General features: G+C 40.6%; 1 protein-coding gene and 1 pseudogene across 4 annotated transcripts; one reads left to right on the forward strand and one right to left on the reverse strand.

Moving 5' to 3' along the window:
* The first annotated feature begins 13,376 nt into the window (after positions 1-13,376).
* NAA16 (N-alpha-acetyltransferase 16, NatA auxiliary subunit) lies at positions 13,377-99,102 on the forward strand. 3 transcript variants are annotated; one of them, XR_013960091.1, is made up of 21 exons: positions 13,377-13,674; positions 19,377-19,461; positions 21,014-21,118; positions 22,356-22,513; positions 27,939-28,073; positions 30,949-31,102; positions 35,931-36,050; positions 39,912-40,007; positions 48,664-48,770; positions 65,709-65,781; positions 69,052-69,221; positions 69,566-69,718; positions 79,589-79,717; positions 80,299-80,439; positions 85,559-85,772; positions 87,056-87,249; positions 89,018-89,126; positions 91,350-91,448; positions 92,028-92,171; positions 96,314-96,411; positions 97,747-99,102. XR_013960091.1 is itself a non-coding variant. In XM_080659385.1 (21 exons), exons 1-21 carry the CDS (start codon positions 13,621-13,623, stop codon positions 97,942-97,944), a joined length of 2,622 nt encoding a protein of 873 aa, XP_080515511.1. In that variant the 5' UTR covers positions 13,380-13,620; the 3' UTR covers positions 97,945-99,101. The 3 variants fall into 3 exon arrangements, 2 of the variants coding, with proteins under 2 accessions (XP_080515511.1, XP_080515512.1); XM_080659385.1 differs by lacking the exon at positions 80,299-80,439 and adding an exon at positions 37,961-37,987 and having other exon boundaries at positions 13,380-13,674; positions 97,747-99,101; XM_080659386.1 differs by lacking the exon at positions 80,299-80,439 and having other exon boundaries at positions 13,380-13,674; positions 97,747-99,101.
* LOC308243278 (mitochondrial carrier homolog 1-like) lies at positions 24,110-27,094 on the reverse strand (annotated as a pseudogene). The gene is made up of 2 exons: positions 26,087-27,094; positions 24,110-24,136 (listed from the first exon to the last, which is right to left on the reverse strand). The product of its transcript is annotated as a mitochondrial carrier homolog 1-like (transcript).
* Positions 99,103-144,179: the final 45,077 nt, after the last annotated feature.

Consider the following 144,179-nt stretch of genomic DNA (forward strand, 5'->3'; position numbering starts at 1 on the left):
CACTTATCCCAAGCAGAAGCCCAGGACGGCGGTTGTGATGCGAGGGTGCCGGCGGGGGCGTGGGGACCGGGGCGGGGCCGGGGCGCGAGGCGGTGGGCCGGGAACGTAGATTGTACTACAACTCCCAGTAGCACCCACCCAGTAATCCTGGGAGTTGTAGTTTATCTCCTGACAGGGGCGCCCCCACTGCCCAAAGATGGAGCTTTGATTTTCAGGTTAAGGGAAACCCAGGAGTGAATTCCCTACAGTTTTGATTAAGAGATGATCTCAATATATTTAATGTAAAGTTACAAGAATTTTCTTATGTATGGAGCTACTAAAGTAGTAATTCCTTAATTTATTTTATATGAGGACCCCATTTTCATCATTCAAAAACTTAGGGGATTCTGCTTGTTAATAGCTGTACTTATGACTTTCATTGCCTAAGAAAAGACCTAATGACTAAATGAGAGTATAAATGTGTATTTTTAAAAACCATACGGGATCCAAAAGAGAGACTATAGATATCTACAAATTAGTGATTTTATAGATGTTTCATGCACATATAAAATTTAGGGCTCAACTTAGGTTAATAGCTTCTAAATCACCGATTAAAGAATTTAAGAATTCTTGCCGTACCCGGTTTGGCTCAGTGGATAGAGCATCGGCCTGCAGACTGAAGGGTCCCAGGTTTGATTCCCGTCAAGGGCACATGCCCGGGTTGTGGGCTCCATCCCCAGTGGGGTCGTGCAGGAGGCAGCCAATCAATGACTCTCTCTCATCATTGACGTTTCTATCTCTCTCTCCCTCTTCCTTCCTCTCTGAAATCAATAAAAGTATATTTTAGCCCTAGCTGGTTTGGCTCAGTAGATAGAGCGTCAGCCTGGGGACTGAAGGGTCCTGGGTTCAATTCCAGTCAAGGGCACATGCCTGGGTTGAGGGCTTGATCCCCAGTAGGGGGCATGCAAGAGGCAGCCAATCAATGAGTCCCTCTCATCATTGATGTTTCTATCTCTCTCCCTCTCCCTTTCTCTCTGAAATAAAAAATATATATATTTAAAAGTATATTTTAGCCCTGACCAGTTTGGCTCAGTGGATAGAGCGTCGGCCTGCGGACTGAAAGGTCCTGGGTTCGATTCCGGTCGAGGGCATGTACCTTGGTTGCAGGCACATCCCCAGTGGGAGGTGTGCAGGAGGCAGCTGATCGATGCTTCTCTCTCATCGATGTTTCTAACTCTCTGTCCCTCTCCCTTCCTCTCTGTAAAAAATCAATAAAATGTATTTTAAAAAAAGTATATTTTAAAGAATTTAAAAATCCACATAATAAACAATTCCAGGGAAATGCAAGCATGTTGCCTTACTTTAAATATTCCAGTGAGATACATCCATTAGCAACCACATTCACAATATTTCTTCTTAAAAAGCATATTACCAACTTCACAGGATATAAGAAGAATTAGCCATACATGTAAACACATATCCAACTTTCATTATCTACTTCAAGGTATCTTCTTCTGTCTACATGGTTTAAACCTACTAATTCATTCATCCTTACAATAACCTTAGAATACCCGTGCATGGGAGAAAACTAAGACACAGAGAGCTTAAGTAACTTGTCCAAGGTAAAAAACCCCACAACAACTAGTAAGTGATATAGCAGGGATTCAATCAAGGCAATCAATCTGTCTTAATGACCTGTGGCATCTTAAGACATCCAACAATGTGAAGTTTAGAAACAGCTTGGGATTTCAATTAGGTATATTCTACTATAGAAAAAAAATGAAATCAGGAATTATTTAGCAATTTAATACAAAATTCAAGCTCTCGCTAAAGTAGAAAAAAATTAGCAAAACAAAGATTATTTTCCTTATAGTCTTATTATTTTCCCTGAAACAAGCAGAATACAAAGAATGAAAAGGCAGCATTTCTTTTGTATTTACACTGGTTCTCAAGTTTTTCTTAGCTTCAAAAAAATATATGAAATGCGCCACCTGCTGGCATTATTGAAACTAGATCACTCAAATAATTTTCTGTCAAAGACACTTAAGAGGCCTTGAAAGGTCAACCTACTCTCTTTCCTTTACTCTTTAAAAAAAAAAAAAAAGGCAAGCAAAGACAGTTGAAAGACTAATCTTGGAACCTCCCCTTTCTCCCTCTAAACTAGTATTAGCCTTGGGTGAAGTCAGCTTTTTAACAAGATCATTTAGTGTTGACTCTTACAACTTCTTCGTAATTTCATCTGTCATCTTAAATTTTTCTTCCACTATCACCCTAAATATTTTTTTAAAATAATTTGCTTTGGTTTTATTGTTTTATTTTTATTTTTTAATACATCTTATTGATTTCAGAGAGGGAGAGGGAGAGAGAGAAACATCAATGATGAGAGAGAACCATTGTCAGCTGCCTCCTGCATGCATCCTACTGGGGATTGAGCCCGCAACCCGGGCATGTGCCCTGACTGGAATCAAAACATGATCTCCTGGTTCATAGGTTGACGCTCAATCCCTGACCTACACTGGCCAGGCTACTTTGGTTTTAAATTGTACATTTTCAAACCTTTATTTCAATAAATTTTATTTTTCCATCTTTTTCTCCTTCAAATATCCTTTATAAGTAATTTTCAAATACTCATTATAAGCATTAATGTGTTTTCCAACTTAGCCCCAAAATGGTCTAAATTGAGGAATATAATGTAATCTACACTGTATGTGTGTGTATGTAGATATATTAGCTTTATTTTTTTTTATTATGAAAAAATTTAAAAAGGTTCACAAATAGAACAATATAATGAACCCCATATAGCTATCACAAATTCTCAACAGTTATCAACTTGGTATTTCATGTGCCCTCCTCCTACTTTCTACCTTCACTGTACTATTTTGGTGCAAATATAAAACATCATTTTTCCATCTGTAAATATTTTAGTATGTAGCTCTAGAAGATAAAGACTTTTAAAATAGTCACCCTTAAAAATCAAGAACAGCATCTTAATATTATCAAATATCTAGCCGGTGTTCAAATTTTTCCCTATGTGTCACATTTTGTGGGGGGAGTAGTTTGCTTGTCCGTATCAGGATTCAAATAAGGTCCATACATTGCAATTTGTTGCTATATTTTTAATCTATAGGTCCCCCTCTTTTTTTTCTTTGCAATATATTTGTTGAAGAAACCAGATCCTTTGCCTTGAAGGGCTTCACACAGTCTAAATTTGTTCTAGACTTGTGTTGTGTTTATCATGTTCCTCCCCTCTACTCCCATATTTCCTATGAAGGAATCTAGAAGCTTGATCAGATTTAGATTTATATGTGTTGTGTTTGTGTGTTTTTTTTTTTTGGAAAAACTTTTAAAGGTGGGTTAGCTACCTTCAAGGGAAGATACAAGATATTTAGTTGTGTCTTTTAAAAGTCATACTAGAGAGAAACCAAGATGGCGGCATAGGTAAACACCTAAACTGCTGCCTCGCACAACAATTTCAAAACTACAACTAAAAGACAGAACGGACACCATCCAGAACCACAGGGAAGCTGGCTGAGTGAAAATTCTACAACTAGAAGGAAAGAGAAAAGCTCACAGAGAATTGGAGGTACGGCAAAGGGTCTTTGTGCGCGCAGAGAGGAAGGGCGGCTGAGAGCCTGGTTGACTTTCTCTGGCGGAAGGGGGAAGGAAGCCTCCGACCGCACTGAACCCCAGTTCTGACTGCACTGAACCCCAGTTCCGGGCAAACCCCTGGGGACCCACGCTCTTACGGGGGGAGTCTGGACTCTCGGGCGGAGACTCGAGCTGGGAAAGCCAGAAGTCTGAAGGCGCACGCGGGCCAGTGCACACAAAGGCTGCGGAGGTTGCCACAGGCTTTCCCTAGTGGAAGGGAGTCAGAGGATCCTGACTGCACTGAGCCCCAGTTCTGACTGCAGTGAACCCCAGTTCCAGGCGAGCCCCTGGGGACCCACGCTCTTGTGGGGGGAGTCTGGACTCTCGGGCGGAGACTCGGGAGCCGGGGAAGGCGGAGGACTGAAAGTGCGCGCACATGCCAGTGCGCACAAAGGCTGCGGAGGTTGCCACAGGCTTTCCCTAGTGGAAGGGAGTCAGAGGCTCCTGACGGCACTGAGCCCCAGTTCTGACTGCAGTGAACCCCAGTTCCAGGCGAGCCCCTGGGGACCCACGCTCTTGTGGGGGGAGTCTGGACTCTCAGGCGGACACTCGAGCTGGGGAAGGCGGAGGACTGAAAGCGCACATGCGCGCAAGGGCAAGGCTGACAGGAAGCCAAGACTGAGACTCCACCCCATCCAAGCTGAGCACAGAGGCTATTGCAATTTGGCAAGTCTAATCCTATAAGGCTGTCTCCAGCACCGAACTTCTCCCAGCATAGACACAGCTGATCCTTACAGCCAACTGGCCCGGAGGTCAATTCTTCCCAGTGATACCAACAACAATAAAGACTTAATTACAACAAGGCTGTACACACAGTCCACAAAGGGGTGCACCAAGAGTGTCCACCTCAGGTTAACTGGGGAAGCAGACCCACTGGGCCATATTGGAAACCTAGCACAAATATCTACCTTACCAACTCAGGGAATCAGTGAAAATGTGGGGTCAAAGAATCAGATCACAAACGAAAGAAATGGAGGAAAACAAACGACTGGATATAGAATTCAAAACCACGGTTATAAGACTTTTTAAGAATATCCTAGAAAAGGCCGATAAATATAATGAGACCCTCAAAGATATGAAAAAGGACCAACTAGAAATTAAACATACACTGACTGAAATAAAAAATATTATACAGAGACCCAGAAACAGAATAGAGGAACACAAGAATCAAGTCAAAGAATTGAAGTACAAAGAAGCAAAAAACACTCAACCGAAAAAGCAAAAAGCAAAAAAAAAAAATCCAAAAAGTTGAAGATAATGTAAGAAGACTCTGGGACAACTTCAAGCGTACCAACATCAGAATTATGGGGGTGCCAGAAGAAGAGAGAGAGCAAGATACTGAAAACCTATTTGAAGAAATAATGACCGAAAACTTCCCCCACCTGGTGAAAGAAATAGACTTACAAGTCCAGGAAGCCCACAGAACCCCAAACAAAAGGAATCCAAAGAGGACCACACCAAGACACATCATAATTAAAATGCCAAGAGCAAAAGACAAAGAGAGAATATTAAAAGCAGCAAGAGAAAAACAGTTAATTACCTACAAGGGAGCACCCATACGACTGTCAGCTGACTTCTCAACAGAAACTATGCAGGCCAGACGGGAGTGGCAAGAAATTTTCAATGTGATGAATAGCAAGAACCTACAACCAAGATTACTCTACCCAGCAAAGCTATCATTCAGAATTGAAGGGCAGATAAAGAGCTTCACAGATAAGAAAAAGCTGAAGGAGTTCATCACCACCAAACCAGTATTATATGAAATGCTGAAAGGTATTCTTAAAGAAGAGGAAGAAGAAAAAAGTAAAGAGAAAAATTATGAACAACAAATACATATCTATCAACAAGCGAACCTAAAAATCAAGTGAATTTAAAACCTGAGGAGCAGAATAATCTGGTGAATATAATAGAATCAGGGGCATAGAAAGGGAGTGGACTGATAATTCTCAGGGGGAAAGGGGTATGGGGGGTTCATGAAGAGAATGGACAAAAATCATACACCTATGGATGAGGACAGTGGGGGGGAGGTAAGAGCAGAAGGTGGGGTGGGAAATGGGTGGAGGGGAGCTATGGGGGGAAAAAGGAGAAATAATTGTAATAATCTGAATAAAGATTTATTTAAAAGTTATACTAGATACTTATGAGTGCCTAGGTCCATTACATCATTAGAGGTTGCAAATAGTGATTTTTTTTATAATTCTGTTTTCATTTATAAGTTGGAAACTAATTTGTTGTAAAGAGAAAATTCCCTCATCAACTATTATTGTTGCTCTTGCTTTGAAAAGTTTTAAAAGAAAAATTAAAATTTTGCAAAAGTAGAGAGGTGATCAAATTCAAAGCTTGTTTTTGAACAGTTTCCAAGATTTCCAAATTCTATTTCAATCTTACCTTTTTTTGGTTTTTACTTTATTGTTTTCAATGTTTTTATTTTAAAACACAAACACAGCCTCTCACATTATCACTATCTCCCACCGGAGCATTATATTTGTTACATTTGATGAAGCCACATTGACACATCGTTATCACCTAAAGTCCATAGGTTACATTAGGGTTCACTCTTGGTTTTGTATACCCACAAAGTCTAAATTTGGACAAATGTATGTGACATCTGCCTACCATTATAGCATCATTCAGAATAGTTTCACTGCCCTAAAAATCCTCTGTGCTCTGCCTATTCATCCCTCCCTCTGGCAACCACTGATCTCTTTTACTGTATCCATAGTTTCTCTTTTCTTGAATGTCATATAGTTGAGTCATATAGTATTTAGCCTTTTCAGATTGGCTTCTTTCACTTAGTAATATGCATTTAAGATTCTTCCACGTCTTTTTGTGGCTCGATAGCTCATTTCTTTTTAGTGTTGAATAATATTCCATTGTTTGGATGTACCACAGTTTGTTTATATAAGGCTAGGGTTTTGAACCATCCACATAGATATTAGAATCATGGTAGATGGATACTAGGAATGAAGTTGAAAGGATAACTACTGTTACTTAGCAAGCGAACAAATGAAGGATAGAGACCAAGAGGAAACGGAGAAGAGAATGGTAGAGCAGTGGGATGTGAAAAAAAATTCTCCTCTGATTCTTCCCCCACCAACTCCTATAGTATGTAAGGAGAGGAAGATACAAAATGAGAGACAATGTCCTGGGTAAGGCTTGGGTATCAATTAATGCAAGGAGGCAGAGAGTGCTAAGTGGAGGGGTTGAGGATAAAGCTGAGTGGAAAGATGTGGCATAGAGAACAGCAGTAGGAGGGTGAGTTTAGAGAGAAAGCAGAGACAAACACAAGAATACAACAGAAGTGAGATGACTGGAGGGGTGTGAATCTGATGATGGCTTTGAGAGAACTCTAGTATAAAAATGTCTCTGTACTGCCTGCCTGGGTGGCTTAGTTAGGCATCATCCTGTACACCAAAAAGGTTGCAGGTTCGATTCCGGTCAGGGCACATACTTGGGTTGCGGGAGACAATCAATTGATATTTCACTCTCACATGGATGTTTCTCTCTTTTTCCCTCTCCCTTCTTCTCTCTCTAAAATCAATTTAAAAAAGAAAAAAAGCATGTCCTTAGGTGAGGAATTAAAAAAAAACAAACTATCAGGTTGACAAAAGTATGGAGTTTAGAAAGAACTGGACCTGGTATAGTCACTGCTACATAAGGTAATTGATTGTAGGATAAAGTGAAAGAAAAATCTGAGAATAGACTGGGTTTTAGACAAAGGGGCCATTGAAAGTTTTGATACACTGAGAAACGCAAGCAGAGTTTTGGGCAGAAAAGACATTTAGAAGCAATGTACAAAGTTTAATGGAGAACCCTGACCAGTGTGGCTCGGTTAGGTGTTGTCCTGTGCAGAGAAGGATTGATGGATCAATTCCTGGTTTGGACACGTTTTGGGCTGGATCCACCATGGGGTGCAGGAGGCAGTGATCGATCGATTAAGGTTTCTCACATTGATGTTTCTGTCTCTCTCTCCCTCTCCCTTCTTCTCTCTCTAAAAATCAATAAAAATGTATTTTAAAAAGCACACAAAAAACCCGAAGTGTAATGAAGAGAGAGCCTGAAAATAGAGGGTTGAGTTATGAGGTTTGAGGTTTTTGCAATATTTAGTTTTAACATGGAGTGGGAATGGAAAGCATTGGAAGAAAGGGAGAAACGTGACAGATCTAGAATCTAAAGGACTAGGCAACTTGGATGTGGGAAATAATAAAGAGGACTCAAAGTTGATTAGAAAAATTTAACTAGAAGAGTAGTGTCACTAACAAAAATAGAGAAGTCAGGACTTGGACTGGTTTAATGGAAAGATAGGCTTGCTTTTTTTCTTTTAATATATTTTATTGACTTTTTTTACAGAGAGGAAGGGAGAGAGAGAGTTAGAAACATTGACGAGAGAGAAACATCAATCGGTTGCCTCCTGCACACCCCCCACTGGGGATGTGCCCGCAACCAAGGCACATGCCCTTGACTGGAATCGAACCCAGGACCCCGAGTCCGCAGGCCGACGTTCTATCTACTGAGCCAAACCGGTCAGGGCGATAGGCTTGCTTTTTACTGGCCAAGTAGAAAATACTTTTAAGACATCCTCATGTAGATGTTTAACAAACAAGTAAGAATAAAGGCTAGGAGATCCAAAGAGGGCTTGATACAGATTTGAAATCTGCTTGCTGTTAATAATGGAAGCCATGGAAGCTAGAGAATTTATTTTTTTAAATAAATATTTTTATTGATTTCAGAGAGGAAGGGGGCGGGAGAGATAGAACCATCAATGATGAGAGAGAGTCATTGATTGGCTGCTTTCTCCCCATCCCCCTTCTTCCCCACTGTGGATTGAGCCTGCAATCGGGGCATGTGCCTCTACCAGGAATCCAACCATGATCTCCTGGTCAATGCTCAACCACTGAGCCACACTGGCTGGGCTGGAGAATTTACTAATTCTGCTTTGCTGATGAGTAGTGGTGTTTGATGAACACGTTTTATTATTATTTTATTTTTAAAATATGGAATGTTTCACGAATTTGCAGGTCATCCTTGCGCAGGGGCCATGCTAATCTTCTCTGGATCGTTCCAATTTTAGTATATGTGCTGCCGAAGCGAGCACTGAACATTTTTTATTGCTGTTGTTGAAAAAGAAAGCAGACTTGTCTAGACAAGCAACATTTAGGAGAAGAGGAATTTGATTGAGGGTCAAGAGAATGACTAGGAAGAAAGACAGGAGGAAACCAGGATTATGCAGGTGTTGGTTTCCTAAATCAGAAAAAGTCAAGAAGGACAAGGTGGTCCCCTGTGGGAAATGCTACAGGGAGGTTAAGGAAACTGTAAACTGGAAAAAAACTCTTTGGATTTGACCGCTAGGCAATCCTTAACATGTAAGCTTCATGAGGGAAGATATTTTTGTTTGTTAAAAGACTGCCTGTTATTGCCCGACTGGGTGCTCAGTTGGTTGAAGCATCATCCTGTACCCTAAGAAGTTGCAGGTCCAATTCCTGATCACAGCATATACCTGGGTTGCGGGTTTGATCCTGGTCGGGGAGCGTGTGGGAGGCAGCAGATCGATGTTTCTCACATCAGTGTTTTTCTCTCTCTCAAAATCAATCATAAAAAAAACATCCTCAGGTGAGGATTTAAAAAACTTCAGATCATGTCACTTTCCGTGTTTAAAATACTGTAATGGCTTCCCACTGAACATAGGATAAAACCAGACCAAACCACATTGCCTGAGATGGCAAACCCTGCACAACTTGGCCCACAGCTTCAACTCACCTGTATGCCACTTTTCCTCTTGAACCAGAAGTTCGCACTGTACCTTTTATGCCTTGACTATGTCAATCTTGTTCCTGCATTAAGCATTTGCATGTGATTCCCTTTAGCTTAATTCCCTTCTCTTCCTTTGGGTCTCTGTTCACATTACCACCTCCCCAGAGATTGTTCCTGAGAACCTGGTGAAAGTAAGCCTTTCCTTGCCCACCCAGCTTAGCTCAGTGGTTGAGCATTAACCTATGAACCAGGAGGTCATTGGTTTGATTCCCTGTTAGGGCACATGCCTGGGTTGTGGGCTCAACCCCCATAGTGGGGGGGCCTGCAGGAGGCAGACAATCGATTTTCTGTCATTGATTTTTCTTTTTTCTTGTTTTATTTTTTAAATATATATTTACTGACTTCAGAGAGGAAGGGAGAGGGAGATAAAAACATCAATGATGATGAGAGAATCATTGATCAGCTGCTTCCTGCACACCCCCTACTAGGGATTGAGCCCACAACCTGGGCATGTGCCCTTGACCAGAATCAAACCCGGGACACTTCAGTCCACAGGCTGATGCTCTATCCACTGAGTCAAACTGGCTAGGGCTCATCATTGATATTTCTATCTCTCTCTCCCTCTCCCTTCTCTGAAATCAATAAAAATATATTTTTTAAAAAAGAAAGTAATTCTTTCCTCAATCCCCATTGTGCTAAGATGGCCTTGTTTTACTTCCTTCCTAGGACTTCCCAAGATCTAGAATTACCATGTTTATTTATGTGTTTGTTGTCTGTCTCTTCCCATTAGAATATAAGGTAATATAAGGAGACAGAAAATGCAAATAGCGGAGGGGGGCGGGGGTGGATTAAAAGTTCAGGAAAAGCAGTAGGAGATGGAATCAAGAGCTCCAAGGGAGGCCCTGGCTGGGTAGCTCAGCTGATTAGAGCATTGTCCCCATACACCAAGGTTACAGGTTCAATCCCTGCTGGTCAGGGCACATACAAGAATCAACCAATGAATTAATGAACAGGTGGAGCAACTAATACCTCTCTCTCTCTCTCAAATCAATTAAAAAAAAAAAAAAAGAGCTCCAAGGGAGGAATGTAGAAGAGAACAGAAACATTAGGGAATCTGAGGTATAATGTATTATGCAATCTGATGAGTTATTTTCCCATCAGCCTTTAGTTACATGGTTAAACTGGTTATGGGAATAGCAGCAAAATACTTGATTTTACCCTGCCAGCTGGCTCTGTAAGATATGTTGTGTTTATGGATTGGAGAACATCCTTTTCTAGAGTCTTTACTCCTTGGCTCTACTAGGCTTAGCAAGAGAGTCACTGGTCCATATCATGTATGTAAAAAGTGCTTTGGTAACTGTTAAGTTCTTTACAGTTGTTGTTACTGTTATTTTACTGTGTGCATGATCCCTAAGGAGGTACACCCTACCTGAAGCACCTGGACAGAATACCTGGATGAAAGCCCACCGTGACACCAATGGGGCTTCAGCATTCTTCCTGAGAGACAGCGAGTTCAGATTTACAATGCTTTTTATTTTTTATTTTTACTATGGGCTTAGAAATGACTAAGCATTATATTCACATAACCCTGCTGTAAAAGATTACAATATCGTTATTATAACCCCATTTTCTGTTAAAAGGTGGAAATAAGATTGGCTCCAGACTAAACAGGAAGTCAGTAATAAAATTATAGCCACTGGCTAACCCATGCATTACATCTTTTATGTGGTCCAAGGTTCAGGCTGACAACTACCAGCAACACTACTGTCATTCTCTTCAGTTACTCACTTTCCCCTTGACCCCTATCCTAGGTATGCATGCATTGTATGTCAACGTGTGTGAAAGACAGATGAGGAAAATATTAAATATACGTATTTATAACTACCTACTTCTTGGTATTTGGGATTGCAGGTTTCCTTTGTACTGCTGGGAAGCCTATGGGAAGGGGAAGAAGTTGGCAGTGGGTGGGAAGCTGCAGAGCGCAAATGAAGAACCAGCATAGGCTGCCTGATTTAGGGATGGAGAGAGCCATGGTGAAATCTGGCAGCTACCACAGGTTATTCATTTGTAATAAGTTAGACTGGACAAGGCCCAAAGGACACTTTCGTAAAAGATAAACATTACTTGTCTCCAAATATTTACAGTTTAGCATTATGTCCCCCCCCCCTCTCTTTTACTTTCTTTTTTCAGTTTGTCATTTTGATAACTTGAGGAGAGGCAAAGTGGCTCCAGCTGGCTAAAGTACATTCCAGAAAAGTCCATATTGCATGAGAATCAAGGGATGGCCTGGAGCACTGGAGCTTCAACTTGTCCCACAAATTAACCCTTTACTCCTGAAGCTATAGATAAATTGGGAGCCAATGAATTTTCCTGAATATTGCTAGAGTAAACAGTGGGTAGAGACTATGGAGTGTCTGGGTATGAGGGTGCTGTGAGCAGGCACTTTTCTGCCCCTGCTCAGCTGTCTAGACTACGACTAGTTCAGGTGCAAATCAGCCAAGTTTTCCTTGAAGCCCTCCTTCCTCACTTCTTTAACAGCTTGGGGAACCTAGTTTCTGACCAGAAAACAGGCCCTCTGGACCGCCCCCTTTTAAATAACAGTCCCTTTCCTATTTTAAAAGATTCCCATGATACTTTCTCCCATCTCAAACCCAGGCTAGAGGGGGAAAAAATCAAATAAGCTGCAACCCATCTCAGATTATAGCCCATTAAATGCCATTATGCATCAATTACCTTGTAGTCTTACAAACATGCACAAATTAATATCCAGAACATGTATAAATAAGTTTATGTGCCTAATGTTTACATATTCCTCAATATTAAACCTACGTGGTATGTATGGCTATTATTTTTTTTTTAAAGTTACCTCACCATTATCTGAATTTTTAAAAAATTATATTTGTATTGATTTTAGAGAGGAAGAGAGAGGGAGAGAGAGATAGAAACATCAATGATGAGAGAGAATCATTGATTGGCCCGGCAACCTGGGCATGTGCCCTTGACCAGAATCGAACCTAGGACCTTTCAGTTTGCAGGCTGATGCTCTATCCACTGAGCCACACCAGCTAGGGCTATATGGCTATTGTCAACGATGCATATCTGTATCTTTCTAGGCTCACATATGTTCTATCACTATTCTATCTTTTCCTGCTTTGTTTTTGTTTTGGGATATACTACCTTTCATGTAGAGTAGAAAGTGTTCCAGAGTTGGAAGATCCTGGATTTGAATTTTGTTTCTCTCATTATGTCTTGCATAAAGGGGGAACCTTCTGAGTAGAAAGAGTAGGCAGACTTGGAGAATCAGTGGCCCCATAAACCACCATAATTCTCACTGACAATGTTAGGTGTTCTAAACTGCTGGGAATACCTTTTTTTGGGGAGGGGGTTACTTTTTTTCTGAGACATTTCAAAGGGCTTTCACATCAGCTCACGTCAACGTTCTGTCCAATGACCTCACTACGTTGTGAATACGTCGTTGGTCTGCACAAGTTCATCCATCTATTTTGGGTTCGAGCCCTGTTTTACTAGTAAATTCCTGAGCGGAGAGAAATCCCAAAAGTCTGACTCTGATATAACTGACATAATCTTTTTAAAAAGTATATTTTATTGATTTTTTTACTGAGAGGAATAGAGAGTTAGAAACATCGATGAGAGAGAAACATCAATCAGCTGCCTCTTGCACACCCACTACTGGGGACCTGCCCGCAACCAAGGTAAGTTGCCTTGACGGGAATCGAACCTGGGACTTTTCAGTCCGCAGGATGACGCTCTATCCACTGAGCCAAACCGGTTTCGGCATAACTGACATAATCTTGGGCCACGAGACTAAACAATCACAGCACAATACAAACGACTTACTAGGAGCTACGGTGCAGGAGCCTCCCCCCAACCCCCCAATCCCGCAAGTGACCGCCGAACAACACACACCCCCCCCCCAACACCGTCCTCCCCGTCTCTCTAGGGCCCGCAGCCCCCGCGCATGCGCACACCGCCCCGCTGGAGGGGGCGGGCCCTGGCTGCCATCTTACAGCGCGCGGGAGACGCGCAGCTCCCCCCTCACCAGGGCCGGAGCTGGCGGCGTCTAGCTCCGACCTTTTTCCTTTTCCATTGCCAGACCTGCCGAGGCTGCCCAGCCCCAACTCTAGGCCAATAAACTGACCCGTCATCCGCACCGACTCTCGGCAGCGACTCGTCCCCGTGTCCACCCAACGGAACGGAGCGCCCAGCCTCCCGCCCGCCGCGATGCCGAACGTGCAGCTGCCGCCGAAGGAGAGCAACCTCTTTAAACGCATCCTGGTGAGTGGCGGGAGCCCGCGCCTTCGCGCCCTGGGCAGCCCCGATCCGGCGCGGCGAGCGGTCCGGCGGCGGCGCCTGCGAGGCCGCCTGGGTCCGCGCTCTGGTCTTTGTTTACCTCGGAGCCCGCAAGACCTGGGGACCCGCCTCCGCGGGTCGCCAGGCCGCTGCGTCCCGGGCCGCAGACCGAGGCCGCCGGGCCTCCTCCGGCGCCCTCCCTTGGCACCGACTCCCCGGGCCTCGGCACCGCGTACGGGAACTGGGCAGGGCCGCGTCGGCTGGTAGCGGCGCCCGTGCCCACCTCGGCGGAGCCTCGCGGGCGGACTCGCGACCGGTTCCTTCTGTCCTCCCGGTTGATTTCTTTTGCCAGCCTCCCCTCCGGAGGTTTTCATCCCCTGCTTTGTGTTTATTAAAGCTGGTACCTATTTAAGCCAGAGCGATCCTGTGGTAGGGTGGGGCTCGGATACAGACGGTTACGGGAAAATTAGGGTGCGCCGGGAGGCCAGGCTTTGCTGGGGGAGACTTGGCCTGTTTTTGAACTACTTAACGCCTCTGGGAAGTGAAAAGCTGGCATGAACTGCATTTCTAAAGCATAAAATCGAAACATGACTCTGCTTGTAACTTGCACAGGCTCTACCTCGAGAAAGTGTTAAAAGCTTTGTGGAATGGCTAGTTTTGCACTTGAGGGGATCATATACTTTGTTTCTGAGCAGAAACCTGAATAATGGCCCCGTAGTGTGGACCGCTGGCCGGCGAGAAGTGTGCTCCCTGTAGGTCGTGTGCCAGCGTCCCGGTGCCTTCACGGTTTTCCCGGTTCCTGTTCTTCCATAGCGGAGAGGCAGCGAGCGTGCCTTTGCTTTTCTCATATACGCTGGGGACCGCAGATTTTAAACTAATATTGTAAAGAGATAGCTTTTTTTTTTCTAGTTTGTCTTTTCATCTGAACATGAGCGTTTAGATTTTAATAGCGAATTTATTACTTAGAGCTTGTGTTATGTGACTATTAGCTATCGCTTACCTTTGCTATAAATACTAAATTTAGAATGTTTTCAGTATTACCAATGGCAGATTTCCAATTCATAGTAGCTGTTCTGTTCTAGCTAATAGAAACTTCACATTTAATCCTTACTTTTTGTTTTTCTCGTAGACTTACATTTTTCACAGTATGGAATTGGAGAAGCGAACTTTTTTTGCCCCTTTCAGGTGGATTTAGGGAATCTGAAATATATTAATGAAAAATCATCTATGACTTTTTAGTAAGATTTCAGGACATTTGGCATTTTACCTAAAAGATGACAGAACACTTACTTTCTCTATATATGGGTACTTGTAGTTCTCATCATGTTATCAGTAGAATAATGAAAAACAACTCCGTGATTTATTACACTCTACTTACAAAAAAGTTAAAGCTGCTGCTGAGTTAATTTTATCCCCAAATAAACTGGGAAATGCTAAACATTTTCTTAATCTGGGTATGTAATGTTTATTTTAAGCTTACATGAATTTAGGAGGGTGCTGCGAAGGTGAATGCTTTAATCATCTCACATTTGCAATAAATGTGGGTAAAATTTTGCTGCAACAAATTCCATGGCAAATTGGAGTCTCTATAATAAAATCATTTTTAAGTTTGATTGGTGGACCAAAGTGCTTTGTTACCAACAATAAATTTATATTAGTTATCAGTGTACATAAACACACTTATACAGATTCACCAACCAGTTTATCACATGGTCTATATGGCTTATGCCTGTCTATTTTATTCCTCCCCAAACTGGCTCTTAGCATTTTGTTGAATTTTTGAGCTCTACTCCATGCCCTCTTTTACGGATGAGGCAGTCAAACCCAGGAATAGTAAATGACTAAGTGTCTAGGGTTTTCTGGTTAGTATCAAAGTCAAAACAAGAATCTATCTTTTCTACTAAATACTAGAGGCCCGGTGCATGAAAATTCATGCACTGGAGGGGGTCCCCTCAGCCCAGCCTGCCCCTTCTCACAGTCCGGGAGCACTCAGGGGCGGGAGGCGACCGCAATCAGGGGAAGGTGACGCCCCCATCACACCTCTGCTGCTGCCATTGCCAACAACGCAAGTCTTGGCCAGCCGGGGTTACCTAAGCCTCGGGTGGCCCTGGGCCGCTGGGCAGCCACCATCGACAGCTTGCCTGCGCCTCGGGCCGGCCCTGGGTGGCTGGGCAGCAGCCATCCAAGGTTTGCCTGCGCCTTGGGCCGGCCTTGGGTGGCTGGGGGGTTGAGGGGACTGCGGAGGCAGGTGCGCGGAGCGGCTGGACCAGCGTGGGGGTGGGCCTGGCTATGCTGCGCACCTGCCGCCCCGGCAGGGCTGAGGGGACTGGGCGCCACCATCTTGTGGCTGTGGGCACTGCCATCTTTGAGGGCGTGGCAGTCAGCATATTTCCTCCTTATTGGCTGTGGGTGCCGCCTTCTTTGTGAGGACATGATGGTCAATTAGCATATTCCCTCTTTATTAGATAGGATAGGATATATTCCTTACTGAACTTATAACTTTTCTTTAACTTGAGTACTTGGGTATTGGAGATAGACTAACCCGGTTTGAATTGTGGCTCTGACTAGCTGTGAAAACTGTAACTGTGTGCCTCAGTGCCCAGCTGGTATGGCTCTGGGGATTGAGCATCGTCCCATGGACCAAGAGGTCCTGGGTTTGATTCCCCATCAGGGCACATGCCCTAGAGTGGGCTTGATTTCCAGTAGAGGGCATGCAAAAGGCAGCTGATCAATAATTCTTTCATTGATGTTTCTAACTCTCTCTCCCTCTCCCTTCCTCTCTCTGAAATCAATAAAATAAATAAATAAATAAATAAATAAACAAACAAACAAATAAATAAATGGAGATAACATGCATCTCAGAGGCTTTCCTGGCATTTTAATAAAGATTAAATGAGAACAGTGGCTGACACATAGTAAATGTTTCAGTAACTATTATTATTATTGTTGTTATTACTTTCGAGATCACTTAGTCAGAAAAAAACCCATATTTTTCTTCTTTTCCTCTTCCCCAGTAGTTTCTTCTGTTCCTTTTTTCTTCTTGTCATATGTCAGGTAAACTATAATCAAACTCAGATTATTATTATTATTATTATTATTTTTAAATATATTTTATTGATTTTTTACAGAGAGGAAGGGAGAGGGATAGAGAGTTAGAAACATCGATGAGAGAGAAACATCGATCAGTTGCCTCCTGCACACTCCCTACTGGGTATGTGCTCGCAACCAAGGTACATGCCCTTGACCGGAATCGAACCTGGGACCCTTCAGTCCGCAGGCCGACGCTCTATCCACTGAGCCAAACCGGTCAGGGCCAGATTATTATTTTTTATTTATTTTGTTAAATGAAATATTTCTACCATTGTGTTTTTTTTTTTTATTTTATTAATTTTTTTACAGAGAGGAAAGGAGAGGGATAGAGAGTTAGAAACATTGATGAGAGGGAAACATCGATCAGCTGCCTCCTGCACACCTCCTATTGGGGATTGATCCCGCAACCAAGGTACATGCCCTTGACTGGAATCAAACCTGGGACCCTTCAGTCCATGGGCTGATGCTCTATCCACAGAGCTATACCAGTTAGGGCAGATTATTTGTTTTTATTTTTACTTTAAAATATTTTTGGAATAGGTAATATATTCCCATGGTTCAAAATTCAGGTTTCTGTTCTATCCTTGTCTCCAACCATTAAGTTTCCTTCCCCAGAGACAATCAGGAAGCCTCATATAAACATTTTTTTCCTGTAAACACTTTTCTAATTCTCCCCTGCATATCCCACTCCTGCAGCAAGGATTAATCACTTCCTCCTCTTTTGCTGGTACCCTGTTTTTTTGTTTGTTTGTTTGTTTTGTCTTTTAACTTAGTAGGCTGTATTCATTGAGTAGTACTTATTGGTCTAGAACCCGAAGATGCAAGAGTGTTTAAAATAGGCAAGAGCTGCCCTGGTTGGTGTGTTCAGTGGTTAGAGTGTCGGCCCTCACACTGAAGGGTCGTGGGTTTGATTCCCAGTCAGGGTGCATAAGGGAGGCAATCAACAATTAATGTTTCATCAATAAAAACATGTTTTAAAATAAGCAAGATTACTGTTCTCAAGGAGCTTTATGGTATGGTGGGGAAGATACTAAATAACTAATCACATAAATAGGAATGTCAGGAAATGATAGTGCTGTGTAGAAAACAGAGTAATATATATAGAAAAATGTTTGTGTCGGCGGGGGGGGGGGGGGAGCTGCGAGTAAGAAAGCTCTCAGTATTAAATAGAGTGGTCAGGTAGGTGATATGTGACACTCAGACCGTAAGGAATTAGCCACAGGAAGACCTGAGGAAGAACATTTCAGGTAGAAGGAACACAAGTGCAGAGGCCCTACCATGGGGATAAGTACTAGGAAGAACACTGTAACAACCTAAGTGAGAATGTGAGTGAAAGGAGATGAGGTGTTCTCACGATCAGTGGTTGTGGAGGACAGTCACTGATTACTTAGCCTGGTTGGTGGCATCCTATATAATAAAAGCCTAGTATGCTAAGTGTCCGACCGTTTGCCATTCGACCAGTTGCTGTGATGCCCGCTGATCACCACGGGGCAGACGCTCCAACCGGTAGGTTAGCTTGCTGCTGGGGTCCAGCCGATTGGGACTGGGTGAGTTGGGCCGGACATGCCCTGGAGCCCTCCACGGACAGGCCCCGATCCTGCACCAGTGAGGTCCCTCGGCCTGGCCTGCACCCTCTTGCAATCTGGGACCCCTTGGGGTATGTCAGAGAGCCATTTTCGCACCGGTGCACAAAGGCCCCAGCTGGCAGCCGGCAGCCACTAGGGACCATACCTGTGCACAAATTCGTGCACTGGGCCTCTAGTTTAGGAATAAAGAGGTTGCTTACATTTACATTAGACTAGTAATGGAAAGACCATGATCTTTGAAGTCACACCAGAGTTTGCAATTAAGCTGAATCACTTATAAACACATTTTATGAACATTTTCCAGATCTGTAAGGTGGAAGTAATGATACCTACCTTAAGGAATTAATATGAGTTATAGCAACTTCTGTAGAGACACAAAATAGGGTTGCTCAAAAAAATAGCAGTATTTTGTGTGTGTATTTCTTGGTTCCATTTTTTAAAAATATATTTTTATTGATTTCAGAGAGGAAGGGAGAGGGACAGCGAGATAGAAACATCAATGATGAGAAAGAATCATTGACCAGCTGCCTCCTGCATGCCCCACACTGGGGATGGAGCCTGAAACCCGGGCATGTACCCTGACTGGGAATCGAACTGTGACCTCCTGGTTCATAGGTCAAGGCTCCACCACTGAACCACAATGGCTGGGCTCTTGGTTCCATTCTTGAAATAGCAAAGGTTTTTAATGCAGTTTCTAGTATTTCTCTGTGTCATCATGTATGTTTTTGCTTTTGGATTTTGAATTTTAAAAAGCTGTGGCAGTGTTGATTGACAGTTAAATTCCCTGTTTATTAAGTGTATTTTTTTCTTTATTTTCTGTAAAAGTGAAAATGCTCAAGACACTAGAACAGTTTGGTAACAAAAACATACTTCATGTTATAAGTGATATAAATTGACATAAAATCTTTCCATCAAATATGTTTTAAACCTCACTTTAGATCTTGAATTATGTAAAAGTTGTTTCATATATATTCATTTTATAAAATAATTTTTGTTCATATTTCTTTACAGAAATGTTATGAACAGAAGCAATATAAAAATGGCCTCAAGTTTTGCAAGATGATTCTTTCGAATCCAAAATTTGCTGAACATGGAGGTATTGTCTTACCTGTGAGAGATTGCTTTGGGGAAATCTAATTCTAAAATCAGACAGATAGGCTTCCTAACAGTGAAAGAAGAATACTTCCCAGATTCCATGGCCTAGTAGCTCTATAATGTATAAATATTAAACATTTTTAGTTATATCAGTCTTATTCTAGGTTACTTTACTTCTATTATGTTTAAGTCCATGTACATATACAGTCTTTACGATTAAATGAGAGGTTGTTGGTTGATCAATTTGGGAACAGTTGGAATATATACCAATATTTTTATAGATGTGATTTCATCTGTTACTTTGACTAGAACTTAAGTTTATTCTTTGATTTCCTATGTATAAAATTAGGACAATATTTGCAATACAGAAGTAGTATGAAGATATAGTCAAATGCATTTTATTCTTGGTAGATGTCTTATATATCTGCTGGCCTTTATATATAAATTTGACACTACTGATTTATCATTAGATTGTTTATCTTGAGTTGTTTTTCTAGCACTAGTATTAATAAGTTTGCATTTGCTTGTCTCATGCTTTTTCCACTGGTCACCAGTATTTGTTAAGAGAATAGATGAGGTTAGATACACAAATCATGATCCTATAGCAAAGCAAAGCTAACTGAGGTCGCTGAATATTAGACTTCGGTAATTCTTGAGCCTGTCTTATTGGGAAAATAGGCTGACCCGTCTCAGCTTTCTAATGTTGAAAACATTCTTTGAAGGAAATGGAAAGAAGTCTTCATTTCATAGAATTTTAGAAATTTAAACTTGTTTTCAGGCTTTGTCACTATGGAACCATTATCTAAGTGGAAGCTTGTAGGGAAGTTCTTTACGTATAAACTGAAAAAAGATGTTTGGTTATAGGAGCTTGGACTGTTCTATCACCATGTGTTCTGAAAACCTGAATCCACAGACATTAATTTGAAAACAGTTGTTCTTATCTAATTCCCTTGTGGATTATTTTTTTTTGGGGGGGGGGAATTATTCAGAGCGTTATTTCAATCTAAAGCATCTTTCATTAATTACTTTAAACATATTTTTGCGTTGCCACTCCTGTAGTCCAGTGTTGTATCCTTGAAATGCAAAAGGATATTAATTCACCTAATTAGGATTAGTTAGAATAAACTTGCCAAAAATGCAGTCTATTCCAGTATTGAGTAAGGTGATTTTTTTCTCTTTATTAAGGTAGATTGATTTGATTCTTGATTCGAATTGATCTCAGGTGAAGGGTGGACTGCTGTATAGATTTAACTCAACAGGATTCAGATGCCTGCTGTGTTACCTTTTCTCAGCAGAATAATCTCAACCCCCTTTAAAGAGTCTTCTAAAGAGCAGAAAGCATTTTAGCAACTCAGTCCCCTCCTAAGGAATTTCAGAAAAGGACCTGGGCTAAACTTTAAGCAAATGTTTAAAATGCAGTTTTTGGAGAGAAGTTCTTCTAACTATGGGATTAAAAAGATGAATCATATAAGCATGGCAGGTGTCAAATGTTAAAATAGCCCTAAGATAATTTGAATTTTTGTGTGTAAATAGAGCTTAAAAATATTTTTCAGAGACTTTGGCTATGAAAGGCTTAACATTGAACTGTTTAGGAAAAAAAGAAGAAGCATATGAATTTGTTCGTAAAGGACTTCGTAATGATGTCAAGAGTCATGTCTGTATCCTTTTGCAGTGGTTGAATAGTTTTAATTTCATATATGTATTTTCAATTTATTAGTGTTTTTTCCTAATTCAAAAATTCAACCCTATGTAGAAGAGAATTTAATGAACTCTATATACTAATTACTCAGCTTTAATAATTATCAACATTTTGTAGTATTAGTTTATCTGTCCCCTATGCCTCATTTATTGGAGTATTTTAAAGAGAATCGCTATACAGTATGTATGTATTTCACATGTGCTTATTGTGAGAGGAGAGTGCTGATAATTATATGTGACCTGAGCCTCATTGTTTTTCCTATACATCCATAAACTAGTGATATTTCACACCATTCCAGATAACTTACAAACCTGTATAATGTAGTAAACCTTATTATGTTCTTTAAACTTTTGTTAAGAAACTTTACAAGAAAAATTCAGAGGAAATTTGTTTTAAAACATTTCATTTAGTATTAAGTGTGATATTGGTTCTTCATCTTGTTTCATTTGCATAGGGACATAGCTATTTTCACTGATACTCAAAATTGTATTTTTCTGTGTCTAGTATCCAGCTTGTAAAAGAACAAAAATACTTTTTAAGATTGGATCATTGAAATTGGTGTTCATTTCTGTTTTGCTTATTTATATATTTATTAATAACATTTTTACATATTGTCCTGTTTCTTATGTTTTTACATTTAATTTATTTATCTATGGGCCAGTATTGAACATCAATAGTCTTAGTAGTGTTTTCACATTTTTAGCTTAGGGTTCTCTCAAAATACTAAACACTGATTTCTTTATCTCAGTGCTTACTCTCGAGCAAAGAGAGAGGGCATGCAAGTATGGTAGTGGTTTTGGCTCCAAGATATGCTAAGAATTTAATTTACAATAAATAAAAATTTAATTTTGTGGTTTTTAATATCATTGGTGAATTAACTGATGGTTACATGTTGTTTTAGAATTGATTGATTATAGACTTTTTTAAAAAGATAATTTTTGTATATATTCTGTTTCAATACATAGTAAGTGAATGTACCCAGCACCCAGCTTCAATAATTTAACAGTTGTCAATCAAGGCTGATCTCATGTTATATTTTACCACTTGCTCACTGTCCCCTTCCCTCTGATCCAGGTCATTCTGAAGTAAATCTCAGACAAAAATGCCATTTCGTTAAAGTAAGCTTTATATTACATAGATATGTAGCATAGTATTTTCTAGTACCTGTGAATGTCTGTATTTCCTTAACTTAATAGGTTGGCATGTATATGGACTCTTGCAGCGTTCTGATAAGAAATATGATGAAGCTATTAAGTGTTACCGAAATGCCCTCAAATTAGATAAAGATAATCTGCAAATTTTGAGGGATCTCTCTCTGTTGCAGATCCAAATGAGAGACCTTGAAGGTTACCGAGTAAGTACTTTAATCTTAAGTGTACACATTTTAACAGATATAATTTAAAACATGTGAATTCAGAATGAAGTGAGTGTAAGCCAAGATCATGTAGATTTGATTGTTCAATATAGTCTAGAAGGGGAAAATCACTTGGGACCTTCCTCCAGTAATAGTTGTAGAACTGTATACTTGATTATCAACAAAGGATAACTTTATTTAATGCTTTTTTTTTTTTTTTTTAAACTATCTCCTATGTACAAATGCTGTACTAGATTCTTTGTTGGTTTGACACTTACAAATTTGGTAAACAGAACGTTTATAATTTAAATCTAAATGTAGAGATTAATTAGTTTTCTTTATTATGGGTTAGTAAATATAAAATAATCTGAGAAGGATTGCCATACATCAGTCTTGCTGTAGTCCAGACCTCTTCATACTGGCATTTTCAGCTCTGCTGGACATCTCCATGTGTATACTAAATTAATTATGTCCAAAACGTAATTCTCTTGTTTTCTTATGTGAAGGAGGCCACCAACTCTTAACAGTTCTCCTTAAATAAATTCTTTCATTTACTTTTTACTTTTGCCCTTCTGCCATAAGTCCTTATACCCTATGCCTAGATTTTTTACAGAAGTTTCAAGAGTTCTGCTGAGCTTGATAGTAATCATTCTTCAAGATAGTGTGGTTTTTTTTCAGCAGTACTTAACAGCCTGGGTGTGGTGAGAGTTAACATTAGTTATATTTATGAGGCAAAGAAATTAAGAATATTGGCAAGAGAGTGGTTCCTATGAGAGATGGTGAAATAAATGAAGATAAAAGAGTTGGTGGTTAGAAGTGAAGGACACAAGGAACTAGAGTTACTGGTGGTGTCCTCTTAAGAACAAGGGTAGGAATGTCACTGAGTGAAAATGTTGGCAGCATAGGTGCTATGGCCAGAGAGTGAGATAATTTGTTTATGATTTCTGTCTGGCAAATAGGACAGTGATTTTCAACCTTTTTCATCTCATGGTACATATAAACTAATTACTAAAATTCTGTGGCACACCAAAAATATATTTTTTGCTTAATCTGACAAAAAAAAAAGGTATAATTTTGATTGATTTACAAAAAAAATAATAATAGTAATTATCTATCCTTTGTACTCCAAAGTGACTTAAAAAAAAATCAGGTGCCTATATTTGTATATAAGGATTTCTGGTACCAATAATTAACCAGTTAGATGCAACCTTATGCAGCATGACCAATAAGATACAACTCTGTTATATGACCTATATTTATGGATCAAGACAGGGCATTCACACCAATGGGCTGTTGTGTTGACTGTTGTCATTTTTCTATTTGACAATCTTAGCGATTTTCAATCTTTTTCATCTCATGGCACACATAAGCTAATTACTAAAGTTCGGTGGCACACTAAAAAATAGATTTTTTTTTGCCAATCTGACCAAAAAAATAGGTATAATTTTGATTCATTCACACCAGATGGCTATTGTGTTAGTTGTTTTCATTTGACAATCTAAGGGAAAACAGGTCAGTGCACCTGATTCCTGACTAAACAGTCAGGTATTGCATGTTTTAAAAATTCTTTTGGCACACCTTTTGAAAATCCCTGGTCTAGGATGTGGTTGTGGGAGTGGGTCCCTGAAGAAGGGTAGAGGAGATCATTAAAGATAAGGAAATCTTACATGTAAGAAGATAGGTTGTTGGATAGGTGTTCTACAGTGTTCCATTTGCCCAGGATAATGGTAGGATTTGGCAGAGAGAAGAAAACTAACCCCGACTTTAATGAAGGGTTGGAGTGACAGAAGCAATAATGAAAATAAGTAATGAGAGTGATAATAGCATCCTATCCTCTATAATAAGAGGCTAATATGCAAATTGACCTAACGGCGGAATGACTGGTTGCTATGACACTCACTGACCACCAGGGGACAGACACTCAATGCAGGAGCTGCCCTCTGGTGGTCAGTGCGCTCCCACAGGGGGCACGCCGCTCAGTCAGAAGCCAGGCTCACGGCAAGCACAGCAGTGGGCAGGAGCCTCTCCCGCCTCTGCTGCAGGCAGGTGGTAAGGAGTGAGGGGTTCTGGACAGCTAGAGCCCTGGACTGTGCGAGGGATGTCCGCCTGCCGGCTTAGGCCCGATGAGTCCTGGACTGCTAGAGGGCTCAGGATGGGCTGAGGGACCCTCCTACCCCCAGTGCACAAATGTCGTGCACTGGGCCTCTAGTAATTTTATATGCCTAAAAGGAACCAGACACTTAACACATGAAGGTAGAGGAGTGATACTAAGTTATTTTGTCAAAGATAATCTTTTTACAAAAGAAGATCTGATCTTATTACTCCTTTTGGCATTCCTTTTACCAATTCCAACAACAGAGTAAGGGAAGCTAAACACTACATTTTCAAAATTCCATTGCAGCTGGTGTTTTTCATGAGACCTGTTTCTCCAATCCGTTGTACTTGCCTAAAACTTGGAGGCAGATATGAGCGATGAACAAGTAAGGTCTGTGTAGGGAGGTTGTATTTTCTGCTAATGATGATATCTTGATTTTTCTGGGGCAGCCATAGTGGAATTTCTGGTGTTTTCTTTCTAATGTAATAGATACTGACCTGTCTTAGAGTGGCAGCAGTGGTGTTTCTGCTTGAAAAGATGTTTGAGAGTTCCATCCTGTCTCTGGAGCCTACTGTACCAGGTGTACCGGTTAATAATGCGGATTTTTTTCAATAGATGGAGTTACACATATATTGATATACTAGAGGCCCGGTGCACGAAATTTGTGCACGGGAAGGGGGGCGTGTCCCTCAGCCCAGCCGGCACCCTCTCCAATCTGGGACCCCTTGAGGGATGTCCGACCACCCCTTTAGGCCCGATCCCGGTGGTGGGATCGGGCCTAAACGGGTGGTCGGACATCCCTCTCACAATCCAGGACTGCTGGTTCCCAACCGCTTGCCTGCCTCTGCCTGATTGCCCCTAACCGCCTCTGTCTGCCAGCCTGATAATCCCCTAACCACTCCCCTGCCAGCCTAATCCATGCCTAAATGCTCCCTGGCTGGCCTGATTGCCCCTAACTGCCCTCCCCTGGCAGTCTGGTCGCCCCTAACTGTCCTCCCCTGCAGGCCTGTTTGCCCCCAACTGTCCTCCCCTGCAGGCCTGGTCACCCCGAACTGCCCTACTCTGCTGGCCTGATCCCTCCTAACTGCCCTCCCTGCTGTCCCGATTGCCCACAACTGCCCTCCCCTGCAGGCCTGGTCCCCCCCAACTGCCCTTCCCTGCCGGCCTGGTCCCCCCCAACTGCCCTCCCCTGTAGGCCTGGTCCCCCCCATCTCCCCTCCCCTGCAGGTCTGGGTCCCCCCCAACTGTCCTCCACTGCAGGCCTGGTCCCCTCCCCCTCCAACTGCCCTCACCTACAGGCCTGGTCCCCCCACAACTGCTCTCCCCTGCAGGCCTGGTCCCCCCAACTGCCCTCCCCTGCAAGCCTGGTCCCCCCTAATTGCCCTTCCCTGCCAGCCTGGTTCCCCCCAACTGCCCTCCTCTGCAGGCCTGGTCACTCCCAACTGCCCACAGCTGCCCTCCCCTGTCAGCCATCTTGCCCCGGCCTGCAGCCCACAGTTGTTCACAGCCATGAGGTCACCGACCAGCAGGAAGGGGTAGGTCAGCATGCTCACTGCGATCCCCATCACAAATTTGGTGTAGCTGCGGATGGCCGGGGCCTGGCTGAACTGGGAACCTGGATTCTGGTCATTTCCCAGCCCCCCTGGGGAGTCACTCACGCTGTCATCCACCAGGTAGGCATTGATGAAGTGGGCCAGCAGGTTACAGCCCCACAAGAAAACCACATCTCCCAGGAGGTGAGGGATTAAGCCAACGAAGAATCCCAGCAGCCCATCTTCTTTGAAAATCTTCCCAATGGAGCTCAGCACGCTGCTGTACATGGCCTCCCGTCCCACAAACTGAATCATGCAGCGCATTGAGATGACATTTAGGGGGTGGGCCAGCATGCGGGACACGCACTGCATCATCATCTCGTAGGAGGTCTCCTTCACCACCTTCCTCAGAGGTCTTCATGTCGTCCTTGTTGGACACCTGCTCAATCTCATCCGGAGGGAAAACCTTCATGCTGCCCCGGGTCACGGTAGAGAGGGCGTTGGACATCAGTTGGGGGCTTAGGCCTCGGAACAGCCCGATCTTCCCATCCACTTGCACAATGTACTGGCAGATAGAGGACCTTCCTCCCCAGCACATTGGTCCCAATGGTGGGGGGCATCGGCTCATGGCCCACCTGGATGAGTAGTTTCACGTAGAACAGCGGGTGGCTGAGCACCGTCACGCCTGTGCCCAGTGCCACGAAAAGGGCCTCGGTGGTCGCGGCGTTGTCCCCAGAGCCCAACCCCTGGAGCCGCCGTCCAACCTGCAGGCGGAGGGCTGCGCCGCAGGCCGAGGGTGGCGCGGGTGTGCGCGGTGCGCGGGCGGCGGGCCTCCACCCCCGCCGCCGCTCCGCGCGCTCCAGCTCCAGCTCCCGCCATCCCTGCGGCACTGCTGCGAGCCTTGGGCCTAAATGCTTTAAAAGTGATGGTTTTGATGTGAAAGACAAAGAACATCCAGGTCAATTTGAACCATGCTTTGATCGTAAAATGACCAGAATGGGCCAGAAGACATGGCAAAATAATTTTGCTTCATGATAACGCACTATCACACACTTCAAAACCAGTTAAAGACACGTTAAAAGATCTTGCCTAGGAAGTATTAACCCACTTGCCGTATTCACCAGACCTTGCTCCTTCAGATTACCACTTGTTCCGATCGATGCACATGCACTGTCTGAGCAGCACTTCAAAATGTACAAAGAAGTGGAAAATTTGGTGTCTGACTGTTTGCCTCAAAACAAGAAAAGTTCTATTGGGCCTGTATCCACAAATTACCTGATAGATGGGGGAAATGTGTAGCTAGAGATGGACATTACTTTGAATAAAGCACTTTTGATGTTTCTCTTGAAATTACTGTGTTTTCTTTGATTACAAAATCCACCATTATTAACTGGTACACCTGGTAATGTAAATCCATTGTAATTTCATATAATAATTTTATAAACAGCAAAATTTAGTTCAGTAAAAAACTATCTCATTCTCTCAATTACCAATAGAAATTCTACTATATGAAGGTAATTTTATAAGTTAGCCCAAAAGCATGAGCCCCAGGGCCGGCTTTTTAGTGACAGCCTTACAATGAGCATTATGGGGTATTTTACAACTTCAATAATTTAGATAAGGCACACAGAAAGTATTTTATTGTGGAACTTATTTGTTAATTGAATACATTAAAAAAGAATTAAAGGTATTGAATTGTTTTCTGAAAACTGATGAACAGAAATACTTTACAGAAAGTTTAAAAAGTTAAAAAGAAGATTTTATTTATTTATTTGTGTATTTATTTATTTATTTAAAGGAGACAAGGTATCAGCTTCTTCAGTTGCGCCCAACACAGCGTGCTTCCTGGATTGGATATGCTATTGCATACCATTTGCTGAAAGATTATGACATGGCACTAAAACTATTGGAAGAATTTAGACAAACTCAGCAAGTAAGTTTATTTTAACATTTTTTCCTACCTTCATAAATAAAATAGTTAACTTCTAGATTGCCCCAACCCCCATATGTGAGTTAAAGTTTTGTGGCCTATGGAAAAATGGGAAAACTGACAAGTTAAAACAGAATTTATTGGTGCAACCATGATGGAAAACAGTATGGAGGTCCCTCAAAAAATTAAAAATGTAATTGCCTTATGACCTAGCAATTCCACTTCTGGAAATGTAATGGAAGAAACCTGATGCACTAATTCGAAAGGATATATGCACCCCTATGTTCATTGCAGCATTATTTAAATAGCCAAGATTTGGAAGCAGACCAGGTGCCCATCAATAGATGAGTGGATGAAGAAGCTGTGGTATATTTACACAATGGAATACTACTGAGTTGTAAAAAAGAAGGAAATCTTACCTTTTGCCACAGCATGGATGGACCTAGAGGGTATAGTAAACCCTCGATTTTGTATACCTCGATTTAACGGACTTCGGATTTATTGGACAAAATTTCTGGGCCATATGTCATACGTGAAAATTAACACCCTGTTAAATTTAAAATTTTATTTATGTATTTATTTTTATTTATTTTGTTAATCCTCTCACCTGAGGATTTTTTTTTATTGATTTTTAGAGAGCGTGGAAGGGGAGAGGGGAGAGAGAAGCATCAATGTGAGAGCTACACATCAGTTGGTTGCTTCCACACACACCCCCAACTGGTGCAGGGATCGAGCCTGTACCTGAGGTTAAGCCCTTAACCCGGAATGGAACACAGGACCCTTTAATCCAAGGGCTGATGCTCTAACCACAGAGCAATACTGACCAGGGCTTAAAATGCTTTTAACCAAGATTTACTTATAAGTAAATTAACAGGTTGTTGTTTTGTTACTAATTCACTGTTATTTTTAACAAATTTTAGCAAATAGGCCATGTGTTGGAAAAAACACTGTAGTAATTTTGCTGATATAAATATATCTACAAGTATAGTCTACATAATTAAATCCAAGAGTCACCCCTCATAAACTATGTTTAGCAAATAATTAAGGCATGATCACACGGCATTACTCAGGGTAATTGATTTGGTTGTCAAATGGGGAGACTTTCTGTAGCATTTTTTTTAACTCTTTTTTACACACACACACACACATTATTTCAGAGAGGAAAGGAGAGGGAGAGAGAGGTAGAAACATTAATGATGAGAGAGAATCATTGATTGGCTGCCCTACTGGGACTGGAGACCGCAGCCTGGGTATGTGCTCTTAACCAGAATCGAACCCAAGACCCTTCAGTCTGCAGGCTGATGCTCTATCCTCTGAGCCAAACCGGTTAGGGCTTATTATGTTCTTATTAGCCATTAATATTTCTTCTTTGATGAAATATCCAGATTTTGTGCCCATTTTTTAATTGGGTTATTTGTCTTACAACTGAGTTTTAAGAGTTCTTTATATATTCTTAATACAAGTTCCTTATCAGATATATTATTTGCAAATATTTTTTCCCAACCTGTAGCTTGTATTTTCATGTTATTAGTGGTGTCTTCTGAAGAAGAAAAATTTTATAATTTTGATGAAGTCTAATTTATTAATTTTTTTCTTTTATACATAAAGTCACCAAGAATTTCTCCTATTCTAAGATTTCTTTTATAGTTTTAGTGCTCACATTTAGGTGTGCGATCCATTTTGAGTTAATTTTTGTGTATGGTATGAATTATGAATCTAAGGTCTTTTCTTGCATACTTAATTTAATTGTCCCACTATTATTTGTGAGAAGACTACTCTTTCTTCATTGAATTGCCTTGGCACCTTTGTAGAAAGTCAGTTGACCAAAATATACTAACTTATTTTTGGACCTTTTATTCTGTTCCACTGATCTGTATGGGTATCCTTGTGCCGGCGCCACACTGCATTGATTATTGTAGCTTTGTAGTAAGTTTGAGATGTGAAACACATGTTCTCCTACTTTGTTCTTTTTCAAATCATTTGGCCACGTAGGGTTCTTTTTATTTCCATTTGAATTTTAGGATTAGCTTATAAATTTTTGCAAAAGGCTTGCTGTGAGTTTGGTAGGGATTGCATTGAATTTATAGGTCAATTTGCAATTGCCATCAAAACATTGAGTATTGTAGTCCATTACTGTGGAGTGTACTATCTCACCATTTATTTAGGTCTATCTGTAATTTCTCAGCATATTTTGTAGTCTTCAGTATATAGATCTTATTTCTTTTTTAAAAAATTTATTTCAGAGAGGAAGGGAAAGGGAGAGAGAGATAGAAACATCAAGGATGAGAGAGAATCATTGATCAACTGCCTCCTGCATGCCCCTTTAGGGGATGGAGCCCGAAACCCTGGCATGTGCCATGACCAGAAATCAAACCGTGACCTCCTGGTTCATAGGTCGATGCTCAACCACTGAGCCCTACCCATGGGCGTCTAGATCTTGTTTCTTAAATTTATTCCTAAATATCTTGTTCGTTTTGATGCTATTGTGAGTGAAATTATTTTAATTTAATTTTCAGGTTGTTGCTACAATATAGAGATGTAATTGATTCTGTATATTGATTTTGTTTTCTGTCACTTTGCCTAACTCCTTGATGAGTTCTCTTAGGTTTTTTAATGTAGATTCCTTAGGATTTTAACCATTTTTATACTTTTTTGGGTGCATAGGACCTGTTCACTTTGCTCTATACCAGAGTTCCATCCCTTTATTTTAAAGGATGTATTAATCTTTGCTATTAATTACTCCTTCTATTTATAATTGTTCATGGGTTGCTTTTTAAGTCTGTGTGAATTGCTTTCCCGAGAAAGCAGTGAAATTAAAGATCTGAAATTGCTTTATGTAATTATATAAATATGATAATTTGGTCCTTTCTTTTTTTAGGTTCCTCTCAACAAAATTGACTATGAATACAGTGAACTGATATTATACCAGAATCAAGTGATGCGAGAAGCAGATCTATTTCAGGAATCTTTAGAACATATAGAAACATATGAGAAACAAATATGTGATAAACTTTCGGTGGAAGAAATTAAAGGTTAGTTGGCCTGCCTTTTCTTTTTAATTGAAGAAAAGAACTAAAACTGTATACTTTATTCTGTCTTAACACTTAAATAAGACTTATCATGTATTAGGCAATATTCTAAACACTTACTATGATGTAGTTGTTATATTCACTTTAGAGATGGGGGACTGAGGAACAGAGAATTAAGTGACTTGCCCAAAGTCACACAGCTAGGTAAGCTGGTTGTAGTGCTGTATATGAGGCCAAGAAGTTTGACTCCAGATTTAATTTTCTTAAGCAGAACATTATACTACCTTTATATTTTACCCCTCCATATCTGTATATCTATATCTATCTGTATCTATTTATGTATAGTAAAATATAATGACAATAATAATTGATACTGGGATTATCAAGAAGTCAAGTATCATTATGGGCTAATTTTGAAGGAAGGGTCCTGATAGTTTCTTAAAAAGGTTCATCAAAGGGTTAGCCACATTTTTTCTTAACAAAGCTTTGTTCATCAGTTACTCATTCCATAAGCAATACTGTATTAAATAGAATGTCCAACTCAACTAATTAGTTTAAAACTAAAGTTAGTATAGTTGCAGGACTTTTAAAACTTAATAAAAACTAACATTTATTTACTTTTCCTGTGTTTTAGGGCATGGTAATTGCTTAAACTGCTTTATTTCACTTAAATTTTTAGCACCTCTAACATGGGTACTATTTACTTTCTCCATTTTATAGCTGAGGAAACTAAGGCTTAGAGATATTAAGGACTTGCCCAGAGTCACCCCAACTTTTAGGTTCTAGAGTTAATTTCTTTTCTTTCTTTCCCTTTTTTTTGGTTAATCCTCACTCGAGGATATTTTTCCATTAATTTTTAGGGAGAGTGGAAGAGAGAGGGAAAGACAGAGAAAAACATCGATGTGAGAGAAACACATCAATTGGTTGCCTCCTGCATGCACCTTGACCAGGGCCTAGGCCAGGGAGAAGCCTGCAACCAAGGTATGTGCCCTTGACCGGAATTGAACTTGGGACCCTTTGGTCCGCAGGCCTACACTCTATCCACTGAGCTAAACTGGCTAGGGAGGTAGAGTTAATTTCTAAACACATCTTTTGACTTCAGAGCCCTTATTCTAAAAAGTTTTTTTAAATAGACTTTACTTTTAGAATAGTTGTAGTTGCACAGCAAAATCAAGTTGAAGGTACAGAGATTTTCCCATATACTATATTTCCCTACTCATGCATAGTCTCCTCCACTATCAATATCCCCCACCAGAGTGGTATATTTATTATAATTTTTTTAAGTACATTTTAACTTTTAAAAAAATATGTATATATTTATTGATTTCAGAGAGGAAGGGAGAGGGAGCAAGAGGAGAGATAGAAACCTCAATGTGAGAGAGAATCATTGATGGCTGACTCCTGCACGCTCCCTACTGGGGATCGAGCCCACAACCTGGACATGTGCCCTTGACTGGAATTGAACCCGGGATCCTTCAGTCCGTAGGCTGACGCTCTATCCACTGAGTCAAACCAGCTAAGGCTATGTATTACAATTAATGAACCTACATTAACACATCATTACCACCCGAAGTCTATAAAGTTTACATTCCTGTTAGTTCTTGGTGTTGTACACCTTCTCCGTTTTGACAAATGTAGCCACCATTATAGTATCATACAGAGTACTAGTTTCACTGGCCTAAAAATTCACTGTGCTCTCCCTGTTCATTTCCCCTTGTCCCCAACCCTGGCAACCACTGATCCTTTTACTGTCTCCATAGTTATGCCTTTTCCAGAATGTCATGTATTTGGAATTATACAGTATGTCTTTTGAGATTGACTTTTTTTCACTTAGTAATATGCATTTAAGTTTTCTTAATGTCTTTTCATGAGCCCTTACTTTTAACTGCTATACTTGACACATGTTAGTATATAGCAACTGACTGACTCAGTTTTTATTGTAAATAGCACTAATATCAATATTGACTACAATGCTATTTTTCAAACTATTGGTAAAATGTGGCTAAATAATATTCTGGTTTCTTTCTTATTCTATTACCTGTAATTGATGGGAGAAAATAAAAGGCAATTATTCTTATGTTCTGATGTATTGCTATTTCCTGATTAAATCTTAACTCTCAGGTTGCTTTTTCTGTTTCTCTGTCTTTGTCTTATAGCATTACCAGGGAATGCAGGGATTAAAAAGTAAATATGCTATAGTATGGTCAGTTCTGGTTTAAAAAATTTGCAAATGGCAGCATATATTGGTAATGTGGGTCATTTAGGGGCCATCAATTTGAATATAAAGCCGATATTCTGTACTACTTATGTTATTTTTATTTTTTTCAATGAAGTTTGCAGGCCCAGAGACTTTGATATTTATACATTTACTAGAGGCCTGGTGCACAAAATTTGTGCACTGTTGGGGGGGGGGGGTTGTCCCAGGCCTCTTGCAGTCCTGGAGCCCTTAGGGGATGGCTGACTGACGACTTAGGCTGCTCCCCATCCTCAGCGCTGCGATGGAGACTGGAGAGGCTCCCACCACTGCCACTGGGCTCACCAGTGAGCCCAGCTCAGGGCTTCTGGCTAAGCAGTGCTCCCCCTGCAGGAGCACGCTGACCACCAGGGGGCAGCTCTTGGCATTGAGCCACTGCCCACTGGTGGTCAGGGCAAGTCATAGCCACCAGTCGTTCTGCAGCTAGGCCGATTTGCATATGAGCCTTTTATTATATAGGATGTCTTTTGTATCCATTAGTATATTAAGATAATTTTAAGAACTGTTCAAGTTAGAGATTTTTACTTTAAAAAATGCAAGTATACTTATTGTCCTGTGTATTCCTCTAGTAATAACCTTTACCTTATAGTAGTAGCAGATAATAAAATGTTTGGACTTGAAGAATTGTGTAAACAGGGTAAAAATTAGACTGACCAGAAGTTAATTCTGGAGTAATGGGGCATGTTTATAGTTTTAAGTAGCAAATGTTTATATGTATTCACTTTGTGCCAAGCATTGTGCTAAACCATTTTAAGTTAATTATTACCTTTGATTATCACAGAAGTGGATTAAGGTAGTTGGTATTTCAGAGGTAATGAAATGGACATTGGAAGTTTGTAACTTGTTCAGAGCTAGAAATTGGTAAAATTAGTAATTAAATTATACGTAGTTAGTTTTACTATACCCTCTCAGTTTTAACAAATATATTATAACATGCAGCTTGAATAATATATAACATATATAAATAGTAAAATAATCCTATATTATAAAAAGGTAATATGCAAATTGACTGTCACACCATCACAAGGTGGTGGTGTCCGGGGCTGGGGCGGAGCCGGCTGCTCCATGTGCTTACCGCCAGAGTCCCGTCAGCCCTGCCGGGGGGGTGGCAAGCACACAGAGCAGCCGGGCCCGCCCCCAAGCAGGGCCAGCCCAAGGCGCAGGCAAGCCTCGAATGGCGGCTGCCCAGCCGCCCAGGGCCGGCCTGAGGCTTAGGTAACCAGGGCCGGCCGAGGCTTGCGCTGCCGGCAGTTATACCAGCAGACGTGATGGGGGCGTCGCCTTCCCCTGATCGCCGGGTTACCTCCTGCACCTGAGGGTTCCCTGACTTGACTTTGAGAGGGGGCAGGCCGGGCTGAGGGACCCCCCACTTCAGTGCATGAATTTTTATGCACCAGGCCTCTAGTTGTATATAATAACCACTGTTATATGCTGCCTTCTCTAAGATGATGAAAGCTGAAATAGTATGACCTGAAGACATTTCAGAGGATTATTTGTTTGAAATAGATTATTTGGGGAATGGGAAATTTTAGGGATGGGAAGTTGAGATATATTCTTTTTGAGACTCTCCCGTTTATCTTAGACTAGGTGTGCTTTCTATTATGTTTGAGAAGTTTAGATCTTCATTCCCCATGCTCACTTTCAACTTGTGTGGCTTCATGAAAGCCACATGAAAATTGAACCTTGTAGGTGTCCCACATAACATGGTTTGTGTGGTTTCTTGCTTGAAGGGGGTTTAGTGTTATTGTTTTATGAGTTAATTCAAATTTTAGTGACCTGGAAAGGAAATGAAGAGGATCAAATGGAGAATTGCTTAATATATGAATTTATCAGGAGAAGTACATTTAAATCATGCGGTAGGAAGGTAGGGATATTTCATTAAAATTATTTAACAATCTATAATAATAAAAGCATAATATGGTAATTAGATCAGACATCCTTCCAGATGACCTTCCAGACGAATTCAAGGCTACAAGGGAAGCCTGGGTCCAGGGTGTCTGCTGGCGGCCGGAGGGAATCCTGGGTTCCAGGTGCCAGAGGGAAGCCGGTGCCAGCCGCTGGGAGAAGAAAGGCCTATTCTTGCATGAATTTGGTGCATCGGGCCTTTAGTATATATAAAAGCCTAAGCAACCAGTCAACTGAACGACCAGTTGACTGGTCGCTATGATGCACACTGACCACCACGGGGCAGAAGCTCAATTCAAGAGCTGTCCCATGGTGGTCAGTGTGCTCCCACAGCCATCCTCCTGTGGCCCCTCCCCCTGCCAGCCAACCTCCTATGGCCCCGATCGGCCCCAATTGCAGGCCAGGAGAAGGGACCCCATCCATGCACGAATTAGTGCACCAGGCCTCTAGTGTTAGTATAGTAGAATGTGTAAATGAAGGTCCATTTCTGAAGGGAAGCTGTAAATTAATCTTTGTTTAGTTATATAAACTGCAATATGCACCAGAGGGAGGCACATATAGTTCTGTCTTCCATAAATATCTACTACACTAATAATGTTTAGTGATATCTCCGGGATCAGAAAGGTATTTAATGTTTAAGTTAAATGATTGTGATTTTAAACTTAATTTTAGGGGAAATGCTGTTGAAATTGGGAAGATTAAAAGAAGCCAGTGAAGTATTCAAAAACTTGATTGATCGAAATGCGGAAAATTGGTGTTATTATGAAGGCTTGGAAAAAGCTCTGCAACTTAGTATGTACTGATTTTTCTTTTCTACCTTCTTTTAACTATTGTTTGAAGTATAATAAAATTTAAAATTGTAATAATATTTGAAGACATTTATTTCTTGCCCTAGAATTCATTTTTCCACGTAGGAAAATTATTGGAGTGAAAATGAATTAAAATATTTATACTTAAGTGAGAAATGTGTATAGGTAATGATAATGTTACCTATTTAGACTAGAGAAATGGGAAAAACAATGAGTGTTCTCTTTTTGGGAAGTGTCGTAATCCTATCTAATAAAGAGGGAATATGCTAATTGACCATCACACCCTCACAAAGATGGAGGCGCCCACAGCCAATAAGGAGGGAATATGCTAATTGACTGCCATGCCCTCAAACATGGCGGTGCTCACAGCCACAAGATGGCAGCGTCCAGTCTCCTCAGCCCTGCTGAAGCACCTGCCTCCGGAGTCCCCCAGTCCCTTCAGCCCCCCAGCTGCCCAGGGCCAGCCCAAGGCGCAGGTAAGCCTCAGATGGCGGCTGCCCAGCCGCCCAGGGCTGCCCGAGGCTCAGGTAACCAGGACCGGCTGAGGCTTGTGCTGCCGGCAGTGGCAGCAGCAGATGTGTGATGGGTGCATCGCCTTCCCCTGATCGCCGGGTCGCCTCCCACCCCTGAGGGCTCCTGGACTGTGAGAGGGGGCAGGCCAGGCTGAGGGACTCACCCTCCAGTGCATGAATTTTCATGCACCAGGCCTCTAGTTATTTAATATTTTTAAAGAATTGAAGGTCTATTATACTCAATCTCTAAATAAGAATTGGGCTAAAGAAACTTTATTGGGAGTATATGGTATATAACATTGGCATAAAAATTGTTCTGTGAATTTCAAACTAGGTTAATTTGTGTGGAATAAAATGTTATACATCTTTTGAAAATATATAACCTTGACCCTTTTCAGAAATCTAGGGTCATTGTTCAAATTTTCCCTAATATTTTCATAATTAAATGTTGTTAGCAATTAACATTTCTAAAATCCTGTTATTTATGGGTAAATATATGACTGAAATAATTATGAAATATGACTCAGGGATGTTGAAAGCAGAATTTTAAATTTAATAAGTAAATAGGCAGCTACCCATATTCATTTATAGTAGTACTAGAGGCCCGGTGGACGAAAATTCATGCTCTGCGGGGCGGGGGGTCCCTCAGCCCGGCCTGCCCCCTCTCATAGTCTGGGAGCCCTCAGGGGATGTCCTACTGACAGCTTAGGCCTGCTCCCTAAGCCACAGTTTGGCCTCCCTCTGTGGAAGGCAACTGGGGAAGGCGCCACCCCCATCACCCCGCCGCTGCTGCTGCCTCTGGCTTCCCTCTGCGGGAGGCGACAGGGCCAATCAGGGGAAGGCGCCTCCCCCATCACCCCGCTGCTGCTGCCACTGCTGGCTGCCATGGCTGCCAGCTCTTGGCCCTCGCAGCTGCTGCGGCTTTGTCCGGAAGATGTTCGGTCTAATTAGCATATTACCCTTTTATTAGTATAGATGAACCATGAGAAAAGTTTATTTGTTATGTCCTAATCGTTGTTTTAAATTAATTCAGGTTTTTTGCTTGTATTTAAAATTTAATGTCACAATTACTGAAGTATTCTTAAATGTTTCTAAGAAAATGATGGAAATTTAAATATTGATTAGATCAAGCTGGTGTTTTTTTTGTGTTTTTTTTTTAAATAGGACAGAAGTCATGTCTGAAAGTTGGAAATGTGAGATAACTATGATTTTCCTTTAAACTACCAGTTACTGACATGTAGTTAATAATACAGATTATTTAAAACTACAGATTAGTTACATGTTTTAGTAAAATGAATATGATGTATTCTGTATGTCAGAATCCATACTTAATCTAAAATGTCTTCATTATAAAACTAATTGCATTACTTTATCTTTTTAGGTTCCTTAGGACCTTTTCTCCCCCATGGTAAGTTCTGGAGCTCCAACTTGTGACTTGAAATAGGGCATTGAAATGGTTCAGTTTTGTCTTAATGATATTTTAACTATATTTATAACACTTTATCTGGGGTAGTGGAAAAAATTTTTTTATACTTACAACTTAAAAATGTCATTTTCTAACATTAGACCTACCTATAAGAACTGCTTTTTAAAAATACAAACAAAGAAACAAAAGCCCGCAATAGCCTTCATGTGAATTTTAGTGGAGGGTGCTTGATATTTCATGAAGTCTCCAATTGTTAACAGAATCTAAAAATTATTTTTCACATATCCCAGTTCCAAAAATCCAGCCACATTGGAGCTCCAAAACATATTATTGGGGGAAGGAAGCATCTTAAACAAAAGCAAACAAATATAGTGTTTATAATCATGATTGTGAACACTGCATTTATTATGAAAATACTTTGATTACTAGCACTAAGAGTTATTCTTAAAATAATTGTATTTCTGTGGACTGAATTAAATTCCCCTTAAATCTTATAGTTTAAAAAGAGGTTTGTTGGCTTTTTCTGAAAATTCTGCTGTCAGTTGGCTTATTGCTTATGTAAAATAATGCATACAATCCACCTTTGTAAATTATGCAGGATATTGTTTTAGAATAACAAACCACATACAGATTATAACCTGCAAATTGTTGTTGCAAAGTATCATATAGATTATATTAGATGTATAGCTTCTGTTTAGTACTATAAAATTAGGTGATCTTGGGAGGGAAGATACAACTTTCTATTAGAAGTATATTTTATATCATTGTATTTGGGAGAAATGATAATACTACTTTAAATAACCTGTACTAATGGGGTTCTTTATGATGGAGTTTCATTGAACATTTTAAGTGTCAAGGCTGCTTTAGAAATTTAGTTTATCTTTTCACATACAAAACATTTGCATTCAAGATCTTCAAACTGTTGCTTCTCTTAAGCCTAATCAATGGATGTTATAGACTTTCCGTGGGTATATATGTAGACTTCATTGGGCTAGTGAGTTCATGTAAGATATGTTATAAAGCAGCGATTTTCAACCTTTTTAATCTCATGGCACACATAATTACTAAAATTTTGTGGCACACCAAAATATGTATTATATTTTTTGCCAATCTGACCAAAAAAATAGGTATAATTTTGATTCATTCACACTGGATGGCTATTGTTGTGTTGGCTATTGTCATTTTTCTATTTGACAGTCTAAGTCTAAGGGAAAAGAGGTCAGTGCCCCTGACTAAATAGTCAGGTATTGCATGTTTTAAAAATTCTTGCGGCACCCAGTGTGCCTCTTGTTGCACTCTGGTTTAAAATCTCTGTTATAGCCGAAACCGGTTTGGCTCAGTGGATAGAGCGTCGGCCTGAGGACTGAAGGGTCCCAGGTTCGATTCCAGTCAAGGGCACGTGCCTTGGTTGCGGGCACATCCCCAGTGGGAGGTGTGCAGGAGGCAGCTGATCGATGTTTCTCTCTCATCGATGTTTCTAGCTCTCTGTCCCTCTCCCTTCCTCTCTGTAAAATATCAATAAAATATATTTAAAAAAAAAAAAAAAAAGAGTAAAATCTCTGTTATAAAGGAACATTTTCTTTTTCATGGGTTGTGTACTAAGGAATACAAGGCAAACGTAGTTTATCTTGAGTATTTGCGTTTTGTGTATATGATTTGAGTTGTATATACAATATGTTTTACTGAAAGAAGTCTTGGATTTCTCCAAAGATTGGGTTTAAAATGGTTGTTTACTAATTATATTATTTCACCACCACAGACTTTTTAATGTCATTCTTACAAAAGTTAGAGTAGCTTTAATATTGTTAATTTAATTTTTCTTATAATTTTTAAAGTTTATTAGTAGTATTTTATGATAGATACAAGTTTTGATTATTTGAATCTCACATATATTTTTTGATAATAGGCACTTTAGAAGAGAGGCTTCAGATTTATGAAGAAATTAGTAAGCAGCACCCCAGAGCAATTTCACCTAGAAGATTGCCTTTGAATCTTGTCCCAGGTAATATTAGCATATCTTTGTAACACTAATAATTATTTGTTAAAATTACTCAGCACAATTTACATTTTACATCTGTACCATTCTTGGAGGTGGGAGTGGTCAGTTATAAATTTATTATGCATCTGTTAATAAGAGTGTTCAGTGTATATGTTGGTTTTATATATCAGAAATTATTTTTCTTATGTGACTTTAAAAATTAAATGCCATTTTAGAAGGTAAATGAAACTCCTGGAGTTGATGACAAATTTTATATGAGGCATTATGATTTAAGTGGTAGAAATTTTGAAGTTTTGGATAATTTCAGAAAATAAATTCAAAGAAAGAGTTGTGAGCTCTTTGTACCCACCATGTTCAAGATAAGAATATCACCATTCCTATTGAAGGTCTTCTCTCCTCAGACTTGACATCTTTCCTGAAAGTTGGTTTTATCCTGCCATTGTTTTTATAGAGCTCTATATATTTTATATGCCCAGAAACAAAACCCCCCAAAAGCCCTGCTTTTGTACTTATAAATTGGAGTACTATGGTTTTTATTCTGTGATTTGCTTTTATTGAACAATAGTATATTAATGACCTTGATTCAGGTTGTTGCATGTAGCTAAACTCACATTTGGGCTGTATAGGAGGTAAAAAGTACATTAGCTCTTTAGATAGTTGATATCTTTTTGATGATTTTATAGAAAATTTTGCCTTTTTAAAATGTCATCTTAAATTTTTAGTGGAAGTGTTATAGGTTATGAGTTATTTATTGGAACTTCTGGCATGTCTTTTGATACAAGCCAGATCCTAGGAAGCTAATATAAGTTAAACATATTCTAGGCATGGGGTAAGGAGGGAATATATTTTCTAATGAATTCTATTTTACATTGGAGATATTTATTTAAATAATTGGGCTATAATTTTATTTTTTAAAAATTCATGAAATTAAAAGCATTTTAATTGACTGACTTACAAAAGATATGAAATGCTTCTTAGAAATGTATTGGTTTAGGGAAAAACACTTAAAAAACATTTTAATAATGTACTAATGTCTTTAACCTGAAGTCAAAACTTCTGGGTAAGGGTATTGCCTTACAGCAGTGGTCGGCAAACTCATTAGTCAACAGAGTGGCAAACTCATTAGTCAACAGAGCGGCAAACCGCAGCTCACGAGCTGCATGTGGCTCGTGAGCCGCAGTTTGCCGACCACTAGTTTAGACAGTAGATATCAATGTATTAAAATATTTCCACTAGTATATTTCAGTTCCACAAATGATAAATAATATTCTTCTAATACTCTTTTTTGTTTTATATTTGTAACATACTGAGAGCAGATTTTCCTAATGTTTTCCAGGGAACATTAAGTCCAAGTGGATATTAGTAGGCTTTGTGGGGAGTGTGCTGGTGTATTGGGGTGTTCTTTAGTTAAGTGAGTTTGGGAAACTGGGTTAAACACAGCAGTCAGGTTTCTATAGGACTTAGAACTTACAATGTATGCATTGTGAATTTCCAAGATTCAATATACTGTGCAGGGAGGAGCATTTTCCTAATAAAATGTTTTATGGAAGATGCTTGGGCTCACATTTCTGTTATCTCCTTAAAAAACAAAACAGCTTTTTAAAAAATTTTTGATTTTCAGAAAGGAAGGGAGAGAGATAGAAACATCAATGATGAGAGAGAATCATTGACCAGCTGCCTTCTGGACGTCCCACACTGGGGATTGAGCCCACAACCCAGGCATATGCCCTGACCGGGAATCAAACCATGACCTCCTGGTTCATAAGTTGGTGTTCAACCACTGAGTCATGCCGGCCAGCCCCAAACAGCTTTTTGAAATAGAATTCATATACCATAAAATTTAGTTTTTGAAGTGTTCAACTTAGTGTTTTATTTTATTCACTAGTGGCCTGGTGCACGAAATTCGTGCAGGTGGGGGAGGAGGTTCCCTCAGCCCAGCCTGCACCCTCTCCAATCGGACATCCCTCTCACAATCTGGGACCGCTGGCTTCTAACTGCTCACCTGCCTGATTGCCCCTAACCCCTCTGCCTGCCTGCCTGATGCCCCTAACTGACTCTGCCTGCCTGGTTGCCCCCAACTGCCCTCCCCTGCTGGCCTGATCTTGCCCCCAATGACTCTCCCCTGCTGGCCTGATCTCACCCCCAACTACCCTCCCATGCAGGCATGGTTGCCCCCAACTGCTCTCCCCTGCTGGCTTGATCTCGCCCCTAACTGCTCTCCCCTGCTGTCCTGATTGTCCCTAACTGCCTCAGCCTGCCTGATCACCCCTAACTGCCCTCCCCTGCCGGCCTGATCTCGCCCTGAACTGCCCTCCCCTGCCGGCCTGATCTCGCCCCCAAACTGCCCTCTCCTGCTGGCCTGGTTGCCCCCAACTGCCCTCCCCTGCCGGCCTGATTGCGCCCCCAACTGCCCTCCCCTGCCATCCTGATCTCGCTCCCAACTGCCCTCCCGTGCCTGCCTGATCTCGCCCCTAACTGCTCTCCCCTGCCGTCCTGATCACCCCTAACTACCTCTGCCTGCCTGGTCACTCCTAACTGCCCTCCCCTACCGGCCTGATCTCGCCCCCAACTGCCCTCTCCTGCCAGCCAATTTGGTTCTGATTGGTCGGTTTCTATGCCAGTCAGCGTCAAAAGCTCCGCCTCCTAGGCAGCCATTGGCTCCTCACAGTTCACCCAGATTTGGTTCTGATTGGTTGGTTTCTATACCAGTCAGCATCTCCGGGCCTATCTCTGGGCCTGATCAGAGAGGCGGGGCTGATCAGCAGCCCCGGTGGAGGCCCGGAGAGAAACAGAGGCATGGCTGCTGGCGAAGCCTGGAGAGAAAGAGAGAGGCAACAGCTGATCAACAGTTGCCACGGAGGCTGCGGATCAGACCCTGCCTCTCTCTTCGGGCCTCTCTCCAGGCCTAATCCGCAGCCCTCTCAGCAGTCAGCAACCCAGCACTGACTGCAGGACTGACTTCTGGTGTTCGGTCAAGCCTTCAGTCGTTTTGGACATTATGGACCCTGGGTTTTTATATATTAGGATGGAGTTGTGCAACCATTGTCACTATCTGGTTTCAGAAAATTTTCTTCATGCCAGAAAGAAATCTGTACCCATTAACAGTCACTTCCACCCACACCTTTAAACCTCCTTCCGCCTCCCCTCCCCGCCCATTGTACCCCAATACCAGGCAACCAGTGATCTACTTTCTTTACTTATGTATTTGCCCATTTTGGATGTTTCATTTAAATGAAACTATCCTATAGATGGTTGTTTTTATCTGGTTTCTTTTTATAAATTTTATTTTATATTTTTATTGGTTTTTTCAGAGAGAGGGCAAAGGAGAGGGAGATAGAGAGAAACATCAATGTGAGACTGAAATCAATCAGCTGTCTCCTGCATGTCCCTACCAGGGATGGATGTAGCCCGTACCCAGGCGTGTTCCCTGACTGGGAGCCCAGGATGATGCCCAACCAAATGACCCACACCAGCCAGGGCTTCTGTCTTTCTTTTTTAAAAATCAATTTCAGGGTGTGCCTTAATGTTTCATAATGCAAGTGGTTATATTCCCTTAGTTAGGAACTTTCAGATGCATTCACCTCTTATGAAAAGAAAGGAAACAGAATTTTAAAATTACAAATAAGATTTCTTAATTTTGTTACTCCTCTATGGAACATGGGCTTAAAATTTACACTGCCTCGATTTATTTTAATTTTCTTTTTTTTTTTTTTCTGAATACTCCAAGTTGCCAAAGCAGCAGCTTGGTTTTGTTTGTTTGTTTGTTTGTTTGTTTTTAATATATTGATATTTTACAGAGAGGAAGGGAGAGGGATAGAGAGCTAGAAACATCGATCAGCTGCCTCCTGCACACCTCCCACTGGGGATGTGCCCGCAACCAAGGTACATGCCCTTGACCGGAATTGAACCTGGGACCCTTCAATCCGCAGGCCGACACTCTATCCACTGAGCCAAACCGGTTTCGGCTATTTTAATTTTCAATAACATTTGCTAAAAGCTCTCAGTAAAGGATAGGAAATGTTTTTTTATTGAAAGATAGCTGGAACCAACTGTTAATTGTGAAGTGCTGTTTAGGTTAAAGTGGAATCATCATGTATCCTCTGAGAAAGTCTTTGAAATGCTAAAAGGATAGTTTTACAAGATAGGTCTCAGTAGAGGGGCCTGATGGCATGGGCTTCAAAGGTCATTGTCACTGTGAGGTTAATAGCATACATGTGTTTACGAAGCTCTGGAGAGCATATATAAAATTGTTCACATACTTTAATTGTACCTGTGCAAAAGCTGAATACTTCATGAAGTTTTTTTGCCTTTCTAGAAACATTTTTATGTGAAACTTTTTTTAGAAAGGCATCTCACATTATCACAAACAAGTAAGAGCTTTTCTAAAAAACACGATTGGACTTAAGAATGTAAGGTGAGCCCTAGCAGATTTGGCTTAGTGGATAGAGTCTTGGCCTGTGGACTGAAGGCCTCAGGTTAAATTCCGGTCAAGGGCATATAAATGCCTGGGTTGTGGGCTCGATCTCCAGTAGGGGGCATGCAGGAGGCAGCTGATCAATGATTTTCTCTCATCATTGATGTTTCTATCTATCTCTCCTTCTCCCTTCCTCTCTGAAATCAATAATAATAATAATTAAAAAAAAAAACAAAACAGAATGCAAGGTGAAACTTTTGAAAGGGGCTTTCCAGTTTTTAAATATGAAGGCTTAGTACATACAGAATAATGAACACAGCAGAATTTCTGGGGTGTTTTAATAGCTTAACATTTTAAGTGCTGTGAAAATAATGTGGGGATATAGCTACTTTTAAAAGTTTAGTTGAGTTCATCATGTTTTATTAGTCTTTACTGGCCAAGGTGGGGGAGAGCTCGGAAAGAGATAATCAAGAGTATTAAACATAGAATGCTAGTCAAATTTTGTTCTCTTATTTATTTTTGATTTATTTATTTATTTACTTATGAGATATAATTGGTATATAACATTGTAGAAGTTTAAAGTGTAGAAATATTGATTTGGTACATTTTTATGTTGCAATATTACCACTGTAGTGTTAGCTAACACCTTCATCTGGTCACATAATTATCACTTCTGTTTAGTAGTGAGAACGTGCTTCATTATTTAGAACTAGAGGCCTGGTGCATGAAATCCATGCATGGGTAGGGTCCCTAGGCCTGGCCAGCGATCAGGGCTGATTGGGGCCTTCCAGCTGCTAGACGGGACCTCCCTTCATTCCGTGCTGCCCCCGGTGGTCAGCGCACATCATAGCGAGTGATCAAACTCCTGGTTGAACTCCCGAGGGGACAATTTGCATATTAGCCTTTTATATATATAGATAACTTTTCAGTGATTCAGATACAGTCTGATACTGATGTTCATATTAATCATTGTAATAGTGGTTTTGGAGACATCAATTTTTATGTAGATCTATGCTATACATCTAGAGAGAATTGGCATTGCATCTATGTAATTAGATTGTTTGTAAGCTGTAATACTAAACAGGCCCATGACTGATGGGTGTTTTTCCCCCACAAAGGAAAGACTGGGGGTACTAACAAGTTATTTAAAAATAACTAGGAAGAAAGGAGATTATTTTGTTGAAAGAGTTTTTTTTATAACTAAAGCAAAAAACTACGAGATGGGTAATAGTAATTTTTGGATATAGTACCATATGTGAATGAGTAGTTGAGTAGCTGTTTGTAGGCTTCTTGTTTGGATGATACATTCATACAGTTTCAAATACTAGTCAAAGGGTACAAAACTGTCTCTATCCCTGGCTACCATGTTTACTTCCCTAGAGACAACTGTTGTTACCAGTATATGGTGTGTTCTTCTAGAAATACATTGTGTATATACAAACAAAAATATGTTTGGCAAGTTGATTTATAGCTTTTTTTCTCCCCCTTTTGTACAAAAGTGATAGCAAACATAAGATTGCTCTGCTCCTGTTTTTTTTCTTTTCCCCCCCACTTAACCCTGTATCTGGAGTTTAGTTCTCTTTGAGCACATAAGAGCGTCCTCATTTTTTTCTCATAGCTGAATAGGTAAATAACAGTTTAATGGGAAAAGAGGCTTTTAATATTGAGGATGTTTGGGAGTTGAGTATATAACAGCATCCTATATAATAAAAGGCTAATATGCAAATTGCCTCCTTGACCAGGAATTTGACCAGGGGGGTGGGGCCGGCCAACCGCCTGCGGCCCCTCCCCCCTGCTGGCCTCCCACCCCAATTGGGGTCGGGCCAGCCCTGTAACCTCCTGCGTCCCATTCCCCCGGCTGGCCTGGCCCCACCTGTGCACAAATTCGTGCATTGGGCCTTTAGTTTTAAATAAAATCTGCCAGTATAATAGGCATAGACTGAGAAATTTGACCAAGAAGTGGAGTTTAGAGTAGTCTCTGACATGAAAATAAAATGCTAGTTTTTCAGTAGATGATAACAAATATGGAAAAGATTATTAACCATATAAATACAATAGCTGTCAGATATCAAGGCATATAATGATAGACAACATTTATTGATTACTATATGTCATATACACTGCTTATTATTGTATACTTATTATCTTGTTTGAACCATACAAGGATACTCTTGAGGCTAATGGTGGTGTTACGCTCATTTTACAGTGGAGAAAGTTAGGTTTTTAGTGGACAAGTTGTTTGCGCAAGGTCATACAAAATAAGTGGAGGTTTATATTCCTGTAAGCAACAATATCTCTGTCTACCACAATACAATATTGTTAACTTTTGCTTTATATCAGAGGACGTGCTGGAAAGATTTGATTTCTGAAATTACTTTTGATTTTTAAGGAAGTAATGATGTATATTTAACCCAAAGAGAAATTTTGTGTTGTCTTGGTAATCTGTGATTTTCAAAAGACCTATACTTTGTATATGATCAAATAAAAGATTAGTGATAATCTGAAAATGGTCTTTATAGTAAATTGAGTTAACAAATGTAACATTTTATATTTGATAAATTTTCCACTCAATAAAATTTAAATTTCTCTTTTATATTTTATGACATGTAATTATATTGAGGATACGTATTTTGTTTAGCACTGTTGGTCATAACAAATAGAAATAACCATTTCAGGTTAGTGCTTTTTTTTTTTTTTTTTAAGTGTGATTCATAAACCTTGAGAATTCATTTTCTTAATCTTACTTTCGGTTAAACCATTTCTGACATACATGCATTCTTTTTTAAAAAACATATTTTTTTGATTTTTAGAGAGAGGAAGGGAAAGGGAGAGATAGAAGCACTGATGAGAGAAACATCAATTAGCTGCCTCCTGCCCGCCCCCTACTGGGGATTGAGCTTGTAACCCAGGCATGTGCCTGACCTCTTGGTGCATGGGGTAATTTTCAATCCATGGAGCCATACCAGCTAGCTCTTTTTTTTTTTTTTTTTTTTTTTTTTTTTTATGAGTGGACAAATACATGTCTTTATATATTAACCTTTACTGTCAAAAAGTTCATATATCTGAGTTAGAGCCTTGTATTTAATAATATCTTTTTCAGTTTTTTTATCTGCTTTCAAAAAGTGATACCAAAAATTTTTTGGGGAGGTTTAACAGTAATAGAATTATTTACTTGATATTGCAAATAGGGTATTTAGGGTATTTATTTTAATTCTAATGTTAGAATGCCCCAGGGCTCAGTCTAATGTCTAATAACTTGTGTTCTTTTACTTACTGTCTTTCTCACCCCTGAAATGTTAAGTTCCATGATTTTTAAATTTTAATACCCAGTATTGGGAATGGGGCCTGGCATATAGTAGGTGCTTGGTAGATGATTGTGGAATGAATGAATGTTGAAGTAAATAACTAGTTGATTTGGAACATTTGTAAATACTGCTTTAGTTTTTAAAAATTATTTTGGCTGCTACTTGAATATAGTCTGGTTACAGTAGAATCCTATATAATAAAAGCCCAATATTCTAAGTGTCCAGTCGTTTGTTCAACCAATCGAAGCATAATATGCTAATGATGTGCTAAGGCCACTCAACTGCTTGCTATGACGTCCACTGACCACCAGAGAGGAGACGCTCTGACCAGTAGGTTAGCTTGCTGCTGGGGTCCAGCCAATCAGGACCGAGCGAGACAGGCCAGACATGCTCTGGAGCCCTCTTACAGTCCCTCCCCCGCTGGCCAACCTCCCACATTCCACCCCAGCCCCCATCGTGCACTGGTGGGGTCACTCAGCCTGGCCTGTGGTCTCTTGCAATCCAGGCTGAGTACATGAATTTCGTGCACTGGGCCTCTAGTCATTTTATAATCTTCAGAGTCCTTTATGAGTTGTCTGCTCATAGGACTGAGTTTGTGCTGCTCGTTGAAATTAGGAAAGATATTTCTATGGGGATTATATTTAGGGTGGGGACTATATTTTTACTCAAAGTTGCACAGTCCTTTTGTTTATCTGTTTTTGGAAGTGTTCCTTAAAGATATTTTGAACCTAGATCTAGGGTAAACTATAGCTGCCAACTGAGATATTTGGTGTTAGGCTTTTTGCTGGTAACAAACAAGAAATCATGCTTGCTGACTGACTTTTTGGGTTTAAAAATTGGCAAGAAGGGTATTTGTTTCCTAATTGATTTTTATTTATAAAATCATTTTGAGAACTGTTTGCATTAATTAAACCATAACAAAGTACACTTTTGTTTCTAGGTGAAAAATTTAGAGAGCTAATGGATAAGTTCCTGAGAGTTAACTTCAGTAAAGGCTGCCCACCGTTGTTTACTACTTTGAAATCTTTATATTACAGTACAGAAAAGGTAAAATTTGGTCTTCATTCACTTTTGCTGTAGTCTTTTTACTAAATTGTTTTAGAAAGATTTCCATGTAAATAATATGCTGTCTATCATATAAAAAGCCTGTGGTCATCACGCCATCATGCCATAATTACTGATCAGCAGGAGGCGCGTGCACGGCGAGGTGCGTAGATGGGTGGGGACTTGACTCTGGAGGACTTGACCAGAGGCGTGGTTGGGTTTCTGGGTCCCGCCTCCCGCGGTGGCAGTGGTGGCCATGGGACTCTTTCTAGGTCCTGCCTCCCACAGCAGTGGCAGTGGTGGCGGCCACGAGACTCTTTCTGGGTTTTGCCTCCCGCGGCGGCAGCGGTGGCCGCAAGACTTTCTGGGTGTGTGTGTGTGTGTGTGTGTGTGTGTGTGTGTGTGTGTTTGTATATGGCTGAGTGATTGTTACGACCTATGACATGCACTGACCACCGGGGGGTAGATGCTCAATGTAGGAGCTGCCCCCTGGTGGTCAGTGCACTCCCACAGACAACCTCCCGCAGCTGGCCAACCTCCTGCAGTCCCTCCTCCCAGCCGGCCGGCCCCGATCAGCCCCAATCAGGACTGGGCAAGACTGCCTGATTGGCCTAGATTGCCGGCCAGGCTGAGGGACCCCACCCGTGCACTAATTTGTGCACTGGGCCTCTAGTGATTTAATAATTTTTTCTGTTCTAATGATGTTATTCACTTGAACTGAAATTATATTCATGAAGTGTAAGTAGTATCAAAGGGTATGTTAGTCTGTGAAATTTACACTAAGATGATTAAAGGTTGTTGTATTTAATCGGTATACTTTTCTATAAATTTGACATATTGTCACCAGAGGTCTGTATTTATTATGTGATTAATCATCCTATATAATAAAGAGGTAATATGCAAATTGACGATCACTCCAACACACAAGATGGCTGCCCCCATGTGGTCAAAGATGGCCGCCACAAGATGGCCAGCAGGGGAGGGCAGTTGTGAGCGATCAGGCCAACAGGGAAGGGCAGTTGGGAGGGACCAGGCCTGCAAGGGAGGGCAGTTGGGGGCGATCAGGCCTGCAGGGGGGTGGGCAGTTGGGGACGACCAGGCCTGCAGGGTAGGGCAGTTGGGGGCGACCAGGCTGGCAGAGGAGGACAGTTGGGGTGACCAGGCTTGCAGGGGAGGACAGTTCGGGGGGCACCCAGGCCTGGAACGGAGGGCAGTTGGAGGGGACCAGGCCTGCAGGGGAGGGCAGTTGGGGGCAACCATGCCTACAGTGGAGGGCAGTTGGGGGCAACCATTCCTGCAGGGGAGGGCAGTTGGGGGGTGGGGACCAGGCCTGCAGGGGAGGACAGTTAGGGGTGACCAGGCTGGCAAGGGAGGGCAGTTAGGGGTGACCGGCCCAGCAGGGGAGGGCAGTTGGGGGCAACCGGGCTGGCAGGGGAGGGCAGTTGGGGGTGGCCAGGCTGCCAGGGGAGGGCAGTTAGGGGTGACCAGGCTGGCAAGGGAGGGAAGTTAGGGGTGACAGGGCCAGCAGGGGAGGGCATTTGGGGGTGGCCAGGCTGGCAGGGGAGGGCAGTTAGGGGCAATCGGGCTGGCAAGGGAGGGCAGTTAGGGGTTACCAGGCTGGCAAGGGGGGGAAGTTAGGGGTGACCGGGCCAGCAGGGGAGGGCATTTGGGTTGGGGCGACCAGGCCTGCAGGGGAGGACAGTTTGGGGGGACCCAGGCATGCAAGGGAGGGCAGTTGGGGGGGACCAGGCCTGCAGGAGAGGGCAGTTGGGGGCAATCGGGCTGGAAGGGGAGCAGTTAGGCATCGTTCAGGCAGGCAGGCGAGCAGTTGGGAGCCAGCTAGTCCTGCATTGTTAGAGTGATGTCCCAGATTGAAGAGGATGCAAGCTGGGCTGAGGGACACACACCCCACTCCCGTGCATGAATTTTGTGCACCAGGCCTCTAGTTTATTTTATAGTATGATTGTGGACTTTCTAATTTGTTATATATGCTTTCACAGTTAGAGAGCATGGATAAATGAGTTAGTGTAACAGTAAAATGCCACTTGGTACTATTAGTTTTAACTCAAGGCTACATTTTAATGAGTTTAGCTAATTCTTGAATAAAGAGAATAATACTTTTCTGTTTCTTAAAATTAGAAAAGAGGCACTTGGTCTTAAATTAGAAAAATTATTAGGAAATTAAAAGTAAGTAGAAGACAAGTTGTAATTCCATTTCTAAACATTGCTTATTTAATTATTCTAAAATTTTGTTTTCTATAGTCAGTTTTTGAAAGTTCCTAGTGAAAAAGGAAAAGATTTTATGGCAAGTACCAAAATGTTTTTAGTTAAACCTGTATCACTTTGTTTATTTAGCTTTGACCCATAAGTATGTGTTAATAATAAACTATTAAAACCAAGATCAGTAATAGTTTTCATAAACTAAAAGGGACAACTGATTCTATCTAGTACCCTGTTAGTAGAAAGTGTCATTTACATTTTAAAAATTATATTTCTTTAATGTCTATATGCTCTATTTGACTGTAATGATACTGCTGTCAATTATTTGATAGCAGTTGATTCTTATGAAAACATGTAGTAGTGCCTATCAAAAACTTCTGAGTTATTTAAATTAATATTTGCCAAAATTCCTTTTTTTCTTTTTGGCAATGGTGACAGAAGAAAGGTGAGATGGAAAGTCAGAAATAATAAAGAACTTATGTATGTGGATTAGAATACTGCTTTTGTAACAAACACACTCTTGCAGCAACTACTGAATACTGTGGTCATTAAAGAATTTGTTCCTCTTAGGCTTTCACTAGCTTTCTTGGTTTTTACAAGGGGCATAAAGCTTTTTTTTTTTTTTTAATTCCTTCAATATTGATCCAAAATTACCATTATAAAGGTGTTAAGCATTTGTTGGTATTATATAAAGCATGGAATTTGCATCTGTAAAGGAGACACTGAAAGTGCATTAATTTATATAGGGACCTTTGACATTTTTTTAGTGTCAATTTTTAAACACCTAACAAGAATTTTACCAAGTGCTTTTTCCCCCCAAATGTATATTTTTCATTGATTTCAGAGAGGAAGGGAGAGGGAAAGAGAGAGATAGAAACATCAGTGTTGAGAGAGAATGATTGATCAGCTGCCTCCTGCATGCTCCCCTACTGGGGATCGAGCCCTTAACTGGAATCGAACCTGGGACCCTTCAGTCCACAGGCCCATGCTCTATCCACTGAGCCAAGCCAGCTAGGGTCCAAGTGCTTTTGAGAGTTGAATTAAGCTGCTGAAAATTGAGCTCAAGTTATCAGAACTTAGTATAGTGAGAAAAAATTTACAAATATGGGAAATGCTTCTCAAATAATTTTGGCCACGTATATTTGTGATTACTTGTAAAGGTATTTTGAAATTCACGTATTTGTGGCCCTGGCCAGGTAACCCAGTTGGTTAGAATGTCTTCCCCAAAACCAGGGCTGCGGGTTTGATCCCCAGTCAGGGTACATACAAGAATCAACCAATGAATGCATAAATAAGTAGAACAACAAATCGATGGTTCTATCTCTCTCTTCCTCTCTCTCTCTCTCTAATATTAATCAATTTTTTTTAGTTGCATATTTGTAACTGGCATTGAGTACTGTTTTTAGCTAAGGACTGCATTTTCATTCTTGAGGAAGGATTTCAAAGAGAATAAGTTTGATAAATAATTACAGTTTTGTAACCTTCCAAGTCTAAATAATAATCCATGTCAGGTAGTGTGAAAATAAAATAAGCTTTTGTGTTAGTTCAGGATACCGTACAATTGTAAAAAAAATTTTTTTTAAATGTCTCCATTTTAATTTGTGAATATACAATTTAAGAGTATTAAGAGCATTCTTCATATAATTTCTTTTAAGGTTTTTTCCCTTTGTGGATTTATTTGTGGTGTCTATATGTAGCTAGTATTTTGACCATATTATTTTGTTTTTCTTTTCCTCCTAGCAATTTCATAAGCATTTAATATGTTACTGTAGAACCTTCATTATCTTCATTTTTAATGACTGCATAGTTTTTTATCAGAAGCATACCTCCATTGTTGAATTTGGTTTTCAATGTTAAAAAATGTTATAAGTGTGTTTGTACACATAGCTTTATTTTGGATTATTTCCTTATCATAAATTCTCAATAAATTAATGGGTAAAAGGGGATGAACATTTTGTGCTTCTTGATAACCACTGATATATTGGTTTCTAGAAGGTTGTAAACATCAATTTGTATTGCCACTAGCAATGTGTGTAGAAAGGTTTGCTGTATGGATATTTATACATATTTTTTTAATAGTAAGAAGTTAAACTACATTTGTTGATCTTTATTTCTATTGTGGATGTTCTGCTGTTTTAGAAACAGTTTGTAAAGTACTCTTCTTCTAGAGAGGTGCTTCTCAAGATGGGATGAGAGAGGGGATTTTGTCCCCCAGGGGACATTTTGCACTGTCTGAAGACATTTTTGTCAACTATTGTGGGGCTGTGCTACTGACATCTTACAGGTAGTAGCCAGGGATGCTTCTAAACATTCTACAATGCACAGTATAGCCCCACAGCAAAGAATTCCATTATCAATATGTTGGACTAGATAATGCTTTGTTATTGGGGACTATCCTGTACATTATATGATATTTAGCAGTGTCCTTGATACTACCAACCAGATGTCAGTAGCTTCCCTGAGTAGCTACTTTGTTGTTAACAGCTTTTTAAATTTATTTTTATTGATTTTAGAGAGGAAAAGAGAGGGAGGGAGAGATAGAAACATTGATGATGAGAGAGAATCATTGATCGGCTTCCTTCTACACGCCCCACACTGGGGATTGAGCCCACAACGTGGGCATGTGCCCTGACAGAGAATCAAACCATGACCTCCTGGTTCATAGGTCAGTGCTCAACCACTGAGCCACACTGGCTGGGTTTTAACAGCTTTATTGAGATTTAATTCATATACCATAACATTTGCCTACTTGAAGTGTACAATTCATTGATTTTTTTAGTATAGTCAGAGACTTGCAACTGTTGTCACAGTATAATTTTAGAAAATTTTTCATCACTCCGAAAAGAAACCCCATGTCCCAGCATTAGGTAACCACTACCTACGGATTTGCTTATTCTGACATTTCATACAAATGGAATCTTACAATATGAAGCCTTTTTTTCTTTAACTTCTTTTACTTAGCATAATACTTTCATCCATTTAGTAGCATGAATAAATACTTCATTTCCTTTAATGGCCAAACAATATCCCATTGTATGGCTAAATCACATTTTACCTGTTAGTTGATGGACATTTTGGTTGTTTCTACCTTTTAGTTATTATGAATAGACTGTTAGATTGTTTTTCCAAAGTGCTTCTACCATTTTACATGCCCACAAGCAGTGGAGAGGATTTTGATTCCTGCATATCCTTTCCATTAACGCACTTGTTATCTTTACTTGGTTATAGTCATCTTAGTGTGTGCAAAATGGTATCTCCTTGTGGTTTGATTTGCATTTCCTTGATGACTGATGATGTTGAGTATCTTTTCCTGTGCTTATTTGTATATTTTCTTTGAAGAAATGTCAATTCAGATTCTTTGACCAGTTTTAATTGAGTTGTCTTTTTTATTATCTAGTTGTAAGAGTTCTTTATATATTCTAGATACAAGTCCCTTATCAAACATATGACTTGTCTTCTTACTTTCTTGAAAGTATCCTTTGATGCACAAAAGTTTCACATTTTTATGAAGTCCAGTTTACATTTTTTCTTTTTTGTTGCTTGTGCTTTTTTGTGTCTAAGAAATCATTTCCAAATCCAAGGAAATGAAGAGCTACACATTATTACCTCTAAGAGTTTTATACTTTTAGTTTATGCTACATTGTATATGGTGTGAGCTAAGAGTCCAGCCTTATTATTTTGCATGTGATTATTCATCTTCCCAGTACCATTTGTTGAAGAGACTATTCTTTCTCCATTGAATATTCTTGGCAGCCTTGTTGAAAATAAATGGATCATAAATGTAGGGTTCATTTCTGGACTATAAATTCTTTTCTGTTGATCTCTATGCCTATCCTTATGCTAGTACCACTTGCCTTGATTACTATAGCTCTGAAGTAAGTTTTTTTTTGAAAAGGAAGTTATTTTTATTTTTGGTTAATCCTCACTCGAGTATATTCTCTCCCCCCCCCCCCAATTGAGTTTTAGAGAGAGTGGAAGGGAGGGGGAGAGACACACATAGAGAGAAACATGGGTGTAAGAGAGACACATTGATTGGTTGCCTCCCCCACGAGCACAGGGATTGAGCTTGCCACCAAGGTACATGCCCTTGACCCCCAATCGAATCCGTGACCATTCAGTTCATGGGTTGAAGCTCTAAACAGAGGGAACCTGCTAGGGTGAAGTAATTTTTGAAAATAGGAAGTATAAATGTTCCTAGTTGGTTTTTTTTACAAATTCTTTTTGGCTTTGACCTTTTAGTACTTTTATAGTCCCATTTGAATTTTAGGATCAGCTGGGATTTTATAGGGATTGCATTGAATCTGTAGATAATTTTGAGATGTAGTCCCATCTTAACAACATTAAGTCTTTCAACCTATGAAAATTTGGTGTTTTTTAATTTATTTAGATCTTTCACTTTTTTAATAATTTAATTTTTCCAATTACAGGTCACATTCAATATTTTGTATTAGTTAAGACAGTGGTCGGCAAACTCCTTCGTCAACAGAGCCAAACATCAACAGGACAACGACTGAAATTCCTTTTGAGAGCCAAATTTTTTTAAACTTAAACTTCTTCTAACGCCACTTCTTCAAAATAGACTTGCCCAGGCCGTGGTATTTTGTGAAAGAGCCACACTCAAGGGGCCAAAGAGCCGCATATGGCTCATGATCCGCGGTTTGCCGCTCTGTTGACTAATGAGTTTGCTGACCACTGCCTTAACCTTTCTCACCTACCCTCCCCACAGTCCCTCCCCTCTGACAGCTATCTGTTCTCTGTGTTTATGAGTCTGTTTCAGTTTTGTTTTTTGTGTTGTTTTTTTAATTCTCACCAAAGGATATTTTTCCATTGATTTTTAGACAGAGTGGAAGAGAGAGGGAAAGACAGAGAACCATTGACATGAGAGAAACACATCAATTGGTTGCCTCCTGCACCTGCCCTCACCAGGGCCAGGGCTGGGGAGGAGCCTGCAACAAAGGTACGTGCCCTTAATTGGTATCGAATCCCGGACCCTTTGGTCTGTGCACCGATGCTCTATCCACTGAGTCTAACCAGCTAGGGCCGTTTCAGTTTTGTTTGTTCCTTTATTTTGCTCTTCAGATTCCACATATAAGTGAAATCATATGGTATTGTCTTTCTCTGACTTATTTCACTTCACCTAATACCCTCTAGGTCTATCCATGCTGTCGAAAAGGGTAATATTTTATTCTTTTTTTTTTTATGGCTGAGTAATATTCCATTACATATGTACTAACACTTTTTTATCCACTCATTTATTTTTGGGCACTTGAGTTGTTTCCATAGCTTGGCTATTATAAATAACGCTGCAATGAACATAATGGTGCATGTATTCTTTCGAATTAGTGTTTTGGGTTTCTTCAGATAAATACCCAGAAGTGGAATTGCTGGGTTATAAGGCAGTTCCATTTTTAATATTTTGAGGATCATCAATACTGTTTTCCACATTGGCTGCATCAATCTGTATTCCCACCAACAGTGCACTAGGGTTCTCTTTTCTCTACATCCTTGCCAACACTTGCCATTTATAGATTTATTAATGATAGCCACTCTGACAGGTGTGAGCTGATATCTCATTGTTTTTATAATTTGCATTTCTCTGATGATGAGTGATGTTGAGCATCTTTTCATATGTTGATTCTCAGTCAGGGCACATACCTGGGTTGCGGGATCAATCCCAAGTGGGGGCATGCAGAAGGCAGCTGATCGATGTTTCTCTCTCATCACTGTTTCTGTCCCCCCCCCCCTTCTCTCCCTCTAAACTCAGTAAAAAATAAAAAATAAAATAAAAATTAATTAAAAAGTGTTCTCTGCATCTGTGAGTCTGTTTCTGTTTTTGCTTCATCGCTCATTTTGTTTTTTTGATTCAATTGTTGATAGCTATGTATTTATTGCCATTTTATTGTTTATGTTTTTTATCTTTTTTTTCCCCCTTTTTCTTAAGTAAGACTCTAACCTTTCATGTAATACTGGTTTGGTTGTGATGAACTCCTTTAGCTTTTTCTTGTCTGGAAAGCTCTTTATCTGACCTTCAATTCTAAATGATAGCTTTGCTGGGTAAAGTAATCTTGGTTGTAGGTCCTTGCTTTTCATCACTTTGAATATTTCTTGCCAGTCCCTTCTGGTCTGCAAAGTTTCTGTTGGGAAATCATCTGACAGTCTTTATGGAGCTTCCTTGGAAGGAACTAACTGCGTTTCTCTTGCTGCTTTAAAGATTTTCTGTTTGTCTTTAACCTCTGGCATTTTATTTATGTGTGTTGGTGTGGGCCTCTGGGATCATCTTGTTTGGGATTTCCTGTGCTTCCTGGACTTGTATGTCTATTTCCTTCACTAGGTTAGGGAAGTTTTCCATCATTTTTTTCAATTAGATTTTTGATTTCTTGCTCTCTCTCTTTTCTCCTTCTGGCACCCCCATGATGCAAATGTTGCATGAGGTTGATGTGTGAGGTTGTTCCAGAGACTCCTACACTATATTCATTTTTTTTGGAGTCTTTTTTTCTTTTTGCTCTGATTTGGTGTTTTTTTGCTTTTTTATCTTCCAAATTGCTGATTTGATTCTCGGCTTCATCTACTGTACTGTTGATTCCTGCAAATTATTCTTCATTTCTGTTAGTGTATCCTTCCTTTGTTGTCGTTGTTGTCTTTTAATCGTTTCCATGTCCTTTTTTTTTTTATCATTGAGCATCCTTATAACCAGGGTTTTGAACTCTTATCTTGTAGATTGCTTGTCTCCATTTTGTTTAGTTCTTTTTCTGGAGTTTTGTCTGTTCTTTCAGTTGGGACTTGTTTCTTTGTCTCCTCATTGTGGCAACCTCCATATGTTTCTATGTATTAGGTAGAGCTGCTGCATCTCCTGGGCTTGATAGTAGGTGTTCTGTAGGGTCCAGTGGCACAGCCTTTCCAGTCACCCAGCTGGGCATTCCAGGTGTGTTCCCCCTCCCCCATTTGGGCAGTGTATACTCTCCTGTTATAGTTGAGCCTAGATTGCTTTTTGCATATCAGTGGGAGGCACTTACCCTGGGCCCTTTGTCTGCAAGGACTGACTGCAACCACCGACCACTGTGGAGGATTAGTTTTGCAGGGGCACACACCACAGAGCAGTACTTCCAAGAACACTAGTGCCCACTGAATCCGCCTCTTGCATGTGTTGCTTGTGGAGGTGGTTGGGTGGTAATGCTTTAACATAGCTTGAAGCTGTCTACCAGGTGCTCTGGGGCCTACTGGGAGGTATAAGCTAAGGTCAGCTGACACCAGTGTTCTGCCCAGAGCCACCCAGATTAGCTACAAAGCAATCTGCAGATCCCCAGTGGGATCGGGCCTAAACGGACAGTTGGACATCCCTCAAGGGGTCCCAGATTGGAGAGGGTGCACCCCCCATACATGAATTTCGTGCACCGAGCCTCTAGTATGTATATAAGTTTTTTGATTAATCTCTTCCCCTTCCTCCCCCTTTCCTCTGAGATTCGTTAGTCTGTTCCATGTTTCCATGCCTCTGATTCTACTTTATTCATCAGTTTATTTTGTTCTTTAGATTCCTTGTTTGTTTATTTTGATTTTTAGATTCAATGTTGATAGATATATATTTATTCCCATTTTATTCATATTTTTAATCTTTTTTTCTTAAATAAGACCCTTCAATATTTCTTGTAGTAATATTTCTTGTCTGGGAAGCTCTTTATCTGCCCTTCAATTCTAAATGATAGCTTTGCTGGGTAGAGTATTTTTGGTTGTAGGTCCTTGCGTTTCATCACATAGAATATTTTGTGCCACTCCCTTCTGGCCTACAACATTTCTGTTGAGAAATCAGCTGACAGTCATATGGGCTCTTCCTTGTAGGTAACTAACTGCTTTTCTCTTGCTGCTTTTAAGGTTCTCTCTTTGTCTTTAATCTTTGGCGTTTTTATTATTATGTGTCTTGGTATGGGCCTCTTTGGGGTTTCTCTTGTTTGGGATTCTCTGCCCTTCTTGGACTGTATGTCTATTTCTTTTACCAGGTAGGGGAAGTTTTCTGTCATCATTTCTTCAAGTAAGTTTTCAATTTCTTGCTCCCTCTCTTCTCCTACTGCCACTCCCATGATGTGAATGTTGGTACACTTGAAGTTGTTCCAGAGGTTCCTTACACTTTCTTCATATTTTTGCGTTATTTTTTCTTTTTGCTTTTCTGTTTGGGTGTTTTTTGCTTCCTCATGTTCCAAATTGCTGATTTGATTCTTGGCATCCTCTACAGTTAATTCCCTGTAAATTATTCTTCATTTCAGTTAGTGTTTCTTTCTTTTTTAAAAAATGTACTTTTATTGATTTCAGAGAGGAGGGAGAGGGAGAGGGAGCATCATTAATTGGCTGCCTCCTGCACGCCCCCTACTAGGCATCAAGCCCACAACCCAGCATGTGCCCTGACTGGGAATCGAACCATGACCTCCTGTTTCATGGGTTGATGCTCAGCCACTGAGCCACACCAGACAGGGAGTGTATCCTTCATTTTTAACTGGTCTTTTTTTTTTATGTTTATGATGTTCTCACTAATTTCCTTTAAATTCTCATGAAGTTCTTTGTGCGTTCTTATAACCATTGTTTTGAACTCTGCATCTAGTAGTTTGCTTCCATTTCATTTAGTTCTTTTTCTGGAGATTTCTTCTGTTCTTTTATTTGTGACATTTTTTGTCTCTGCATTTTGGCTGCTATCCTATTTTTGTTTCTATGTATTACGTAGAGCTGCTGTGCCTCCTGGAATTGGTAGAGTGGCCTTCTGTAGTAGATGTCCTGTAGGGCCCAGTGGCTCAACCTGCCCAGTAACTTGAGCTGGGCACTTTAGGTGTGCCCCTGTGTGGGCTGTATGCACAGTCTTGGGGTAGTTGAGCCTTGATTGTTGTTGGCATCATTGGGAGGAATTGACCCCAAGGCCAATTGGCTATGAGGACCTGCTGCAACTACAGTGGAATAGCTGCTGTGCAGGAGAGACCCTATGGAACAGGACTTGCTTCAGTGGGGCTTTGGTGCTCACTGAGTCCACCCTTTGAGTATGTTGCTCATGAATGTGTAGAGTTGTAATCTTGCATGTTATCTGAAGCTGTACACCAGGTGCATTGGCTCTAGGGCCTCAGGGGAAGTGTAAAGTCAGCCACTGCCTGTACCCTGCTTGGGGCCATCCGGCATGTGCAACAGAGAGATTTGAAAATGGTTGCTACTTACGTTGGGCTTAGAGGTGCCCAGTAGAGGCCATGCTGTGAACTTTGGTCATCTGCTGCTAGTACCAGTACTGGGGCCACTTATCAAGAGGTATGGGGCAAACTGAGTCCAGCTGCAGTTTGAGAGATTTTAGGAAAGTCTGAAGCCCGAGGCAAGAGGCCAGTTGTATGGATAAGCCACTGGAAATGGCTTGGGTGGGGCTGAAAATTGGGTGTGGTGGGATCTCAGAGAATCACCAGGGTGGAGTTAACAGTAGGGGCTAGGTCAGTGGTCGGCAAACTCATAGTCAACAGAGCCGCAGTTTGCCAACCACTGGGCTAGGTTAATGGAGACTGAGACATGGCGCCAGCTAGTCAGCTCTCTGTAGGGGAGGTCTCAGCACTTTTGTCTGGGAGAAGGCTGCCCCTGAGTTCCTGCCCTGATGCCAGATAGCTCAGCTTCTGCCCATATGTCCCTGGATACCCTCAAACTGCTGCCCCACTGCTGGAGCTCAGAGGGAGTGATTCTGAGTAAGTCCATGTTCAGGCCTTATAAGAGGAATGCCTTGGACTACAGCATCCTCTGTGTCACTCCGCAACAATTTCCACTGGTTTTTACAGTCGAAAGTTTTGGGGACTTCTCTTCCAGGCACTTAAATCCTGGGCTGGGGCCTGGTGTAGGCTAGGACCCCTTGCTCCTCACAGAGGCCTCCTCAGCCAAAGATATCCCTTCCTGGTTATAAACACGCCACCTGTGGGTGTCAGACCAGTCCTTTTAGTACCTCTGTCCCTACCAGTTTCAATGTGCTTATTTCTTTAATTCTCTATATTTATAGGATTTCCATTGAGCCAGATTCAGGCGATTCTGAATGATGGTTTTCCAACAGGATGAGGCAGTTGCTTTTGCTTGCAGACTGATTGTTATTCTCAATCTCTTAATGGGCCTCAGAAACTCCACAGGGTGGGGTAATGGGTTTTCTCTTAGGGTGGGGCAATTGCCTTTCCTTCAGGCAAAAACTGCCTACATAGCAAAGGTCAGCCTCGGGAGAATGATGTCCTCCACGGTGTGGGGGAGTGACTTAGGAAACTGGGGTGTCTGTCTTCTGAGATCTAACCCCAGAGCGCCAAACCCTTGCTTCTGCTCACACAGCTCCAGTCCACTCTGCCTTCCCTCTGCCAGAGTCCCAGGTGAGTGGCTGCACACGAAATTTTATGTGTTGGCTCTTTAAGAGGGTGCCTGCATTTCCAGCTGGCCCTACCTGGCAGACAGAAACTGCTGCTTTTCACAGCCAAATGTTCTGTGAGCACCTTTCTCAGTTCTGATGGTGCTTTCTTCTGGGGGGGTCCAGCTTAGGGTTTAGACCCCAGAGTTCTCAGTGGGAACCCCCACAGCTAAGATATCCCTCAAACTTCAGCTGCTGTCTGTGGGAGACCAGCCAGCCCTTTTGCGCCGCCGCCCTTTCTGCCAGTCTCCATGTGGTCTTCACTTTCCATCAGTTGATTATTCAGGATGGTTTTTCTGTATTTTAGTTGTAATCCCAGTTTGGTCCTGGGAATGGGTCATTGTAGCTTCCACTTATTCTGCTGCTATTTTGGAATCTCTGATATAAATTTTTTAGATTCAAGAAATACACCTAATGAACCAAGGAGTCAGTGTTCTTTGCAATTTTTTTCATTTAGGAGATTTCATTTGGGCTTTTCATTCACTCGATTTTTTTTCTCAAATATTATTTTGAAGTTCTGAAACTGAAGATTTTACTCAGTAGTGTTTATACTCCTTTATGAAGAATTATATGTAACTTCAGTATGTTTTGTTGTACTTTGTTTTATTATTGAATTGACTAAAAATGTTTCACCCTGGAGAGGCAAAGTTTATATGCCCATATTTAAAACTGGCTGTAACTGCAATTTTTGCAACTGCCAGTAGATGGCATTGTAAGTTCATGAAAAGATACACTGAGTGGCCAGATTATTATGCGTTCAGAGATCATAATAATCTGGCTACTCAGTGTATATGGCTCTATAAATTAAACAATTTGAGTAATAAATTTCTAAGGCTAGAAAGTTGTTTAAGTTACAGATATTCTAAGTGAGATAGATAGAGTGGTATTGACCATTGTGGGTTTAAAATGTTGTCTTTTATGTTGTTGCTAATCCTCACCCAATGATAATTTTTCCATTGATTTAGAGAGAGAGAGAGAGAGAGAGAGAGAGAGAGAGAGAGAGAGAGAGAGAGAGAAGAGAAAGAGAAAGAAAGAGAAAGAGAGGTGAGAGACACATTGATTGGTTGCTTCCTGCATGTGCCCAACCTGGACTAGGGATCGAACCTGCAACCCAGTACATGCCAGTAACTGGGAATTAAACCCAAACAAGACTCTTCAGTGTGCCGGCCAATGCCCTTACCACTGAGCCATACTGACCAGGGCAAACATGTCTATTACTTTTAATTTTGCTTTATAATCTTTTTGAAATATTTTTATCAGATTTCAAATTCTAGTGTGAAGTCGAACTAATTGGAGGGCTTCCTAAAAACAGGTTACTGCTGGGCCCAGAGTTTCTGATCCTGTAAATCTGGGGTTTGGTCCAATAATTTGCATCTCTAACAGATTACCAGGTGATGCTACTGTTGATGACATTAACGATCAGAACCACACTTTAAGAACCATGAGTAGTTGTTTTTAAATTATTGTAGTGAAATATACTTAGCATAAAATTTACTATTAACCATTGAAGTGTATAGTTCAGTGGTAGTAAGTACATTCACATTTTTGTGCAACCATCACCATAATCTATCCCTGTATTTGTTTTCATTTGTAGAATTGACATTCAATACCTGTTAAACAATAACTTTCTATTTTTCCCTCCTCCCAGCCCCTGACAACCATTATTATGCTTTCTATGATTTTGAGTAGGGTTAGGTAGCTCATATAAGTGAGATCATATAGTAACTGGCTTATTTCACTTAGCATAATGTTCTCAAGGTTCATTCATGTTTAGAATATTGCAAACTTTCCTTTTTAAGGCTGAAAATATCCCATGTTATGTACATACCACATTTTGCTTATTTATTCATTCATTGATAGATACTTGGGTTGCTTCCACGTTTTGGTTATTGTGAATACTTTTATGAACATGGATGTACAAATATCTCTTCTAGACCCTGCTTTTTTTGGATGTATATACTCAGAAATAGAATTGCTGGGTCATTTTGTAATTCTGTTTTTAATTTTTTGAGGTACTGCCATAATGTTTTCCATAATAATTATATTATTTTACATTCCTACCAACAGTGCACAAGGGTTCCAATTTCTTAACATCCTCATCAAGTTGTTTTCAGTTTTTTGTTTTGTTTTGTTTTAACCATTCCTCCTGGGTGTGAAGTTGTATTTCATTGTAGTTTTTATTTGCATTTCTATAATGATTATTCATGTGCTTATGGGTTATTTATATGTCATTTCTGGAAGAATGTCTATTCAAGTACCTGTCCCATTTTTTAAATCAGATTGGTTTTTTTGTTTGTATTTATGAGTTCTCTGTATATTCTGGATAGTAATCTTTTATTAGGTATATCAGTGGTTGGCAAGCTGTGCTCACGAGCCACATGCGGCTAGCCGCGGTTTGCCGCTCTGTTGACTAATGAGTTTGCCGACCACTGCATAAGGCATTACCCTTACCTAGAAGTTTTGACTTCAGATTAAAGACATTAGTACATTATTAAAATGTTTTTTAAGTGTTTTTCCCTAAGGCAGTGGTCGGCAAACTCATTAGTCAATAGTGGCAAACAGCGGCTCGCGAGCCGCATGTGGCTTGTGAGCCGCAGTTTGCTGACCACTGAGATATATGATTTGCAAATATTTTCTCCCATTCTGTGGGTTGCCTTTTTACTCTGTGGGTAGAGACTCGTTTGATGCACAAAATTTTCATGAAGTTTAATTGGTCTATTTTTGTATTGTTTTGTTTTGTTATCAATATCTTTGATGTCATATACAAGAAAGCATCGCCAAATCCAATGTTGGGAAGCTTTTTTGTCCTGTTTTATTTTCCCCTAAGAGTTTTGTTGTTGTAGGTCTTATATTTAGGTTCTCAATCCATTTTGAGTTATTGGTTTCTAGTCAATGTAACTGTGAGTCAAGAATTGCCCTTTAGTAGTAAGTAGGCTGGGGACATCGGTGACCAATATAACAGAGTAGTTAAGAGCTAACCTCTGGAGCCTTGTTGCTTGGGTTAAATTCTGTTTCTTCCATTTTTTACTTTCAGCTAATTTTAATTTTCCTTTGCATGTTAAAAGCACTTGTGACAATTAATGCCTTATTATTGTTATTGTTACCTTGCCTGTTATATTCTTTTTTTCTGGTAGTATTAGGAGCATCCCACTTTATGAAATTAGAAAACTTTCGAATTATCAAAATAATACCATATTGGTCAGATACTATTAAAAGTTTTAATGGTTTTCCTTCACTTTTTTTTTTTGACATTGTAACAGATTTCATTACACAAAACTTTACAATCCCCAAACCATATCTATAATAATAAAAGCGTAATATGCTAATTAGTCCAGACGTCCTTCCAGACGACCTTCTGGATTCCGGACGACCTTCTGGATGAAGCTGGGGCTTCGAGGGAAGCCCGGGTCTCGGGTGCCAGAGGGAAGCTGGTGTCAGCAGCTGGGGGAAAGGCGGCCTACTCTTGCACGAATTTCATTGGGCCTCTAGTATACTATATAAGTCAGACAGAAAGTATGCACACATAACTTTGTTGTAAAAAAAGGTACAGTTGCTGTGGAAATTCCTTTACTTTTGACCTTTGGTTTTTTGGGGTTTTTTTTTGAGTTCACAAATAAGATGGTTATTTTCCAACTTATTCTAAATAGTTAACATCAATAGGCATTTAAAACCAGTAGGTACCTTTAGTGTCTACTGCCACTTCTAATTCATGTAACTTTTCATTTGGCACTTTCAGGACATAAAACATTTATAGTGCAGTTTATAATATTTTTGTTCTACCTGAGTAGCATTGAAATTCAAATCTGTTTATTAAAGTGATCACTAAAAACAGTGGTAGCTTAGACATATAGTTTACTTAACCTCTTTTTCCATCAACTCACTGTATAGTTTAGATCAATTTTATTTGACTTTTTTATGATGAGTGACATTTTAGAAAATTTGAATATATAATAGCCTACAACTCTATTGTAAAACAGTGAGAAGCAAAAAGCAAATAAATTAACTTAGTAATAAATTATACAGATGTGTTTATTGGGGGAATAAAGGTTTTGTAATAACTAATAATAGTTTGTCCTTCAAAACCTGAAACTACTTATTGAGATGAGAAATTAATGAGATTCTCTTTTATTATTAATTAAGAGATCGGTGTGTTTTCTGTGTGTATGTGTTTTTTTTCTCACTTTTCCCCACATAGGAAGTGGGGAAGAGCAGATACTTTAGTAGCTTAGTTAATTTTTAATTTTGAAATAAGCTGTATATTGTTTCCAAATCTAATTTAATTTACAATAAATATAAATACCTTTAATGAAATATTTAAAACTATGTTTCTTTAACAGATATCTGTGATCCAGGAGCTTGTTACTAATTATGAAGTCTCTCTTAAAACATGTGACTTTTTTAGCCCTTATGGTAAGTTTAAATTAGATTCAACTGGAATTTGATTAATCATTTCAATCCATATTTAATCATTTACACTAAAACTATCTTATGCTTATTATGTACATGATAGCTATTTACTGAAAAGTTTTTGAATTAGTGAATAAAATACAAAGAGCACTTCAATTTTATTTAATTAAAGTTTTCCATAATGTGATGTGGGAGTTAACCCTATTTTAACACAAGTAAACAGACTTGAGAGACTGAGTGGCTTGCCAGAGATGATGCAGTTAGGTTTTTTTTTTTTTTTTTTTTAATATATTTTATTGATATTTTACAGAGAGGAAGGGAGAGGGATAGAGAGCTAGAAACATCGATGAGAGAGAAACATCGATCAGCTGCCTCCTGCACACCTCCTACTGGGGATGTGCCCGCAACCAAGGTACATGCCCTTGACCGGAATCGAACCCGGGACCCTTCAGTCCGCAGGCCGACGCTCTATCCACTGAGCCAAACCGGTTTCGGCAGGTTGTTTGTTTTTTATTGATTTTTTACAGAGAGGAAGGGGGAGGGATAGAGAGTTAGAAACATCGATGGGAGAGAAACATCTATCAGCTGCCTCCTGCACACCTCCTACTGGGGATGTGCCTGCAACCAAGGTAAATGCCCTTGACCGGAATCGAACCTGGGACCTTTCAGTTCGCAGGCCGACGCTCTATCCACTGAGCCAAACCGGTTAGGGCCAGTTAGTTTTATTGAAATTCGTTATTACTGAATCCCTACTCTCTCCTTTTTGTTTGTTTTTTACTTTAAATTCTATAAAATTTGGTTCTTTGTTTTTCTGTTTGTAGGGGCATATGTAAATCAAGGCAACTTCAGAAAACACTCTAGATTGCTTTCAGTGATGCAGATGGTAACTTTAGTCTGGTTTCTTTGTGTCTTTTATATGTCATTGCTCCTTTGTTTTTGTTAGTTTGAAACAAATTCCATATAACAGACACAGAAGTAAATAGAATAATGAACTCTTGTGTCCCCATCACCCAGCTTCTGCTGTGAACATTTTGCTAGTCTTATTTGAAGTACCTTCTGTCTACTTCTTTTCCTGGAATATTTTTAAAGCAGACATACTGTTTTTACCTTTCATTACTTTAGTATACATCACTAGCTGTTTAAAACACTTAACAGAAGATGTAACCACAGTTCTGTCTAACACAAAATTAATTCTCATACCATAATATCTAACACCCTGTGTACATGCAAATTTCCCTGATTACCTTAAGTCTTTGTATAATTTGTTTGTTGCAATCTGGATCCCACTAAAGTTCACACTTGATTTTTATGCCTCTGATATTCTTTTTTTTTTTTTAAATATATTTTATTGATTTTTTACAGAGAGGAAGGGAGAGGGACAGAGAGAAACATCGATGAGAGAGAAACATCGATCAGCTGCCTCTTGCACACCCCCCACTGGGGATGTGCCCGCAACCAAGGTACACGCCCTTGACCGGAATCAAACCTGGGACCCTTGAGTCCGCAGGCTGATGCTCTATCCACTGAGCCAAACCGGTCAGGGCGCCTCTGATACTCTTTTAATCTTAAGTAATGTCCTCCACTCCCTTTAAAAAAAAATGTTATTTGTTGAAAGGTTATTTGCCTTGTGGAATGTCCCATATTCTGGATTTGGCTGATTTGCTTTCTCATGGTATCACTTAATATATTTTGCTATCATCCATATTTCTTGTAAACTTATAGTTAAATTTACAGGCTTGATTAGAATCAGGTTCCATTTGAGTACTTCATATGTGATGCATTGTACTTCCTATTATATCACAACTTGAGACAGAAGATACTCTGTTTGTCTCTTTGTGATGTTAAGGTTGGTCAGGGTTCAGACAGTTTCAGCCTGATCTGCCCATTAAAGCATTCCTCATCGGCCTCTCACCTAATGGTTTCAGCAGCCACTGAGAATCTTTGCCCCAATCCTTTATTTCATTCAAATCATTTCTTCTGTATTTATTAGTTAGAAATCTTACAAAGAACTCCTCATCAAATATTCAGTCCCTCTGAACTATAGTTTATGGAGGAGGAACAAGATAAATGCTGGGCTCTTTGCCTTTATTATTTGTGTTTTAATTTATAGTAATTTGTGCGTTTGCATGTTGTTGTTTTATTTGGTAGCTAGTCCAGATGACCTGAGTTTTTCTGATGTAGTATGGGTAAATTCTCTTTTTCATTCTTTCTTCCTCATTTTATACCTGTATAATTTAATTTAGCCACTTCTATAATCTATTTTGAGAGCTTGCTGTTTATTTCTTTATCTATTCTATTGTAGCTTGAAGATACAGGATGGGTAACAGCTGATTGTATGTGAGTGTTGTTGTCACATAGGGTTATTTCTACCTTGTCAGTAAAGTATCTATATATATAAAAGGCTGATATGCAAAGTGTCCCCTCGGGAGTTCAACCGCTCGCTATGTCATTCGCTTACCACCAGGGGGTGGCGCGGAACTAAGGAAGGCCCTGGCCAGCAGCTAGAACAGCCGTGGGCAAACTACAGCCCGTTCGGCTGTTCTATCCAGCCCGCGGAGCCGAAAGAGCAGAGGGTTCTCTTGCTCTCCCCTCCGCTCCTTTACTTTGAATTTATATTAGTTCACATAAACACTCCATCCATGCTTTTGTTCTGGCCCTCTGGTCCAGTTTAAGAACCCATTGTGGCCCTCAAGTCAAAAAGTTTGCCCACCCCTGAGCTAGAAGGTCCTGATCGGCCCTGATTGCCCGCCAGGCCTAGGGACCCTATCGGTGCACGAATTTCATGCACTGGGCCTCTAGTCTTCTTCATACTCTTCAACTTTGGGTTTCCCTGATTTAGTGTTGAAGCTTAGACAATGTTAAGCCCTAGCAGTTCTTGCCTTTGTGGAAATCTTGCAGTGGTAGTTAGGGACATTTTTCTCCAAACTATTTTCCTTGACTTTTCCTGGATCTGCTGTCTTACGCTCCCAGCCTTGAGATTTCATAGTTAGATTGATTTACCTTCTTTCTTCAGGACTTTCTTTGGAGTGAGGGTGGGGTTAGAAGCCTATGAAACTAGTATCTTATTTCTTTGCTTGGCTGCTACTTTTTGAACTTGATGGCAGGAAGTCATACCTCTTTCTGTTGAAATTGGTTATCTTGCTGGGTTTTTACTGTTTATTATTATAATAATTATTAATTTCATTATGCTTTGGGGGAGAGAAAGTATCTGATAACCTTTATTCTTTACTTTGCCTTCTTCCCTGTAATAATTTTATGTTTGTTTGATTGCAGAGAATGGGGAGAAGGAACTCCCAACAACACTACTCTGGGTTCAATATTTCCTGGCACAGCACTTTGATAAACTTGGGCAATATTCTTTGGCTCTGGATTATATTAATGCTGCAATTGCTAGTACTCCAACTCTAATAGAATTATTCTATATGAAAGCAAAAATTTACAAGGTAAAATCCTAGACATGTTTTATGAATAATTGAAGAATTTAGCCACTTAAGAACTCTTGGAGTTATTTTTGTGTAGAAATAACTTTTATGGAACCCTGATAATCTATTTCTAATGCTCTAATAATCCTAAAGAGTTTTAGGTTGCATATTTTTAGACTCAGTGTTAATCATTTGATTCAGCTCTTAGTGAGTGTGAATTTTAATTTATCTAAAGATTTCTAGATAAATTTTACAAAAATGGCACCAAATTTATAATTTGTTTTTCTAAACCATTGTTATTTGTATTGTATCCATATTCTCTTAATCATAAACTATAATTTCTGTAATATTTTAATATCTTAAAGCATATAGGTAATCTCAAAGAAGCTGCAAAGTGGATGGATGAAGCACAGTCTTTAGACACGGCTGATAGATTCATAAATTCCAAATGTGCAAAATATATGCTTCGAGCAAATATGATAAGAGAAGCAGAGGAAATGTGCTCCAAGTTCACAAGGGTAGGAAATAGCATGCAATTATGAGTTAGTAAAATTAAACTTCAGTTCTGTGGTGATTTTTGAAGTTTGCCACTAAAGTTCTTGAGAATTCATTTTTTGTTATTTTTTCAAATCTCATTTAGCTCGTATCCTAAGTATGGTTTCTTACAGAGGAGGTTGAGTGTGTATGTGTGTACATGTGCTTCTGGTGGGGAATGGTTAAAAAACAATAGTAGGAGCAGCCCTGGCTGGGTGGCTCAGTTGATTAGAGCATCCTTCCTTACACCAAAAGGTTGCGGGTTCGATTCCCAGTCATGGAACATGGGAACATACTTAGGTTTTGAGTTTGATCCCCAGTCAGGGAGTGTATGGGAGGCAACCGATTGGTGTTTCTCTTATGTAGATTTTTTTGTTTGTTGTTTCCTTTTTCCTCTCTTTCTCTTCCTCTCTCTCTCTCTATAAAATCAGTAGAAACATATCCTTGGGTGAGGATTAAAAATAAAAAAGCATTAGCAGAAGTAACATAACTTTATACAAAAATAAGCAATATGCCATACTTAAGTGAATGTGTGTAATATTCTATTTACAATTCTTTTGTCTCACTATAAATTTGTTACTGCTGTTTAATTTTTCCAGTGTCTTACTTGAGAATTGCTCATAGAATTCTGTGTAGAACTAAGATAAGTAGAGCTGTAGCCAGTTTGGCTCAGTGGATAGATTATCAGCCTGCAGACTAAAAGAGTCCCAGGTTTGATTCCAGTCAAGGGCATGTACCTTGATTGCAGGCTCCTCCCTGGCCCAGGCCCTGATTGGGTGCGAGCAGGAGGCAACCAATAGATGTGTCACTTTCACATTGATGTTTCTCTCTGTCTTTCCCTCTCTCTTCCACTCTTCCTAAAAATATCCTTGGGTGAGGATTAACAACAACAAGATAAAAAAGAGTATATATATATAGAGAGAGATATATAGATATATAGATATATAGATCTCTCTCTCTCTCTCTCTCTCTCTCTCTCTCTCTCTCTCTATATATATATATATATATATATATATATATATATATATGTATATATATACTGAGTGGCCAGATTATTATGATCTCTGAACACATAATAATCTGGCCACTCAGTATATATCCTATATAATAAAAGGCTAATATGAAAATTGTCCCCTCGACCAGGAGTTCGACCAGCAGGCAGGCCGCCCAACCACTCATGTCCCCTCCCCCTGGCAGGGCTGGCTGGACCCCACCCATGCACGAATTCATGCACCAGGCCTCTAATACACACACACACACACACACACACACACACACACACACTGAGTGGCCGGATTATTAAGCGTTCAGATATCATAATAATATGGCCACTCAGTATATAGATATAGATATAGATATGGATATGGATATGGATATGGATATGGATATGGATATAGATATATTTTAAAGGCCCGATGCACGAAATTCATGCAAGAGTAGGCCTTCCTTCCCCCAGCTGCTGGCACCTGCTTCCCTCTGGCACCCGGGACCTGGGCTTCCCTCCAGCCGCCAGCAGGCACCCAGGACTCAGACTTCCCTCGCAGCCCTGGCTTCATCTGGAAGGTCGTCCAGAAGGACATCTAGTCTAATTAGCATATTACACTTTTATTATTATAGGTATATATATATGTAGACAAATGGAACAGAATAGAAAGCTCAGGAACGCATTCCCATGTATTTGGAAACTTGGTACATAACCAGAGATGCTTTAAAAACCAGAGATGAAAAGATATTGCTGGAACAATTATTTGTATTGGAAAAAAAAATAATATCCTTATCTTACACTGCACAAAAAGCAGTTCCAGATGGATTAAATATCTAAGTATAAAAAACAAATTTTTGAAACCTTTAGAATAAAGGGCAAGTTTATCATTAGGGCTGGAGGTAGGAAACATTTCTTAAGACACCAAAAGCATAAAGTATAAGCGTAAATTGATATGCTTGACTATATTAAAATTCAAGATAATGTATAACTGAATAACCATAAGTGAAGTGAGAGATAAACCATAGAAATGGAGAACATATTTCAAACCCATATAATGAAAAAAATAATTAATAATGAACTCCCAAGTAATTCACTGAAATGGTTATATAACACATATTGAATGTAACATTAAGGCATAGTGAGGAAACTGTTGTTGCAAGTTTGATTTTCAATCTTTAAGATTTGTTGAAATAAATAATTTATATTTCTAAGTGCACATTAGATACAAAGTGGAGGGCATTATTGTTTACAGGTAAGCTATTTAGGGTGAACATAAGTTACCACTGTGCTTTGTGATGCTAATGTATGGCTGCTATACCACTGTACCACCTACCTTAAATGTTAATTAGCATCTAGTTGTGACTCATTGTTAATGGAAACCCCTTGTAATTTAGAAGCCACAGAATAGCTTGAATTTTTATTATGAAAGTTGAACTACTTGTAAGAAGATGTCATAGAAATCTTCATCAGTAATCAGGAAAACATAAGATACCATTTTGTACACATCAAATTTAAGAAATTTAAGTATGACATTAGGTATTGACAGACGGTATGCTTTTTATATATACACACATATATGAGGTGTATGTCTATTAAATATCTAACGTGTATATTTTTAGGATGAGAAAGAAACAACAAATGGTGTATATGTATGGCCTTCAATGAAAATTAAATGTGTGTCATCTAATTTTTCATTAGGGCCACTGCCTATAGACCATTTTTTGTTTCTTTCTCATCGTAAAAAGGGTTTTTTTCATCTAAACTTGCCTGACTTTTACTTTCTGATATTTAGAATAATGCTATAATTGGTGTTCCATTTGTAAGAAGAAATAGAAAAATAACTAACAATTATTAAGCACTGAGCTAAGTACTTTATATACACTGAGTGGCCAGATTATTATGATCTCTGAACGCATAATAATCTGGCCACTCAGTGTGTGTGTGTGTGTGTGTGTGTGTGTGTGTGTGTGTATCCTTTCTAATAAAAGAGCAATATGCAAATTGACCATACTTCCACTACACCCACAAGCCACGCCCACCAGCCAGTCAGGAGCGCGTATGCAAATTAACCCAACCAAGATGGCTGCGGCCACGGAGAGAGCAGGAGGCTTGGGTTTCCCTGGGCAATGGAGGAAGCCAAGCTTTCTGCACACCCTGGCCGGCCCAGGCCTCCGCTTAAGGCTATAAAGTTTCAATTATAGAAGATAAATAAATCCCAGATACCAGGGCCTCCGCTTGGGTTGCCAGGGGGCGTGGCTAGCCTGCAAACCACCACAGGCCCCTCGCCCAGGCCACCCCATGCCCTAAGGGAGCCCCCACCTGTGCACCAGGCCTCTATCCTATCTAATAAAAGAATAATATGCAAATTGACCATCACTCCAACACAAAATGGCTGCCCCCATGTGGTCAAAGATGACTGCCTGCATGTGGACACAAGATGGCTTCCACAAGATGGCCAGCAGGGGAGGGCAGTTGTGGGCGATCAGGCCAGCAGGGAGGGCAGTTGGGAGGGACCAGGCCTGCAAGGGAGGGCAGTTGGGGGCGATCAAGCCTGCAGGGGAGGGCAGTTAGGGGTGACCAGGCTGGCAAAGGAGGGAAGTTGGGGGCGACCGGGCCTGCAGGGAAGGGCAGTTGGGGGGGACCCAGGCCTGCAGGGGAGGGCAGTTGGGGGGTACCAGGCCTGCAGGGGAGGACAGTTAGGGGTGACCAGGCATGCAGGGGAGGGTAGTTAGGGGCAAACAGGCTGGCAGGGGAGCAGTTAGGTATCAATCAGGCTGGCTGGGGAGTGGTTAGGGGCAATCAGGAAAGCAGGCAGGCGAGCAGTTGGGAGCCAGCAGTCCTGGATTGTTAGAGGGATGTCCGACTGCCCATTTAGGCCCAATCCTACCGGGATCGGGCCTAAATGGGCAGTTGGACATCCCTCAAGGGGTCCCAGATTGGAGAGGGTGAAGGCTGGGCTGAGGGACACACACCCCCCATGCACGAACTTCGTGCACCGGGCCTCTAGTATATATACTAGAGGCCCGGTGCATGAAATCATGTATGGGTGGGGGTCCAGCCAGCCTGGCCAGGGGGAGGGGACATGGGCGGTTGGCCGGCCTGCCTGCTAGTTGAACTCCTGGTCGAGGGGACAATTTGCATATTAGCCTTTTATTATATAGGATATACACTGAGTGGCCAGATTATTATGCATTCAGAGATCATAATAATCTGGCCACTCAGTGTATATGATGTTATTTAATCTTAATCCTGTGCTATAATTACCCTCATATTACAATAAATAATTTAGAGAGGTCAGGTACTATGCCATCTGGAGATCACCCAGTTACTCATTTATTTGGAGCCAGGATTCTAGCTTAGGTGTCTCTGACTCCAAAACCTAGGTTTTAGGATTGTGTTGTAGGAGCAGAAACTTTAGTGACTAATATTTCTAAAACTCAGAAGCCATGGGATCAATAGCAGATGTAAAGTGGCAGATGAAATGTTGGGGAAAGGTATTAGCAAGAATGATGAGTGCCGAAACCGGTTTGGCTCGGTGGAAAGAGCGTCGGCCTGCGGACTGAAGGGTCCCGGGTTCGATTCCGGTCAAGGGCATGTACCTTGGTTGCGGGCACATCCCCAGTGGGAGGTGTGCAGGAGGCAGCTGATCGATGTTTCTCTCTCATCGATGTTTCTGGCTCTCTATCCCTCTCCCTTCCTCTCTGTAAAATATCAATAAAATATATTAAAAAAAAAAAAGAATGATGAGTATTAGGAGAAAAAATTAGGAAAATAGTAATGCTGTTTATGTTCATGTAGCACTTTATTATGTGTTTGTCTCACATTTTATAGCACTGTGATTGGGCCTCTGAAGAGGTTACTTCAATCATCTTTAGTCACATAGTAAATATTGCTAGAGCTCAAATTTTTCAATGCCCTTTCCATTTACCACAATTTTGAAGGTTAGGAGAGGATGTGTCTGAAAAAGTCAGGGGAATGAGAAAGAAGGGAAAAGGTTGGCTGTTTGAGAGTAATCACTAAAATCTAGCTATGCTATATGGAGAGCTTGTTCAGTTCATCCATACTGGTCATAGGCTAGACATATCCGTCACCTATGGTAGATAACATAGTAAGCTACAGGAGAACTGCTAACAACCTTGAATAATCAGTTTGCATCTGTTTGCTAATAAGTGAGTAAAGTGCTCATATTTCCTTCTTGCAGATGTTTTACAGTTTAGAGTTTTTATAGAGTTGTTGATGCAAAGTTGTATAGTTCTAATTGGTAAAGTTTTTGAAATGAAATATAATTAAATTTCTTATAAACATAGTTTGTCATTAAGGAATGGAAAATATATGTAACTATAAAGAAAAAATAAAATGCACTCATACTTTCATTCACCTAAAGTTAAACAGTTTTTATACTTTCATTTTAGTATTGTGAATATTTTTTTTATTATCTTAAGTTTTACATATGTCTCTTTTTTCCCCAATAACCCCCCCACCCCAACCATTCCCACCCTAGCAAGCCCCCACTCCCCCGTGTCTGTGTCCATTGGTTATGCTAATATGCATGCATACAAGTCCTTTGGTTGCTCTCTAACCCCCACCACCACCTCCCCTGCCATTTGTCTCTGGATCTATTTTTGTTCATCAAATTATGTTGATCATTATATCCCAAATATGAGTGAGATCATGTGGTATTTATCTTTCTCCGACTAGTTTTTATACTTTTAATAAGAATTCTGAAAATTGAACTGATAACACAAAATGGGTATGCTAAAGAACTGAAGATTGAAATTATTTATGTAAATGTACCCTTGCCTTCTTCCTGGGGTCACATAAAATAATATTTGAAATAACTTCAAAAATGTGACAACACTCTAGTGCCCTGCACTGAAACTAGGTGCTTTATGTCTTACATTACATTGTTCTCAGAATTCACGTTGTGCCTGAATTAACAAATATTTTAACAAGTTCCATTATTTGGTTTAGTCAGCTCATAGGAGAAAAGTTGGCATAGAACAGAAGATGCTGTTAGAAGTAGATACATGGGTACCAAAAAGTGACAACTGATTTCCTAAGCCTAACATGGAGGGAGGAGACTGGGAAACTGAAAAGCAGGCTTGGACCTATTACTGACAGATTTGACAATAATCCTATATAATAAAAGGGTAATATGCGAATTGACCCTAACAGCAGAATGACCAGAATAACTGCTCCAGTCACTATGAGGCGCAATCGCCACCTCTTGGTCCCTTTCCCCGGCTGGCAGGCTCCGATTGCCCAATGGCGAACAGGGAACTGGGGGTGGGTGGTGGTGGGGGGCAGGTCCAGCTGGGGAAGATGGCCCTGATCGCAGGCCAGGCCTAGGGACCGTACCTGTGCATGAATTCCATGCGCCGGGCCTCTAGTGGATGTACATAATAGTGATCCTGAGTAAGCAAAGAAAGGTTAAGTAGCTTTTGCTTAATAGGCAGAAGATAGGCAATTCTTCATAGGATTGCTATCTGAAATAGTTGAAATAAAAGTTTGGCCCTTAAAAACTCAGCTTTAGAAATCTGGAGTCCTCTTTTATTTATTTTTATTTAATTTTTAAGTATATTTTTATTGATTTCAGAGAGGAAGGGAAAGGGAGAGAGAGGATAGAAACATCAATGATGAGATAGAATCATTGATCAGCTGCCTCCTGCATGCCATTGTTGGGGATCAAGCCTGCAACCTGGGTATGTATGGAGAACTTGTTTTGACCAGGAATCAAACTGTGACCTCCTGGTTCATAGGTCAATGCTCAACCACTGACCAACACCAGCTGGGCTATACTGTATATATATATTTTTATTGATTGATTTTTAGAGAAGAAAATATAGAGAGAAACACTGATGTGTTCCACTTATTTATACATTGGTTGATTCTTTTTTTTTTTTTTTTTTACTAAAGAACTTTCGTTTTTCACTAAGACTTATTTTACGACATAATTAAATTGTGTTACCCCTCCCGCCCCAACTTGAAGAAGGGTTAGTACAGTAAATGTTATAAAGCAGATATGAACAGTTTTAACTGGAATCAACATTAACTCATAAAGAAAAACTTCCTTGTAAGTCATCATAACAATGTTTAAGTAAAAAAAAGGGGTGGGGTGATGGGACTTTCAGATTGAACAAGAGCCTCACATTTCATCTAACACATTCCAACTGTACCAAAATGGAAACAGGATTACTAAAATACAAAACTTCCACTACAGATCGCTGTACACATCTGTGTTCCTAGCTCACCTCTAATCCCCAGTGCTTCCAACACAACTATTTCCTGGCCTTTTGGACCTGCCAAGGAAGGAACACGTAGATCTTCTCTTTAATTCAGTCTTTGTTATAAGGCTGGTATGCCTGGGTATCAACTCAGTAAACAAGACAGCAGAGGTCTTCCAGATCATAAATGTATACTAATAAAAGGGTAATATGCTAATTAGACCAGATAGACCGGACGTCATTCTGGACGTCCTTCCTGATAAAGCAGGGTCCCGGGAAGCACTGCCTGGAGTCCCGGGTGCCTGTGGCCGGCCAGAAGAGGGAAGCCTGTGTCCCAGGTGCAGTTAGGGGCAATCAGGCAGGCAGGCGAGTGGTTAGGGGCTATCAGGCAGGCAGGCAAGCAAACAGGAGGCAGCAGTTCTGGATTGCAAGAGGGTGCAGGCTGGGCTGAGGGACAAACACCCACCCCCCACCCCATGCATGAATTTTGTGCACCAGGCCTCTAGTAAAATCAAATAACTGGCTGATATCACGTGATAAGGGGCTGTTGGGATTCATTTTCTTTAGATGTTCTTCGTACATTTTACAAACACCTCCCATGCATTCATTCACGGATTCATAGTCAGCATAAGTTCTGCCTTCTGGCCTCTTGATGGGCTGTACCAGTAAAATGATGTGAGATGTTGCACCAGCCACTACCACCCACAAGCTTAGCCTCAAGGCCTCAACACCACCAACAATCAACCTCCCCCTCCCCCTGAGAGAGGAGCCCTCATTGGTTGATTCTTGTATGTGCCCTGACTGGGGAACAAACCCACAACCCTGGTGTGTTGGGAGGATGCTCTAACCAACTGAGCCACCCAGCTAGGGCCAGTAAACTGGAGTCTTTTAGGTAGAGTGTTGAATACCCCAACAGAGATGGATAAATAAGAAATATAATTTTAAATTGATAGGAGCTTTTTGTTAGCCCATCAATATATTTGTTAATTAGAGACCTGGTGCACGAAAATCATGCACTGGAGGGGGCGTGGTCCCTCAGCCCGGCCTGCGCCCTCTTGCAGTCCAGGACCTCTCAGGGGATGTCTGCCTGCTGGCTTAGGCCTGATTCCCCCAGGGATCGGGCCTAAGCTGGGATTGGGCCTAAGCCGGCAGACAGACATCCCTGTTGCAATCTGGGATCCCTTGCTCCTTACAGCTCAGCTCGCTGCTCCTTAGCGGCAGGCTCCTTATTGCTCAGCTCACTGCTCCTTGCTGCTACTGCGGAGGTGGGAGAGGCTCCTGCCACCACCGCTGCGCTTGCCAGCTGTGAGTTTGGCTTCTGGCTGAGCAGTGCTCCCCCTATGGGAGTGCACTGACCACCAGGGGGCAGCTCCTATATTGAGCCTCTGCCCCCTGATGGTCAGTGCTCATCATAGCAACTGGTCATTCTGGTCGTTCCGCTGTAACAGTCACTTAGACTTTTATTATATAGGCTAGAGGCCCGGTGCATGAAATTCGTGCACGGGGGTGTGTGTCCCTCAGCCCAGCCTGCACCCTCTCCAATCTGGGACCCCTCAAGGGATATCCGACTGCCCGTTTAGGCCCGATCCTACCTAAATGGGCAGTCGGACATCCCTCTCACAATCCAGGACTGCTGGCTCCCAACTGCTCGCCTGCCTGCCTTCCTGATTGCCCCTAACTGCTTCTGCCTGCCAACCTGATCACCCCCTAACCACTCCCCTGCCAGCCTGATTGATGCTTAATTGCTCCCCTGCCAGCCTGTTTGCCCCTAACTGCTCTCCCCTGCAGGCCTGGTCACCCTGACTGCCCTTCCCTGCAGACCTGGTCACCCCTAACTGCCCTCCCCTGCAGGCATGGTCCCCCCAACTGCTCTCCCCTGCAGGCCTGGATCCCCCCCCAACTGCCCTTCCCTGCAGGCCCGGTCATCCCCAACTTCCCTCCTCTGCTGACCTGGTCACCCCTAACTGCCCTCCCCTGCAGGCTTGATCACCCCCAACTGTCCTCCCATGCAGACCTGGTCCCTCCCAACTGCCCTCCCCTGCTGGCCATCTTGTGGCGGCCATTTTGTGTCCACATGGGGGCAGCCATTTTGTGTGTTGGAGTGATGGTCAATTTGCATATTATTCTTTTATTAGATAGGATATAGGCCTGGTGCACGGGTGGGGGAAGGCTGGTTTGCCCTGAAGGGTGTCCCGGATCAGGGTGGGGGTTCCCTGGGGGCGTGGGGTGGCCTGGGCGAGGGGCCTGTTGTGGTTTGCAGGCCGGCCATGCCCCGCAGAGGCCCTGGTATCTGGGATTTATTTATCTTCTATAATTGAAACTTTGTAGCCTTCAGCAGAGGCCAAGGCAGGCCAGGGCAGGCGGAAAGCTTGTCTTTCTCCATTGCCGGGGAAACCCAAGCCTCCAGCTTTCTCCATGGCCACAGCCATCTTGGTTGGGTTAATTTGCATACTCATTCCTGATTGGCTGATGGGCGTGGCTGTGGTTGTTGCAGAGGTATGGTCAATTTGCATATTACTCTTTTATTAGATAGGATAGATTGCTATTATCATAATATTTGTAACTATAGTTATAAAAGAGAAAATGAGATATTTTGAATCTCTTTTATTACTTGCTTCTTATATTAATGAATGCTTCTATTTCAGGAAGGAACATCTGCCATGGAAAATCTAAATGAAATGCAGTGTATGTGGTTTCAAACAGAGTGCATTTTAGCTTATCAGCGTTTGGGGAGATATGGGGATGCCTTGAAAAAATGCCATGAAGTAGAAAGGGTAAGTTGATAGAATTTTGACTTATTTTTCTCCTGTAAAGTGATGAAAAAAAAAGCAGGTATTTTTCAACATGGGATCTACCTCTTTTATCCACTTTGGAAATTTCACTGTGAAAAATTCTTGACCTTTAGCCTTTCAAACATTCAGAGGTTGTGAATAAATGATTGCTTTTGTTTATCCTCAAATGGTATAGGATTTCAACATCTCCATATTTTTGTCTAAAGGAAAAAGTAAAAGATTAATTAGTAAGTCATTATTGCTATTAATAACATATATTCAAAATCTCTATTCTCTAATCGGGCCATTATTTGATTTTCATTACTAGCCTAGAAGGACACACAAGCTGATGGCCACCTCTTTCCCCTTTATGTCAGGATCTGCTCAGTAGTCAGCCTCTCTCCAGTTTGTCTTCCCAGGATATTTGTTCTCACATTCAGTATTTTGTACAGCAGTCTGTGACTGATTTGCAGGCTTATTTTTATTACTTGCTTTTAGGATGATGTGTGTGATGTGCCTTAGTGAGGGGCCTTTTCTTTTCCTTTGTGTGAATTTTGTTTTCCTGTTCTTTGTCATCTCTGAAGCACTCTCCTTCCAAATGGACAACAGGAGGAAAAGAGCCACAAATGCACCCCTGAGGCAGTCCTCAGCAGCCCTCAGTTGGGCTCAATCGGCACCACTGTTCCCATGCTGACGCAGTATTAAACCGCAGGCATCATAGTCAGGTGAGCCTGAAGTCTGCACTCTGGCAGTCACTTTGGCCTTTTTCCCGTATGAAATTTCTGAGGTTACCCAAAGGAAAGGCTAAATCTTAGGGGGTGGCTTTTGATGGGAACTGGAGCTAGGATTATACCTGAGCCCTTTCACAAATAACCTAGTTTTTGCTTTGTTTTCTTTTCTTTTTAAGTCTGGGCTTGATGGTTATATCTCTGGGAACTATTTTCATCTCCTTGAAAATATAAAGCCCTTGGATGATAAGTGAACTAACTATTCAGGAAATATCCAAGCATTGTGTAAATCAGGCTCTTCTGTGATACAAACGTAGATCACTAGCTTGATGACTGTCATTTTAAAACATTGTTTGTAATTAGGAAAGATCCATTTTTCATTAACCAAGACATTCTTGGTGAGAGATTGTTTACTTATGGATCAGTAATTCCAGCAGGACCATAACTGGAAATTTATTAGATTTTCTGTGAAAATGAAATTTGAATATCCTTAGGATCATTATAATTATGACCCTTCCAGCTTCATTTCCATTCCTAACATTAATAACTATATTACTTATTGCTTTTTAATATTTTTGAAGGTTGTTAGACTACGATTTCATTATTGAGTTTCATTTAGATATTTTACCTTGAATTTTTAGTGATTTTGGCTGAGTAACATGAAGTAAAATTCTGTAATGTCAGAGATTAAGTACAGTTGACCCTTAACATTGAGGGCCCTTGGGGCGTTAACCCCTTTGCAATTGAAAATCATCCTATAACTACCATCTGTCCTTTGCATATGTGGATTTCAAACCATGGATCAAAAATAGAGTTGACCTTTGAACAACATGGGTTTGAACTGCCCAGGTATTCTTTATACACAGATTTTTAAAAACTATAAAAACCTATGTTCAAGAATCAGCTGTACTTCTAGTTCAAAAAACATTATTTGACAAAGCATTTTTGAAGGAAAAAAAGTATAGGAAATCATTGATTGAGATTAAAATGGAGCAAAAATCATAACCCTCTGGTCATTGTACATAATTATTATTGCTAGAATCTCTGTTGTATTTAGGCTTTGCCTTTGGTGCTTTAGAGTAGAAGAAATTAGAAGCAGATAAACAAGACCCTAGTCTTATGTTACTTGTAAGTTAGTCTTTTCATAGTGAATTCATACTGAAAATAAGACGTAACTCATCTAGTGGGTATATATGAATGCCTAATACAAATAGGGTGATTAAAATTTGTTGACTGACTCTAAAATTAATTTCTAATATAATTAATGTAATCTAGAAAATTCTTATTGATATAATTGTAAGGATTTAGGAGTAATTACTGAATTAAAAGATTTATTATGATAGGTATCTGCATGAGTTACTTTTGTTCCTGAGTTTAAAATACTTTAGTAAAGAAATGAGCACCTTTCAAAAATAAAACTTTGTAGTTTACTTTCTAAATAAAATGTCAGTGAATAGAGAAGTTCAAATAAGGGCTAATTCTTGTGCCTTTTAGAACTCCTTCCAGCATTCTTTCATTGAGACAGTTTCAGCTGGGACACATATTGCTGTGAGCTCTTACTAATTGGATTTGAAATGTTAGAATTCTAGAATGGCCCAGTGTAGTACTTTTTCTGTCTTTATCTTGCCCCCCTTATAGGATTTTAGGTTATATATACAGGTTATATAGAGAGAGTCTAACTCAATATGATGTTTAGAGCTTGAGTTTTATTCAAAGCAAAGCAAAACAACTGTCTTTAAGATATTGAATATAAACTTGTGCTCAGAATAAAATTTTAAACTATTTTATCTTTCAAGAATTCAATTTTCGCCTGGCCAGCGTGGCTCAGTGGTTGAGTGTCAACCTATGAGTCAGGTGATCACGGTTTGATCACGGTACATGCCTGGGTTGCAGGCTTGATCCCCAGTATGGGACGGGAAGGAGGCAACCGATCAATGATTATCTCTCATCATTGATGTTTCTATCTCTCCCTCTCCCTTCTTCTCTGAAATCAATTTTTTTTTTTTAAATATATTTTATTGATATTTCACAGAGAGGAAGGGAGAGGGATAGAGAGCTAGAAACATCGATGAGAGAGAAACATCGATCAGCTGCCTCCTGCACACCTCCCACTGAGGATGTGCCCGCAACCAAGGTACATGCCCTTGACCGGAATCGAACCCGGGACCTTTCAGTCCTCAGGCCGACGCTCTATCCACTGAGCCAAACCGGTTTCGGCTGAAATCAATTTTTAAAAATTGAATTTCTTTTCCCGTTTTTCAGATGATTGATTTCTTTTTATTTTAGTGTACTGATTTGTATCTGAAACAGCAACAATACATATTTCTAAAACTTTTTGATAAGATATAGGATTTCTGATAGCTCAGAACTATAGGAAGTTCATAACTTTATCTTCTAGTGCATAATCTTTATCAAATTGACACATGCTTTATAACGGCAAATTCTTTCTCTATAAAGAAAATAGTGTTGCTTATTATCCTCTTTGGTCTAGTTATTACTATATTTTAAGTCCAGAGGTTTTTGTCGTATTTCTGTGTGTGAGTTCTTATTAGTCTACTCCAGTAACTCTGAGAAGGAATGGGTAGATGAATCTGGGTCAGAAGCAAGGGCCTTATAGCGAATGCCTAATGAAAACCACACTCTTAAGCTCTGAAGAGTATTTCTTACTTCTTTGCTGACTTGTCTTACTTTGATTCAAGCCTAACTTTGGAATTTAAGCAATTCCTGCTTTACTACTTCCTATCACTAAGAAAAAGAAAGAGAAAGAACTAGTGTTTTTGATGAGGGGAACATTGAGTTAAGGGCATAAACAGTATGTTAAAATTTGGGTACCTAGAGTCCACGGTGAGCTAAGTGATGTTATCATGTTCATATTTGGTCAAAGTTCAGGAAAACTAACTTTATCTGTTTGTGTTATCTAGTATATTTTTATGTTTTATAAATTTGGAGATCTGAAAGTCACTCCAAGATGTGGTACAAGGGAGATATTTGTGGTAATTAGACAGTTATGTATATTGATTGTGGTATTGGTTACTCGAATCTAAAAAACTATACACACAAGTTGTACCAATGTCAGTCGTTTGGTTTTGATATTGTATTATAGTTATGTAGGATGTAGCCTTTTGGGGGAAACTGAGGGAAGAGTGTACAGAACATCTCCATACTACCTTGCAACTTCCTCTATATCTATAATTATTCCAAATAAAAAGTTAAAAAAATAGAAAATCAACCTAAGATTGTTTATTGTTTTTAAGTAGGATTCTCCAAACATTTCTTCCAAAAGCAAAATTATTTTGTAGTACCAATGTTTTCAAATTTAATGTAGTCATATCTGGTCTACCGCCATTAGTTTATTTATTACAGAGTGATCAACATCCAAGTTTGGAGGACTTGAGCAAGTTCCTGAGACACAAGGTTTTCAGTGGAAAAACTGAAAGCCTCAGGCAAAGTGGATAAGTTGGTTACCCTATTTATGGAAGACATTAACTGGAGAGAGGCAGTCTGTGGGCTGTTACTGATAAAGAGGAGGCTTTAAATGTTTGTGGTTCCTTCTGAGACTTGACTAAAAATCGATGTTTACTAATGCTGCTAGGAATATCTCTTGAAATGTGCTGTTTCTCAGCCTGAAAAAGGTCCTATAACCTCTTAAAGTTTTCATCTCCATGAATTTTGGCACTGTCATTTTTCTTATTCAGTTTTATTGAATTTTAAGATATTCTTACTGTGCTAGACATAACTTGATTGACATCAAGGAAGACCATGAACAACTTTATGAACTATTTAATTCTTTTTTTAAAAAAACAAGCTTGCTATTTATGAATTGGTTTGTGTTATTGATGGGAGGAATGCAATTTTCAAATATAATAACATCATTAAAGCATGATTCTTGAAGTAAATAAAACTAATATGTTCATTTTTTCTATTGTGTACATTTTCCACATTGTGTACTTCTTATCTTAAATTCTTCTTTTAAAATCTCAGGCACTTAATGTAATTCTTTGTATGGTGTGTTTCTAATTACCAAGACAACTAAAATTATCAAATGATATGGACATTAATGTGTCCTCTGCATGGTGAATTACTAGGCCCTAGGATATAGGGAAGATGAAGGGTAGAAGAGCTTGCTCTGTATTGGTGTGTTGAATCATTCTTTTTTCTGTTTTTGGAGAAGCTAAAGTAGGAGAGAAAAAAAAGCAGGTAAAGATGCATGTAGGGAAGAAAATAAAAGTGTACATTGTTTCTAGGGAGTTAATCTCCTTTCTATGTAAGGGATTGGTGCTTAAACTTTTGGGGAGCCATGGACCCTTTGAAATTAGATGAAAGCCTCAAGCTCTCTCCTTAGGAAAATGTTATTCAGTTTATACATAGGCTCCAGACTAAGAACCTTGGCTAAAATGGAATGTAGGTAAATTAATGGTAGCAAATTGAGCAAGAGAAAACCATAATGCTATTTGAATAGCAGTTCACAGTTTAGAATGAACTTTAAAATATGCTCTTATTTGATCTTTAACAACCTTATGAAATAGGCAATTTAGATGTTATTCCTAACTTAAGTAATCGAGGATCTAGATAATTGAGGTCACATGCCTGATCAGCAACTGATCTCTTGAATTGGCCAATATTGTGCTTATTGAGTGTCTGCTGTGTTGGGCCTTGTGCCAGGCAGTGGGGATAGACATGACAAGGCCTACTCTTGAAGAGCTCATAGTTGAGCAGAGCAGGCTGATATATAAACATTTTGTGTGAACCTCTAGTATATAGTCTTGAGTCAGAGCTGTTTAATTCTGCCATGCCGATTTTTGAAGAATACCAAGGAGAAATGTTTCATTAAAAATAAAATATCAGTATATGCTAATTTCCAGGCTTAAAAACCTGACTTATTACATAGAAATTGAGTATCATCACAAAACATGATTTCTAGTGAATGATCATCAATTGTAGAAAGAGAAACTTAAGTTATATGCAAAGAACTTGTTGTCCTTCATAGGGTTAAACACTGGAGAGGGCAAATAAGTGAAATTGTGACTCTTAAAAATGTTTTGGGGGCTTTTTATGGTTTTCAAAAGTAGACATTATTGACAAAATGTAAGAAATAATTTGTGGTTTTGTTTTTAAGCATTTTCTTGAGATAACCGATGATCAATTTGACTTCCATACATACTGCATGAGAAAGATGACTCTTCGTGCCTATGTTGATCTTCTGAGATTAGAAGATATGCTGAGAAGACATGCCTTCTATTTCAAGGCTGCTAGATCAGCAATTGAAATATACTTGAAATTGTATGATAATCCCTTAACTAATGAAAGCAAACAACAAGAAATAAATTCAGGTAACTGAGAAAGAACTATTTTTTAAAATTTGAAAAGAACACCACATTTAAGAATGTTATTAGTATAAACAATACGTGTGTGTGTGTGTGTGTGTGTGTGTGAAAAACAATTGGGGGAAGACTTAGAAAAAGCAGCAGGATGATGTTTTGTAGCTGATGCTTCTAAACGTTTTTTTTTTTTTTTAAATATATTTTATTGATATTTTACAGAGAGGAAGGGAGAGGGATAGAGAGCTAGAAACATCGATGATGAGAGAGAAACATCGATCAGCTGCCTCCTGCACACCTCCCACTGGAGATGTGCCCGCAACCAAGGTACATGCCCTTGACCGGAATCGAACCCGGGACCCTTCATTCCGCAGGCCGACGCTCTTTCCACTGAGCCAAACCGGTTTCGGCAGCTGATGCTTCTTAATCACCCCAATGCAATGACTTGGAATCTTTTTTTTATCTTCAGTAAGGCCAATTCAGGAAAAATAGAAATGTCTGTTGACGAGGCTCTTTACCATTATTATTATTATTTATTTGTAACTGAAAAAGGCTTTGAGCTCCTTAGGGAAAAATAATTATTCTTACAACTTCTAGTATCTAATAATGCTAATGAGAATATCTATATAGCTTTTATTCACTAAAATGTTAATATCTAGGAATATTTGAAAAATAGCATAGAGGCAAGTTTCTGATCTTTCATTTGTAATATTTATGTGGTGTCTAGAGATCATAAGTGTGCTTATAATACACTGTCTTATCCTTGAAATATTCTTAAGAGAATAGTTGGTATCATCAGCCCTCCTTTCCACAGTTTGAAATGATACTGAAAGAGATGATTTGCCTAAAGTCATGTATAGGAGGCAGAACTGGGCTAGAATTGGTTAATTTTAGTCAATGCAGCATTTACTGGTTGTCTTTTATGTGCCATATTTAGTGCTAGTCATTAAGAATACACTTTCTAGCCCTGCTGGCTTGGCTCAGTGATTGAGCCTTGACCTATGAACCAGGAGGTCGTGGTTCGATTCCCTCTCTCACAAATCACCAGTGTGGGGTGTACAGGAGGCAGCCAATCAACGATTCTCTCTCATCATTGATATTTTGATCTCTCTCCCTCTCCCATCCTCTCTGAAATCAATAAAAATATATTTAAAAAAATACACTTTCTAAAAACTTTTGTATAGTTGCCTTTTCCCCTTGCCCCCAAAAAGCTATCCTAATAGTTTGTATTGTATAAGAATATGAGGAAAAATGAAACATTGACTCAGAATGTTTATGCATTTGGATATTTATAGAAAACCTGTCAGCCAAAGAATTGAAGAAAATGCTTAGCAAGCAGAGACGAGCTCAGAAAAAGGCTAAATTAGAAGAAGAGAGAAAGCATGCGGAAAGGGAACGTCAACAAAAAAACCAAAAGAAAAAAAGGGATGAAGAAGAAGAAGAAGCCAGTGGTCTCAAAGAAGAGCTTATACCTGAAAAATTAGAAAGGGTGAGATGAATTTACTATGTTAATTTGGTAAAATTTATGTTAATTCTGTTCTGGCCATAAACATGTTTTATTTAAATTTATAAATTAGGAGCCATTTGTAACATTTTTTAAAAATATGTTTTTATTGATTTCAGAGAGAAAGGTAGAGGGAAGAGAGAGAGAAACATCAATGATGAGAGAGAACCATTGATTGGCTGCCTCCTGCATGCCCTCTACAGGGGATCCAGCCTATAACCCAGGCATGTGCCCTTGACAATCAAACCTGGGATCCTTCAGTCTGCAGGCGAATGCTCTATCCACTAAGCCAAACCAGCTAGGGCCATTTGTAACATTTCAAATGATATGCCATAAATAATTTTGAGTGATAATATGCGAATTTTGCTAATGCATATTATACATAGAATTGTAGTTGTGGTAGGCAGAATTATGACCCTCCAAAGGTGTCTGTGTTCTAAACCCTGGACCCTGTGAATATGTTAAATTACATGGCAAAGGGGAATGAAGGTGGCAAATGGAATTTAAGGTTGTAATTAGGTGGCCTTAAGATAGGAGATTAGCCTGGATTATCCAGGTGGGCTTAATGTAAATTCACAAGAGGCCCTTAAAAGTGGAAGAGGAAAGAAGGTAGGAGTAGTGTGAGAAGGACTCCACCCCTGTTGCTGGCCTAGAAGGTGATGGGAGGGATGGGAAGAAGGCAGCTATAAGCCAAAAATGTAGGCAGCCTTGAGAAGCTGAAAAATACATTAAAACATGTTCTCCCTTAGAGCCTCTGAAAGAGAATGCAGTCTGGCTGACACTTGATTTTAAATCCAGAAAGACCCATATTGAACTTTTAACTCACAGAACTGCAAGATAATAAATTTGTGTTGTCTTAAGACACTAAATTTTGTTAATTTGTTATAGCAGCAATACAGTTATCTATTAAATATGGAAGCATTTCATATATCTTGCTAGGTATGTGTTAGCTACAAAGAATTAGTTCTTCATCTCCAGGATTTAATTATTTAGGGACCAGATTTAGGGAAATATTTTTTTTTCTGTTTTATTTACTGTGAATCTTTCATTTGTTTTTACTTTTTAATCTGTTATTACTTTTTCTCTGTTATTTGGTACAATTATATTTGTCTACTTACTTTATATGTTTGTAGTATAAGGGGCTGTCAGTACTTGGTGTAATATCTCCTTCAGTTGGTTATATAAAAAGATCTGTTGTAGGGATTCAGAGCAAGTCACTCCAACAGTGCCTAAAGGCAACCAAGACCTTGTAGGCTTAAGAGAAACTTCTGCCTCTTTTAACTACCTAGAAGAATTGAATTAGGGGCCTTTCCCATAGTAAGAGATTATCAGAGATAACCTTTTTTGGCCTCTCTATATGGCAGGGTAAACTACTAATTATTAAACATCTGCTCTTCTTACCTTCCTCCTTTCTGAAGATCCAAGATGGTCCTTAACTCAGAATGTCATATATACTTTATTTTCCCTTTCTGTCTTTGAACCTTTCATGTATGTGGAATCTCTGTCTCATGTATACAGGGTTCCCATATGTATGTATGGTATGTAATTAAATTTGTGCATTTTCTCTTGTTAATTTGTCTTGTGTTTATTTGATTATTAGACCAACAGAAAAACCTTGAGGTTAGAGGAGAGTTTCTCCTTACCCACACTGTAGAAATTATTTCAGATATGTATTAATATAAAATTTGGGGACAAATTTGATTTGTTTAGCTGTTTTTAAACTATAATAATTTTCCTTTCTGCTTCAAAATAGATAGAAAATCCATTGGAAGAAGCTATCAAGTTCCTCACACCTCTTAAGAACCTTGTTGCTGGTAACATTGACACTCATCTATTAGCATTTGAAATATATTTTAGAAAAGGTAATGGTTTGAATTCAGCTTTTAATTCTTTTATATTTCTTTTTATTTTTAAATTAAATTTACTGGGATAACATTGGTTAAAAAGCCATACAAGGTTCAAGTGTACAACTCATCTGCATACTGCATTGTGTGCTTGCCACCCCAAAGTCAAGTCATTTTCCATCTCCATTTTTACCCCCTTTACCCACTTCCACCTCCCTTTTCCTCTGGCTATCACCATACTGCTGTGTGTGTGTGTGTGTGTACATGTACATATATATCTAAACTAATAAAAGAGAAACATGTAAATTGACTCACTTCACGACGCCCACAGCCAATCAGGAGTGAGTATGCAAATTAACCTGACAGATGAAGGTGGCCCCGGCCTCTCCGGGCCTCTGGGCCTCAAGCCTCCTCAGGGCTTCCCTGCCACGCTCCACACCTGTCAATTGTCCTTGCGGCCTCCCTATGGCCCAGCCCCTGGCCTCAGAGGCAACCCTCTGGTGCCTGAGATTGTAGCTCCTGGTGTCTGGCATCTCCCTCTACCCCACCCCTGCCCCGCTGCTCTGGTAAACAAAACCCTAGCGTTGTAGCAGCCCTGCGGGTGCAGCCGTGCACAGGAGCTCGCTCGGTGCACAGTTAGTGCGCCTGGGAGCCCCGGGCCAGCCAAGGGGTGGTGGTGGTGGCAGCAGCAAGCAGCTCAGCTTTGTTTTGAATAGATGAAAGAGGCCACTGACACAGTAACCCAAATTATCAGATCTCCCTCCTCCCTATCTTGCCAAATCAAGAGGGGAGGGGCGATGGGTGTGGAGGGAGGGCGGGCAGGCAGGAGGCGGAGGGCGGAGGAGGAAGAGGATGAGGAAGGGGGCCAGTTGCATCCCACTTTCACAATGGGAAAGTGAAATGCACTAGCACACCCAACCTCTCCAGTCCTCCCTGCCTGCCTTGCTCCCCCCACCTCTTCCCCTCTGCGCCTTCCCAGGAGCGCCAGCGCTGCGCAGAGGAACTCTCCAGAGAAGGAGGGCGAGGAGGAAGCAGCGCCAGAGTGTGCGGGGCTTGCCACCGCCACCGCTGCACAGGCTGCCTGAGCGAGCCCGCGGCGTGCTGGCAGCCAGGAGAAGGAAGGCCTATTCTTGCACGAATCTTCGTGCATCGGGCTTCTAGTACATACAGTATCTATTTAATAAAAGGGTAATATGCAAATAGACCAAACAGCAGAACAACCGAACAACCAATCAAAGCGTAATATGCTAATGACATGCTTAGGCTACTCAACTGCTCGCTATGACGTGCACAAACCACCAGGGGGCAGACAGTCGATCAGTCGCTATGACGTACACTGACCACCAGGTGGCAGATGCTCCGACTGGTAGGTTAGCTTGCTGCTGGGGTCCAGTCGATCAGGACTGAGTGAGATGGGTCAGACACATCCTGGAGCTCTCCCACGGTCCCTCCCCAGCCCAATTGTGCACCGGTGTGGTCCCTCAGCCTGGCCTGCGCCCTCTCGCAATCTGGGACCCCTCAGGGGATGTTGGAGAGTCGGTTTCAGCCTCCATCCCACAGGCCACTCCCCTTGGGAGGGCGCCAGATGCAGGGCTAATGGCTGAAACACTGCTGTGGCAGCACGAGCCTCTCCGGATTGGGACTGATTGGGCGCGAGCCCACGGCAAGCACAGTAGGGCTGGGATGAGCAGGAGCGGCAGGTAGGAGATACAGGTGGCATTGGAATGCAGGTTTCAGCCCCATCCCTGCAGGCCACCCAGAGGGACCCTAACTGTGCATGATTTCATGCACTGGGCCTCTAGTATATATATGTGTATGTGTGTGTACATATATATATCTTAATCCCTTAACCTTTTATCATCTAGCCCCCCCTTAATTATATTGGTGGCCATATTCAGTATAATCTTGTCAATTAGATCTATTTTTGTTTTTTAATGTTCCATTTCAACCTTCCAAAAATAATCTTAATCCTTTTTTCTTTTGCTACTTCAAAACTTTACTGGGTAATAAATTAGAATATTATAATCAAATCCATGGTTTAAATAATCAAATTATTTACCTAAAGTATTTCTTCATGATATTTTATGCTTTTCTTTAGAAAATAAAAGTTGCCCTTGAATTTTGCTTATAAATATTATAGGGAAAGTTATCATTTTGTTACTGGATTTTAAGTGAGGCTAAAATAAAGTGGATAAAGTATCATACAAAAATATTGATCCTATTTTTTTTTTCCTGACACAGGAAAGTTTCTGTTAATGTTGCAGTCTGTCAAACGAGCTTTTGCCATAGACAGTAATAACCCATGGTTACATGAATGTTTAATTAAATTTTCTAACTCTGGTAAGTATAAACACGATAACATTTATGTAAAAGCAAATGTGACAATTTAGCTGTCTTTCATTAAGCTGCACATTAAAAGAGATTTACAAATTGTAAAGTAAAAAAAAAGATAATGTTTACATAAAGCATTTAAAGGAAGGTAAGTTTATAAATTAAACATGCTAGCAAAGATAATGCTAGAGCCCTAACCGGTTTGGCTCAGTGGATAGAGCATCGGCCTGCAGACTCAAGGGTCCCAGGTTCGATTCCGGTCAAGGGCATGTACCTTGGTTGCGGGCACATCCCTAGTGGGGAGTGTGCAGAAGGCAGCTGATCGACGTTTCTCTTTCATTGATGTTTCTGACTCTCTATCCCTCTCCCTTCCTCTCTGTAAAATATCAATAAAATATATTTAAAAAAAAAAAAAAAGATAATGCTAGAAATTAGTGCATTTTTAAGCTAGAATGTATTTATATTCCAAAGGAGCAATAATATTTTTACTTTGTAAAATATATCGAGCTTAATAAAATGTATTTCAACTGATTTTGTTTCAAGGAACAGACCTAAATTTTTTAAATTTTCAAATATTTGTTTTTATAGTGTCTAACCATAGTAATCTTCCAGACATTGTGAGCAAAGTTCTATCTCAAGAAATGCAGAAGCTATTTTTCAACAAGGATTTGGAAAGTTTTAATGAGGATTTTCTCAAACATAATTCTACCTCTCTTCAGCATTTACTTTCAGGTTGGTATTTAAATCCCAGGGTTAAAATGTTTATGGAAAAAAGTTAGAATGTGATTTTAAAAAAAAGTTTGGAAAGATGTTTAACCTCACTAATTATCAGAGATAAGTAAACATCAGGGATGCCCTCTTTCACCATTCTTGTTCAACATAGTTCTGGAAGTCCTGGCCATAGCGATCAGATAAGAAGAAGAAATAAAAGGCATCCAAATTGGAAAGGGGGAAGTAAAACTCTCATTATTCACAGACGACATGATACTGTACATAGAAAACTCTAAAGACTCCATCAAAAAACTATTAGATTTAATAAATGAATTTGGCAACTTAGCAGGATACAAAATTAACACCCAAAATCCATAGCAGTTTTATATACCAATAGTGAACTCTCAGAGAAACCAAAAAAATATCCCATTTACCATTGCAACAAAAAAATTAAGATACTTAGGAATAAACTTAACCAAGAAGGTAAAAGACCTGTACTCTGAAAACTACAGGATGTTGAAAAAAAAGATAGAGGAAGATATAAACAAGTGGAAGAATATACCCTGTTCATGGGTTGGTAGAATCGACATCATTAAAATGTCTGTATTACCCAAAGCAATCTATAGATTCAATGCAATCCTATTAAAATACCAACAACATATTTCACAGACCTAGAACAAACACTCTAAAAATTTATATGGGTCGAAAAATGACCCCAAATAGCTGCAGCAATCTTAAGAAAGAAGAACAAAGTTGGAGGAATCACAATACCAGATATCAAGTTATACTACAAAGACACTGTGCTCAAAACAGCCTGGTATCGGCACAAGAACAGGTATATTAGATCAATGGAACAAAACAGAACTCAGAAATTGACCCAAGCCTCTATGCTCAATTAGTATTTGGCAAAGGAGGCAAGATCATACATTGGTGCAGAGGCCGTCTCTTCAATAGAATGGTGTTGGGAAAATTAGGTACATACAAAAAAATTAAACTAGATTACCAACTTACACCATACATAAGAATAAACTCAAAATGGATAAAAGACTTAAATGTAAGATGTGAAACCATGAAAGTCCTAGAAGAAACCATAGGCACCAAAATCTCAGACATTGCTTGTAGCAGTATGTTCACCGATACATCTCCTAGGACAGTGGTCGGCAAACTGCAGCTCGCGAGCCACATGCGGCTCGCGAGCCGCTGTTTGCCACTCTGTTGACCAATTAGTTTGCCGACCACTGTCCTAGGACAATGGAAACTATGGAGAAAATAAATAAATGGGACTACATGAAAATGAAACCATCAACAAAATGGCAAGAGAGCCCACTACATGGGAGAACATACTTGCTAATGATATATCTGATAAGAGGTTAATCTCCAAAATATATAGGGAGCTCATACAACTTAAATGGAAGATAAACAATCCAATCAAAAAATGGGCAAAGGACACTTCTCCAAAGTGGACATACAGAAAGTCAAACAATCAAAATGTTCAAAATCACTAATTATCTGAGAGATGCAAATCAAAATGACAATGAGGTATCACCTCACACTTGTCAGAATGGCTATCATCAACAAATGACAAGTGCTGGCGAGGATGTGGAGAAAAGGGAACTCTAGTACACTGCTGGTGGGAATGCAGACTGGTGCAGCCACTGTGGAAAACAGTATGGCGTTTCCTCAGAAAACTAAAAATGGAGCTCCCATTTGACCCAGTGATCCCACATTTAGGAACATATCCTAAGAAACCTGAAACACTCATCAGAAAGAATATATGCACCCCTATGTTTATACCAGCACAATTTACAATAGTTAAGGTTTAGAAACAGCCTAAGTGCCCATCAGCAGATGAGTGGATAAAAAAAACTGTGGTACATTTACACAACGGAATACTACGCAGCAATAATAAAAAAAATAAAATAAAAAACTCAACATTTGCAACAGCTTGGATGGACCTGGAGAATATTATGTTGAGTGAAATAAGCCAGTTAGAGGAAGATAAGTATCCTATGATCTCACTTATATGTGGAACCTAATGAACAAAATAAACTGATGATCAAAAATAGACTCTGAGACACAGAAACACGAACAGACTATTGAACCTCAGAGGGAAGTCGGAGGGTGGGTGGGAAGAGATCAACTAATGAACTTGTATGCATATATGCATAACCCGTGGACAATGGGGTGATGAGGGCCTTGGTGGTGGGTGGGGATGGGAGCAAGCTGAAAGAGGTTAATGGGGCAAAAAGGAGGACCTTGTAATACTTTGAACAACAAAGATTTAATGAGAAACAACAAACAAAAATAAACACAATAGCATTTTGGACCTTTCAAATTATTAAATTTTTTATGTGTTTGGAAAAGATTAAAGTTTAGTAAAGATGTAGTTAACAAGCACTCTTATAGTTTGCTGCTACAGTGTAAATTGCTGCAGCCATTTAAGAAATCAACTTAATCATTCTTATCAAGAACTTCACATTACCTGTATCTTTTGCTGTAGTCATACTTTTGTGAATAATTTTAAATAATTATTCCAAAGCAAAGAAGGAGTTTTAAGTGCAAAGATGTTACCTGAAATGTGTGAAAGTATGGGGAAAATAGTGGAAACAGATTAATGTATGTCCAATATGTCCAGTAATAAGGAGATGTATCAGGTTTGTAGGATAGAATAGCAGGTAATTATATAAAGTGATGTGTATTCTAAAAAGTTATAACAAGGGTAAATATGTCTTAATACGTATGCAGAATTAACATAAAATATAATCTCAGCTATGTAAAAATATACATGGGATAAAGGCTACAAAAAGTGTATGCCAAAGCTTTAATGAATGGTTGCCTTTGGGTGTTGTGATTATCTGTGATTTTTTTCTTGTATTTTTATTACTTTATGTATTTTCCATTTTGAGAATTTATTTATATTCTGTCTTATTACAGGAGAGAATTTAGGCAATTTATATAAATTTATAAAATGACAAGATGGCATAAATGCAAACTGAACAAAAGATTGTGGAAAGGGAATTGGTGACAAAATGAAGTATATATAATGAACTCCTAATTTAAGCCATATACTGTATTTAAGTACTTTAACCTAAGTTTTTTTTGTTGCAAAGGGAAACTTCTTGGTTTTAATATCTATGGGAAAAAAGTTAATTCATGTGAGAAATTACACTTCTTGGTAGTAAGGGCAGATAAGAATTTCTCTTCAAAAACACAGAGTAATAGAAGAAAACATTTCTTTAGTATGACTATGGGAAGCTTCTTTCCAAACATCATATGAAATTCTAAAGAGAAGATAATTTTTGCCATATAAAAATAAAAACACCATAAATTCAAAAGACCAAAAAATATTCACGGATATATAACTGATAAAAAGCTAATATAATATACGTGGAGCTCTTATACATTAACCGTTAACAATATAAATTAATAAACAAAATCTAGTAGTAGCCCTAGCTGTTTTGATTCAGTGGGTAGAGGGTCAGCCTGCAGACCAAAGGGTCTCTGGTTCGATTCTGGTCAAGGGTACATGCTCAGGTTGCAGGCTCCATCCTCAGTAGGGGGTGAGCAGGAGGCAGCCAATCAGTGATTCTCTCTCCCATCATTGATGTTTCTAAATCTCTTTCCCTCTCCCTCTCTGAAATCAATAAAAAATATATTTTTTAAATAATCCAATAGTAAAATGAACATAGAATATGGACTATGTAATTTATTAGAGAAATATAAACTGGGTTTTATTTTTTAAAAGCTTTAAAAATTATTTTCTTTGTGAATATGGAAACATTTTCCTATTGTCCCTCAACCACAGTCCTCTGAAAATAATTTGTTTCTTAGATATTTTATCTGAGGATATAATTTTTAAAAAAAGTGATTGATGCCACTGTTTATATTTTGAGTTGGACCATTTTTGTGGGGGATGGGGTATTAAATCTGGTCTCCTGGTAAATGTTTAGCAACCATCTCTTTGTACCCAACTATGAGTGGAATGTCATTGAATGGGAAGTGGGAAGCGATGTCATAATTGCCTCCTGAGAGCTGGCGGGAACCAGTTCCAGCCCACTGCTAATTAAATACTTGGGACCATATTTTAAGCTACTGGTTAATGTAAATCAAATCAAACGTTAGCCATAGAAGTTTACTCATTTTGAAATGTCTTGATATTTCAGGTGCTAAAATGATGTATTTTCTGGACAAGTCAAGGCAAGAGAAAGCAATTGCCATTGCCACTAGACTGGATGAAACTATAAAAGATAAAAATGTAAAGGTAAGATTTTTCACACTCATTTCCCCCCATTTGTTTTTTAATCATATATGAGCATTTATTCTAATACTGCCGGCAGTATGGGAGAGCAGCAGGTCATCTACAAAAATCTACTCTGCAGCCCCCCATAAGCCAGCTGCTTATATAGGGTAGGACAAGGATTACTTGGGGAAGTAGGGATTACAGGCATGGGGAAGTAGGAGTCTGGAGTGGGACTCCATTGTTTGGGCAACAAGGTGGTTAATCTTTCCATAGGCAGTTCTTGAATGAGAATAGTTCCAAGGTTGATTCCCAGGGCCCGGGGTCACACAACTCTCAGCCTGTCAGAATGTCCTTTCTTTAACCAACACAAGGCAATCATGGTTAACAGAGAATGATTAATACCTCCCATAACTGGATACTGAGTGATCTAACAAAACATGCCTTTACAACTTAATTCTTGAGTGGGCCTTCTGACTTAAGCCTTGATTTGAATCCCAGTTCTAATTAAGAGCTATATCACATTAGGCAAATTACATCTCTTAGCTTCCTTTCCCTCATGTATAAGATGTGTGAAGCCACGGCCCACATGGCCTGGGGTTCAAAGACTTGGAGAAAGGGCTGATGCGCCAATTAATACACAAGACAAGAAATATAAATTTAGAAATTATGGGGGAAGCCAGTTGTGAGCTTGGTACAAGGGACCAAGTTCCACTGAGTCTCTGTTCCCATCTGCTTTTATTTACTAGAATACACAATTGCCTTTTAGGAATGCAAACAGACATATCAAAGGTGATGTTTGGTAAACAGTAAGATTATCAGGTTGGGGGAGTTTGCTTTAGGCCATTGAGTCATCAGCGTAGGGAATAAAATGCAGATATTCAGCCCTGCGAATATCAGAAAGCCCCATTCAGCCTTCTGACTGGACTTCTCGCATTTATATTAATTACTGTTGATTTTGGCTCCCGGCAAAGATGAGGATGAAAATGCTACATCATAGAGTTGGTTATAAGGGTTTATTGAAGTAATAAACTGAAGTGCTTACTACCTGTCTGGCACATAGTAATCACTTAATATGTGGGAGCTGTTGTTATTAATAAAGGACACTTTTATTTTAGTGATCACAGTTTCAGGGATTCACTTTTTCAAGTATTAGAATTTTACTGCTTTTTTAAGGCTTTGCAGAATTGATTTTTAAAATGTTCCTTTTCTGAGATGATTACTTAGGATAGATAGCAAGAAGTTATTTTAGACTAGGGCTTGTTGGCCTTCTCTTGGTTAATGAACAGATTGCACCTTTTGATTTAAGTGATTATTAACCAAATGTAATTTTTTTTTTATTTCCCTTTGTTTCAATAGATTTTAATAAAGGTTTCTGAGGCACTGCTTGATGGCAGCTTTGGGAACTGTAATTCCCAGTATGAAGAATACAGGATGGCCTGTCATAACCTGCTGCCTTTCACGTCTGCTTTCCTGCCTGCTGTGACTGAGGTCAGCAGTCATAGTGCGGCACTAAACCATATGGCCAACTATGATGTCTTGGCAAATGAAATTTGAAATCCCATAGAAAATTGTCTCCTATAGATTCAAAGCTGACTTCAGATCAGAGTTTCTTTTCAGGGTGTATTTTAATATAGATATTAAATGAAATAATTGGATAGTTTTTTCAATGGAGTATTATGTAAGCTTATTTTATTTTTTATCTGACTCTGCCAGAATACATAAGCATCTGTTAAAATGACCTGTTTATACTTGTACAGTTTTCCTAAACTAGAATTATCAGCATTATGATGGTGCTGTCATTTCTTTATCATAAATATGATAATTTCATGTTAAACTAAGTTGTATAGAGTCTCACTCTTTTTTTTTTTTTTAGATCCTGGTTTTAGAATTTATGGTTTGATTTCTTACTGATTTGTCTTATTATTGGTTTTTTGCTTACTTTTTAATTAAAGCACATCAGTTTTAAAGTGATAACGATATGTATGTTACAAACAATATGGAACTACTTTTGTCAGATACTGAGGTTTAGTTTAAAAGTTACTTCAGTTTGCCCTTTTTTTCTACCTTAATTTTTTCTTGATTTATTATTTCTTTTTTAATATACATGAAAATGAAAATTTCTTTTGATTCAGAATGTGTAGATTGGTTTGCCTCTTAATCACTGAAATTCACTGGTAAATGTATTGTGTATCTCTAGATCAGTCTTAAAGACCCACAAGCAAGAATTATGCTTTCTTGGCTAAATTGCTTCGTGTGTTAATAGTTTATATCTGAGTGGCATATGCTTTCAAGGAAGCATAATAGAGCAAATTACAAATTATAATGAAGCATCTTTACTCTTATAGTCATACATAGACTAAATATTTTTTTATATCATTAGAATGAGAATTTAATCTATTAGTTTAATTATTAAAACAGTATTGTCAGGCAATTTTTTGCGGAGGATAGCTATTTCATTCTTGTATAGAAAACAGTAGTGGAATCACTCAATATGTTTCTTGCAGAACTGTAAATATGTCTGTAATAGGGATACTTCCCTTAAAGGCAAATATAAAATTAAAAGAGAGATTTTATTTAGAGTAATAGTTCTAATTAATATGATTTTTTTTCACTCTAAGCTATTTTAGATTCGTAATTATTGAGAGAAAAACACTTACTGTAAAACAATGTCAACCTATATAATGCTGTAATAAATTATTTTGTACAGAGTTGCTTATTGGTGTTGTGTTACTGCTTCACACAATCAAAATATTTTTGCAAAATATTTTTTCTTTGAGAGAGTAAAAACTTTTCATCATAATTTTTACGAACTTATAAAAAAATCACCTACCAATATATTCTGGTGCCACATCAGATTGTTTTCTTTTTAATGTTTTAATCCTTTAAAAAGTAGGCAATCTCTGTCACTAGATATCCTGGCAAATGTGTAATTTGATATGTTACTTTCAACATAAAAGATGGAATTGTGCTTTCAGCTGTAGTCTTTTAAAAAGTATTCCATTGGTATCATTTAGAGTTTCTGAAAATTATAGGCAGATACAGTTGAGATGTGAGGAGTTTGGTTCAGGTAAGGAATAAGGCAGGATAATGGGTGACACTGGGATTAGTGAAATCCAGTAGTGTATCAGTCAGTGTATAGAGGCTGTATCTGTTCTCCTTCCTATACTCATCCCACTTCGAGTATAAATCAGAGATATGGTCAGGGATCTTTTTTAAATAAGGGGGGAGGGTTGTATCATGTCCTTTCACCCCCTACCTCTACCCTATCCCTAATTTTGGTAGAGGCCCTTTTAATGTAAAGCTAAAGAATAAATATAAGCCTAAAGGAGAGACATCTTAAAACCAATTGCTTAAAAAGTCTCTTGTCTCAAGAGAAAAGCAAAAAGTCCTTTGTCCTGTTTGATCCTGCCAAGTTTATCAGAACAGATAGGAAAAAAACCACAAAGATTCAAGACATAGTGTGATAATTTAAGAATTTGACTTCAGGTTTTGTTTTTGTTTTTGAGGAATGAATTTAATAGGCAAAGCATAGAGAATAGAGAACCACAATTCAATCTGTAGTTATTGAGCACCTAATTTTGTTTCAGACAGTGTTCGAGGTATGACACATAATAGCGAACAAAATTAAGTCCTTATTCTGGTGTGGGGAGAGAGAAACCAATATATAATATCAGGTAGTGAAAATGACTGTTTAGAAAACTCAAGCACAATATGAATATAGAGATAAGTATTACAGTGAAATTTAAAAGTTTCAAAGAATAGGTAAAAGTTTACAGAGAAAAAAGTATTATCAAAGGAATGAATTTGATTGACATCAGATTTCTCAAAAGCATTACTGAATGTAAGTATCAAAGAAAAAACATTAAAATTTTATATCCAGCCAAGTTAGCATTAGAATGTGACAGACAACACTTAAAAATGTTTTTAAGTATGCAAACCTCAGAAGATTTACCTTACAAAGGCCCTCAAGAAAATACTTTAGGAGAAATACTAAAAGATACAAAATCTGGAAGATGTTACAAGAGATGTGAGAAGAAGGGTGATTAAATATTTTTGTAAAGTTGACTGTTATCTTAAAGAGAAACTTTATTATAGCAATTAAAATTCTAGGCATTATCATTAAGATTTGTTAACAAAAGAAATATCAAAACCTGTAAGAGAATTTTTATGTGTACTAGAGGCCTGGTGCACAAAATTCGTGCATGGGGGGGGGTTGTCCCTCAGCCCACCCTGCACCCTCTTCAATCTGGGACCCCTTGAGCGATGTCCGACCTCCCGTTTAGTGTGATCAGGCCTAAACGGGTGGTTGGACATCTCTCTCACAATCCAGGACTGCTGGCCCCCAACTGCCCTCCCCTGCTGGCCTGGTCACTCCCAACTGCCCTCCCATGCTGGCCTGGTCCCCCCCAACTGCCCTCCCCTGCAGGCCTGGTCCCCCCCAACTGCCCTCCCCTGCAGGCCTGGTCCCTCCCCCCAAGTGCCCTCCACTGCAGGCCTGGTTCCCCCCCAACTGCCCTCCACTGCAGTCCTGGTCCCCCCCAACTGCCCTCCCTTGCAGGCCTGGTCCCCCCCAACTGCCCTCCCCTGCAGGCCATCTTGTGGTGGCCATCTTGTGTTCACATGGGCGCAGCCATCTTGTGTCTTGGTGTGACGGTCAATTTGCATATTACTCTCTTATTAGATAGGATTTGAGCCAAGCGGATGACATATGCTAGGGAGCAAGATCTCAATTGCTCCAGAGAATAACAATTTTGCAGTGTTTATACATTTGAAATTAAGGAGGGAATTTAAGGAAGGTTACATGGAAGTGGGAGAAAGTAAGGCAGGGATCAGATTACAGGATAGTTAACATTAAGTGTTCTCTTCAGGGTTAATACCCCCATCTAGCAGTATTCTGGTATTTCAAAGGTGTGTTAAACTAGATGCACAAAAATAATGGGCAGGGCTGGTTTAAAACCTTTCACTAAAGTTATATGCCTGGGGCATGACTACCCACCATGACCGACCCAGCTAGGAATTTATGATCAGATTACCCTGTGAGGTTACTTTCCATAGAACCCCTTTTTCATGTACAGACTAGAGTTGGAGATAAAGACTAAACATAAGAGAGCTAAAGTTCCCTGACCGGTTTGGCTCAGTGGACAGAGCATCAGCCTGAGGACCGAAGGGTCCCAGGTTCAATTCCGGTCAAGGGCATGTACCTTGGTTGCGGGCACATCCCCAGTGGGAGGTGTGCAGGAGGCAGCTGATTATATCCCTCTCCCTTCCTCTCTGTAAAAAAATCAATAAAATATATTTTTTTTTTAAAAAAAAGAGAGCTAAAGTTACTCTCTGGCCCTGGCTGGAGCATTGTCCTGTATACCAAAATGTTGTGGTCAGGGCACATACCTAGGTTGCAAATTCAATCCCCAGTCAGGAGGCAAACTGATTAAAGTTTCACATGGATGTTTCTCTCTCCCTTCCTCTCTCTCTAAAGTCAATAAAGGCATATATTTGTGGTTAAGAGGAAGTTACAGAGATTAAAAACCACTATAAGAAAGAAAATGTAAAACAAATCAGACGTGAATTCAGTTTATCTAGTGGGAAGCAGAAAAAGAGGAACAAAGATTACATACAGTAAATGGAAAATAAGATGGCAGAAATTCTGGTGTAACACTGATTTAAAAAATAAATGGATTAAGTTATAAAAGACTCAGATTTTTGGATTGTATTAAAGATTGTTTACAAGAGACATACTTAATAAGAACAGGAAAATTGAAATAAAAGGATGGAATTAGATATAATAGGCTAATATGAACCAGAACAAGGATTGAGTAACAGTCCAAATAGAATAGAATTTAATGCAAAATATAATGACAAAGAGACATTATTGTGCATTCATTAAATAAATACAAATGTGAGGAGTGACATCAGGAATGGCAAGCATGAGAGATCCCCTTGACCACTCCTCTTGAAATTTCAACAAATTAACAAACTATAATTCAACAAAGAATTCTCTACTCAATACAGAGGTATGCTTCAGAGACCCGCACATGGAAGCATATAAAGGTGGGCAACTGGGAATGAGTGGGGAGACAAGAAAAGAGGAAAGCTCAGATGGTTGCAGATGCAGCCCTGCAGCTGGGAGCTCGTGGCTCGGCCTGGAGAGGGGAGGAAGCCAGTGATAGCAGGTGCTTCCTTTGGCCAGGAGGAAGAGCTGCAGGGGGCAGTCAAGCAGGACAAAGGAGCAAACAGTGACTGAGCCAGCAGACTCCTGACAGAGTATGTGGGTTCTTCCCCATGCCTGTCCACTGTCAGACAGTGGAGTTTCAGACAAAGAAATAGAACTACAGAGCCCCGCTGCCTCTTGTCTAAAACTTGTTTCCCGCTGCTCTTGGGGTCGGGTCAAGGAGCACATTATCTATAAGCTAAGAGTTATTACAGCAGAACCAGTTTCCCTCTGTGATTGATACCCAGGTGAGGTTTTTGGTGTGTGTGTGTGTTGGGGGGAACGGGGAGAGGGGTTCAGCGTCGCCATTATGATGAGGGAAAAACAAACCCAACCCCAAGCAGCACTTGACTTACTGTGGAAGTCAAGTCTAGGAGATCACAGAAGTAAAAGTCTTGTGATTCAGTGCCATCTATTTGAAAAGAGTAGAAAGACCTCTTCAGAAAAAGCTGCTAGAGAGGGGCCATTAATATAGACATACATACATGCCTAGACAAAGGAGACCAGCAAATACCATGAATAACCATGGTAATGAGGATGATCAGAAAGAAAACAAGCTGGAACACATGGAAATATGTGATATAAATTATACAGAGATTTCAATATTGAGTTCTGAAAATACACAATGAGATGTGAGAAAATACAGACAGGTAATTCACTACTCTCAGAAAACAAATTAATGAACAAAATAAGTTCCTTACCCAAAGAGATTGAAACTTTAAAAAAGAACCAATCAGAAATCCTGGTAATGAAGTATGCAATTAAGGAGATTAGGTGTAAACTATTGAGCCAACCAGAAGGAGGGATGAATTAATGATATTGAAGATAGGAATCTAGAAATGATGCAGAGGGAAGAAGAGAGAGACCTGAGTATAAAGAAAAATGAAAGAGCTTTATGAGAAGTATCTGACTCCACCAGGAATTAATAGGTATACCAGAAGAAGAAGAAGAGAGAAGGGAACAGAGAGCCTCTTCAAACAAATAGTGGATGAGAACTTCCCAAACCTATGGAAAGAACTAGATCCTTGAATCCAAAAAGCAAACAGAACACCTAGTTACCTCAATCCAAAGAGGTCCACTCTAAGACACATTGTATTAAAACTGTCAAAAGTTAATGAGAAAAAAATTCTCAAAGCAGCCAGGAACAAGAAGGAAGTGTTCTACAGAAGAAAACTCATCAAAATATTATCTGACTTCTCAGCAGAAACTCTACAAACCAGAAGAGAGTGGAACTAAATATTCTAACATCTGAAAGAGAGAAATTACAGCCATGAATATATATCCAGCAAAATTATCCTTTAAATATGAAGGAGAAATAAAGATGTTTCCAGGCAAGCAGAAGCTGAGGGATTTTATCACCAGAAAGCCTCCATTGCAGGAAATACTCAAGGGAGTTTTTCTACCTGAAACAAGTAAGGTCACAAAAAAACTTATAGCATAAACAGGGACAATTTGTGACAACAAATACATAAAAAGGAGAGGATGGAAAGGTGTTAACTGGCAAAGGAGGATGAAGATCAGATGCACTCAAAAGAAAAGAACCTACTGTATATATGTAACTTTATTTTTTTTATAAACCTAACTAGAGGCCTGGTGCATGAATTCATGCACCAGAGGAGTCCCTCAGCCTGGCCTGTGGGATCGGGCCAAAACTGGCTCTCTGACATCCGCTGAGGGGCTCCCTGATTGCAAGAAGGCACAGGCCAGGCCAAGGGACCCCACCAGTGCATGATCGGGGCCGGGGAGGGATGTGGGAGGTTTGCCAGCTGGGGAGGGACTGCAGGAGGGCTCCAGGGCATGTTTGGCCCCTCTTGCTCAGTCCCCATTGCCTGGACCCCAGGAACAAGCTAACCTACCGGTCAGAGTGTCTGCCCCTGGTGGTCAGTGCACGTCATAGCGAGTGGTTGAGTGGCCTTAGCATATCATTAGCATATTATACTTTGATTGGTTGAATGGCCGACAGGTCAACCACACACTTAGCACATTAGGCTTTTATTATATAGGATGGTAACCACAAACAAAAATTCCCAAACTAAGACACATAGCTTAAAAAAGGAAACAGCCTGAGCTTCATGGCTCAGTGGTTGAACATCGACTTATAAACCAGGAGGTCACAGTTTGCTTCCAGGTCAGGGCACATGACCAGGTTGTGGGCTCGATCCCCAGTGTGGGGCATGCAGGAGGCAGCTGATCAATGATTCCCTCTCATCATTGATATTTCTATCTCTCTCTCCCTCTCTGAAATCAATAAAAATATATTTTAAAAAAGAGGAAATAGAGAAAAGGAGTATGAAATACCACCAAACAAAACAACAGACAGAAATATAAAGGATAAGAAGCAATGGAGGCACAGAGATACCAGAAAACAAAAGATAAAATGGCTATAGGAAATCCTCATATATCAATAATTATCCTAAATGTAAATGGTCTGAATTCACCAATAAAGAGGTATAGAGTAGTAGGATGGGTCAAAAAACAAAATCCAACCATATGTTGCTTACAAGAGATACATCTAGGCTGCAAAGACAAAGGTAGATTCAAAGTAAAAGGGTGGAAAATGATTCTCCAAGCAAATAACATCCACAGGAAAGCAGGTAAAGCCATGTTTACATCCAACAAAATAGATTTCAAGAAAAGAGACAGAGGTGGACACTACAATGATAAAGGGAACACTACATCCATCAAGAAAACATAACACTTCTTGCCGAAACCGGTTTGGCTCCATGGATAGAGCATCGGCCTGCGGACTGAAGGATCCCAGGTTCGATTCCGGTCAAGGGCATGTACCTTGGTTGCGGGCACATCCCCAGTGGGGGGTGTGCAGGAGGCAGCTGATCGATGTTTCTCTCTCATCGATGTTTCTAGCTCTCTATCCCTCTCCCTTCCTCTCTGTAAAATATCAATAAAATATATTTAAAAAAAAGAAAAGAAAACATAACACTTCTTAATATATATGCACCCACCCAATATAAAGCAACTACGCACAAAAGGAAGAATCAGATCAGAACTCAATCATAGTTGGGGATCTTAATACTCCATTGACAGCTCTAAACAGAACAACCAAACAGAAAATCAGTAAAGAAATACCATCCTTAAATGAAACACTAGACTAAATAGACGTAACTGACATTTACAGAACCTTTCACCCCAGAATTGTACATTTTTCTCCAGTGCACATGAAACATTCTCAAGGATAGACCATATGTTGGGTCACAAAACAAATTCAAGAAGATTGAAATTATACCAAGCATATTCTCTGAACATGATGCCTTGAAATTAGAAATCAACTACAAAAAGGAAGTAAAGAAACCTACAAATACATGGAGATTAAACAACATACTACTAAAAAATGACTTAGTCGAAGAAATAAAAGATGAGATCAAAAGATACATAGAGACAAATGAGAATGACAATGCACTATATCAAAACCTCTGGGGTGCAGTGAAAGCAGTAATAACAATGAAGTCTATATCATTACAGGCCTAGTCAAGAAATAAGAGAAATCCCAAGTAAGCAACCTAAAGTCACATCTTAAAGTACTAAAAAAAGAATGAAAACAATCCAAAGTCAGTAGAAGAAAGGAAATAACAAAAATTAGAGCAGAATTGAAATAGAGAACAAAAAGACTATACCAAAAAAAAAAAAAAAAAAAAAATTCAATAAAAAGCTGGTTCTTTGAAAAGTTTAATAAAATTGACAAACCCCTGGCTAGACTCACTAAGGGAAAAGACCCATATAAACAAAATCAGAAATGAGAGAGAAGTCACCACAGACATCACAGATATATAAAGGATCATACTAGAATATTATGAAAAAACTGAATACCACCAAATTAAAAAATCTAGAAGAAATGGATAAGTTCATAGAAACATATAACCTTCCTAGAATAAATAATGAAGAATTGGAAAATGTATATAGACTAATCAGCAGTGAGGAAATTGAAACAACCATCAAAAACCTCCCAAAGTCCAGGCGGTGTGGCTCAGTGGTTGAGCATCAATCTATGAACCAAGAGATCACACTTTGATTCCCAGTCAGGGCACCTGCCAGGGCTGCAGGCTCCTTCCCCAGTTGGGGGACATGCAGGAGGCAGCTGCTCAATGATTCTCTCTCATCATTGATGTTTCTCTCTCTCCTCTCCCTTCCTCTCTGAAATCAATAAAAATATATTTTTAGGAGAAACCAAGATGGCGGCATAGGTAAACACCTGAACTTGCCACCTCACACAACAACTTCAAAACTACAACTAAAAGACATAACAGACATCATCCAGAACCACAGGAAGGCTGGCTGAGTGGAAATTCTACAGCTAGAAGGAAGAGAAAAGCACACTGAGACTCAGAGATGCTGTGGAAGTAAAGTGCAGAGGTTCTGAAGCACGCACAGAGAGGGCTGGCAACTGAGTACACAGCTGGCTTTTTCAATCTACGGGGAGACACAAGCTCCCGACTGCTCTGAACTCCAGTTCTGGGTGAGACTCTGGGGACACAGACTCATACGGGGAGAAACTGGACTGTCTGGCATCGGGCTGAACTCGACGGTGGCTTTCTCTCAGAGGTGCTTGCAGCGATTCCCGAGGGACACTGAGATCCCGGGGCCTCTTAGGGCCATTGCTGTTTGCTCCGCCCTTAGACTCTGCCCCATCCAAGCTGTGTGCAGAGGCTTTTGCATATGAATGGTTTGGTCCTTTGAAATCTAAACTTACCTATCAAACTGCAACTGAGTCAGAGAGACCCAGAACATCCAAAAGAAGGCCCAAGGCCCCACAGCAGCTTGAATTGCTTCACAGCTGGGCCTCATCTAGGCACCTCCAAAACCCAAACAAAGAAGAGGAATCTACAGATCTCTCCATAGATCCAGCTGGGTGGCCTCAGGCAAAGGCTAAATTAGCACCTCCTTGGAGATCCAAGAGCCAATGTACCCAGGGGTCTGAATAGGACCATCCAGATTACATCCCTTCAGATCCATAAGGGACACACTCAGGGGGCAGACTCAGTGAGCACCAAAGCCCCAAGTTTTGCCTCATAAGGGTGTCTCCAGCACAGAAGTTGTCCCATCGTAGATACATCTGATCCTCACAGTCAATTGGCCTGGAGGTGAATTCCTTCCAGCGATACCAACAACAATCAAGTCTTAACTACAAGACTGTGCACACAGCCCACAAAAGGGTGCACCAAGAGTGTCCACCTCAGGTGATTGGGGAGGCTGAGCCACTGGACCTCATAGGACACCTAGCACACAAAGCCACTCTATCAACTCAGGGAAGCAGCAAAAATGCAGAGACAAAGAAACAGGTCACAAATAAAAGAAATGGAGGAAAGCAAACGACTGGATATAGAGTTCAAAACCACGGTTATAAGGTTTTTCAAGAATTTTCTAGAAAAGGCCGATAAATTTAGCGAGACCCTCGTGGATATGAAAAAGGACCAACTAGAAATTAAGCATACACTGACTAAAATAAAAAATAATATACAGAGATCCAACAGCAGACTAGAGGATCACAAGAATCAAGTCAAAGATTTGAAATACAAAGAAGCAAAAAAATACCCAACTGGAAAAGAAAAAAGAATCCAAAATGAACATAGTGTAAGGAGCCTCTGGGACAACTTCAAGCATACCAACATCCGAATTATGGGGGTGCCAGAAGAAGAGAGAGAGCAAGATACTGAAAACCTATTTGAAGAAATAATGACAGAAAACTTACCCCACCTGGTGAAAGAAATAGACTTACAAGTCCAGGAAGCGCAGAGAACCCCAAACAAAAGGAATCCAAAGAGGACCACACCAAGACACATCATAATTAAAATTTCAAAAGCAAAAGACAAAGAGAGAATCTTAAAAGCAGCAAGAGAAAAACAGTTAGTTAACTACAAGGGAGCACCTATACGACTGTCAGCTGATTTCTCAACAGAAACTATGCAGGCCAGATGGGAGTGGCAAGAAATATTCAAAGTGATGAATAGCAAGAACCTACAACCAAGATTACTCTACCCAGCAAAGCTATCATTCAGAATTGAAGGGCAGATAAAGAGCTTCACTGATAAGAAAAAGCTAAAGGAGTTCATCACCACCAAATGAGGATTATATGAAATGCGGAAAGGTATTCTTTAAGAAGAGGAAGAAGAAGAAAAAGGTAAAGATAAAAATTATGAACAACAAATACATATCTATCAACAAGTGAATCTAAAAATCAAGTGAATAAAGAATCTGATGAACAGAATAAACTGGTGAATATAATAGAATCAGGGACATAGAAAGGGAGTGGACTAACAATTCTTGGGGGGAAAAGGGTGTGGGGGGGTACGGGAAGAGACTGGACAAAAATCGTACACCTATGGATGAGGACAGTGGGGGGGATGAGGACAGTGTGTGGGGGGGGGTAAGGGCAGAGGGTGGGTTGGGAACTGGGTGGAGGGGAGCTATGAGGGGAAAAAGAGGAACATTTGTAATAATCTAAACAATAAAGATTTAAAAAATAAATAAATAATAAAGTTAAAAAATATATATATATTTAAAAAACCTCCCCAAAAATGAAAGTCCAGGACCAGTTGGCTTCACCAGTGAATTCTATCAAACATTCAAAGAGATTTAAAACCGGTCCTTCTCAAACGCTTTCAAAAAATTGAAGAGGAGGCAATACTTCTTAACATATTTTATGAGGCCAATATAACCCTGACACCAAAACCTGGCAAGGATAGCACAAAAAAAGAAAACTACAGACCAATATTTTTGATGAACACGGATGCAAAAATTGTAAACAAGATACTAGCAAACTGAATATAATACATCAAAAAATAATAACGTATCACAAGTGGGGTTCATTCCAGGAGCACAAGGATGGTTCAAATTATGGAAATAAGGCAATATAATATACCATGTTCACAAAAGAAAGGACAAAATTATATGAGCTTATCAATAGATGCAGAAAAATGGATAAGATACAAGATTCATTTATGATGAAAACACTCAATAAAATAGGAATAGAAGGAAAGTACTTCAACATAATACAGGCATATGATGAACTTTCAGCTCATATCATACTCAATGGTGAAAAACTGAAAGCTTTTCCTCTAAAATAAGGAACAAGACAAGGATATTCACTCTCACCACTCTTATTCAAAGTAGTGCTGGAAGTCCTAGCCAGAGCAATAAGACAAGAGAAATAAATAAAACATACAAATAGGGAAGGAGGAAGTCAAACGGTCACGTTTTGCAGATTACATGATTCTGTATATAGAAAACCCTAAAGACTCCACCAAAAAAACTGTTAGAAACAATAAACACAGTAAAATTGCAGGATATAAAATCAATATACAAAAATTCATTGTCTTCCTGTATCCTCACAACAAAACTTTAGAAAAAGAAATGAATATAAAAACACACCAATAATTCCTTTTGCAATTTCAACCAAAAGAATAAAATACCTATGAATAAACTTAAAGAACGTGAAAGACCTATTTACTGAAAATTACAAAATTTTATTAAACGAGATTGAAAAAGACAAAATGAAGTGAAAAAATATCCCATGTTCATGGATTGGAGAAATCAACATAGTTAAGATGGCCATATTACCCAAAGCAATATATAGATTTAGTGTAATCCCCATCAAAATCTCAATGTTATTTTTTAAAAAATATTTTCCATTGATTTTTTTACAGAGAGGAAGGGAGAGGGAGAGTTAGAAACATCGATGAGAGAGAGAAACATCGATCAACTGCCTCCTGCACACTCCGTACTGGGTATGTTCCTGCAACCAAGGTACATGCCCTTGACCGGAATCGAACCTGGGACCCTTGAGTCCGCGGGCCGATGCTCTATCCACTGAGCCAGACCAGTTAGGGCTCAATGTTATTTTTTAAAGAAATAGAACAAGAAATCATCAGATTTGTATGGAACCACAAAAGACTCTGAATAGCCAAAACAATCTTGAGAAAAAAGGACAAAGCTGGAGATATCACGCTGACTTCAAATTATGTTACAGAGCTGTGATAATCAAAATAGCATGGTATTGGCAGAGAAATAGACAGAGTTCAGTGGAACAGACTAGAGAGCCCAGCTATAAAACCAAAGGTATATTGGCAGATAATTTTCAACAATGGAGCCAGAAACACTATCTCTTTAATAAATGGTGCTGGGAAAATTGGAAAGCCACATGCAAAAGAATGCATTACTGTGTGTCCCCATGTACAAAAATTAATTCAAAATGGATCAAAGACCTTAATATAAGACCTGAAACACTAAGTTACGTAGAAGAAAATATAGGTACCAAACTTATGGACCTTGGTAGTAGAGAACATTTTATGAACTTGACCCCAAAAGCAAGGGAAGTAAAGGCAAAAATAAGTAAATGGACCATATCAAACTAAAAAACTTCTGCACAGCAAAAGAAACTGACAACAAAACAAAGAGGCAGCCAACCAGATGGGAGATTGACATTTGTAAACAGTAGCTACGACAAATATTTAATTTCCAAAATATATAAAGAACTCATAAAACTCAACACCAAACAAATAACAACCTAATAAAAAAAAAAAATGGGCAGAGGACCTGAACCGATACTTCTCCCAAGAAGACATACAAATAGCCAATAGATATATGAAATGATGTTAAACCTCACTAGCAATTAGAGAAATACAAATCAAAATTACAATGAGATACCACCTCATACCTGTTAGAATATCTATTATCAACAAAACAAATAATAAGTGTTGGAGAGGTTGTGGAGAAAATGGAACCTGCATTTTCTGCTGGTGGGAATGTAGACTGGTATAACCGCTATGGAAAACAGTCTGGTGATTCCTCAGAAAATTAAGAATAGAGCCAGCAATCTCTCTCATGCGTATATACCTGAAAAACTAGAAAACATGTATTCGTAAAGATTTATGCATCCCAATGTTCATTAAAGCATTATTCACGGTGGCCAAGACATGGAAACACCCAAATGATCCTGCTATAGAGGACTAGATTAAGAAGATATGGTACATATACACAATGGAATACTACTCAATCATATGAAAGGGTGAAATACTGCCATTTGCAACAACATGGATCTGTCTTGAGAATATTATGCTAAGTGAAATAACTCAGTCAGGAAAAGCTAAGAACCATATGATTTCACTCATCTGTGGGATATGAAATTTGTGGGCACAAATAGCAGTGCAGTGGTTGCCAGAGGGAAGCAGATGGAGCAGGGGAGAGGGGCCCTAATATTTGGTGATGGAGAAGATTTGACTTTGGGTTGTGAGCACACAGTGCAATATACAGATCTTGTAACATAGAAACCCACACCTGAAACCTATATGATCATATTAACCATTGTAACCCCAATAAATTTAATTAAAAATCCTATCTAATAAAGAGGTAATATGCAAATTGACCATCACTCCAACACACAAGATGGCTACCCCCCATGTGGTCAAAGATGGCCACCCCCATGTGGATACAATATGGCCACCACAAGATGGCTGACAGGGGAGGGCTATTGGGAGGGACCAGGCCTGCAAGGGAGGGCAGTTGGGGGCAATCAGGCCTGCAGGGGAGGGCAGTTAGGGGTGACCAGGCTGGCAGAGGAGGGCAGTTAGGGGGACCCAGGCCTGCAGGGGAGGGCAGTTGGGGGCGACCAGGCTGGCAGGGGAGGGCAGTTGGGGGTGACCAGGTTGGCAGGGGAGGGCAGTTGAGGGCAACCAGGCCGGCAGGGAGGGCAGTTAGGGGCAATTGGGCTGGCAGGGGAGGGCAGTTGGGGGCGACCAGGCTGGCAAAGGAGGGAAGTTAGGGGTGACCGGGCCAGCAGGGGAGGGCAGTTGGGGTCAACCAGGTTGGCAGGGGAGGGCAGTTGGGGGCGATTGGGCCAGCAGGGGAGCAGTTAGGCATCAATCAAGCTGGCAGGGGAGTGGTTAGGGCATGGTCAGGCTGGCAGGCCGAAGTGTTTAGGGGCAATCAAGAAGGCAGGCAGGTGAGCGGTTGGGGGCCAGCAGTCCTGGATTGTGAGAGGGATGTCTGATTGCCCTCAAGGGGTCCCAGATTGGAGAGGGTGCAGGCTGGGCTGAGGGACACCCCCCCCCATGCACGAATTTCATGCACCGGGCCTCTAGTAAATAAATAAAAATGGTAACAGTAAAAATTAAATGGTAAATTAATATTAAAAATTTGTAATTATGTGGTGATAGGTGTTAATTACCTAACTGTGACATTTTGCAATATATACAATATATCAAATTTTGTTATCTACCTTAAACTAACATTATATGTCATTTATATCAATAAAAAACTATAAAAAGGTAACATCCATTGTTGACTTATATGCACTTAACATAGCTTTAAATTATATCAAGCAAAGCTCAGCCTATATAGCTCAGTGGTTGAGCATTGACCCATAAAGCAAGAGGTTATTGGTTTGATTCCCAGTCAGGGCACATGCCTGGGTGTTGGACTCAATCCCCAGCAGGGGGCATGCATGAGGCAGCAATATATGATGTTTCTCTCATCAGTATTTCTCTTTCTATTCTTCTCCCTTCCTCTTTCTCTAAAAATCAATAAAAACATATTTTAAAAATTATATCAAGCAAAAACAGGCAATTTAAGAAATAGAAATACCAATAACTATAGGGTATCCCCCCAAAATGTATTCACATACTTTGAATAATTATAGAGGCGGTGTTTATTAAAATACATTTTATTTCAAAATTGAGCTATCAGCTGTTAAAGTGCATATACACTTTTTGGGGATACCCTGTATACTTGGAGATTTTAAAACACCTCTTCCCCTCAAAAACTGAAAGATAAAGCAGACAAAATATTAAAGTTTTAAAATATTTGTTTTAATTTTATTACATTTGATATACAGTATTATATTAGTTTCAGGTGTACAACATAGTGATTAGACATTTATATAACTTATGAAGTGATCACCATGGTAAGTCTGCTACCCATCTGACACCATGCATAATTATTGCAATACTAGAGGCCCAGTGCATGGATTCGTGCACCAGTGGGGTCCCTCGGCCTGGCCTGCACCCTCTCACAATCCAGGACCCTTCAGGGGATGTCAGAGAGCCAGTTTCGGCCGATCCCTGCAGGCCAGTCCAAGGGACCCCACCAGTGCACAAATCCGTACACTGGGCCTCTAGTATGCATATAAGATCTTTGGTTAATCTCTTCCTGCCCTCCCCCTCTCCCCATCCCTCTGAGATTCATCAGTCTGTTTCATGTTTCCATGCCTGTGCATTGAGCATCTGCCCCCTGGTGGTCAGTGCATGTCATAACTACTGGTCAGACAGTCAAATGGTCGCTTAGGCTTTTATATATATAGATTACTATATTCCCTATGCTGTGCTTTACATCCCTGTGACTATCTATACTAATAAAAGGGTAATATGCTAATTAGACTGGACATCTTCCGAACATCCTTCCAGACAAAGCCATAGTGGCAGGGGCCAAGGCAGAGGTGGTTAGGGGTGATCAGGCCGGCAGGTGAGGGCAGTTAGGGGCAATCAGGATGGCAGGCAGAGGCAGTTAGGGGCGATCAGGTTTGCAGGCAGAAGCAGTTAGGGGTGATCAGGCAGGCAGGCAGGCAGGCAAGTGGTTAGGAGCCAGCTGTCCCAGATTGTGAGAGGGATGTTCGACTAAACTGGCAGTTGAACATCTCCCAAGGGGTCCCAGATTGGAGAGGGTTTACTGAGCCTCTAGTTTTTTATAACTGCCCATTTGAACATCTTAATCTCTTGTCCTTTTTCATTCATCCCTCAAATCCCCATTTCATCTGGCAACCATCAAAATGTCCTCTGTATTTAAGAGTTCGTTTCTATCTTATTCATTTAATTTGTTTTTTTAGATTCCACATGTAAGTGAAATTATATGCTATTCTTTTTCTCTAACTTATTTTATTTAGTATAATACTCTCTAGGTCCATCCATGTTGTCACAAATGGCAAGATTTCACTCTTTTTATGGCTGAGTAATATTTCTTTGTACATATGTACCACTTGTTTATCCATTTATCTATTGATTGACATTTAAGTTACTTCCATATCTTGGCTATTGTAAATAATGCTGCAGTGGATCCAGAGATGCATATGCCCTTTGGAATAAGAGTTTTTGGTTTCTTCGGATAAATACCCAGAAGCAGAATTGCTGGAGTTCTTCTTTGTCTCTAGTTATTGCATTTGTTTTAAAGTCTACTTTGTCTGATGTAAGTATTGCTACCCCAGCTTTTTTTTCCTTCATTTCTATTTTCATGAAATATCTTTTTCCATCCCTTTTCTTTCAGTCTGTGTGTTTCTTTCTATTTGAAGTGAATCTCTTGTAGACAGCATATATATGGGTCTTGTTTACTTATCCATTCAGTCACCCTATGTCTTTTAATTGGAGCATATAATCTATTTACATTTAAAGTAATTATTGATATGTGTGTAGTTATTGTAATTTTATTCATATTTTTAATCTTTTAAAAATTATTCTTAAAAAGTTCCTTTTAACATTTCTTGTAATATTGGTTTGGTGGTGATGAACTCCTTTAGCTTTTTCTTGTCTCGGAAGCTCTTTATCTGTCCTTTGATTCTAAATGATAGTCTTGCTGGGTAGAGCAATCTTGGTTGTAGTTCCTTGCTTTTCATCACTTTGAATATTTTGTGCCAATCTCTTCTGGCCTGAAAGGTTTTTGTTGAGGAATCAGCTGATGGCCTTGTGGGAGCTCCCTTGTAGGTAATTGTCTTTCTCTTACTATTTTAAGATTCTCTCTTTAATCTTTGGCATGTTAATTATTATATGTCTTGGTGTGAGCCTATTTGGGTTCATCTTGTTTGGGACTCTGCACTTCCTGGGCTTAAAAGTCTGTTTCCTTTACCAAGTCAGAGAAATTTTCTATCATTATTTCTTCAAATAGGTTCTCAATATCTTACTCTCTCTCTCTTCTCCTTCTGGTACTCCTGTAATGCCAATGGTACACTTGATGTTGTAATAGAGGTTTCTTAAAATCTCCTCATTTTTTAGGATTCTTTTTTCTTTTTTCTGTACTGATTGGATGTTTTCTACTACCGTCCAAGTCACTGATTTGATCCTGTGCTTCATCTAATCCATTGATTTCCTCTGATGTATTCTTCATTTCGCTATCATAATCTTTTTCTGACTGGTTCATTTTTATGTTTCCTATTTCTTTGTTAAAGTAACCACTAAGTTCATCTGCTCTTTCCCTAAGTTCATTGAGCATCCTTATAACCAGTATTTTGAACTCTGCATTTGGTAGGTTGTTTATTTTATTTAGTTCTTTTTCTTTTTTAGCTTTTAAAATATTTTTTTAATTTTATTTTATTGTTTAAAGTATTACAAATAGTAGTACATATATCTCCTTTTTTTCCCCATTGACCTTTCCCCGGCCTCCCCTACCCCCCGGCACATGCCCTCACCCCCCCCCCACCACCCAGTGTCTTGTGTCCATTAGTTATACTTATATGCATGCATACAAGTCCTTCAGTTGATCTCTTACCCCACCCCCCAACACTCCCCAGCCTTCCTGCTATAATTTGACAGTCTGTTCGATGCTTCTCTGCCTCTATATCTATCTTTTTGTTCAACAGGTTATAATGTTCTTTATTATCCATAAATGAGTGATATCATGTGGTATTTTTCCTTCATTGCCTGGCTTATTTCACTTAACATAATGCTCGCCAGGTCCATCCATGCTGCTGCAAATGGTAAGAATTCCTTCTTTTTTATAGCAGCTTAGTATTCCATTGTGTAGATGTACCATAGTTTTCTAATCCACTCATCTGCTGATGGGCATTTGGGCTGTTTCCAAATCATAGCTATGGTGAATTGTGCTGCTATGAACATAGGGGTGCATATATCCTTTCTGATTGGTGTTTCTAGTTTCTTGGGATATATTCCTAGAAGTGGGATTACTGGGTCAAATGGGAGTTCCATTTTTAGTTTTTTGAGGAAACTCCATACTGTTCTCCACAGTGGCTGCACCAGTCTGCATTCCCACCAGCAGTGCAGGTTTTAGTTATTCATTGAATGCTTGGTAGAACTCGCCTGTAAAGCCATCTGGACCAGGACTTTGGTTTGCTGGAAGATTTTTGATCGCTGTTTCAATTTCTTTGGTAGTTATTGGCCTATTCAGGTGTTTGTTTTTTTTTATTCTTCTTGGTTGAGTTTTGGGAGCTTGTATTTTTTCTAAGAATATGTCCATTTCATCTAGGTTGTCCATTTTGTTGGAATAGAGTTGTTCATAGTATTTTTTCATAATCATTTGTATTTCTGTGGGATCGGTTGTTATTTCACCTCTTTCATTTCTGATCTTGTTTATTAGAGTCTTCTCTCTTTTCTTCTTGGTGAGCCTGGCTAGAGGTTCATCAATCTTGTTTATCCTTTCAAAGAACCAGCTCTTGGTTTTGTTGATCTTTTGTATTGTTTTTTTGGTCTCTATTTCATTTATCTCTGCTCTGATCTTTATTATTTCCTTCCTTCTGCTTACACTGGGCTTTTGTTGTTGCTCTCTTTCTAATTCTTTGAGTTGTAGGGTTAGGTAATTTATTATCATTGTTTCTTTTTTTTTTTTGCGTAGGCTTGTAGAGCTATGAACTTCCCTTCTCAAGACTGCTTTCATTGTGTCCCATAGATTTTGGATTGTTGTGTTTTCATTGTCGTTTGTTGCCATGATGCTTTTTATTTCTTCTTTGATCTCTCTGGTAGCCCAGTCACTGTTTAATAGCATGCTATTTAGCCTCCAGGTGTTTGATTTTTTTAAAAATTGTTTTTATTGTAGTTGATTTTTAGTTTCATGCCATTGTGATCTGAGAAGATGCTTGATATGATTTCTATCTTCTTGAATTTGAAGAGACTTTGCCTGTGACCCAATATATGGTCTATCTTTGAAAATGACCCATATGCACTTGAAAAGAATGAATATTCTGTGGCTTTGGGGTAAAATGTTCTGAAAATGTCAATTAATTCCATTTGAACTAGTGTGTCATTTAGGATTGATGTTTCTTTGCTGATTTTTTTGTTTAGAGGATTTGTCCATTGGTGATAGTGGGGTATTAAAGTCCCCTACTCTGACTGTATTGCTCTCAGTCTCTCCCTTGTTATCTTCCAGGAGTTTTTTATGTATTGGGGTTCTCCTGTATTGGGTGCATATTTGTTTACCAGAGTTATTTCTTCTTGTTGGATTGCTCCCTTTAGTGTTATGAAGTGGTCTTCCTTATCTCTTGTTATGTCCTTCACTTTGAGATCTAATTTGTCAGATATATGTATTGCTACTCCAGCTTTTTTTTTCCATTTCCATTCACCTGAAAAACCTTTTTCCATCCCTTCACCATCAGTCTGTGTGAGTCCTTTTTTCTGAGGTGGGTTTCCTGTAGACAGCAGATATATGGATCATGTTTTCTTATCCACTCAGCTAACCTATGTCTTTTGGTTGGGGCATTTAATCCATTTACATATAAAGTTATTATTGATAGGTACTTGTTTGTCGCCATTTTTATTCTTTTTTAAAAATATATATATTTTATTGATTTTTACAGACAGGAAGGGAGAGGGATAGAAAGTTAGAAACATTGATGAGAGAGAAACATCGATCAGCTGCCTCCTGCACTGGGGATGTGCCCGCAACCAAGGTACATGCCCTTGACTGGAATCGAACCTGGGACCCTTCAGTCCGCAGGCCGACGCTCTATCCACTGAGCCAAACCAGCTAGAGCGCCATTTTTATTCTTTACGCCTGTGTTCCTTCTTCCCTTCCCATTTTTTCTTTTTACAGCAGACCCTTTAGCATTTTTTGCATTGCTGGTTTGGTGGTAATAAACTCCCTCAGTGGTTTTTTTTGTTTGTTTGTTTGCTTTTGTCTGTGAAGCTCCTTATTTCCTCCTCAATTTTGATTGATAGCCTTGCTGGGTACAGTATTCTTGGATGCAGACCCTTGATTTGCATGACTTTGTATATTTCATTCCATTTTCTTCTGGCCTGATGTGTTTCTGTTGAGAAATCAGTCGCTAATCTGATGGGGGATCCTTTGTAGGTAACTTTCTGTCTCTCTCTGGCCACTTTTAAGATTCTTACTTTGTTGTTGGTGTTTGCTATTTTAATTATAATGTGCTTTGGTGTCAGTCTTTTGGGGTTCATTTCGTTTGGGACTCTGTGAGCTTCTTGGATTTGTGTGAGTTTTTCTTCCCTATATCAGGGGAGTTTTCTGTCATTATTTCTTCAAACAGGTTTTCTATTCCTTGCTCAGTTTCCTCTCCTTCTGGTATTGCTATTATGTGGACATTGTTTCGTTTTGTGTTGTCCCATAGTTCCCTTGGGCTCTCCTCCTGTTTTTTAAGTTTTGTTTTTTTTTTTTTGTAGATGCTGTTCTGCTTGGGTATTTTTTTTCCCCTACCTTGTCTTCTAGCTCACTGATGTGGTCCTCTGCTTCTTCTAGTCTACTGTTGATACTTTCTATTGAGTTCTTTATAGCAGAAATGCCATTTTTCATTTCTTCTTCGTTCTTTTTCATTTCCTCTTGGCTCTTACACATATTGTTGAATTTGTCTTCCATTCTTTTCAGCGACGTTATGACCATTTTGCTGAATTCTTTTTTTTTACCCTCTGAATTCTTTCTCTGACATATTGCTTGCCTCCATTTCGTTTACTTCCTTTTCTGGTGATGCCTCCTTTTCTTTCATATGCAGCCTGTTTGTCTCCCCATGATCTCTCTTCTCCAGGTATCTGGTTATGTAGGTCTCTCTCTTCTGCATTGATTTAAAGGCACAAAATACAACACAGCAAGGCACTATGCACAAGGCACTGAACACAAATGTATTCACGATACTAATAACCCCAAATAAAGGTGACCACCAGAGAGAAGAGAATTAGGGGATAAGAAAAATAAAGAAGTGCAAAAATGATATTGAGAAAAGAAAAAAAAAGTATGAAAGAAAAGAAAGAGAATAAAAAAGAAGGGTGGAAAAACTATTTATATTAGGAGAAAACTCCAATAGAACAACCACTAATCCCAAAAATGCAAACAACTAACACCCAGAGATGAATGCAAACTACAAACAACAACTAATAACAAGTGAGGAGAGGGAAAACAGAAGGAAAAAAACAAACAAAAACAAAAATAAAAAACAATAAAAAAGAGAAACAATCTTATAAACAAGCACAAAATAAAACTAGCCAATCTAATCAACAATCAAACAAACAACAATAGGACAGAGAAAAAGCAAGGCAAAAACAAAACAAAAAACAATAACAACAACAATAAAGAAAAAACAAACAAACAAAAAGGGCAGAGAGAAAAAAAATTTGGATAGTGAAGAAAGAGAAGAGAAAGGTGTGTATGGACTTAGAGCAGGGGATCAGAAATTAGATATATAAGTAGGGTGATTTTTTAACAGGGGGTAAAAAGAAGGAATAGGGAAAATCTAAAGCAGGAATAGGGTAAGAGAAACAGGACAACAAAAGGGGATAAGTGAGGAAGAGAGTGTTGGCATAAAGGTAATGTTGAGATAGAGTAAAATGATGCTGAAGGAAAAATGAAAATAGAATGTAGAACACTAATCCCAAAATAAAATAAAATAAAGAGAAAATAAAATGACACTTTTTTTAAAAAAAAAGTTAAGATAGTAGTAATAATATTGATAAAAATAAAAATATAATAATTAAAAAGGTAAAATCAAATGAGGAAAAAAAGAAAAAAATTTAGTTTCTTAAGTAAAAGATGAAAAAATAAAAATGTGTCATAGTGAAGGTCATTCACTTCCTCTACTGTTCCATTTGGCACACCTGTTTTTTGTTCGGTAGTCAGGATAGTATTGAAGTTCCCTGTGTTCCACTGCTCCTCTGTATTGTAAGCCACTGTCCTAATTTTCCAGCAGGCAGTATTTCTTTGTTTCTTAGACTCCTTTATTTGTGTTTACACAAGATTCAATTTGTGATTCAACCCCTGGGTGGCAGTGTTTCTGGATTGACCTCTGGGGCTATAAGTCTTCTATAGCCAGTATTTAGATTTTGTTTTCCCTGTCACACTTAATACTGGTTTGGGAAAATGGACTGCCCCAGAGCTGGTTCTCTGATTGTTACTCCCCGCTCTGATCCCCAGGTTTTACAAAAACAACTTTCCCCTGCAGTCTCTGAGAGTGTCCCCAATTGGGTGATCCTATGTACTGGGCTTAGGAATCACAAGCAAGGATTTAAAGAGAAAAAAAGAGCCAGAGTAAGTGCGCGAACTCGTGACTTTTACCCTCCGGCACTGTGCGCAACTCTGTGAACGTCTCTGTGGGAGTCTTTTTGCCCCTGGCTCTAAGCAGCCGGCACACTGGTAAAATTTTAGGCTGCCTTTTTTCACCCAGTCCAGCTATGGGTTGATTTTTAGAGTTCCCTTCTGCTAGCAGCCCTGTGGATCCCCCTTCCATATTCTCAGATCACACTAGCCCCAATGGCCATGGATTTTGTGGGGTGCTGACTTCCCCCGAACCTCTAGATCCCATTGTGCGCATTTCTCTCTCCAGCCTGGAATGCAGACCTCACCTTTACCTAGGTGAAATCTGACCTTTCCGTGAGAAGGTGCAGAGCTCATCCGAGTCCACGTATTCGTGCTGCTTGAGATTCAGTGTTCCTGGGTTCGCAGCTGTTCCCTGGGTGTTGTGGTTTTAGAGTCCCAGGATGTATAGGCTTGCAATCACAGCCACTCTCCCCTTCAAGATGGCGCGGTCTCCGTGGCAGAGCCGGTTGCTCTGGGAGAGATTTCAGCAGCAGTGGAGGCTGCCCAAACAGGGGAGCCTGGTCCGGCAATCCCCAACAGTCCCTTGGAGTATAGCTGTCCCTCACCCACAAATATACACTCCCCTTACGTCCACACACTCTCCTTTTGTTCTCTCACTCACACACTCTCTTGCAGTCTGCCTTCCTGTCGGCAGCCATCTTCTGAACTGTTTAGTTCTTTTTCTGGAGTTTTGGTCTATTGTTTTATTTGCGACATGTTTCTTTGTCTCTTCATTTTAGTGCCTCTCTGTATTTGTTTCTATGTATTAGGTAGAGCTGCTATGTACCCCAATCTTGGTATAGTGGCTTTATGTAGTAGGTGTCCTATGAGGCCCAGTGGCACAGTCTCCTTGGTCACCTGAATTGGGTGCTACAGGTGTGTTTCTTGTATAGGTTGTGTGTGCTTTCCTATTGTAATTGAGCCTTGATTGTGTTGACATGTCAATGGGAGGAATTGACCCTCAGGCTGATGGGCTGTGAGAAATGTCCATGACTACAGCAGAGAAGCTGTTTTCAGGGGCTGACTCCATGGACCAGGATTCACCTTAGCTGGGCTCTGGAGCCTGTCAAGTCTGCCTGTTTGGTGTGTTGTTTGTGGACATGAATGGGTGGTGCTGTGGTATGGTCTGAAGCTGGCCACTGTGTGTTGGTTCCGGGCCTTTGTGGGAGAACCTCTGATGCGGCCAAGGTCAGCTTCTGCCTGTGTCTGGGTAAGGCCACCTTGTACGTGCTACAAAGTGATCTGCAGATGGTTGCCTCTTGTGCTGGGCTTGGAGGTGCCTGGAAGAGGTTAAGCTGCAAATTGAGGCTGGCTGCCACTAGTGCTGGGCTTGGGGCCGTTTAGTAAGAGGTACGGGGCACACCAAGGCCAGTTAATTATTTAGGGTTTGTGAATCTCTGAGAGATTTTGTGAAAGTCTGCAGCACAAGATGAGGCCATTTGTATGGAAAAGCCACTAGAAGCAGCTTGGGTGGACCTGTAAGTTGGGTGGGGTGGGAGTCTCAAGGAATCACAAAGGCAGGGCAAATGGTGTAAGCCAGATTACTAGAGACTCATATTTGGTGCATACCTGTACCTGCCAGCTAGGTGGGGGAAGGGCTCCATAAAGAGACTATGGCCTCTGCCAGCACTTTTGTTTGGGAGACAATTCAGTTCCTCCCCATATATCCTTGGTGCTTTTCAAGCTGCTGTCCCAGCACTGGAGCTCAGAACAAGTGAGTTCATCAGCAAGTAAATTTGTGTGCAGGCCTTTTAAGAGGAACACCTAGGACTCCAGCAGATTTCCGTCTCAGCCACAATCACCACTGGTGTTTACAGCCAGTAGCTATGGGGACTTATCTTCCTGGCACTGGAACCTGGGCTGGGGAGCCTGATGTGGAACTGAGACCCCTCACTCCTCAAGGGGGACCTCCACAACCTAGATATTCCTCTCATTTCTTAACTGCTCATTCCACGTCTTTGCCTTCCTACCAGTCTCATTGTGGCTTTTTTCTGTACCTCCTTAGTTTTAGGACTTCTATTCAGCTGGTCTTCAGAAGTTTCTCAGTGATGGTTGTTCTGTTGTTAAGCTGCAATTTTGATGTGGTTGTGGGAGGAGATGAGTACAGCATTTGACAAACAGTACCATTAGCGTTAGCTAGTGTGCACAGAGAACTTTACACCAAATAGAATGATTGGGAAGGGTTTACTGTTTTTAAGTAGGATGGACCAAGAAGGCATTTCTATTAGATGACATTTGAACAACTTTGCAGATCAAATATCTGGGGGAAGTGTATTCCAGAAGGACAAGAGGCTTAAGGTTTTGAGGTGAGAATTATTAATAGATGACTAGGTGGCAGTATGTTTCTTTAAGTTCCTTAATATGTTGTAGAATAAAAACAAAGCAGTGTAAGTTTAAGTAACTATGAAGCTTAATATAAGAATTATAATGATTTCAGTGCCTGGCAATTCCTGTTCTCTGAGAAGATAGTTAATGAGGTCTGATAAGTTTTATTTGTGAAATAGCGTAGATGTGTGGATAGGTAATAGATTTGGTTCTTAACAGTTTGTTAAATAAAATGATTTTAATCACCATGGTATGCCTACTGGCCCTACCTCCTTTCCCTTGAATGTGTTAGTTCTAGAACACAAATTTCTGTTAATATTTTAGCTGTACTTCGTGAGTTTGCATTTTAGGTTAACTATTGTGATAAGTGAATGTGCTTTATCTCCAGTAGCTAAAGTGTCTTCATAGCACCTGAGTTGGACTGTATGTTGCCTTTGGCTATTGGGAGCCTCTAAATCTACAGCCATATAATTAGTCCACCCCAAAGCTGACTTAGGATTGATTAGAGTTTTTATAATCATCTGAAGCTAGGACTACCTTTGAAAGGAATTCTATTTGGGTCATTGCTGAATTCTGAAAGCACTATTCTCTATCCTCATCCTCTCCTAATCCACCAAGAATCAACTGGGATTATAACTCTTGGCAGACCTGTGGCCAATGGCTACTTAAGACATAATCTGCCCTGGCCTCTTCTCCTGTCCCACACTGTCATCCTTCTGTTTTCTCTTCCTTAGCTAAGCCTTTCTCTATGCCTCTTATTTGTATTTTTTGCAACTTACACTCTGAAAATATTCCACTCCATGGTTTATCACACTTCTATACATCTTCAGTCTTTCCCTCAACATTTCCTTTTATCTTTGACCTTAACTGAAAACTTAACTGAGATTGCTACCCATTGCTTCCATTGAAAGGGCTGCTGTTGTGAGAAACCAAGATGGCGGCATAGGTAAGCACCTAAACTGCTGCCTCGCACAACAATTTCAAAACGACAACTAAAAGACAGAACGGACACCATCCAGAACCACAGGAAAGCTGGCCGAGTGAAAATTCTACAACTAGAAGGAAAGAGAAAAGCTCACAGAGAATTGGAGGTACTGCAAAGGGTCTTTGTGAGCGCAGAGAGGAAGGGCGGCTGAGAGCCTGGCTGACTTTCTCTGGCGGAAGGGGGAAGGAAGCCCCCGACCGCACTGAACCCCAGTTCTGACTGCACTGAACCCCAGTTCCGGGCGAGCCCCTGGGGACCCACGCTCTTACGGGGGGAGTCTGGACTCTCGGGTGGAGACTCAGGAGCTGGGGAAGGCGGAGGTCTGAAGACGCGCGCGCGCTAGTGCGCACAACGGCTGCGGAGGTTGCCACAGGCTTTCCCTAGTGGAAGGGAGTCAGAGACTCCTGACTGCACTGAGCCCCAGGTCTGACTGCACTGAACCCCAGTTCCGGGCGAGCCTCTGGGGACCCACGCTCTTACGGGGGGAATCTGGACTCTCGGGCGGAGACTCGGGAGCTGGGGAAGTCAGAGGACTGAAGGTGCGCGCGTGCGCCCAAGGGCAAGGCTGACGGGAAGCCAAGACTGTCTGCTCCGCCCTGAGACTCCACCCCATCTAAGCTGAGCAAAGAGGCTATTGCAATTTGGCAAGTCTAATCCTATAAAGCTGTCTCCAGCACCAAACTTCTCCCAGCATAGACACAGCTGATCCTTACAGCCAACTGGCCTGGAGGTCAATTCCTCCCAGTGATACCAACAACAATAAAGACTTAATTACAACAAGGCTGTACACACAGTCCACAAAGGGGTGCACCAAGAGTGTCCACCTCAGGTTAACTGGGGAGGCCGACCCACTGGGCCATATAGGAAACCTAGCACACAAATCTACCCTACAAACTCAGGGAAGCAGTGAAATGCGGTGTCAAAGAAATAGATCACAAACGAAAGAAATGGAGGAAAATAAACGACTGGATATAGAATTCAAAACCACGGTTATAAGGCTTTTCAAGAATATCCTAGAAAAGGCCGATAAATATAACGAGACCCTCGAAGATATGAAAAAGGACCAACTAGAAATTAAACATACACTGACTGAAATAAAAAATATTATACAGAGACCCAGAAACAGAATAGAGGAACACAAGAATCAAGTCAAAGAATTGAAATACAAAGAAGCAAAAAACACTCAACCAAAAAAGCAAAAAGAAAAGAAAAAAATCCAAAAAGTTGAAGATAGTGTAAGAAGCCTCTGGGACAACTTCAAACGTACCAACATCAGAATTATGGGGGTGCCAGAAGAAGAGAGAGAGCAAGATACTGAAAACCTATTTGAAGAAATAATGACCGAAAACTTCCCCCACCTGGTGAAAGAAATAGACTTTCAAGTCCAGGAAGCACACAGAACCCCAAACAAAAGGAATCCAAAGAGGACCACACCAAGACACATCATAATTAAAATGCCAAGAGCAAAAGACAAAGAGAGAATATTAAAAGCAGCAAGAGAAAAACAGTTAATTACCTACAAGGGAGCACCCATACGATTGTCAGCTGATTTCTCAACAGAAACTATGCAGGCCAGACGGGAGTGGCAAGAAATTTTCAATGTGATGAATAGCAAGAACCTACAACCAAGATTACTCTACCCAGCAAAGCTATCATTCAGAATTGAAGGGCAGATAAAGAGCTTCACAGATAAGAAAAAGCTAATGGAGTTCATCACCACCAAACCAGTATTATATGAAATGCTGAAAGGTATTCTTAAAGAAGAGGAAGAAGAAAAAAGTAAAGAGAAAAATTATGAACAACAAATACATATCTGTCAACAAGTGAACCTAAAAATCAAGTGAATTAAAAACCTGAGGAACAGAATAATCTGGTGAATATAATAGAATCAGGGGCATAGAAAGGGAGTGGAATGATAATTCTCAGGGGGAAGGGGGTATGGGGGGGTTCAGGAAGAGTCTGGACAAAAATCATACACCTATGGATGAGGACAGTGGGGGGGGGGTAGGTAAGGGCAGAAGGTGGGGTGGGAAATGGGTGGAGGGGAGCTATGGGGGGAAAAAGGAGAAACAATTGTAATAATCTGAATAAAGATTTATTAAAAAAATAAAATAAATAAATAAATAAATAAAATTGAACTAAAAAAAAAAAAAAAAAGAAAGGGCTGCTGTTTTTTAATTGGTATATTTAGACACAACACAGATAAAGGGATTATTGATATAGTTGAAGTAATATAGACCATATTTGTAACTTTTCTAGTCATTTCCCTTGTTCTCTGTTTTAAAATATTTCCTAAATTAATGACAGGCATTAAATCACAGAACCAGGAAGCTCAGAGAACACCTACCAGTAGTAGGATAAACATGAAAAACTACACATAAGCATATTATATTCAAACTGCATAAAACTAAAACAAAGGGAAAATTTTGCAACAAGTTGAATAAATGAACAAAATAATCTATCTGTAAAGGAACAAGGATAAAAATTACATTAGACTTTTCTTCAGAAACCATTCAAGCAAGAAGAGAGTAGACTGAAATATTTAAGGGTTGAAAAAAACCTACCAACCAAGAATTCTGTATCCGGAAAAATTATTCTTCAAAAGTGAAGGAGAAATAAAGATTTTCTCAGACAAAAATTGAGAGATTTTGTAAACAGTAGACCTGTCTTGCAAGAAATGTTTTTAAAAAATCTTCAGGGAAAAGGAAAATTATATAGGTCAGAAACTCAAATATATATAAAAAGGAAGACTGTTAGAGAGGAAATATATGGAGATACAATAAAATACTTTATTTTTATTATTCTTAATTATTTCTAAATTCTTATTGTTTACATTCTTAATTCTTATGTTTAATTGATCTAACAGATAACAGTTTTTCAGAATAATAATAATAATAACATATTGGATTATTTAGCATTTAGATAAGTGGGATGAATGACAACAATGTCATAGAGAGAAGGGAGAAACTTTGTTATAAGGCAGAAAAAGAGTAGAGAATCAAAAAAAGAAAGAACAAGGACAATTAATTGAAAAGTTAAAAAAAATCTACTTGTCTAATCTAATCTATAATCTATTTGTCTAAATTGCAATGTCAACATGTGGCTATTGAGCAGTTGAACAGTAGCTAGTGTGCCTGAGGGACTGAATTTTAAATGTTATTTAATTTAAATTTAAATAGCCACAGGTAGCCCTAGCTGATTTGGTTCAGTGGATAGAGTGTTGGCCTGCAGACTGAAGGGTCCTGCATTTGATTCTGGTCAAGGGCACATGCCCAAGTTGTGGGCTCGATCCCTAGTGGGGGACGTGCAGGAGGCAGCCAACCAATGATTCTCTCTCATCATTGATGTTTCTATATCTCTCTCCCTCTCCCTTCCTCTCTGAATCAATAAAGATATATTTTTAAAAAATAGCCATAGGTGGATAGTGGCTACTAAACTAGTGATATCTGTCTAATAGTTCTTCCCACAGGGCATCTTTTCTAATTTGTCCCACCAAAGGGATGCCTTTTTAAAATCCTTCAAGGCGGCTACGTGTGCCAGCAGTCACCCATTTATTTGGGCACTCTGTAACGGAGCGCGTCCCCCGGAGATAGACCACCGAGACCAATTGGATCAAACAGGGAAAAAGTTTATTGCAGATTCGAATCTGGGCCCCGCCATAGCTGACACAGCAGCAGGCAAGTGCCGTGGCGGGAGCGCCGTTGAAAGGGGCAGTCCCTTCTTTTATATCCCTTCCCTCTATAACCGTTGGCCTGGCATTCCCTGATTGGCCCCTTTGAATGACCCGCGAATGTGGGACCCCTTTGTCCTGGACTTTTCCTAATATGGTTCGCTGGCGGAGTGAGGAAGTTCTACACCGGACCTTTCCCTATATGGGTTGTTTGTTACAGAGACAGCTCTGTAATGCCTCTGGCAGGTAGGGGAGTGGTGGTCAGGCAGAAATTATTTCTTTTATTTATGGAACGGGGAGTTCTATAGTGCCTGTGGGGGGTGACCTTTCCAAGTGGTTGTTTTAAATTTTTCTACTCTGACTCTAGACCCCGAGGTCTAGTCCCTTCCTGCCCTCCACACACTCCATTTATCTGGCTTGTTTGTAAGCTCCCTAAGGCCACCAACCTGGTCTGTCTTGCATATGAAGCACAGAGCCCAGCACAGAGTAAGTGTTAATATTGATGAATGCTTACAGTCACTACGTCTTGTCACCAATCTCATTTGACCCTCACAGTTGTGATACCAAATTTTTGGACTGGAACCCGGATTCTTTGTCCACCAGAATCGAAGAATGAGTCCACAGACAGAAAGTGGTATAGCAAAGGTGGAGATTTATTGAAGAACAAATACAGTCTCCCACGTGGGGAGAGGGAAAGAGTCTCACAGAACTGACTTCCTTGTAGGGAGGGGGAAAAGGTCCCACTGGGTTCCCTTTCCTTATGGCTTATATTGGCTGCAGATCCTGGTGCCCTGATATCCCCTCTGATTGGTCACTATTCCCTTAGACTGGTCACTATAGTAACTCCTGGGCTCAAAGGTTGAACCTCACATGGGACATGTGAAGATCTCCCTCCTTCCTTATTGTTTTCCTATTCCCTTTGGGCTTTCTTCTTCTTCTGAATGAAGGGCTTCCTTCTCTTTATTCTGTAAATATGACCTTTCTTGGCTACCTCCAGTTCCCTTGTATTATGTAAATGCAACTGTTGCTGCCTCCTTGTCTTATGTAAATGCAACTGCACCTGGCTTCCTTGTGTTATGGAAATGTACCTTCTCCCAGTCTGTGGCCCTGTGTTTTTTTCCATGGACCCCATTTCTAAAAAAATCCCTAAGCCTGCCTATGTTCCCCCCAAATTCCTGCTTCAGTTGCCCTGTGGGAGAGGGCAGTAATTGTTTTTGAGACTTTGAAGTATGTGGCTAGTTCATTGTTTCCCCACTGGAGGGCAAGCTTTCCAACTTAATTTTATTTATTCTTCTCATTTCTTAGGAATTAAAAGAACCATCATACACAGGCCTGAGCTGTTTTTTGTGTTTTAATTGTTTTTGGGAAATAAGATTGTTTCTATGTGTTGAAAGCCGTATCATATGTAAATTTCTGATTCAGTATGTCTGGATAGTTGCCTTCCATAGCGATTGAAAATCCCAGATAGAGCTTTTGTTAAATGTAAAGCCCATTGCCCAGTGGTTTGTTGAAGTGGCAGAGTTTTGGGAAGGAAAGGGCCCTGATCTGATAGTGGAAGAATGGACTCTGGTCTCAGGCAGGTCACAGCCTTTCAGGCCCCCTTCTTGTATGCTGAGTGAGGAAGGTTTATCCAGGTGACCAGTATCCCATGAGTCTATGTTCTCAAACTGGAAGTCCTAAGAGTCAAGGATTGTGTCAGACCCATTTTGGTTATTCCACAGTTACCTTCCCTGAAACTGAATAAATCCCCAGGAGCACAGGAGCAGACACGCCTCAGCAGCCTTCTCCTAGCTCACGGGGTAGAAGCAGTCAGAGTTCTGTGCACCATTTGGTCAAGTCAGCCCTCTTCCTGGACTCAAAAGTCTAGACATTGGAAATTTTAAGTGTGGGACAAAAGTGAACCAAGCCTTTTAATGCACTAGTTGAACTCGTTTCACATATTAGAATAATATGGGAACTCTATCTATTCATGAATCTAGCTGACTGTTCTTTGCACATGAGGATTCCAGGTTCCCTCCTTGTGCCCGCAAGTCTTCCTTTAAACTTTGCTGCCATGTGTCACAGCGCAATTGCACATCTTCTCTCATGACCACCAGGGGACCTGAGAGTCATGTGAGCCTCTTCTAAACGAGATGTTCATCAGCCACCATCAGGGTGACTGAGTAACTTAGGTTCTGAGGTGCTCTCATCTCTTCATCTTTGTTTGCTGATGGGGGAGAGGTTAATAGGCAGCGTGCTGCCCTGCATTAGGGGAGGTTCTCCCCTAAGTCATGGGAGATACTGGAGTCAGAGAATACTTTGAGAGCAGCATTCTGGTCTATTTAATTCTATACTTACATGCTGGGAGCCATAAAAGCAGTTCGGTCTTACTTCCTGGTCAGCCCTACTTCCTGATTAAGCAAGAACAAAGAAAGCGGCGCGCCAAGGGCCAGAAGAACCTCCCACATCAGAAAAACCAATCAGCTAGGACAGATACCCAGTTCCCAACCAATCATCCCATGGCAACTCCTTATCCTACCCCTCCCCTCCTGAGTGCTTATATACCGCAACACTCGAATAAAAAAACGAGGCTTGATCAGAACCCTGTCTTGCCTCCGTTCTTTGCGTTCCTTGTTTGTTTCATTCTCTTAGGTGGTTCCTGCGTGCCCTCGTTGCTGCCCCGCGGGCCGGAGCATCTGGCGCCCAATGTGGGGCGACCTGGGGACCCCCGATGAGAACGTCTACCGGAGAAGCCCTGGCCAGGCACCCCCCCAGAGTCGCCGCGAGGACCCGCGAGTGAAGACTCAGCACTAGATTGCCACGGTCCCACCTGCCGTGAGACAGATCGGAGTAAGGTAGGTAGACGATTTTTCAAACAAGATTTCAGAACATTTCACCCCTTTTTGCTTGACTGCTATTATTGGCTCTCTTGGTCGATTCCTTCCTGCCCACTAATAAGCTCTCACTTGCCGATTTGGGGAAGAGTGAAGGGTACCCATCTCCGGCTGTGAGAACTCTGATTCACTTGAATTAGTATCGTCGCCCGGCCTTCTTGTCGCGAATTCTCTCCAATTAGACCTACTCTTAAAACCTTGAGCTTGCTTTGAACAAAAGGTCGTTCACCTCACAGACTCAACAAAGGGAATTCCTACTCCCTGACAAGGACAAAAGGGGTCTTCCCGTCTGTGCGCATCCGTGTAGGCGGATTATACCTACCGACTGTTTCACGCAAGCAAGGGAGTAAAGGGTAGAGTCGAAAAGAGAGTAATTCCGCCTGAATCCCTGGGTTGACGGGAAAATTCAGGCTGACCTGGAACAGGGATTATACGTCCCAGAGGCTTACATGGGGGAAGGGGTCACTCGGAGAGCCATCCAGTCGACCAATAATGGGGAATTCTTTGAGTACCCATGAAATGTTCCTTGACGGTGTCAAGATGTCCCTCAGAGCGCGAGGAATAAGGGTTAAAAGAAAAGACCTTAGGCAGTTCTTTGAGTTTGTTCATGATACCTGCCCTTGGTTCCCCCTAGAAGGAACTATTAATCAAAAACGCTGGGAACGGGTAGGAGATGCCCTACAGGATTTTTATTGGGCCTTTGGCCCTGAGAAGATTCCCGTTACTGCCTTTTCTTATTGGAACCTAATTCATGACATTCTAAAAATCCTTTCTCAGGACCCTGATGTTAGAGAGGTCATCAAAACAGGAGAGGAGATTCTTAAGGAAAACTCCCGTCCCCCCTCAACATGCCCTTCAGTCGTTATAGATCTCCCAGGAGAACCCCCAGAGACCCCTAAAGCCAAAAAACCTTTAAATATTAAAAAAGAACCAGAAAAGCCACAAGAAAAAATCCCCAATATCTACCCCTCACTTACCTTTAAAAAAAAGATTACTCGGATCACCTAACCCCCGAAGAACAAGAAACCTTAGATGAGGAGGCGGCTCGCTATCATAATGACCCTTGGCGCCTAACTGCCCCGGCGCTTCATAGACCCCCCCCCTATAATCCCAATTCCCTAGTTCATCCTTCTCCTCTTCCAGATTTTAACTCCCGTCCATCTGACCCCATCAGACAAGCTAAAATAACCCTTGCTCGAGAAGTTTCTTCTTTAAAGGAAATTTTATAGCAGAAACGAGAGCATGTCCAACTTATTAAAGAAATTCAAACCCTCGAGGCTGAGCTTTCCACCCTAAGTCCTACCCAACAGAATACTCCTCCCTCAACAAAATCACCCCCCAACAGACGAAAAACTAAAACTAAAGCCCCGCCCCAGGCCCTATCGGCTAAAAACAAACCCCCTCTCCTTGCCTTCCCGGTCACCCGCAGTCGCGGCCCTAAACCCCCCTCAAAAGATATAGGGGAAGAGGAAGAAAACTCCCCTGATGAAGATGATACTCCCCCAGACTCCCAAAATCCTGATCAAGACACTACAGATAATGACTCTGAAACAGAGGACCCAGACCCCGAGCCCCAACACAAGAATCAGAAATACCGTCACCTAAACCTTAAACACATAAAATATTTAAAGGCGGCGGTTACTAATTACGGGCCCACGGCTCCTTATACAGTAGCTATACTCGAAAGCCTGAGTGATCGCTGGCTAACTCTTAATGATTGGATCTCTCTAGCCCGAGCGACACTCTCGGGGGGTGAATATGTCCTCTGGAGAACAGATTTTGTTGAAAACTGCCGAGAAACCGCCCAGCGCAATAGTGAAAGCAAAACCTCGCGCTCTTGGACGAGAGATAAGTTACTCGGCCGGAGTCCCTATGACTCCAATGAGGCACAGGCAGCCTTCCCCCCTGGGTTATTAGCTCAAATTCAAAACGCAGGCCTTAAGGCCTGGCGCCGACTCCCCCCAAAGGGCTCAGCCACAACCTTCTTGGCCAAGGTCCGACAGGGCCCTGATGAGCCTTATAGCGATTTCATTAGTCGCCTCACTGATGCCGCGGAACGGCTGATTGGCGAGGGCGAGAATGAGAGCACATTTATTAAACATCTTGCCTATGAGAATGCCAACCCGATATGTCAGGAAACCTTAAGACCATACCGGTGTGGGAGCCTTTCTGATTATATAAAGTTATGTTCAGGGATTGGTATTTCCCACTCTCTTGGCCTAGCTATAGGGGCAGCTTTAAAGAACTTTGGCCCGGAAAAACAAAGAGCCTGTTATAACTGTAAACAACCTGGGCATTTTGCTCGTGATTGTCCTACAAAGGAGCCTCAGACGCCAACCCTCCAGAAACCCCCCTCTAACAACTCATCAGATCGAAAACCCCCTAGAACCCCCTGCCCACGCTGCCGGCGCGGTCTTCACTGGGCTAAGGAATGCTACTCTAAAACAGATATAGAGGGCAAGCCTTTACCACCAAAACAGGGAAACTTCCAGAGGGGCCAGCCCTCGGCCCCAAACCAGGGACTGAATCAGGGGGCTATCCGATTCGTCCCACAGACGCTACCCCCTCAACAGATCCTTCACACTCAGGAGTCAGTTCCCTCCTCCGGACCACCCCCGGCAGTGCAGGATTGGACCTCTGTCCCACCGCCAAATATGTACTAATTCCCGATATGGGTCCACAAGCAATCCCTACAGGGATTTATGGACCATTACCTAAGGGCACCATGGGAGTTATTTTAGGAAGAAGTAGCTTATCTATGAAAGGATTAGAAGAATATCACTACTTGCTCCTGGGAGAGGTGCAGAGAATGTACAGTTTGAATTTGAATTGCCATTGGCTTAGAGCAAAGAATATCCTTACATGGTATTTTTCCTGGTTTGTATGCTTAAAGAATGTGGTTTCTTGTTCAAATTAAAATCTTAGTTTGTATTTGGAATTTAAAATCTATAATAAGAAATGAAACTCCACTCCTGAAACAGCCTCTGGTGTGGAGAAATTCAATGGTGGCAGGAGAGGGCAAAGCTATCTGCTCTCCTGCAATGAGATTACTTAAAAGTTTTCTTTAAAATTCATAAAATAATCCACAGGAAGATTCTGATCTTGGCCAAATTGGGTGTTAGTTATAAAGAAAAAATTTGAGATCTGTCTTTTAAGCATGAAAAAATGTGGCCAGATCTGTTGCAAAAACTTCCCCTAGAGTAAGCAGGATGTAGGGGAAGGGAGAGACACATGGCAATCCAATATAGACACCACTCCCCAAGAAAGCCACCATAAGAGGCCTCATATTCGCCATCTTTCCTTTTTCCAGCTAATGAATTAAAGTTTTTACAAATTCATAAATGCATCGGGGATTTCTGTGCTCATGTAAAGTGAAAAGGCCAGTTTACAAACGAGTGCGCATAGTTTTTGAGCTGGGCTTGACACTTTTCTGTGTACAGAATAAAAACCCTAGAGATTTTAGCTTTAAAGATGGTGAAGATGAACTGGGAGACAAATTAAAGCTAGTTTCCCAAGGCATTTTAAGCAGCCCCTTTTGAAATTCCCACCCTGAGGCAAGTAACCAGCAGGAAGTAAATAACAAGTTTGCATATGAATAGAGGATGCAAAAACTAGTAAATCATATATGAATATAAATATTTGTTTGATGGGTGTTTTTTTTCATGTTAAAATTTCAAGGCCTTAACAGAGATGATTCTTGTAAAGCTCCAAGGGCCCAGAGTAATACAAGAAAATTATTCTCTCTTCTTAAAAGAAATCCTTTTAAAACATCTAATATACTTGAAATTGCATGGTATTATTCTACAATGTCATTATAATTTTTGATATTTTACAAACAGCATATTGTACAATTAATCCAAACAAACTTAAAAAAATCTAAAATTTTTTTAATGTTTGGCAGCAATTTAAAAGGGACATGAAAGGATTCAATTCCTTCCACTGTGTGAAAGGCCCCTTGGGAAGGTACTTGAGCATTCTATATTGGCCCTTTTTGTCAAAGGGAACCCTCTTCTCACAATTCAATTACCCACAGCTGATGCTTGAGTTTTCAGTTCATTCTGAGGTTGAAACCTCATGTTGGATGGTACCATAGATCTGTCTCTCGCACAATGGCGTGAGCTGGGCCCTCCCTGGAGAAGAAACCTGGGTTCCCCAAGATATATGATCAATGCCGGGGCCCCCCACCAGTGGGGGGATCCCAAGGCAGGTGCTGGGCATGGAGGCCATAGGGGCATAGGCTACCAAGGAGACAGAACTGAACCTTACATTACCCTGCTTGGCCCCGGAGGATGGCTGGTTAGTCAATGACGGGTAAGACTCCTCAAGGGAGGGGCAACCTAAGACAGGCACAGTCGCAGGGGGCCATCAGGAGAGAACTTGGGGGTCAACAGAGGTGTGGCACAGATCCTCACCCCGCCAACATTACAGGGGTTTGAACACTCGCCCCTTCTGAGGGAGGTCTCCTGCCCCATGGCTGCTTCGTGCTTCCCATGCCCAGCTCAGATTGGGACCCAGGCAACAAGAGACTTGGCCCAGCTAAGACTGAGACCCAGGCAACAGAGAAGTGGTTGATGGCAACTGCCCTATACCTAAATCTAGCCTAAATCCAGGAATGCTCAGGGCTTTCTCAAGAATGCATATAATCCTTTCCATTAACTAAAATTGTTGTTAAAGTATTAAATTTGACAGTAAAATAGTCAAGTTTTCAGATTAATTTAAATTGTCTAAATGAAATAAGGGAATATTCAAGAAAATCTAATTGTACAAAAGGCTGTTCCTAAAGTATTAACCAAAATTTCTATTTGTAGTTCAATTCATGGTAAAATTGCTTAACATGCAATGAACCTAAAGCAGTCATATTTTTGTGCAAAAAATTTAAAGTTATCAAGACTGCATTATATATTTTCCAAAAGCCTCCTAATAATTAAATCAAAAAAAGGGGGGATAGTGGAGTAATATTATGTAAGGAAAAATACCTTGTAAGTAAATTACATCTAGAAAAATTTTTACTTTGAAAATTAATTTTCATTTGTTACGCTAACAGCAAGACACCCATGAAAAACACACATGGTGTCAAAATAAGCCAAAGGAAAATTAGTTGGGCAAAAATAAAAAGGATCCCAAGTCAAATTTATAGAAAAGACACCTTTATTAACTTTTGGTCGAGAATATGTTTGTATATTTTCAGAAAAAACAACAACAAAAAACTCCAGGACCATGTGGATTCCTGCAAGAGAGAGGAATTAGCAGGAAATAATTCAGCCATGAAGACAAGAGGAGACGGCATACGCTGAGGGGCTCTTCTATAGGCCCTACCTGCAACCTAAGACAGGCACTGAATCAGAGCGATTCAGTTAAGCCGATGACGGGTAATGCAGGCGTTAAACCAGGTATCCCGAGTCTCCCGACCTAAGACAGGCGCAGCCACCGCAGGGAAGGCTCTCTGGCCTTAATTCCAGGCTCTACCTCTCCTCCTCAAAAGATACCGAGAGCCGTTACCTGTGGGCTTGGGAAACCCACGGGAGGAGCCGGGTCACTACTCCCTCGCTCCGTTAAAGCCCACTCCCGCTTAAAAACAGAAAGGGAGGAGATGCTGGGAGCCATAAAAGCAGTTCGGTCTTACTTCCTGGTCAGCCCTACTTCCTGATTAAGCAAGAACAAAGAAAGCGCGCGCGCCAAGGGCCAGAAGAACCTCCCACATCAGAAAAACCAATCAGCTAGGACAGATACCCAGTTCCCAACCAATCATCCCATGGCAACTCCTTATCCTACCCCTCCCCTCCTGAGTGCTTATATACTGCAACACTCGAATAAAAAAACGAGGCTTGATCAGAACCCTGTCTTGCCTCCGTTCTTTGCGTTCCTTGTTTGTTTCATTCTCTTAGGTGGTTCCTGCGTGCCCTCGTTGCTGCCCCGCGGGCCGGGGCACTTACAAATGGAATAATTTTATTAGCAGAAATGATAAGTCTCATCTATATAATATGAAGTGGCAACCATTGACAACCAACAAAACAAATGGAGAACTAGGCAGGATTGACATGACTTCCATTAATATTCATTTGTTACATATTATTTTTTTCTCTCTTCTCATTTATGAGCATGTACATGTTAGCAGGCATCAGAGCTTTAGGAAAATTTGTGACAGAAAAACTTGAAATGGAAAAGACACCATTAATTGCTTAATTTTCCCACCAATGGAATTAAGACGGCCAGCATCCCATTTTAGTGGCCAACCACTTGTATAGCTGAAGACACATCCACATCTCCCAGGAGCAGAGTTGGAGGACCCTTGCCCTAACCTTTCAGGACTCTGCTCAGGTACCACCACCTTCCTGAATGCTTCCCTGGCTCCTCTGATGAAGTTATTCTGCCCCCAACATACTTCAAGCCCCTTTCGGTGCTTGTATAAACACCTAATTTATCACGTTTTACATCCTAGCCTTATTAGGATGCCTGTCTCATCACCACTGCTGGACTGTAAGCTCCTTGAGCCCAGGGATGAACGTCACTGCCTGTGTTTGAACCTCTACTCTGCTACTTGGCAGTAGTGCCATCTTTGGCAAGTTAGTTAATCTCGCAGGTTCCTCATAAAATGGGGCAATAGTAACCTCTTCATAGGGCTGCAAGTTTAAATGAGGGCACATGCGAAGCTCTTAGAACAATGCCTGAACAAGTCAGTGCCATGTCAATGTTTACAGTTATTGTTATTTATATCTTTGTATCTCCCACAGCACCTTGCCAGGGCTTCCTACCAGGACATGGGCTCCTAATGGATTCCACAGAACAAGGTGGCTCTCCATTGTGCCTTGAGGAATTTATTTTGAAACAATAGGAGCCTGTCGCCAGCACCTCTTCTGGGACATCCGGCCTCCAAGCTCTATTACCCCCGAAGGAAACAGCACTGCATTCAGTGGCCTACCTGGTACCCATGGCCATCTCATGTGGGAAACCTAAGAAAGCCATCATAGGTCCTTCATAGGGATTCTTTTTTTCTTAATTATCAGTGTATAATAACGGCCTAAATATATTCCACAAGTCAACTCATGAAAACAGATGTATAAAGTCAAAGCAATTCTAATACCCTTCATTAGACTGTAGACTAGTATAGTCTGAAAGACTGCAACCACTTAGAGATTTGGATTTGATGCCCTGGGATAGAAGCTGGGGAATATTTCTTTTAAAAACCTGTGAGCCTGGGCAGAGAGCTACTGTGTTTGGCTCTGGGACAGTGGTTCTCTACCTTAGTTGCACATTGAAGTCACTTGAAGAGAGTTTAAAAACGCACCATGCTCAGAACCTCTCTCTGGATATTCTGATTCAATTTGGCTGTGTGGGGCCTGGACTTGGGCATTTTTTAAGAAAGCTCTTTTAAAAAGGAACCTAATTTTTATGTTGAGATTCTGTGCTCTGGGAGAAGATAAAGCCAGGAGAGGAAGAGCTTGCAGAGTGTGGAATGCTTAGCAGGGAGGTTGTCTTTAGTTTAGTAAATATTTGAGTCTTGTCTTTTATTTTTGTTTTTAATTTTTTAAATTTAATAAATCTTTATTGTTCAGATTATTACAATTGTTCCTCTTTTTCCCCCCATAGCTCCCCTCCACCCGGTTCCCACCCCACCCTCTCCCCTTACCGCCCCCGCCACTGTCCTTATCCATAGGTGTATGATTTTTGTCCAGTCTCTTCCCGCACCCCCCACACCCCTTACCCCCTGAGAACTGTCAGTCCACTCCCTTTCTATGCCCCTGATTCTATTATATTCACCAGATTATTCTGTTCATCAGATTTTTTATTCACTTGATTTTTAGATTCACTTGTTGATAGATATGTATTTGTTGTTCATAATTTTTATCTTTACCTTTTTCTTCATCCTCTTCTTAAAAGAATACCTTTCAGCATTTCATATAATACTGGTTTGGTAGTGATGAACTCCTTTAGCTTTTTCTTATCTGTGAAGCTCTTTATCTGCCCTTCAATTCTGAATGATATCTTTGCTGGGTAGAGTAATCTTGGTTGTAGGTTCTTGCTGTTCAACACTTTAAATATTTCTTGCCACTCCCGTCTGGCCTGCATAGTTTCTGTTCAGAAATCAGCTGACAGTCGTATGGGTGCTCCCTTGTAGGTAACTAACTGTTTTTCTCTTGCTGCTTTTAAGATTCTCTCTTTGTCTTTTGCTCTTGGCATTTTAATTATGATGTGTCTTGGTGTGGTCCTCTTTGGATTCCTTTTGTTTGGGGTTCTCTGCACTTCCTGGACTTGTAAGTCTATTTCTTTCACCAAGTGGGGGAAGTTTTCTGTCATTATTTCTTCAATACGTTTTCAGTATCTTGCTCTCTCTCTTCTTCTGGCACCCTCATAATTCGGTTGTTGGTACGCTTGAAGTTGTCCCAGAGGCTCCTTACACTATGTTCATATTTTTGGATTCTTTTTTCTTTTTGCTTTTCCAGTTGAGTGTTTTTTCTTCTTTGTATTTCAAATCTTTGACTAGATTCTTGCTATCCTCTAGTCTGCTGTTAGATCTCTGTATAATATTTTTTATTTCAGTTAGTGTATGCTTAATTTCTAGTTGGTCCTTTTTCATATCCACGAGGGTCTTGCTAAATTTATCGGCCTTTTCTAGAGAATTCTTGAAAAACCTTATAACCTTGGTTTTGAACTCTATATCCAGTCATTTGCTTTCCTCCATTTCTTTCATTTGTGATCTGTTTCTTTGTCTCTGCATTTTTGCTGCTTCCCTGAGTTGATAGAGTGGCTTTGTGTGCTAGGTGTCCTATAGGGCCCAGTGGCTCAGACTCCCCAGTTACCTGAAGTGGACACTCTTGGTGCACCCCTTTGTGGGCTGTGTGCACAGTCTTGTTGTAGTTAAGCCTTGATTGTTGTTGGTATCACTGGGAAGAATTGACCTCCAGGCCAGTTGGCTGTGAGGATCAGCTGTGTCTACGCTGGGAGAACTTCTGTGCTGGAGACACCCTTATGAGACAAGACTTGCAAAAGCCTCTGTGCTCAGCTTGGATGGGGCGGAGTCTCAGGGCAGAGCAGACAGCATTGGTTTCCCATCAGCCCTATCCTAATAGGCCGCTGTGTCTGTCCCGTGGTAATTGCTGCAAGCACCTCTGAGAGAAAGCTGCCCTCGAGTTCTGCCCACTGCCAGACAGTCCAGTTTCCCCCCAAATGAGTCTGGGTCCCCAGAGTCTCTCCCGGAACTAGAGTTCAGTGCAGTCGGGATTTTTTGTCTCCCTCCTGCTTGAGAAAGCCAGCCGCGTACTCAGTTGCCCGCCCTCTCTGTGCACGCGCCTCGGTACCTCTGCCTTCCGCAGTTCCTCTGAGTCTCAGTGTGCTTTTCTCCTTCCTGACAGTCCAGTTTTACTCTGTATGAATCTGGGTCCCCAGAGTCTGGCCCAGAACTGGAGTTCAGCGCAGTCGGGAGCTTTTGTCTCCCTCCCGCTTGAGAAAGCCAGCCACACACTCAGTTGCCAGTCCTCTCCGTGTGCATGTGTCTCAGTTCCTCTGCCTCCTGCAGCTCCTCTGAGTCTCAGTGTGCTTTTCTCTTTCCTTCTAGTTCTAGAATTTCCACTCAGCCAGCCTTCCTGTGGTTCTGGATGATGTCTGTTTCGTCTTTTAGTTGTAGTTTTGAAATTGTTGTGTGAGGCAGCAGTTTAGGTGTTTACCTATGCCACCATCTTGGTTTCTCTCTTATTTTTCTGCAAGGAAACTGGTGAAACCCTATGAATCCAAAGAGGCAATTGCTTCTTCAAGGCTCTTTCCACATGAGGCAGAGGTTGCAGTCAGAGCCTCCAGCTAGCTCCTCCCACACCCCAGAAGTGCCCCAGATCAGAACTGGCCTTGCTACAGTGACTGTGGTACTTGAAAGAGCCAGAGTGAACCTCATGAAGCATATGAAAAATTGTGAATGTTTATTCTAAAGGAGTATAAAAAGCTAAAAATCCAATGACGTGAAGTAATATTTTGTAATTTTCTTTTAATGCAGGGATGTACAGATTTCAGGTTTTTATGCAATATGTGATTATTTTAAATTAGAGGCCCAGTGCATGAATTTGTGCACAGATGGGGTCCGGCCAGCCCAGCCCCAATTGGGCGGATCAGGGCCAGGCCTGTAGGGAGGAGGAGATGGGGGGAGGTTGGCCGGCAGTCTCACCCTGGGCTGCCTGGGGGGAGGGGCCTCGGGTGATTGGCCGGTGGGCCCCGCACCCAATTGGGGTGGGGGGCTGATTGGGAGTGGGGCCAGCCATGGGGAAAGGCTGTGGGCAGTGGGCCATCCAGCCCCATCCCTGAATGGGGTGGGGGGACTGATCAGGGGTCAGTGGCTGGAGGAGGGGCCATGGGAGGTTGGCCAGCCAGCCCCACCCCCGATTGGTGTGTGGGGGGCTGATCCGGGGTGGAGCTGGCTGGGGGGAGGGGCCGCAGGTGGTTGGCCGACCGGCCCTGCCCCTGATTGGGGTGGGGGGGCCAATCTGGGTTGGGGCCAGGCAGAGGGAGGGGCTTCAGGAGGTTGGCCAGCCCCGCCTCCTATTGGCATGGGGGATGTGATCAGAGGCAGGGCCAGGGGGCAAGGCCTGTGGGCGATTGGGGTGGGGCAGGATGATCAGGAGTGGGGCCGGCCAGGGGGAGGGGCTGGGGGAGGTTGGCCACTGGCCCCGCCCCCTGATTGAGCTGGTTCGCTGGCTGCAGTGGGCGTCATAGTGACCAGTCATTCCGGTGTTCTGGTCGCTCGTTTTTTATATATATATAGATTGGAGCAGTGGGCGTCATAGTGACCAGTCATTCCGGTGTTCTGGTCGTTCGTTTTTTATATATATAGATTGGAGCCAGCCTGGAAAATTCAAGTCAGGGGTTCTAACCCTGCCTCTTTTGCATCTTTGTATTTGTCACAGCACCCAGGTCCTCAGAAAATGGACAGAGAGAGAGAGAGAGAGAGAGAGAGAGAGAGAGAGAGAGACCAAATTCAGAGATCTATGGAGACATATAAAGATCCCATGGCTCCGAGTTTCTATTTGTTGCTCTGTCTTATCTTCATTCTCTACTATTTTTTGCAATATAAATGATCTTTACTAATACTTCTTTCAAATTTCTAGTTTTCCTACTGGTCTTTAGAGTTGCCATTATCACTGCCAAATCCACCCTTTTCTTTAAAAAAAACAAACACTTTTTTTATTGATTTCAGAGAGGAAGGGAGAGGGAGAGAGAGATAGAAACATCAGTGATGAGAGAGAATCATTGATCGGCTGCCTCCTGCACACCCCCTACTGGGGATCAACCTGCAACCTGGGCATATACCCTTGACTGGAATCGAACCTGGGACCCTTTAGTCCACAGGCCAATGCTCTACCAACTGAGCCAAACTGGCAGGGTCAAATCCACCCTTTTCAATACATATTTTGAAATCCTCAAGACTGGCTGTGAGGTTCCTAATTAAGAATGGAGCCAATTACAAGTGCTGCTCTGCAGATCATATGCTAGTCTGAGGGCAGGGTGCTGTGTGTGTGTGTGTGTGTGTGTAACAGGTATTGGTGTGTTTTTGGCTTGCCATCTCCAATGGACAGAACTTGGTTTACTCTCTTTCAGTAGAAGGATGCCCTCCCACCAGCTATTTTATTCTTCTGTTTACAATTCTAAAATGATCTTGTGACATAAAGACTCATGAATCCCACTCCTGAGAAATTACCATATAAATAATCAGAAGCAAAGAGAGCTGTATAAGTTTATTTTTATGAGATTGAAAAAAGAGAATGACTAAATATCTATCAATAATAAAATTGGTAGGGCCCTGACCGGTTTGGCTCAGTGGATAGAGCGTCGGCCTGCGGACTGAAGGGTCCCAGGTTCGATTCCAGTCAAGGGCATGTACCTTGGTTGCGGGCACATCCCCAGTAGGGGGTGTGCAGGAGGCAGCTGATCAATGTTTCTCTCTCATTGATGTTTCTAACTCTCTATCCCTCTCCCTTCCTCTCTGTAAAAAATCAATAAAATATATTAAAAAAATAATAAATTGGGCCAAAACCGGTTTGGCTCAGTGGATAGAGCGTTGGCCTGCGGACTGAAGGGTCCTGGGTTCGATTCCGGTCAAGGGCATGTACCTTGGTTGCGGGCACATCCCCAGTAGGGGGTGTGCAGGAGGCAGCTGATGGATGTTTCTCTCTCATCCATGTTTCTAACTCTCTATCCCTCTCCCTTCCTCTCTGTAAAAAACCAATAAAATATATTAAAAAAAATAATAATAAATTGGTAGGGTAATTGTGGTGTGTGCAATGTACCATTACAAATTCATTAAAAATGATGGAGCCCTGGTTGATTTGGCTCACTGGATAGAGCGTTGGCCTGCGAACTGAAGGGCCCTGGGTTCGATTCTGGTCAAGGGCATATACCTCAGTTGCAGGCTCCTCCCCGGCCCAGGCCCTGGTTAGGGCTCATGCAGGAGGCAACCAATCGATGTGTTTCTCTCACATCGCTATTTCTTTCTTTCTTTCTTTTTTTAAAAATATATTTTATTGATTTTTTTACAGAGAGCAAGGGAGAAGGAGATAGAGTTAGAAACAATGATGAAAGAGAAACATCAATAAGCTGCCTCCTGCACACCCCCTACTGGGGATGTGCCCTCAATCAAGGTACATGCCCTTGACTGGAATCGAATCTGGGACCCTTGAGTCTGCAGGCCGATGCTCTATCCACTGAGCCAAACTGGTTAGGGCTCACATCGCTATTTCTCTGTCTTTCCCTCTCTCTTCCATTCTCTCTAAAAATCAATGGAAAAATATCCTTAGGTGAGGGTTAAAAAAAATAATAATTTTTAAAATGATGGAAAATTATACAGACAAGGAAAGAGTTCCACAACATATTGTTGAATGAGATAAACCAGTTACATAATAGCATATATAATATCCCATGTATATTATGTTGCATACCAGAGGCCCGATGCATGAAATTCATGCAATAGTAGGCCTTTCTTCTCCCAGCTGCCAGCACCAACTTCCCTCTGGCAACCGGGACCCGGGCTTCCCTTGCAGCCCTGCCTTCCTCCGGAAGGTTGTCCAGAAGAATGTCCAGTCTAATTAGCATATTATGCTTTTATTATTATAGATATTTACACATATCTGTGTTCATATACATTGAACATCTCTGTGTTCAATCTGTGTTAGCATTGGATAATGTTTACTTTCTTTGCATTTTCTTTATTGTTTTATTTATAGTAAACATGGATAATTATTACAAAATAAAATTATTTTTATAAAAATTCATATATTTAATATAACATTCTCTAGAATATAAAAATTTGTAGAGCTCTGTATTAGTCAGGGTTCTCTAGAGAAATGGAATCAATAGGAGCCTCAGGACCAGCTGCATTGACTAATGACCCCTGCCTTGGTGCCAACCCATCAGCAGAGACCACTGACCCTGAAAGAGCACCCTGGGAAGCTGATGAGTATTCTACTGAGGCCTTCCCCTGAGACCTCCCTTAAGATTCCCACCAGCAAATGAGAA

The sequence above is a fragment of the Plecotus auritus genome (assembly GCF_963455305.1).
Source record: "Plecotus auritus genome assembly, chromosome: 3".
Taxonomy (NCBI): domain Eukaryota; kingdom Metazoa; phylum Chordata; class Mammalia; order Chiroptera; family Vespertilionidae; genus Plecotus; species Plecotus auritus.

Excerpts from the sequence above, each read along its gene's own strand:
- NAA16 (XM_080659385.1), top strand. The coding sequence starts at position 13,621 with ATGCCGAACGTGCAGCTGCCGCCGAAGGAGAGCAACCTCTTTAAACGC. Across the intron at positions 19,462-21,013 it reads AAAATTTGCTGAACATGGAG|AGACTTTGGCTATGAAAGGC; the intron begins GTATTGTCTTAC and ends AATATTTTTCAG. Across the intron at positions 36,051-37,960 it reads GGAAAAAGCTCTGCAACTTA|GTTCCTTAGGACCTTTTCTC; the intron begins GTATGTACTGAT and ends TTATCTTTTTAG.